The sequence below is a fragment of the Chionomys nivalis genome, chromosome 7 (genome assembly GCF_950005125.1).
Source record: "Chionomys nivalis chromosome 7, mChiNiv1.1, whole genome shotgun sequence".
Classification (NCBI taxonomy): Eukaryota; Metazoa; Chordata; class Mammalia; order Rodentia; family Cricetidae; genus Chionomys; species Chionomys nivalis.
The window spans coordinates 32,350,181-32,466,703 of record NC_080092.1 but is presented as its reverse complement, the minus strand read 5'-3'; the positions used below and the strand labels follow the sequence as shown (position 1 = coordinate 32,466,703).

General features: G+C 43.8%; 2 protein-coding genes and 1 pseudogene across 2 annotated transcripts; 2 read left to right on the top strand and 1 right to left on the bottom strand.

The window, feature by feature from the left end:
* Positions 1-16,873: 16,873 nt before the first annotated feature.
* LOC130876817 (cytochrome c oxidase subunit 7C, mitochondrial-like) lies at positions 16,874-37,650 on the bottom strand (annotated as a pseudogene).
* Positions 37,651-39,236: 1,586 nt separating this feature from the next.
* On the top strand, positions 39,237-74,637 carry Canx (calnexin). The gene is made up of 15 exons (XM_057774641.1): positions 39,237-39,383; positions 56,465-56,645; positions 57,933-58,006; positions 59,280-59,338; positions 60,750-60,891; positions 61,289-61,370; positions 62,225-62,417; positions 64,910-65,099; positions 66,567-66,680; positions 67,338-67,494; positions 69,020-69,235; positions 69,819-69,938; positions 71,091-71,220; positions 71,351-71,430; positions 72,292-74,637. Exons 2-15 carry the CDS (start codon positions 56,472-56,474, stop codon positions 72,343-72,345), a joined length of 1,785 nt encoding a protein of 594 aa, XP_057630624.1. The 5' UTR covers positions 39,237-39,383; positions 56,465-56,471; the 3' UTR covers positions 72,346-74,637.
* A 1,843-nt stretch (positions 74,638-76,480) lies between these two features.
* Maml1 (mastermind like transcriptional coactivator 1) lies at positions 76,481-116,321 on the top strand. The gene is made up of 5 exons (XM_057775823.1): positions 76,481-77,081; positions 104,449-105,861; positions 107,386-107,616; positions 109,630-109,726; positions 113,111-116,321. The coding sequence occupies exons 1-5, from the start codon at positions 76,746-76,748 to the stop codon at positions 114,088-114,090; spliced, it is 3,057 nt and encodes a 1,018-aa protein (XP_057631806.1). The 5' UTR covers positions 76,481-76,745; the 3' UTR covers positions 114,091-116,321.
* The last annotated feature ends 202 nt before the right edge of the window (positions 116,322-116,523 follow it).

Here is a 116,523-nt window from a genome sequence, read left to right as displayed (position 1 = left end):
CCCAAGTGCTGAGATTAAAGGCGTGCGTGCTCCACTGCCGCCTGGCTTCACGAACTTAGTTTTTGAGGCAGAGTATCTCAGTGAGCCTGCAGCTCACAGCATCAGCTAGGCTAACTGGCCATAAGCTCTAGGGTTCTTCCCTCTCTCCCTCCACTTCTACCTGGGAAGTGTCGAGTGAGTGGGCAGGGACTCCCAGAGATGGTGTCTATGAACTAACTAGGTAGGAGTGGGGTGCCACCCGGCCTCTGCCCAGCTCTGGGAATTGTGTGTTGAGTTAGTGAAGCTATGGCAGAGGGATCCAGTTATCACTTCTCTCCCTTCCCCAGGTTCCAGGTAGAAGCTGCTGAGTCCTGCAGATTGTGTGTAGGGGTGCATGGGTGTCAACGTTCAATGTCCTCCTGTCTCTGTACCCCAATTCCACCCAGCACTGGGGTTATATAGCAGGCCGTGCCACACCCACTTTATTGCACGAAGACTGGTGTTCTCTTCAGGTTCTCGTGCCTGTGCAGCAGGCACTTTACCCACGGAACCTTGTCCCCAACCCCTTACTTGGGTTTTTTGAGACTCAGTCTTGGTTAGCCTAGGTTGGCTCAATCTCCTAGTCCTAAATGATGATCCTCCTGTCCTTAGTGTCCTGAGTAGCTCTGGCCTATAGGGCTTATGCCACCATTCTTAGCCAGGGTGTGGAGTGGGAGGTTACCATAAGGTGTCTGAAACTGTTCTGGGGATTTCTCTGGTGAATATGTGGATTGTACTCCAGGAATGTGCGTGTTGCAAGCTTAGTCCTGAGTGTGGCAATGGAACCTTCTGGGGGCAGGAGACTGAGCCCGGGGCCTCCTGCATGGTGTTTGTATTAGTCTCCCACTGAAGCCTTTCAAAGGAAAGACCTAGAGCAATGGGGTCACTGGGGACACTGCCCCAGAGGGATCAGTGCTGGGCTGCAGTGGTTGGTTAGTTCTGGTGTACAGAGTGAGCTGGGGCCCCACCCCTCTCTGGGGGTTCTGTGCAGTTCATGGTTGATGGTATGGCCACTGGTTAAGGTTCCCGTGATTCTTTTACCAGCCCTAATGGAATTCATCAGTTTATTTTGAGCTTGCATAGGCACTCTGTCTCTCCCCGCCACACACACACATACAACGTGAAAGTCGAAGAGGGCTTAGTTGGAAAAAGGAAAGCAATTAGCAATAGCGATGGGGGAAGAGAGGGTAAGGGAGAAAATACGATCGAATACACTATGTGCATCTGCAAGTAAGTTATAATGAAACCCACTATTATGTATTATTTATACTACTAAAAAGCATTTTTAAAGGGCAAGAATGCCAGGCACAGTGGCCCTGTATTCCAACACTCAGGAGGCTGAGGTCAGAGGATTACTCTGAGTTCCAGGCCAGCCTGGAACTACAGAGTGAGTTCCAGATCAGCCTGGAATAGAGTGAGACTGTTTTTTAAAAATGCAAGGACAACAAAAACAGAGTAAGCTTGAAATCAGTTTTTCCATGTGATCGCTCCCCTTGAATCCCCATCATGGTGCTGTCTGCCATGTTGTATTACAGTCTCATCAGGGCCAGAATAAACCAGCACCATGCTCTTGAACCTCCCAAACTGTGAGCTCTCTCTCTCTGTTTTTTAAATTAACCTTTTTTTGCGGCAGGACTTATTTTTATTTATGTGCATGTGTAGCAGACTTTCCTTTGGGCCACCAACCAGCTCCCAAATAAAGACATAGAGACTCAATGTTAGTTATGAATGTCAGTCTTAGTTTAGGCTTGTCCTACTAGCTCTTTTTGTTCTTGTTGTTATTGTTGTTCTTTTGTTTTGTTTTTTGATGCAGGGTTTCTCTTTAGCTTTGGAGCCTGTCCTGGAACTTACTCTGTAGACTAGGCTGGCCTCTAATTTACAGAGATTCACCTGTCTCTGCCTCCTGAGTGCTGGGATTAAAGACGTGCACCAACCACTACTGCCTGACCCACTAGCTCTTTTTTTTTTTAAAATATTTATTTACTTATTATGTATACAGTATTCTGTCTGCATGTATGCCTGTAGGCCAGAAGAGAGCACCAGACTTCATTACAGATGGTTGTGAGCCACCATGTGGTTGTTGGGAATTGAACTCAGGACCTTTGGAAGAACAGGCAATGCTCTTAACCGTTGAGCCATCTCTCCAGCCCCCCACTAGCTCTTATAACTTAATTTAACCTGTGTCTCTTCATCTATCTGCGTTTTGTCTTAGGCTTTTTTCACTTTCTTTCATTCTGTATGTCCTACAACAGGTCTGGCAGCTACGTGACTGCCTGACCCCAGCTGTTTCCCTTTTTCCCCTTGTTCTCTTTTCTTCTACTTTTATTCTCTCTGCCCACCAGCCCCACCTTTCCTTCTCCTCTCTAGCTATTGGCCATTCAGGTTTTTGTTAGACCAATCAGGTGCTTTAGGCAGGCAAGGTAAAACAGCAACACATCTTTTCATCAGTAAACAAATGCAGGATGAGCAAATGTAACACACCTGTGCCTAGTTAAACAGATGAAGCATAAACAAATGAAACAGACCTTTACATACATAGGCTCACACTGCCTATAATTTCAGCTCCAGGAAATCCAATCCCTTCTGGCCTCTGCATTTATAATTTTTTTTTTTTTTTTTTTTTTTTTTTGGTTTTTCGAGACAGGGTTTCTCTGTAGCTTTGGAGCCTGTCCTGGAACTCCCTTTGTAGACCAGGCTGGCCTCGAACTCACAGAGATCCACCTGCCTCTGCCTCCCAAGTGCTGGGATTAAAGGCGTGCGCCACCACCGCCCGGCTGCATTTATAATTTTATAATTAAAAATAGAAATCTTTTAAAAACGTAGGGGTACCTGGTAGTGGCTGCATAGGCCCTCAATCCTAGCAATTTAGGAGGTGGATCTCTATGTTCGAGGCCAGTCTGGTACAAAGTGAGTTACAGGGCAGCCAGGGCTACACAGAGAAACCCTGTCTAAAAAAAAAAAAAAAAGAAAGAAACCTAACTAACTAAATAATAATACATGCTGGGGAGTGGTAGCACTCACCTTTAATCCCAGGAGGCAGAGGCAAGCCAATCTCTGAGTTCAAAGCCAACCTGGTCTACCGATCAAGTTCAGGACAGTCAGAGTCAGAACAATACAGAAAAACCCTGTCTCAAAAAATAGTCAATTTAGTGGAACCATGCAGAGTGACACAACCTTCGGGTGGACTGTGAGTTCAAGTCTAGTCTACAAAGCAAATCCCGAGCCAGCCAGGCTTACATAGACACTGTCTCAAAAGTCCAGAGTAAATATATAAATGTGGGACTGGAGAGATGGCTCAGAGGTTAAGAGTATTGACTGCTCTTCTAGAGGTTCTGAGTTCAATACCCAGCAACCACATTGGTGGCTTACAACCATCTGTAATGAGATCTGGTGCTGTCTTCTGGTATTCAAAACATGCAGGGTGTATACATAATAAATAAAATCATTAAAAAATAAATGGAAGCCGGGTGGTGGTGGCGCACGCCTTTAATCCCAGCACTTGGGAGGCAGAGGCAGGTGGATCTCTGTGAGTTCGAGGCCAGCCTGGTCTACAAGAGCTAGTTCCAGGACAGGAACCAAAAGCTACGGAGCAACCCTGTCTCAAAAAATCCAAAAATAAATAAATAAATAAATGGAAAATGGCAGTACAATCATCATATGGAGAAGAATTTCTGGTTATAATACATGCAGTGAAGAAAATAAAACCAACACAGAAAGTGGCTTTAGAACAGGTTGATATTCAGAGAGCCCACTTAATTATGCTAAAGTCTGAACAGTGATGGTAAGACCACATTGAAGATCTGTGGTCTAGAGAGGGAAAGGAACTGGCCATATTCGAAATCCATGTTTGAGACAAAGGACGGAAGTGAAACTGCCCCAAAGGACCACCTCTACTTGGTCTTTCTGATGTCAGTGGCTCCCTGGCTAGTTCACCTGACCCTCAGAGAGGTGGGAGTGCTCACGGGGCAGCATAGCAGGTGGCAGCCCAGCACTGCCTTCTGGAAGTTTAGCCGTTTCAAGGCTGGGTCTCTCTACGTGCTGGCCTTGAACTCCTGGACTCCCTCAGGACTGCAAAAGCACAGCACATCCACTCGGTCCCAGTTTTATTGAGGTATAATTGACACAATAAACTGCATTTGTGATGGACAATCTGATATGTTTTGATAATTTATGTGACCTCATCTCCAAGAAGCAATACGATAAAGGTTTTCGTTGCTTGCAGAAGTTACCTGTTCTCATTACTGGGGTTAGCAGTCCGTGGAATTTTATTTACTAGAATTAGTCAATATGTACTCGTACGCAAGGGGGAGGTAGTAGCTAGCTTCTTGCAGCATGTTTATTTTAAGGGACCCATGTTGGATTGACAACATGGTGAACAGTATTCCATTGTATGATTATACCACACAATTTGTTTTCTTTTGGTAAAAATTTGGGTTGTTTCAAGTTTGGAGACAAGTATCCATAAAACTTCAGTGAACATGTCTAACATGTCTGTACAAATCATTGTATGGACTCCCCCCAATTTCTCTTGAATTAATACAAGCATAGGAATAGTAGGGTCACATGGCAAGTGTGTTAGCCTTAGCCTTTGTAGCATTTTTTTTTTCTGAGACAGGATTTCTCTGTAGCTTTGGAGCCTGTCCTGGAACGAGCTCTTGTAGACTAGACTGGCCAAGAACTCACAGAGATCCGCCTGCCTCTGCCTCCTGAGTTCTGGGATTAAAGGCATGCGTCACCACCACCTGACTTTGTAGTGTATCCTGTATCCTTAACACCATTGATCCCAAGTGTCAGCTCCTCTAGGCCTGGCCAAACCTCAGTAAGATAAGATTCAACTTTAGAGGCAGAATCACCAACCAGACTCAGAGGAAGCAGGATGGGCAGTACAGAGATGTGCTGGTCCCAATGAGCAAGGACTGCTACAGCAAGGCAGTAAAGAATCACAGACAGGGTGGACCAAGAGTGGCTCCCTGAGACACAGACAACTGCACAGAGTGGACCAAGAGAATCTTCATCCAGCAACTGGCAGAACCAGATGCAGAGATCCACAACCAAGCACCAGGCCGAGCCTGGGAATCTAATCAAAGAGAGGGAAGAGGGAATAGATTAGCAAGGGAGGTCAAGCTCGTGGAAACTCATGAACTCTAGACCGACAGCTGTGGAGCATCCATGGGCCCAAACTAAGCCTTCTATATGTGGGAAACAGTGGTGAAGCTTCGACAATCTATGAGGCACCTGGCAATAGGACCAGGATCTATCCCTGGTGCATGAGCTAGCTTGTGGGGGCCCATTCCCTATGGTGGGGTGCCATGCTCAGTCTTTTTTTTTTTTTTTTAAAGATTTATTTATTTATTTATTATGTATACAGTGTTCTGTCTGCATGTACATCTGCAGGCCAGAAGAGGGCACCATATCTCAGTACAGATGGTTGTGAGCCACCATGTGGTTGCTGGGAATTGAACTCAGGACCTCTGGAAGAACAGCCAGTGCTCTTAACAGCTGAGCCATCTCTCCAGCCCCCATGCTCGGTCTTAATGCAGTGGGGAGAGGGGCTTGGTCCTGCCCCAACTTATTGTGCCAAACTTTGTTGACTCTCCATGGGAGCCCTTACCCACTGGGAAGAGTGGATGGGATGGGCTGTGGCAGGAGGCAGGAGGTAGAAGGAGGGGCGGGGGGAGAACTGAGGTTGGAATGTACAATGAAATTTTTAAAATAAATTTTAAAAAAGGAATGACATAAATAGGTGTGAAGAGAGAGAAAAAAGACTTAATCTTAGTCATTATCTTCCTGTGTCTGTATTGTCTAATCTGTGGTTTGAATTTGCATTTTTCTTTTTTTCTTTTTTTTGTTTTGTTTTGTTTTTGTTTTTGTTTTTCGAGACAGGGTTTCGCTGTAGCTTTGGAGCCTGTCCTGGAACTAGAATTCACAGAGATCCGCCTGCCTCTGCCTCCCAAGTGCTAGAATTAAAGGCGTGCGCCACCACCGCCCAGTGAATTTGCATTTTTCTAACGACTAGACAGACATGTTTCTTAGCCATTTTGACAAAATTGTGGTTCAAGTCTTCATATTTTATCCTTTTGTTTTTTTTTTTTTGTTTTTTTTTTTTTTTTTTTTGGTTTTTCGAGACAGGGTTTCTCTGTAGTTTTGGAGCCTGTCCTGGAACTAGCTCTTGTAGACCAGGCTGGTCTCGAACTCACAGAGATCCGCCTGCCTCTGCCTCCCGAGTGCTGGGATTAAAGGCGTGCGCCACCACCGCCCGGCTATGTTTTGGTTTTTTGAAACAGTCTCACAAGATAGCCTGCACTGGCCTGAATGTGCAATCCTCCTGCCTCAGCCTTCCTAGTGGTAGAACTATAACTGTACAATTTCCATCCAGCTCATGCTTTTTAAAAATTGAATTTGCTATTTTTCTTTTAGTCAGCATCTCAAACATACCAGCTGCCCTCAAGCTCACAGTGTGGACAAGGATGTCTTACTGAATTGTAGGACTTTTTTTTTTGGTTTTGTATTTTCAAGACAGACAGTGTTTCTCTGTGTAGCCCTGGCCTGGAACTCAATCTATAGACCAGGCTGGTCTTGAACTAATAGATCTGCCTGCCTCTGCCTCCCCAGTGCTGAGATTAAAGGCATGTGGCAACACAGCCTGGCTTGAATTATAGTTTTTTTTTTTAATGCAAAACAAATTTTTTGTCAAGCAAATTTTGCAAATATTCCCATGGAGTCTGATTTCTTGCTAGTGTAAAAGTTTTAATTTTGATAAAGCCTAACTTGTCTTTTTTGGTTATAGTGTTTATAATTTTTGTGTCGTATTTAAAAACTCATTGTCACTCCTAAGGAAACTAAGATTTCCTTTCTCTTCTGAGAAATTATTTTAGTTCTAGTTCATATAAATCTGCTTCATTTATAATTAATTCTTATTTGCTTATAGTTTTCCCCCCCTACAAATATTTTTCTTTTTCTGTATTATTCAGTACCATTTATAGTAAAGTTGTTCCAGGAGTGGTGTTACACGCCTTTGGTCCCAGCACTCGGGAGGCAGAGGCAGGCGAATCTCTGTGAGTTCGAGGCCAGCCTGGTCTACAGAGCTAGTCCCAGGACGGCCAGGGTACACAGAAACCCTGTCTGGAAAACCAAACGAACAAACAAGTACTGTTTCCCCCATTAACTGTGGTAGTGTCTTTACTGACCATCCTACGGGTTGTTCTGTTTCTGCCCTCCTCCCCCTCTCGCTCCTTCCTTCCAGAGTAGAGCTGTTTTTATCTTCAGTGGCTTAAAATCACCATGGAAACAACTGTTAAGAGTGTCTGTGGAGGTGTTTTCAGAAAGTTTTAATTTGGAAGGGAGACCCATGTTGACCCAGGATCAAGGCCCTAGACAGAATAAGAAGAAAGCTAGCTGAGCACCTGGAGAGATGGTTTAACTGGTGAAGTTCCTGCCATGCAAGCACAAAGATTTGAGTCTGATCCCTAGCATCCATATAGAAATCTGGGTATTGTGCCCTTGTCTGTGGTCCCAGCATTGAGGAGGCGAGGACAGGAGGATCCTGGGGCCTTGCTGGCTGTCAGTCTGCTTTGACACTGAGTTCCAGGTCCCATTGGTGGAGAGCGACTGAGGAAGACAGCAGAAGTCAGCCTCTGGCCTCCATGCGTGCACACACACACACATCCATGTATACACACACCCATGTGTACACGCAAACAGGTATGCACCAGTCACTTTAATAGGAATCTTTTGATGTCTCCCATGGCTTTTGAATTTCCACATGAAATTAGGAACAGAAAGCCATTTTCAGCAAACAGACCTTCATGCTGGATGCTCAGAGGTTTTTCCTCACCTGGATGCTTAGGGGCACTCAAAGGGTGTCTGGTGGGTATGGGTGGAATCAGAACCCAGGAAACCCACTGTTTTCACCAGGCAAATTGTCTCATGAAAGTTAATTTCAGCTAACAAGTACGAAGCACTGAGGTGTAATTCAGTGATGAGAGTGTTGCCTAGCATGCACAGGAACCTGGTTCCATCTTTTAGCTCTGAAGAATACACAAAATTAACCGTGGACACTGGGTGGTGGTGGTGCATGCCTTTAATCCCATCACTCAGGAGACAGAGGTGGGCTGATCTCTGTGAGTTCAAGGCCAGCCTAGCCTACAAGAGCTAGTTCCAGGACAGCTAGGACTGTTAGTCAGAGAAACCCTGTCTTGCAAAACCAATAAATAGATAAACAAACAAACCATGACATGGGGCAAGATGGCACATGCTTTAATCCCAGTACTTGGAAGCCAGAGGTAGGCTGGTCTCTGAGTTGGAGGCTAGCCTGGTCTACATAGCAACCAGGCCAGGCAAGGCTGTGTGGCAAGAGACAAAAGATAAAACTAAACATGATATTTTGGGTAGGTCATGCATGACCACCAGAAGACATACAATTTTCAATTCCTGTTTTTCCTTCCTACCCCCATGAAGGAAAAGCTGCCGAACATAAGAAAATCTTACTTGGTGACTGAAGCAGGAAGTAAGGAGGGATGTACTTAACTCCCATTTTGTCAGCTAATTTCTTTTATGAACACACTTTGATTTTCAGGAAATTTATCTTTAAGATTATAGCATGTGTGTGTGTGTGTGTGTGTATGTATATATATATATATTTGCTTTTTCTTGTTTTTGGTTTTTCGAGACAGGGTTTCTCTGTAGCTTTGGAACCTATCCTGGAACTAGCTCTTGTAGACCAGGCTGGCCTCAAACTCACAGAGATCCGCCTGCCTCTGCTTCCTGAGTGCTGGGATTAAAGGCTTGCGCCACCACCACCCGGCCTTTTTTTTTTTTTTTTTTTTGGTTTAAGATTATTTTTTAAATTTATGTGTATGGGGGCTGGAGAGATGGCACAGCAGCTAAGGACACTCGTTGCTCTTGCAGAGGACTGAATTCGATTCCCAGGACCTACACTGGCTCACAAACACCTGTAACTCTAGTTCCAGGGGAATCCCATGCCTTCTGGCCTCCTGGCACCAGGCACACGGAGTGCACAAACATATATGCAGGCAAAACACTCATATACAAAAGTTAAAATTAAAAATATCTGTTAAAATTTAAGCTGGGCAGTGATGGTGTGTGCCTTTTATCCTAGCACCCAGGAGGTAAAGGCAGGTGGATCTCTGTGAATTTGAAGCCAGCCTGGTCTGCCAAGTGAGTTCCAGGACAGTCAAGGCTACATAGAGAAACCCTGTCTTGAAAAACAAAACAAAATGTATGTGTATCTATTTGTGCCAGTGTGAGTTTAGTGTGTGTGTGTGTGTGTGTGTGTGTGTGTGTGAGAGAGAGAGAGAGAGAGAGAGAGAGAGAGAGAGAGAGAGAGAGAGGAGAGAAGAGTCTGAAAGAGGGAGGAAGCTCCCTTGGAGCTAAAATTAGAGGTGGTTGTGAGTGCTTTGGATCCTTTGGAAGAGAAGCAATAGCTCTAAATCCCTGATCCATCTCTCCAGTCCCAGGAGACGTGTGTGATGTATGTACTACGTATGTGTGTGTACCATGTGGAGAACAGAAGAGTTTCTTAGGTGTCTGTCATCTCCACCTCTTTCTTCAAGGCACAGTCTCTCCCTAAACCTGGGGCTTGTGTTCCTCTGCTAGTCTGGAAACATGTCAACCACAGACCCTCCTGTCTCTGCTCCTCTCAGAGCTAGGGTGACAAGTGCCCAGCTTGCTACATAAGTGCTGGGATCTGAAACCTGGTCTTGAACACCATGCTGAATCATCTCTTCAGTCCCTTGCAGAAGTGTAATGTTAGCCAGAGGATTTACATTCATAATAAAAAACAAACAAAATAACCCAAAGTACTCCACAGTAGGCCTTGACTATTTTAACAGCTTCCCCCTTAACATCATCCAAATCTGGTCCCCTGTGAAGGGGGTGGACCAAGTCCCAACAGATCTGAACATAAGGACATAAAGGTCAGTGTAGTGACAGGAAAGAAGAGAACACGAAAGCCCGGTGTGGGCCTGCATGGCTGAGCGTGTAAAGCGACTCCACAAAGTTGTCCTCTGACCTGGGCAACATCCACATACAATGTACACACATTTTGTTTTGAGTCTCCCTATGTAGCCTTGCCTGTCCTGGAGCTTGATATGAGACCATACTGGTGTTAAACTCACAGAGATCCTTCTGCCTCTGCCTCCCCAGTGCTGGGATTAAAGATGTGCACCCCCACACCTGGCACTCATAATAAATTTAAATCTTGGCGTGGTGTCGTATCAGTTATCTCAGTACTCTGAAGGCTGAGCCATTAGGATTGCAGCAAATTCCAGGCCTGGGATTGAATAGTGTGTTTGAGTTTGAGGTCAGAGCTTGTCTATCTCTGAAAAAAAAAAATGGAACCAAAAATTTTCAGATCTCCCTGTACCACAAGCACCTTGGTCAGCCGGTCCTTTCTAGCAATGGAAGATAACACTCCTATAACGGAAGAAGTGAAACCTTGTTTTAGCCACACTTTCATTCTGGCTTCTGAATTAAGTTTGTTTCATTGCAGTTTTGGGGGAGCAAACCCATAGCTTTGCGCATGTTGGGCAGCAGCTCCACTGAGCTACACCACTCGCCGTGGCTTCTGAGGCAGTCTGCTAGCGACACTTGTCCTCTCTGAGAAAATCAGCTGATCCCTGTGCTTTACAAAGAGAGAAACAGGCCTGTGAAGATGGTGCCCAGGTTTAAAGCACTTGCCGTGAAAGTCTGTTCAGTCCCCGGAAGCCAAGTAAAAAGCTTGCTGCTGTGGTGCACATCTGTAATGCCAGCACTCTTCAGTGAGACAGAGGCCTGGCTGTGGTCGTGCACATCTGTAATCCCAGCACTCTTCAGTGAGACGGGAGGCCTGACTGTGGTGGGGCACATCTGTAATCCCTGCACTCTTCAGTGAGACAGAGGCCTGGCTGTGGTGGGGCACATCTGTAATCCCTGCACTCTTCAGTGAGACAGAGGCCTGGCTGTGGTGAGGCACATCTGTAATCCCTGCACTCTTCAGTGAGACAGAGGCCTGGCTGTGGTGGTGCACATCTGTAATCTCAGCACTCTTCAGTGAGATGGGAGGACTGGCTGTGGTGGTGCACATCTGTAATCCTGCACTCTTCAGTGAGGTAGAAGGCCTGGCTGTGGTGGTGCACATCTGTAATCCCGTATTCTTCAGTGAGACGGGAGGCCTGGCTGCGGTGGGGCACATCTGTAATCCCGCACTCTTCAGTGAGGTGGGAGGCCTGGCTGCTGTGGTGCACATCTGTAATCTCAGCACTCTTCAGTAAGACAGAGGCCTGGGTGTGGTGGTGCACATCTGTAATCCGGGCACTCTTCAGTGAGATGGGAGGCCTGGCTGCGGTGGTGCACATACATGCCTTGGTGTGGTTGCAACCACATACATACAAAACAAAATCAAGTGTTGTTTTTTTTTTAATTTTTTTTAAAGTAGGAGCTTTTTTTTTTGTGAGTGCTTAGTGGTTAAGAACTATTGCTGTTCTTCTTGAATTTGTGTTGGGAACTGCGGACCACCAGATCCTGAATTTCTTGTAAACAACTTGTTTTCCTCTGCTCTAAGCAGCCTGCAGCTGCTCTGAGCACGAGACCCTGATGGCAGGGGAGTGGGTTCTGATGAGTCTGCAGCTGAAAGATCCCGAGAGCTGGGCTATGGCCAGAGCCCTATGTAAGCTGCCCCTGAGCACAGTAAAGTGGGCATTCTTGGCATTCTTGTATCAAGGATGACCCGTGTCCCCGTGTCTCTGTCTGTCTGTCTGTCTGTGTGCATGTGTTTCTTAAGTCTCCAGCTTAGTTCCCGGCTCCCGTACTGTCCTGTAGCGGCACAGGTGTAGTACCGTAGAGCATAGAGCAGACGCTGTGCTTTACAAATTTGAGTCCCAGCACCCATATCAAATGACTCATACCCACCCATAACTCCAGTTTTGGGGAATTATTTGCCCTCTTCTGGCTTCTATACTTGTGTTCAACACACACACACACAAATCGCAAAGTGTGGTTGTGTGTGCTCTTAATCCCAGCACTCAGGGAGGCAGAAGCAGTTGGATATCTGTGAGTTTGAGACCAGCCTGGTCTGCCTAGTGAGTTCTAAGACAGCCAAGACTAAAAGTCAGACTATTGACATGTCAGTAATCCCAGCAGCAGGAAGGCAGGCAGAAACAGAGCTCTGAGGTCTTTCAGGGAAGGTTTTAGTCACGCAAGGAATGAAGTGAACCGACAACTGCCCAGCACACATTCCAGAAGGCTCTGTGATGTTTGCCTAGACACCAGCTCATAAATCCACAGCCCTTTTTATTCATTTTTAAAAATTGGGAAGGGCACTGTTGTGTACTCTTTAATTCCAGCACGTAGGAGGCAGAAGCAGGTGGATCTCTGTGAGTTTAAGGCTACCCTAGTCTACAGAGTGAGTTCCAAGCTAGCCAGTGGTCACACAGGTGAGACCCTTTTGGAAAAACAAAAATAATGTTAAAGTTTTATTTTTTATGTGTATGGATTTTTGCCTGCATGTATATGTATTTGCATATCACATACATATATTTCTGGTCCATAGAGGTCAGAAGAGGGCATTGGATTCCCTGAAATTTTAGTTGCAGATGGTTGTGAGCCACCATGTGGGTACTAGGAGTCAAAACCTATGTCCTCCGGAAAAGCAGCCAGTTTCCTTAACCACCGAGTCATCCCTCCAGCCCTGAACAGTGTTTCTTCCTATTGTTATTATCTTCCTTAAATGTTAATTAGAAAAAAATGTTAGTTTGATTTTTTATTTTTTTTTTTTAATCTAAGTTTAAAAATCTTTTGTGCTGGGCATGGTGGCACATGCCTTCAATCCCAGCACCAGGGAAGCAGAAGTAAGCAGATCTCTTAGTTCCAGGTCGGTCTAGTTATTTGGTGAGACCCTATCTCAACTAAATGTAAAAAAGAAAAAAATCTTTGATGAGAGCTGAGGACATAGACAATGGCAGAATGTTGCCTTGGGATGCATTAGGCCCTGAGTTCAGCACCGCAGAAGTGTTTCATGGTTTATATTTATAGGATAGTTATAAATAAGTAACTATTTACTTACAGGTTTGTTTGCTCATTTATTTTTGCAGTGTTGAACTGAGCTACACTGTCAGCCTAAATGAATGGTTCAGAGTGGGTTTATGCTTGTATGCACTCAAATAAGACTGTGTGGGGTTAGTCTTTAGTCCACGTGTGCTCAGCTTGCCTGGGCTGATTGTCCTTTCTACTTAGCTTCTGTTACCACTTCGGTGAACACTCGAGGTATTCTACACAAAACAGAACTCTTTTCTGAGCTTCCGAAACGGACTCAGGGCGGTAGTCCTGAAAGATAAAAGCTTGCCCCCCACCCCTGTTTTTTTGAGGACAGGTCCTTTGAAGTCCTATCCTCTTCAGCATCCCACCCCACCCCACCCCACCCAGTGCTGGTATTACCCAGTCTTGCACAACCTGACCAAATTCAGTCAACAGTTCAGCCCATTTGCCTTGTTTCTAAACATTTCTATACATTATAGCCCTTTATTCTTTTGTTTTGTTTGTTCTTGTTTTGTTTTTGTTTTTGAGATAGGATTTCTCTGTATAGCCCTTGCTGTCCTGGAATTCTCTTTGTAAACCAGGCTGACCTCGAACTCAGAGATCACCTGCCTCTGCCTCCCAAGTGCTGGGATTAAAGGAGCGTGCCACCACACTAAGGCTACAGTCCTTTATTCATACCTGGGGTATATAATATCTTTTTGTTTCTTTTTCCAGATATGGTTTCTTTCTGTAGTCCTGGCTGTCTTGGAATTCGATCTGTAGACCAGACTGGCTTCGCACTCAGAGATCCACCTGCCTCTGCCTCCGAAGTGCTGGGGCAAAAGGCATGTGCCCCAACGCCAGGCTATATCTTCTGTCTTTTGAGAAAGGGTCTCAAACAGCCTAGGCTGGCTTGGAAATTGCTATATAGCGGATGACCTTGAGCTTGTGATTCTCCTGTATTTACTCCCTGAGTGTTGGGATGATGAGCATGTGCCACCAAACCTAGTTTATGAAGTGCAGGGCCCTGGGCCTCACGCATGCCAGCCAACCACTATCAACAGAATTTCATCCCCACCCCTCAGTGGGAATTCTCTTAAGTGATCCCAGTATAGCTACCAACTTTATATAGCGATTGATACTTGCTATCCATGATTCAGTTCTGCGGGTTCATGTGCTGTTAAAATATTCTGTTCAGGGGCTAGAAAGATGGCTCAGAGGTTACAAGCATTGCCTGCTCTTCCAAAGGTCCTGAGTTCAATTCCCAGCAACCACATGGTGGCTCACAACCATCTGTAATGGGGTCTGGTGCCCTCTTCTGACCTTCATGCATACATACAGACAGAATATTGTATACATAATAAATAAATATTTTAAAAAAATATTCTGTTCATGCCTGGCAATGGTGGCACATGCCTTTAATCCCAGCACTCGGGAGGCATAGGCAGGTAAATCTGAGTTTAAGGCTAGCCTCATGTACATGAAGTGAGTTCCAAGACAGCAGGGCTACCCAGAGAAGCCCTGTCTTCAGAAAAACTAACACATACATACACACATACATACATAAACAAACACTATTTTTAAATCAAGTTTCTCCCCAATTTTACAACTCTTGATGATTTTGATTGACCTGAATTTTTAAAACACTCTTACTATATGTGTTTGGGTCTTTTGCCTGCATCTATGTCTATACACCTCTTGAATGCCTGGTCCCCTCTGAAGCCAGCGGAGTTGAGTGGATACCCTGAGACTGGAGTTACAGCTGTGAGCTGCCATGTGGGTCCTAAGACTCAAACCTAGATCTTTTGGGAGAATAGCCATTTCTTCAACCTTTGATCCAAATTTATTTAAAAATTACTTTTATTGCCAGGCTTGGTGATATATGCCTTTAATTCCAGCTCTTGGGACAAGGAGGGAAGTTGATCTCTGGGTTTGAGAACAGCTTGATCTACAGCATATCCAGTTCTAGGCCAGCTAGAACTATATAATGAAACCATCTCAAAAAAAAAATTCCTTTTGTTATGCTTCAGATCAAACCTAAAGCCTTGCACATGGGAGGCGCATGCTGTGCCGCTGAGTTATGTCCCTGGCCACCGGATCCTAATGTTTCATGATGTGGAAGAAGCACCCTTTCTCAACCCACTCTTTCCCTCCATTCGTATCTGCCAACTGACCCTCAGCAGGTGGAAGCAAGAGATCCGATCTCTTTATTGATGACATATTATTGTTTATTATTGATATAACATGTATTTCTGGTAGGGGCACATCTGGCACAGTGCACACGTGGTGACTAGAGGACAACTCACAGGAGTCAGTTCTCCCTTTCACAAGGACGGCCATCAGGCTCGCTAGCAAATATGGCGTGCTGAGTCAGCTTGCTGGCCATCATCTAGTGTTCGTTTTCTTGAAGATATATTCCTGTTTATGTGTATGTCTTGGGGAATATGCCAGAATAAAGTATCAGATTCCCTGTAGCTGGAGTTACGGGTAGATGTGGACATCCCCACGTTGGTGCTGGGAACCTTACTCAGTCCCTCTGCATGAGCACCAAAGGCTAGTAATCACTGAGCCATCTCTCTACCCATTCTCCTTGTTTTGTTTTTTGACATAGAGTCCCGTATAGCACAGGTCTTGAACACTGGATCCTCCAGTGCTTTCCAAGTATTGGAAGAGTGGGATTACAGGTATGTGCTACCATCCCTGGATTAATTTATATTTCTCGGTGATTTATAAACCCTTCAATTACTTCAATCCTCAGATGACTGAGCCCTAAAATCTGAGGCAGTATTCTGCCATACGTCTTGGGAACTAGTTTTTTTTTTTTTTTTTTTTTTTTTTTGGTTTTTGGTTTTTCGAGACAGGGTTTCTCTGTGGTTTTGGAGCCTGTCCTGGAACTAGCTCTTGTAGACCAGGCTGGTCTCGAACTCACAGAGATCCGCCTGCCTCTGCCTCCCGAGTGCTGGGATTAAAGGCGTGTGCCACCACCGCCCGGCCCTAGTTTTGTTTTTGTCAAGATTTCACTACAAGAAGGGGAGAGAGGAGGAGGAGAAGGGAGCAGATGAAAAAATGTATAGCTCAATAAAAATGATTTAAAAAAAAGATCTCACTACAAAGCCCAGATGGCACAATACTTTTTTCATGTTTTAGTTTATTTATAAGCTTATCTAGTATATGAACTCAAGAGTTCAATCCAGTTTTCAGAGATCACACCTGTGGTGGTGTGAATGAGAATCCCCCATAGGCTCATATGTTTGAATGCTTGGTCCCCAAGTGGTGGAACTGTTTGGGAAGGATTAGGAGGTGTGACCTTTTGGAGTGGGTGTGGCCTTGATGGAGGAAGTGGGTTGACTTTGAGGTTTCAAAAGCCAAGCCCCATCTCTCTCTCTCTCTCTCTCTGTTCCTGCTGCCTATGGATCAGGATGTAAAGTTCTCAGCTACTGCCCCAGTGCCATGCCTGCCTGCCCATTGCCATGATGGTCATGGACTAACCCTCTAAAACTGTAAGCAAGCCCCTAATTAATTCTTTAAAAAAAAACAGAGAGAGATGGGGCTGGAGAGATGGCTCATAGGTTAAAAGCACTGGCTGCTCTTCCAGAGGTCCTGTGTTCAATTCCCAGCAACCACATGGTGGCTCACAACCATCTTTAATGAGATCTGGCGCCCTCTTCTGGTGTGCAGGAAGAATACAGTATACATAATAAATAAATAAATAAATAAATAAATAAATAAATAAATAAATAAGAGTTTCCTTGGTCATGATGTCTCTTCACAGCAATAGAACAGGAACTAAGACGTCACTTCTTGACCATTCTTCATGTCTGTTAAAGGGAAGAATTAAACATCCTTATTTCTTAAGTAACTGGTACCTTGCTATAAAGAAAGGCATGAAAAATCCAGATCCAAAGTACGCAGTCCTCATAGCCAGTAACTGCCTCTTATTTTCCACTGAAAATGGCAAATTTTTCCCAGATCCTTCTCATAGTGGCTGTGATGGACCATGGAGGTGGTGAACCTCTGGATGCTCTGACCCAATATGATGCTGCAAGAAGCTGTGCAAGGGCTCAGAGACAGAGGGCAGAAGAAATGGCTGCACCACCCAAGTCTCCTTTTCTCACAGTCTTGCTAGCCAAACTTTTGTTTTATATGACAGGGACTCCTTAGCTCCGTTGCCTTCAAACTAGTTATATAGTGCCAGGAATGACTGAGCTGCTGATTGTCTGGTCTCCACCTCTCCAGGGCAGGCATTACAGATGTGTACCACTACATCTGCCTGCTCTATGCAACTCTGGGAATAGAACCCAGGGCTTTTTGCATGCTAGGCAACCACTGTGCCTATCACTGTGTTAACCGAGCTACATCCTGAGGCCATAGTCTCAAACTTTTCATTTTCCTCCTTCTTCCTCCTGTATGCTGGGATTTCTGTTGATTTGCATTGGGATTTGAGAAGCTGCTCAGATGATACTGACATGCAGGCAGGGAAAATAAGTTACACATAGAACAGGGACCAAGATAAACGAGCAGGGAAGCAGTGTAGGGCACACAGAGAATGTGACTCGAGAGGGAAACTGTTCGGCTAATGGCGAGAGAGGCCAGTGGTGTGGTAGAGTGAGATTAACACATCCTATCTCTGGCTGGAGGGATGGCTCAGCAGTTAAGAGCACTAGGTGCTCTTTCTGAGGACCTGGGTTCAATTCCCAGCACCCATATAATAGCTTACAACTGTCTGTAACTCCAGTTCTAGGGGATCCGACACCCTCACCCAGACGTACATGCAGGCAAAACACCAATGTACATAAAAACAAATAACTCGCCGGGCGGTGGTGGCGCACGCCTTTAATCCCAGCACTCGGGAGGCAGAGGCAGGCGGATCTCTAGGAGTTCGAGGCCAGCCTGGTCTACAAGAGCTAGTTCCAGGACAGGCTCCAAAGCTACAGAGAAACCCTGTCTCGAAAAACCAAAAAAAAAAAAAAAAAAAACAAACAAAAAAAACAACAACAACAAAAAAAAACCAAATAACTCATTTTTTAAAAGAGAGAAAGTAAAACAACAAAACTGGAGAAAACTTAAAGCCACAGTCAGACTGTGGGTTGAAGGCCCATTTAGGCTACACAGTAAGTCGTAGACAGCTGTGTGGTAAGACCCCGTCTCAGAAAACAAAACAAAAAGATATGAAGATGACTCAGTGGGTAAAAACACTTGCCACTCACTCGAGTGTATGGGACCTCAGAACCCTCATAAAAATTGTGAGAATTCCCCAGAACCCACAAAAAACTGGATGTAAAGCACAAATGTCTGTGACCCCACACCCCTCCAGGGAAGTGGGGGGCAGAGAATTTCCAGAAGCTTCAAAGAGACTGTCTCAAAGTGGACGGTGGAACCCAACAGCCGAGGTTGTTCTCTGATCTCCACACGTGAGTTGTGGCATGTGTGTGTTCACACATACACATGAATGTGAGTACATGCACTTGTGTATCCAAACACAGAGTCACACACACAGACATACACACAGAGAGACACACACATACACACACAAATACAGACACAGACACATGCACATACATACATACACACACAAACACAGACACACATAAACATACACATACATTGAAAAAGATGACAGACACAGTTAAGGCTCTGGAAGTTGAACCACAGCACTGGAACAATTGCAGAAGTGTTTTAATCAGGAGAAGCTTTGGACCTGCAGGTAAGAACGTAACATTCTTGCCTGGGGCTCTTAACTTTGCCCCACCTGGTCAACAGGGTTAGTGTACCAAGAAAGATTAGGCAAAATGTACAAAATGACAGTTCTGCTGCCAGAGGGGACTCGCCTAACCTAGAAGGACGTTCAGTGAGATAGCCTCTCACCCACTAGATGGGTTTCCAAAAGACAGGCAATAGCAAGTCCGCAGTGACATAGAAAGACTGGAACCTTCCACAGGGGAACATGAAATGGCATAGCCAACCGTGGAGGACAGTTTGGTAGCTTCTTTACAAAGTTAAACATAAACCCACAAGTCTACTATGTGCTGCCCAAGAGAACTGGAAACATGCCCATGCGAATACCTGTGTACAAATACTCAGCAGCATCCCTCGTTATAGCTGGTAACTGGAAGCCATCCAGATGTCCTTCAAATAATCAGTGGCGATCTGGAATAGCCATATACTGGAACATCATTAAGCCATAAAAAAGGGATAAAGTATTATGTGTTTCATCAGAAACAAGCTGAAAACATCCAAACCAAAAGAAATCAAATACTGTAAGTCACCACAGAGTGTATCATTCCACTGCTAACAGGGAAATGCTGTAGTTAAATTAGTAGAACCAAAGCCAAACAAAACATGATTTGAAAGTCAATCGGCTTCCAGAATCAGAGCAGCCAATGACTGGATTGGTTATAGTTTCATCTACCGGTCAACTGGTTACTGGTTTTTTTTTTTTTTTTGGATTTTTGAGACAGGGTTTCTCCGTAGCTTTTGGTTCCTGTCCTGGAACTAGCTCTTCTAGACCAGGCTGGCCTCGAACTCACAGAGATCCGCCTGCCTCTGCCTCCCGACTGCTGGGATTACAAGCGTGCGCCACCACCGCCCGGCTTGATTACTGGTTTTTGTTGTCATTGTTTGTTTGTTTGGGTTTGGTTTTTCTTGTCTAAATACTTTATTTATTTATTATGTGTATGTCTACACATGAGCAGGACAGAAGGGTGTCAGGTCCCCTGGAGCTGGAGTTCCAGCCAGTTGTGAGCTAATGATTTTCCCCCTAAGTTTACATTTTGGTATAAAAGCTGTTTGGAGCATAAACGCGGGTGAATTTTCAGGAGGTGAACTCAGGATTTCATGAGGGATCACTGAGAATCTCCCTCCTGATAAAGCCATGTGAGTTGTGTCTTTATTCCCACACCTCTCCCCTGGTCCAGAGAAATAATTTATGGTCCGGGCTGGCACTGGACCATGACAGCTTCCCCATTATTCACTCTGTGTGTGAGTGTGTGTGTGTGTGTGTGTGTGTGTGTACCACTTCACATATGTTAAGGTCAGAGGACAACATGGTGAGGCCCCCTAATGTGGGATCCCCAGGAATTAAGCTCAAGTCATCAGGCTTGGCTGCAGGTGTCCTTCCTTGCTAAACTGTTTTATCATCTGTGGTAGTCTGACTCTGTCTCCCGAATTCTGGGATTCCAAGTCTGTGTCACAACAGCTGCATCACATCGTCTCATTTATTTTAATATTGAGACAGGGTTTTCCTATACTGGGCAGGCTGGTCGCAAACTCTTGAACTGAAATGACCCTTGAGCCTCCGTCTTCCAACTGCTGGGATTAGAAGCATGGACCAGCCTACCCTGCTAGAACACACACTTTCAGGGCTGGAGACAACTCAGTTAAGAGCACTGATTGCCGGGCAATTGTGGTGCATGGAGGCAGGAAGATCTCTGTGGGTTTGAGGCCAGCCTGGTCTATAGAGAGTTCCAGGACAACTGGGTCTACACAGAGAAACCCTGTCTTGAACAACAAAACAACAAAACCACCCAAAAAAGAGCACTTGCTGCTCTTGCAGAGGTCGTGTGTTCAGTTCTCAGAACTCACAACCACTCAACTCAAGTCCCAGGACTTCTGACCTCCATGGGCATCAGGCACTCAGGTGGTACCTGTGTGTGTGTGTGTGTGTGTGTTTATATGTATGTGTGTGTGCAGATAATAAACAAGTAAGAAAATAAATAGAACACACATCTTTTTGGTCAGCAAGTTGGCTCAGTGGGTTAAATACTTGACTCCCTGGGTCTGGAGAGATGGCTCAGTGGTTTAGAGCACTTGACTACTCTTCCAGAGGTCCTGAGTTCAATTCCCAGCAACCACATGGTGGCTCACAACCATCTGTAATGGGATCAGGTTCCTTCTTCTGGTGTATACATAAAAGTACATGAAAAATTAAAAAAAAAAAAAACTTGACTCCCAGCCTGACAACTTGAGTTCAATCCCTGGAACCCGTATGGTGGGAGGAGAGAACTGGCTGCTACAAGCTGTCCTCTGATCCCATGTACACTCCATGGCACCCTCCACACACAAAATGTGAAAATCGTTTTTTAAAGAATGTGTAACTTAGTGATGGTGCACACCTTTAATCTCAGCACTTGGGAGGTAGAGACAGGTGGACGCCCTTGAGTTTGAGACCAGTCTGGTCTATGTAGCAAGCTCCAGGCTGGCTAGGGTTACAGTTTTTGTTTGTTTATTTTTTAAGATAGAGTTTCTGTATAGCCCTGGCTGTTCTGGAGCTCACTCTGTAGACCAGGCAGCCTCAGACTCAGAAATCCGCCTGCCTCTGCCTCCTGAGTGATGGGATTAAGGGCATTCACCACCATGCCTGGCTTGAGGCCCTGTTTTAAAAAAAAGAGAGAGAGAAGAGAAGAAAGAGAACGGAGAGCCCTGGGCACTGCTCTTTTCTCCAGTTCTGACCCACTTTCGTAGGATGAATCTAATCAACTTGTGCCCACACCTTCTACACATGGCCAGTTCCTGACCAATGTCGTCTCCTGGACCATTGACAGAGTTGGTGCAGCTGAATCAGGGGCTGGCATTGGACAGTGTGTGGCGCTTGGTTATTGGCTAATTGAGGAACCGTGTCTCAGGCAACAGCTCATTCCCTGTGCCATTCTGGACTCTGCTTCCCTGAGTACATGGGGTTTTTTTGTTTGATGGTAGTTTCCCCCATTCTGTTTGCTCTGTGCGGTCCCATCGGGTCACCTAGTGGTCCCTGATGCTTTGACTCCATGCCAGTCCTGGAGTATGCTAAGCTGAACCACTAAACACAATGTTACAGTCTCTTTCTCTCTTTCTCTCTCTCTCCTTTCTCTTTCTTACTTTGTTTTGTTTGTTTGTTTGTTTGTTTGGTTTTTATTTTGCTTTTTCAAGACAGGGTTTCTCTGTGCAGCCCTGGCTGTCCTGGCACTAGCTCTTGTAGACCAGGCTGGTCTCGAACTCACAGAGATCCGCCTGCCTCTGCCTCCCGAATGCTGGGATTAAAGGTGTGCGCCATTATCGCCCAGCTAGTGTTTCTCTTCCTAAAAAGAAAGAAAAAAGAAAAAGAAAAAAAACCCTACTAACAAAGATTACTATGTGAACCAAGATTCTAAATCAGTATTTTGATTGAAAGACTGTCCAGCATCACAAAATAAAATAAAATAAAATGCCTGGCAAGATGGCTCATCAAGTAGGGATGCTTGTTGCCAAGGCTGATGATCTAAGTTCAAGCCCCGGAACCCACATGGTACAAGGAGAGAACTGACCCCTACACAGTTGTCCTCAGATTTTCATACTTGCTTCATGGCAAGTATATACACACATACACAAACACAATGTGATAAAAAAACAAAAACCAAAAAACTAAGAGCCAGACCCCAAATACTTCAAAGTTGTCTGCCGTCTCTGTGGAATATGTTCTAAGATATTTCTTAGATGCCTGGAACCTAAGACACTCTGAGCCTTTTATATCCATTTTTGCTAAACTCATACATCCATATTCATGGTAAGTTATTTTATGAACAGAATAAGAGCTTAACAGCAGTAGCTAATAATAGGATAATTGCAACTATACTATAATAAAAGTTATTTAAAACTTGGTTATTTTTATTTCTGGAATTTTCCATTTACTAATTTTAGAGTGAGGTTAATCGAGGTAGCTGAAATCTTGGTAGAATCTTGGTTAAGGGAAGGCTACCAATGGTTCCACATTTGTGAAGCTCTACAAAAGACAGACCTTACCTAAAGGAGCAGGCCAGTTCTCCTGGGCTGGTGGGAGGGAGAGACTTGGAACCGGGATAAAGTATAGTAAAAACTATTTGGTTCCTACCTCAGGGTCCTAAAGCCTTTGACTTCCTGGGACTAGAACTCCTACCCCCCCAAATCCCACAAAGCTACACCTACATTAAACTGTCTACAAAGCAGATTGACTGACTGAAACTTCTGTGACTGGGCAGAGCCAGGGTTCCCCAGGTAGTGAGCCAGATTCTGTTGGGATAGCTTCAGCTCTTTAAATAAGCCTTGTATTGCCTGCCTCTCTGTGTAACCTAATGTCTTCATAAATATTGTGTAAACCCTTTTAGAACGTACCAGCCCTATGTTTCCTAACAGTGTCATCAGATAACATCTGAGGCCTACAGCAGAGACTTCCTCCTACCTGATGTTTCTACCCATGCATATCTTGAATTATGGGTTTTCTATTGTTTGTTCTGTTACTATAAAACCTTCAGTAAACAGTTAGTTTGGGGTAGCCTAAATCTGTGTCCATGGGCCCTGATCATTCGTACTTGTCCCCAGAATCAACTTATTCCCTTTTAGTAAGAGATGTGTTTTTGAGTTTTGAGTCATTTCTTGTACCTTACAGAACCCCTGTCAGTCATTGTAGAGTTTGTGTAGGTGAGGTGACTACTGGTGAACTCTAGACAGCTTCAACATGAGGGCTGGTGGCCATGATCCGCCCATGTAAGCGCTGCCTTGGAAGTTTCTACTCTTTACTCCAGGAAAGAAACAAAGTCTCAGAGAGTGAGCTCAGAAATGTCCAGTGCCTGCCCTACCACCCATCTCTTGCTCTGTGCTGTGTGTTCCTCAGCTGGCTGTGCCTGAGTTATATCCTTTAGAATAAACCAGTAAATATAAATAAAGCCCTTCTCTGAGTTCTGGAGTTATTCTCTTTAGCAAGTTATGGAGCCCAAGGGGAGCTTGTCAGAATCTCCAAATGTGTAGTCAGTCTAGAAATGTGGCTAGGCAATCTGGGCGTCCTGTTTGCACTGGCATCCAAAGTGAGTGCAGTCTTCTGAGACTAAGCATATGGAGTTGGGTTTGTAATTGGGTGGTGTCAGGACAGAATTGAACTGACAGAAGTGGTGTCCGTCAAAAAGATGTCACATTGGTAGTCAGAACACAACACACCTATCTTTGGCATCGGGGGACATGGAAACAGCATTTGGGTAGTAGAAATGTTCTCTCTTGACAATGGTGGTGCTTACATGGTATGTGTTGTGCATTTTTCAAAATCCTAGAAATGTACAACAAAGGGGATGCTTTATAACACAGATCAAGGAGTTGGCAGATGAGTTTGGTGAGTCAAAGGGTGAAGGTGCTTGCACAAGCTTGGCAAGCCCATGTAAGTGGTTGAAGGAGAGTGTTGTAATATGAGCAGCGGGGCTGCGTCTCTGGCACCCGGCCGCCCGCATGGCTAGCTTATGCCCCAAAATAATTACACGGAAACTGTATTCTTTTAAACACCGCCTGGCCCATTAGTTCCAGCCTCTTATTGGCTAGCTCTTACATATTGATCTAACCCATTTCTGATATTCTGTGTAGCACCATGAGCTGGCTTACCAGGAAAGATCTTAACCTGTGTCTGTCTGGAGTGGGAGAATCATGGCGACTCCTTACTCGGCTTCTTTCTCCCAGCATTTAGTCTGTTTACTCCACCCACCTAAGGGCTGGCCTATAAATGGGCCAAGGCCGTTTCTTTATTAAATGAAAGTAACTCCTCCATCAGGAGAGAACAAACCTCGCAAAGTTGTCTTCTAACATCCACACAACTGCAGTATGCATCCCCCCAATCCATGCACATAAAACAATTCATAAAAATACAGATCATAGGTTGGTGGTCTGCTCAGTTGTTACAATGCTTATTTTACATTTAGAAGGCCAAGGTAGGGTTTCATCTCCAGCACTGCATAAGCCACGTAGTAGCCCATGCCAATGTTTAGGAGGTGAAGGTAGGAAGACCTGAGTTCAAGGTCATCGTCAGCTACAGATTGAGTCCAAGGCCAGCCTGGTATACTGGAAACCCTGTCTCTAAATAAGTAAACTAAGGGTCAGAGAGGTGACTCGGTGGCCCTAATGGCTGATGTCAATCCTGAGGACCTAAGTTTGACCTTCATACCTACACTATAGAAGAAGAGAAGTGATCTCTGAGTTCGAGGCCAGTCTGGTCTACAGAATGAGTTCTAGGACAGCCAGGACTACACAGAGAAACCTTGTCTCAAAAAAATCAAAAGGGAGAGAGAAAGGGAGGGGGGAAGAACTGATTCTCTTGGGAATTGTTCTTTGGCCTCCACACCCATGTCGTGGCAATTGCACCTTCACTGTCTATGCACAATTTTTAATGTAAAATTGAAAAATTGTTTGTGCTAGGTAGTGGTGGTACACGCCTTTAATCCCAGCACTTGGGGGGCAGAGGCAGGTGTGAGTATGAGGCCAGCCTGTTCCAGGAGTTATGGCGGTAGGATGCTTAAAAGAGATCCCATACTAGCTCAGAATCGAGAAATAGATAGGCATTTATTAAGGGGTAAACTCACAAATCAGAAGTCCTTGCTTAACCTTGACCGGTTGAATCGTGCCAACCAAAGGAGCAGCAGGTGGGAATGGAACAAGGAGAAGAAGGGGCGTAAATAGTATAAGAGGCCACGCCCCAGTAGGCGGGCAAATACAAGCTGTAATACTTCCTACAGCACCAGCCTAGTTTTTGTGACAGTGATGTAGCTTAGTGGCAGAGTGCTTATTTAGTAGGCCAGGTGGTGGGTGGGGCTGCAGGAGCAACTGTGCTCAGTGGTACAGGCCTGTAATCCCTGAATTAGGAGGTGAATCCAAGGCCATTCCCATCTGCACATCAAGTTTCAGGTTAGCCAGCACTATACTGGAAGACCCTGCCTGAGCAAATGGGAGCAGGGTGTTGGTGAAGGAAAGGAGGAGGAAGCAGGAGTCCGGAGGCTCCAGAGGGAAGAACAGTGTCCCTTGCAAGTGCCAGGTTGGAATGGCATAAGGTGAGGTGTGTTGGTATTTCTTTTTCTCTTTGTGGGTCTTTGCCATCACTATGCATTTAAGTTACTGTGTGTATGTATATGTATGTTTGTATGTATATGCATGTATATGTATGTTTGTATGTATATGTATGTGTATGTATATGCACTAAGGAGATTAAGGCAAGAAGATTTCAAACTCAAGGCCAGGCTGGCATTTGTAGTGAGTTCTATCTCACAAAAGAAAACCAAGGGAACTAGTGAACTGGCTCAGCAGGTAAAGGTATTTGCCACTGTGCTGGATAGTCAAGTTGACACAAGCTAAAATTATTTCAGAGGAGGGAATCTCAAATAATAAAAATGCCTTCTTGCTTAGTATGGTACATGTCTTTAATCCCAGAACTCAGAAGACAGAGGCAGGCAGATCTTTGAGTTTAAGGCCAGCCTGGTCTACAGAGTCAGAGGACAGGCTGGGCAGTCATAACTCTTAGAGAGAAACACTGTCTCAGAAAGAAAAGGAAAAAGAAAATGTCTCCATAAGGTTGGGCTATTGAAAAGCCCGTGGGACATTTTCTTAATTAATGATTGATAGGGGATGGCCCAGCCCATTGTGGGTGGAGCCAACCCTGGATTGGTAGTCCTGGAGTCCATAAGAGAGCAGGCTGAGCAAGCCATGGGAAGCAAGACAGTAAGCAGCACTCCTCATGGCCCCTGCATCAGCTCCTGCCTCCAGGTTCCTGCCGTTTGAGTTCCTGTCCTGACTTCCTTTGATGATAAACTGTAATATGGAAGCATAAGCCAAGCAAACCTTTTTCTCCTCAAGTTGCTTTGATCATGGTGTTTCATCACAACAATAGTAACTCTGAAATAGCCACCATGCCTGATGACAACCTCAGTTCAGTCCTTGGTACCAACAAGATGGAAAGAGAGAACTGACCCTTTCTGTCCCTTCAAAGAACAGCCATTGCTCTCACCCACCAAGCTATCTCTCCATCCCCAAGAACATATTTATTTTAAAGAAAAAATATAGCCAAGGGTGGTGGTGCACATCTTTAATCCCAAAACTTGGGATTCAGAGGCAGGTGTATCTCTGAGTTTAAGTCCAACCCAGTTTACAGAGCTAGTTCTAGGACAGCCAAGGTTACGTAGAGAATCTCTCTCTCTCTCTCTCTCTCTCTCTCTCTCTCTCTCTCTCTCTCTCCCTCTCCCTCTCCCTCTCCCTCTCCCTCTCCCTCTCCCTCTCCCTCTCCCTCTCTCTCTCTCCATATATATATGAAATTACTGAAGTGTTGTTTAATATCTGCAGCACAGCAGTTACATCTTATCCCTCAATGCCTCAGCTGTTGTATCTGCACAGCTGCAGCCTCACTGATGAAGCCACAGCTCAGGGGAGCCTTTGCATCTCACCGCCACAGCCTCAGCCATCTCCACATTGGGAGACAAATGTCATTTTAACCAAGTTTCTATCCTTTTGTTTTACCAGTAAAGACTTGGGAGCCAGATACTGGGGTGAAAACCTGCTAGCTCAGAGAGGCAAAGAAAGCAGTCAGCTGATCTTCCTCCTAATAGGTTTTCTGGCCCCAATAAGAAGTTTCTCTGCTGACTCAATAGGCCAGGTCAAGCTTAATTGAAAAAGGATAATAACAGGTTTGTTTGAGCAAAGCAACTCCTGGGCAAGTTCTCCAGTCCCAGAGATTGAGGCCAGAGAAGCCACACCCCTGAACTAAAGCGGGGAGACTTTATAGGTTGTAGGCAAGGTTTGATGACACGTCCTCCACAAGCTGGGTTTGTGCCCAAGTATGGTCAAAAACTGGTTGCTTAGGTGGGGGTTGGCACCTTCGGGGAGAAAATTGTAGTAGCCACTAAGAATGGGTAACTGGGCTTTTGGTGCTTTTCCTTTGTCCAGAGATTCTTTCAGCAAGTAGGGTTTGGAGAGAGAGACAGAAATGGGGCTTTCCAGATTGTGCAGGAGTGAGCTGGAGGTTCCAACTGAACACCTTCTTCACTGATGGCCCAGAAAGAGAGCTTATCTTCTGCCATCCCAAACCAAAAAGGACCATCAAACTCAAAGTCCCTCCCTACTACTTCCTGTGCATCTCTCTGTCTTTCTGACTCCTTCATATTCCCTATGGCTACTTTCTGTCATTAGCTGCTCACTCCTCTTGATCTCTAGTTGATTTTATTTATCCTATTTATGATAAATAGAAAATTCTTAGATTAGGGTGTGAACTAAGGCTGGGCCACATCACAGTTAGAGGCAGGTTTTTCCAGTAAGTAACGCAATCTCAGGGTTCACTGCTGTGCAATAATGCTCTCGTACACTGTAAAGATTTGTCACTCGTATTATTTTAATAAAATGCTGATTGGCCACTAGCCAGGCAGGAAGTATAGGCAGGGAACCAGACTAAGAGAATTCTGAGAAGAGGAAAGGCAGAGTCAGTCACCAGTTAGATGCAGAGGAAGCAAGCTGAGAATGCCTTACTGAGAAATGGTACCAAGCCATGTTGCTAAACATAGACAAGAATTATGGGTGAACTTAAGTCATAAGAGCTAGTTATTAATAAGCCTGAGCAATAGGCCAAACAGTGTATAATTAATGTAAGCCTCTGTGTGTTTCTTTGGGACTGAACGGCTGCGGGACAGGGCAGAACAGAAACTTCCATCTACAATTGGTGCCCCAAATATTTGGCAAGAATTTCCACATAAAGCTGAGAAAGCTTTAAAAAAGGGGGGAAGGCTCTAGACAGATAATAACAGAGTCAAGCACAGCTTCTTAGTAACTGTATTTTCTCAGGTAGGCTCTGTTTGCTGGCAGTGAGCAGAGGCGTGGCTCCTTTAAGAGAGGCTTCCTGACTCAGCATTAACAGCAGAAACCTCACAGCTCTTTTAAGAGGCCCTGCCACCAAACACTTAAATGGTGTTTATGAGCAGCAGGTAGCAGGCTTCTTGGTGGTGGCATGGACCTAGAAACCCCACAAAGTTGTGGCCATAATGTGGCTCCTGCCTGTGCCTCCTCCATGAAGCTAGATTCTTCAGGAGGCTAAAAAATGGGGCGGAGTCAGTTGCCAAAGCCGCAGTTTTAATCCTAGCTATGCTGCTTTGCAGATTAAAGACTCATGTGCTCAGAAAAAGATAGATGTATACAGTAAATACAGATTTAGACAGAAAAAAACCCTCTAAACAGTTCACAATGTGTTTAAAAATATACATAGACTAGGGAGAGAAAAAAGGATAAAGTCCTTAAAAAAGAAATAGAGAAGCTTTGAATACTTGGGACAAAAAAAAAAAAAGAAATAGAGCCGGGCAGTGGTGGCACACACCTTTAATCCCAACACTTGGAAGGCAGAGGCAGGCAAAACTCTGTGAGTTCGAGGCCAGTCTGGTCTACAAGAACTAGTTCCAAGACAGCTAGGACTGTTACACAAAGAAACCCTGTCTTGAAAACCAAAAAGAAAAGGAGGAGGAGGAGGAGGAGGAGGAGGAGGAGGAGGAGGAGGAGGAGGGGGGGAGGAGGAGGAGGAGGAGGAGGAGGAGGAGGAGGAGGAGGAGGAGGAGAATAATCCCAGCACTCGGGTGGCAGAGGCAGGCGGACCTCTGTGAGTTCGAGGCCTGGTCTACAAAGGGAGTTCCAGGACAGGCTCCAAAGCTACAGAGAAACCCTGTCTCAAAAAAAGAAGAAGAAGGAGGAGGAGGAGGAGGAGGAGGAGGAGGAGGAGGAGGAGGAGGAGGAGGAGGAGAAAAAGAAGAAGGGGAAGAAGAAGAAGAAGGGGAAGGGGAAGAGGAAGAAAAAGAAATAGAATGGTCAGGGGTCAGGTGTGGTGGCACATACCTTTAATCCCAGCACTTGGGAGGCAGAGGCAGATGAATCTCTATGAGTTTGAGGTCTGCCTGGTCTACAGAGTGAGCTCAGTCAAAGATACACAGAGAAATCCTGTCTTAAAAAACTAAAAATTGGGGCTGGAGAGATGGCTCAGCGGTTAAGAGCATTGCCTGCTCTTCCAAAGGTCCTGAGTTCAATTCCCAGCAACCACATGGTGGCTCACAACCATCTGTAAAGAGGTCTGGCGCCCTCTTCTGGCCTTCAGGCATACACACAGACAGAAGATTGTATACATAATAAATAAATATTTTTTTAAAAAAAAACTAAAAATTAAAAAAATAAAAATAAAAGAAATAGAGTTTTTAAAAAGCCATGTAAGGATGGAAAATACACATAGAATCTGAATACTGTTTGTTACTATGTTGTGTTGACTTTGAATTGTTTGAGGAAGGATCAATAGCTGCTAAAAGACATTTGATTATAAATGCTGCTGGATTAATACAACCTATATATTTTGGAAAATGCCTTGAGTTCAAAATTTAAGTCAAAAGATATGTTACTTTGTATAAGAGGTTTTGTTTTTGTTTCCATAGAAATGAGAGGTTGTGGATTCATTCTGGGATAAGTAAAATATGTTTGATCAAGGAAGATCCCCTGAAAAATCTCCAAACAGGAGCGGGTGACCCAGATGATCCAATGTTTCAGAGCATCTCTGTTGCAGTTTCCTCTAAGTTCTACATCCAGAACAGCCTTGAGACTGCTGGCTGAGATAATACAGCCTCACAGAATACTCCAGTCAGGATTTGGCCATAATCCTAAATTTTCTTCGAATCGCCATAAGATTATCAGCTCCCCAATTAGCAGGAAGTAACCTAGAAAACTACACCCACATTCCCCAAAAAAATGAATTATGGATGTTTTCTTTTTTTTCTTTCTTTTTTTGGTTTTTCGAGGCAGGGTTTCTCTGTGGTTTTGGAGCCTATCCTGGAACTAGCTCTTGTAGACCAGGCTGGTTTCGAACTCAGAGATCCGCCTGCCTCTGCCTCCCGAGTGCTGGGATTAAAGGCATGTGCCATCACCACCCGGCTGGATGTTTTCTTTGTTTAGAGTGTTGCTTACAAGTTGTTATGGATAATGGCCAGGAAAAAAGCTAAATAAAGGAGATAAGATTCGGAATTCTTTTTTTTTATATTTATTTATTATTTATTATGTATACAATGGTCTGTGTGTATGCTGAAGACCAGAAGAGGGCACCAGACCTTATTACAGATGGTTGTGAGCCACCATGTGGTTGCTGGGAATTGAACTCAGGACCTTTGGAAGAGCAGGCAATGCTCTTAACCACTGAGCCATCTCTCCAGCTCCCGGAATTCTTGTTTTGAAAAGAAAAAAAGGGAAAATGCTAGGGGATAATGTTCTTGTACACTATAAAGATTTATCACTTGTATTAGTTTAATAAAATGCTGATTGGCCACTAGCCAGGCAGGAAGTATAGGCATGGTGACCATACTAAGAGGATTCTGGGAAGAGGAAAGGCAGAGAGAGAGTCAGTCACTACCCAGATGCAGAGGAAGCAAGCTGAGAATGTCTTACTGAGAAAAGGTACCAAGCCACATGGCTAAAAATAGATAAGAATTTTGGGTGAATTTAAGTAGTAAGAGCTAGTTAGTAATAAGCCTGAGCAATAGGCTAAACAGTTTAATATAAACTGTGGGACCAGGTGGGACAGAAACTTTTGTCTACAATTCACAGTGTAATATCCTGCAACATTGAAGGATAAGTAAAAACTTATTCTAAGAAAACAAGGGCATGGTGCATATGCCTGTAACACCGTGCTGTGGCAGGTAGAGACAGGAAGAGCAGTGGGGAAGGCTGGCTGCCCCCCTAGTTCCAGGTTTAATAAAGAGATCCTGTCTCCTGTGTCTTAAGGGATTAGGGTGAAGAATGATAAAGATATGCTCAGCTTGCTTCCACACACACAGACACATGCATGTATAGCACACACATACAGTCCTCAAACCATAACAAGGAAAAAAGGAACAAATGTGTTGAGAGAGAGACAGAGAGAGAGAGAGAGAGAGATCCTAATTCAAAACTTTTAATGAAGCTGGAGATGGGTTATAGTAGTAGATAAAAGAATGTACCAGTGCATAAAGATTTCTTACAAATCATCCAAACATCTCATCTGGAAGACCATTAGCTGAAGATTTCGTGCAAGTCAATAAAAGACAAAGCCTATAATAGAAAATTGGACAAGTTATATGAACATTAATTAGGAACAAAAATTAATAAATGGGAACTCATGAAACTTGTTGCGAGATATTTGATTACATTGTATAAACATATGTCAAGGTGATTGGTTTAATAAAGAACTAAGTAGCCAATAGCTAGGCAGGAGGTATAGGCGGGACTTCTGGGTAGAGAGAGAGGAAGCAAGGGATGACTTTAGGCTCATGAGAGATGCCAGAGGACATGGAGAGGAAACAGGAGGTACAAGACGGAAGAGAAGTAAAAAGTCACAAGGCAAAATGTAGATTAATGTAAAGGGGTTGGTTTAAGTTATAAGAGCTAGTTAGATACAAGCCTAAGCTATAGGTCAAGCTTTCACAATCAAAGAGCAGTCTCCATGTCATTATTTGGGTTGCTGACTGGGGCAGAGTTGGACACATTACAGAAACTGAAAAGATAATGTTCAGAAAGTGAGGGGCCTCAGAACTTTGCATTCTCATGTAGCCCAGGATGGTCTTGAACTCACTATGTAGCTAAGGATAACATTGTGTTTCTGAACTTTTTGCCTTGGCTCCCCAGGCGTAGGATTAAGGGTGTGCGTCAGTATGCCTGGGTTGTCTGTGCAGGGATCCAGCCTATAGCTTTGTGTGTACTAAGCAGGCATTCTCCCCACTGAACTACAGCCCTCCCCTCATTACTTCGCTTGCTTGTTGTTGTTGTTGTTGTTTTTGTAGTCCTGAGAATTAAGGCGAAGGCATTACATCTGTTAGGCAGGCACTCCAACACTCTCCATTGGAGTAGAATTTGTGTGTCAGATGAAGTGTATGCTTTAAAATGGATATAATTTGTTTTGAAACCATATCCTAGCCATCTTATATATCACGAGGTAATACTAGATTCTACATCTAAGAACTAAGACAAAACAACCAACCAACCAAAAAAAAAAAAAAATCCCAAGACCCCCTTTCCCTTCTTTCTTCCTCCATCCCGCCCTCCCTGTTTTCCTTCTAAAAGACTGGATCTCAATATGCTGACCAAGTAATCCTGCCCCTCAGTTTTCAGGGCAGCTGGCACTCCAGGCTCATTCTGTCACACCTGGCTCTGTTTATTTATTTTAATTGTATTTATTATGTATACAACATTCTGGCTCCATGTATGCCCGCATGCCAGAAGAGGGCGCCAGATCTCATTACAGATGGCTGAGAGCCACCATGTGGTCTCTGGGAATTGAACTCAGGACCTCTGGGAAGAGCAGCCAGTGCTCTTAACCACTGACCCATCTCTCCAGCCCCTGTTTATTTATTTTAAAATATCTCAAAGTTCTTTTGGGATTATCAAGAAAAGAACCTCATTCCTTAGGGTTTTGTCCTTGGTCCCTCCTTGAAGAATCCCAATCCGTAGCTATGCCTTGGACTCAGGAACAGGACTCTTGACTTACTTTCTGCTCTGCATTCTGCTGTGCTTGCCAGTCATCCAGGCTGAACCATCAGTGTTGGCTCTGGTAGCTCATTCTTCAGCAACAGCATCCATTGGCTTTGTCTCCCTATCCCTGCTAATCCCACTCCTGCATTCTATAGTGAGATGGCCTCCTCACTGCTGCCAGACTTGTCTGGGATAGCATTACAATAATTCTCCCCCGGAAAACCTCTTGTAGACCAGGCTGGTCTCGAACTCACAGAGATCTGCCTGCCTCTTCCCCTAAAAATCTCAATTGCGACCACAGTCTATGTTATGTTTCTACAAATTCTCTGGTTAAGGTAGGCTTTCAGAGCCTGGTTCCACCCCAACTCTGGAGCTGACTTCTGTTCATTCCCTAATACCCTTCTCCTGTCAAAATATTTTAATATTTATTTTTGTTTTTCCCCCAAGAAAGGGTTTCTTTGTGTAGCCTTGACTATCCTGGAACTCAATCTGTAGGCCAGGCTGTCCTTGAACTCAGAGATCCACCTGCCTCAGCCTCCCAAGTGCCACTGGCCTGCAAAACATTTTATTTTGTCAGGTCCCAAAGAAAACTGGGACAAATGGCTAACTGAGGTGTCTATTAGCATATCAAAGTAGTTGCTGCCCTCTAGGTTAACTGGGTACCTGTGACTCCCTCTTTTCATGCCTGCCTGCTACCCCAAACCTCTCCAGCCCAGGGGCTTCCCTGCCCTTCCCCCAGCTGCGCTGCTGCTGCTGCTGCTGCTGCTGCTGCTGCTGCTGCTGCTTCTTCTTCTTCTTCTTCTTCTTCTTCTTCTTCTTCTTCTTCTTCTTCTTCTTCTTCTTCTTCTTCTTCTTCTTCTTCTTCTTCTTCTTCTTCTAATATAAGCCTGTCCTTTTGAGCATATTCCTATGTTCTTTTTTGGTCCTCAGCTCTCTCTTCTCTTCCTCTCTTGCCCCCCACCTCCCGTGGCCAGGTTCAGTCTGCTAGCCATATTCAGTCTACTTCTTTCTTTTCCTCTTCTGGACTCTTTCAGATGCCTCTGGCTGAACTTTCATATCTACAATAAAACCCTTCTCAACCATACCCTGCAGCGGTCATGTCCTTGTTGATGTTCTGTTTTATGTGGGTCCATGGAAGGAAAAGGTTACTCCAAGATGAATTTGGGTTTAGCAAAAGCAGCAGGGTGAATCAGCATCTGGTGAACTGACTGCCAAGTCCTCTCATCACTAAGTTTGCAAAGGTTCTGGAGTCCTTCAGGAAGAACACAGATAAGAATCAAACACTTCAAATAAAAGGTAGCAATCACAAAAGGCAGTTCAAAGCCTAGGTGCTGACTCTCCAGAATTCAAGCCAGATGCAATGTCTCTGTAGGATCTCTCATACATGTCTTCATTTGCATGTATCTGGTGCCTGAAACCTGGGAGGGGCATATATGAGCTCCCTTCCAAGGGACTCGACTGCTTCAAACCAAGATGCTGATTTGACTCTCTCAAGGTGTGGATTGTAGATGGGGTTTTCTGTCCCACTGGCCGGCCCCCAAATAACCACACAGAATTTTATTACTAATTATAAATGCAATGCTTGGTCTATAGCTTAGGCTTGTTACTAACTAGCCCTTACACCTTAAATTAACCCATATTTCTTATTTATTTATTTATTTATTTATTTATTTATTTATTTATTATGTCTCCAACATTCTGCCTCCATGTGTGCCTGATGGAGGAGTTACTTTCATTTAATAAAGAAACTGCCTTGGCCCATTTATAGGCCAGCCCTTAGGTGGGTGGAGTAAACAGACAGAATGCTGGGAGAAAGAAGCCGAGTCAAGAGTCGCCATGATTCTCCCACTCCAGACAGACGCAGGTTAAGATCTCCCTGGTAAGCCAGCTCATGGTACTACACAGAATATTAGAAATGGGTTAGATCAATATGTAAGAGCTAGCCAATAAGAGGCCGGAACTAATGGGCCAGGCAGTGTTTAAAAGAATACAGTTTCCGTGTAATTATTTCGGGGCATAAGCTAGCCATGCGGGCGGCCGGGTGCCGGGGACGCAGCCCCGCCATCCATATTACAACATGTGCCCGCACAACAGGAGAGGGTGCCAGATCTCATTACAGATGGTCATGAGCCACCATGTGGTTCCTGGGAATTGAACTCAGGTCCTCTGGAAGAGCAGCCAGTGCTCTTAACCTCTGAGCCATCTCTCCAGCCCCCTAAGTCATATTTCTTATCTACGCTTTACTCTGTGGTGGTACCTTTTTTCAGCACGGCATGTTAATCTCGTGCTTCTTCTGTGTCTGGCTGATGACTCCGCCTTTTTTCATCTTTTTGCTCTCTTTTCGTCCACAGATCCTTCCTAACCTCCACCTGCCTAGCTATTGAACATCTGGCTCTTCATTAAACGAATGAGAGAAAGATATATTCATAGTGTAAAAAGGGTTATCTCACAGCAGGAGATCATTCCTTTCTGCACCCACCAAATTTCACTCCAAATTCTAGAGTCTGCCTCCTCAGCCTTCTTCCCCTCCACCCGCCCTCATGATTCGTTCCTCCTTGCCTGCTCCATAAGTGTCTTCTCTGGCTCCTGGAGCCTACTATGCCTCCCAGACACTCATCACACATCTCTCAGTCTCTCTGGCTCCTGGAGTCTGCCATGCTCTCCTCGGGCACCTACCACCTGGGCATCTCTCAGCTAAGACACTTATTCCTCTTCCTCTATTGAAACCCTCCCATTCCCCAAAGCCTCTCCTAGTCCACTTCTTCAGCTGTTTTCTTGTACTACCCTTTCTCCCTCTCCACTTGTTCTCAGCTCCCCCTGGAGCGAGCTGCCTGCTAAGTCCTACAGCTTCTTTGTGCCCCCCTAGGCCTCTGGGATATTGGAATCCTTCTATGGGTAATCTGTGACCCTATCCCTTCTATCAGCTCCCTCCTGGAAGTCCCACTGCTTGCTTTTTCCCTCCAGAGCCTCTAGCTTCCTTATACACTCTGGACCTTATATGACCCCATCCTCTCTTCCTCCTCGGACTCAGAGATTCCATTAAAGTTTCACCGTTTTACCACAAATAACTTGGTTTCATTATAACTCAGTGGCCAAAGATGGCACACTAGATTTTCAAATTTTCTCATATGGTAACAACTTCTGCCCCTGCACAAACAACAAATCCCCAAATCTCTCATACCTAAACTTTCTCTGTTCTACATTTTCAACTCTATTTCTAAGATTTTTTTACTTTCCACTCTTAAAAGTCTTTTATCTCTATAATGTCTTGGCTCTCTACTCTAAAAACAACAACAACAAAAAATCCTTAAAACTACTGAGTAAACTCTTTTTCTCAGGATTTGGAAATGTAACAAAAGGCTTATAGTTAAAAACAACTGTACATAGCTAATCTCAAATTGCTACAACAAATGAGATATGTGATTCAACTTTTTTTAGAATATACTGTATGTCTCAGAGTTTCTATTGCCATGAAGAGACACCATGGTCATGACAACTTTTTTTTTTTTTTTTTTGAGGCAGAGGCAGAGTTTCATTGTTTTATCCCTGGCTGTCCTAGAACTCATGCTGTAGAAGAGGCTGACCTCAAACTCATAGAGATCTGCCTGTTTCTGCTTCCAGAGTGCTGAGATTATGCTGAGATTAGTGGTCTGTATACCACCACAGCCTAGTGGTCACAGCAACTTTTATAAGGGAAAAGATTTAATTGGGGCAACTCATAGTTCAGAGGTTTAGTTCATTACCATCATGGTGGGAAACAAGGCAGCATTCAGGCAGACATGGTGCTAGAGAAGGAGTTCAGAGTCCTTACAGCTTGACTCACAGGCAACAGGAAGTGATCTGAGACACTGGGCACAGCTTGAGCATATGAGACCTTAAAGCCCACCCTCACAGAAACCAACTTAGAAATGAATGTCTAATCACTTATGTTTTTGTTGGTAATGCCACGCTTCTAGAAAACTTTAGATAAGTAACATGTTTGATGAAAAAGGTATGTTTGATAAATAAGGTTTGTAAATTCCTGAGGTCTATTCAGGTTAACAGTAACCCACTTGAAGATACAAATGTCTAGTCCCTTTGTATTTGCTAACTTTGTTAAGCTTTATCTATTTGGATAAACTGAGTTATACGGAAACTGTGAAATTGTATGATGACGCACTATGGCAGGATCAGGAAACTGAGGTTCCCAGTTTCTCTGGACTGTATACCTTGGAGCAATCATGTCCTCATTTTCATTCAATCTCCACATTTGCTATTGTGTGTACGTGAATGTATCTAGAGATCAGAGTACAATTCAGTTCTCTTCTTCCACAGTGTGAGTACTGGAAATCAAATTCAGGTCATCAGGCTTGGTGCTAAGTGCCCTTACCTGCAGAGTGCCGTCATCATGATGGTCCCCAACACATTTTTGTATATGAATCCTCCAAACACCTGTGATTTGCTTCCTGTTTTCCCATACACCGCTTCCTCATCTCGAAAACCCTCCTTCCAACTCTTCCTTCAGAAATTCTGCATATCTATCTATATGAGGTTCAAGTTTCACCTCTTCCTCTGTTTCACGCAGAAAGGTTTCAGCTCCTCTACCCCTTTAGACATAACCCCTTTCTGCCGTGGTGGTCTTTTGACTCTCCTAAGTTCCAAGCCATCTTGGGTAACACAAGCCAGAGCCCATCTTAAAGACATTAAAAAAAAATTTTTTTTTTAAAGTTATGTGTACTTATGTAGTATGTGTATGTGGCTATTATGTGCACCTCAGAGTACAGCGGGTGCCCCTGGGGTCCATAAGAGGCATGAGATCCCTGGGAGCTGGAGTTATAGGCAGTTGTGAGCGCCTGCTGCTGGTGTTGAGAACCGAACTTGAGTTCTCTGCAAGAGCAAGCAAGTGCTGTTAATGGCTGAGCTACTGTCCAGACCCTTAAGGAGGTGGGTCCTCCTGCCTCAGCCTCCTGAGTACTGGGGGCTGGGACTAAAGCATGTGCCAGTACACCTGGTTTCAAATTTTTGAACATCTTTCCAAGGCAAATAAGGAAAGCAAATTCTCTGCTATAAAATTAGGAAGTGAGAATTGGCGGCTACTAAATTGAGTCAAACAAACCCTGACTGCCTTTCCCTTGGGATGGCAGGAATAGAGCTGGTTTTATGTAGGTAATTACATAGATGATTAAGAACATGCTGGTTCTTTTCCCAGTATTCAAAGCTTTGGGTCACGAAACATAACCAGAGGTGATCAGTGGTCTCACAGGGTTTTTTCAACATATTGAAAATGAAATATGAGTGGTTTACAGAAACGGGCATTTTGAATCTGCACATGGTTACCACCCTGTCGCTAGGGTATGTCTGATTTTAATAACCACTATCAGAAAACAGCACAGGAACACGGTGAGGGGACTTCATGTGGCATGATTGTGAATCTAGATTGTGTTTTGTTAGGTAAAGAGGTCTCAAGCTCCCCGGCTCAGGGCGATGACTCCGCAGGAACGGTGGCGCCTGCGGCCCAGCGGGATCTCATTCTGCACAGGCTTACCGCCCAGACCTCCCTCCATTTCTTATGAAGGCCACGTGTCCCTGCAACGAATGGCAGCAGGGGTTGGAACAGGGTTCCTAGCTCAACGGGTAGAAGGAGTCTTCCCGCAATGGCCGCCCACACGCCGCCCACTGAAGAACCAAGGCGACCCTACGCGAGAACGCTTGCCAAAGCGGAGCGGCCCCGGGGCGAGCGCACCCGCCTGCTCCGTCACGGCCCGCCTTCTTCCCACTTACCCAATCAACAACCTCTTCCTGCCTCGCTCTTGACCAATCATCACGCTCCACGAAGAATAGCCATAGGGGGCGTATGGGAAGGAGGTTTGAACGGTGGCTTCATCAACCAATAGAACTGCAGAATCTGCGCAACGGGGCGGGAATTGACGTTCGTCGTAGCCAGTCAGGACCGAGGGGCGGACGTGGGGTTGGTCTTCGTGCGGTGGGGCTCGCTCGCGCGGCAGCGGTAGCCGAGGCCTCTTAGTTCTGCGGCACGTGACGGTCGGGCCGCCTCCGCCGCTGTCTCCACTGCAGCGCGGGGCCGGGTGTGCGGGTGGGAGAAGGTGCGGGAGCCGCCAGTGGTCCCCGGGAGGCTCGAGGTGAGACGGGAAGCGTATGCGGGAGCCTCAAGCCTGGGACGAGCCTTGGGGGCCTGGGAGAGCGGCGCCGCGGCGGAGGGGTCGGGTGTGGCCGGAGTCTCGACGGCCGGGGGGTCGGGCGGGCCTTCGGCCGGCGTAGGCCTTGGCGGCCGCTCAGAACCATGACGCGCTAGCGGCCCAGGTAACGAGGCAGGCCCGAGAAGCGCCCGCCGAGGTCGGGAGGCGTGGCAGGTGACCTGGGGCTTTCCTTGACCTCTGAGAAAGCTAACAACTTTCTCTGGTTTTGCTTCTAGAGCTTTCTCAGGCCGGGTCCTGGCCCACCCGGAGGTGGACTGAGTAACCCGGTATACAGGTGCGGAACTAGACTCGGGCCTAGTAGGTAGCCCGGGTAGTAGGGAAAGGTGGGGTAGATCGAGAGGTGAGCGTTACAGTTCCAGGGAAAATAACATGCCCCGAGCACTCTGCCGAGGGAGAAAAATGTCCTAGAACGCATAGCGCTTGAGAAAGTTAAGGCTTAACTACTACAGCACCTGCCTAGTCGATGGTGGCTAGCAATCCAGCGTGAGTATTCACTGGACCCTAAAAGCAGGGGAAACAAGCGAAAGTTCTACTAACCAACGGAGGAGACTGAGACCTAGAAGTTTGAAATGACTGGCCCAAGGTCATGCAGGTAGTTTTAATGGTCACGTTGCGATTGTAACTTGAGGGCTAGACAGTTTTGGTTTCTTAGCTAAGGTTAAAAGCCCCGGTTTCAAGCACTTAGCTGCCGGTATTTTGTGTGTGTGTATCGGGGGATGGGAATTTGGGAGGTTTTCTACTTTAGTGCTTATTTCCCAGTTGTAGATAGATGGCCTTGTATTAAATTAAATGGGAAGTGAGATGTAAAGGTTCAGTGGGTATTCATGGCAGTGGTGGCTTCTGCAATCCGAACGCCTTGGTCCATTACACTTGACATACTAAGTTTTGGATTAAGTCCTCTATGCCAGGATCTGAAGACACAGTCATGGTACCTTGTGTAGTAACTGCTGGTCATGGCACTAGAGATTGGTTATGAAGTTAAACTGAGCTGAATATTAAAAGCTCGAGGGCAAAGGTGAGCCACAGTTTCTTTACCCTGAGGAAAGGAAGGTGCCTTAAAAAAATTGCCCTTTTTTGTTTCTTTTTTTTTAAAGGGGGGGATTGGGTTATCTTAAACATATTTATTTATTTTCCAGTAATATTTAAAAGGGCACGAACAGAATCGGTCCCCAAGTTGTATTTCTGCTATAATTAAGTTCACGGACCTGGGTGCACAGGCGAGCCAGGCGCCAATGAACAGTGTATTGTCGTGAACTGTCCACAGCAGAAGTTCACCCATCTGTCTGAAGATGGGTGTCAACATCTCTTCCCCACCTTGCTATCTTAACTCAACAGTGCAGTTAGCTCCGTATCTTTCAAGGGCCACAGGGCACGTGCGTGTTGACGAGAGTTGCTGCGGCTTTGACAGTCACACTGTTGCTCCCTTGTCCCACAGAGGTCACTTGCTCTGCAAGAGAGCTTTAAGGGAGAAGAGTGGCAGTTGGTAAGCATAGCTGTAGAATTCTGTGTCATGGTAACTTTGGTTCCTATACCTTTAAAATGGGAATGAGTCTCCTACCTGCCTCACCTTTGAGGGGGCAGACAGCGTGAAACTGCTTTGGAAAGTGTAGGGAACTGGGCAAATACAGTCAGCAGCTCATCGAAAGTCCTAAGAAATGAAGAGCCAAAGATAGTTGTATTCGGGATCGCATACTGTAAAACTCACCAGGAAAGTGCTTGCTTGTTGAATGTTTTATTGTGCTAAGTGAGAATTAAGACTTTTCAGGTTTATTTTTATTTTATATGTATGTATGTTTTGCCTGCATTTATGTCTGTGTTTCATGTGTGTGCCTGAGGACAGAAGAGGGCATTGGGTCCCTTAGAACTGTAGTTACAGGTGGTTTTGAGTCACTGAGTGGGTGCTGGAGATCAGACCTGGGTCCTCAGGAAAAGCGGCCAATTCTCTTAACCACTATGAACTATGTCTCCATCCTGGAGTCTTTGGCAGGGGGTGGATCTAGCGAACTTTATATTTAGGTATTCAAGTCTTTTAAGAATCTCTTTAAGAGTTATTGTTAATTTTTTTATGTGTATGCCAGTGTGAGTATATATTTGTAGTTGCCCATGGAGGCCAGAAGAGGGCATCATATTCTCTGGAGCTGGAATTACAGTTTTGAGCTGCTCAGCTGGAAATTGAACTCTTAAAACACCGAGCTGTCTCTCCATTCATATCTTAAAGTGAATTAATAGGGGAAAAGTTACTAAAAGAAAACACTTCTAATGTTACAGTCTAAAATCTAAGAAGATGCGGATGTTGTAGAGTTCTTGCCTAGCAAGCTTGAGAGACAGGGCTCTATCCCTAGCACTTGAACAAATAGCTGCAAGTCTAAAATTGTAAGATATTAGAGATCTCATTTTTAGAGCAGGTCACAGATAATACCGTTTCCCAGGATGTTACCCCTACCACCTACCCTCTCCAAATACTGAGAATTGAACCTAGGGCTTTGAATTTAATGATTGCGAAAACACTACCTCTTAGTTATATCCCTAACTGCCAAGGGGATCTTGAAATTCTTGCCTCACGTATACATCGAACTTCAGCTGCCTAAGTTACGGAGACTACAGGAGTGTGCCATCTTGAATACTTGTTTTTTATTTAGACTTGTATGTATTTTTCCTTAATAAATGTTCTGGGTTTTTTTGGTTTGTTTTTTGTTTTGCTTTGTTTGAGGAAGGGTTTCTCTGTAATGCTCTGGCTGTCCCCGAACTTTGTAGGCAAAATTGGCCTCGAACTCACAGAGATATGCCTGCCTCTGCTTCCCTAGTGGTGTGCTGGGATTAACAGCATGTGCCACCACCACCCAGCAGATGTTCTGAGTTTTACAAGCATTTTATTACATTTATTTTTGTGCATGCAAGTGCAATGTCATGAGGGCGTGAGTGAAATCAGTATGATTTTTGAGAGTTGATTCCTCCCTTTTACTACGTGGGTATTAGGAATTGAACTCAATTTGTAAGCCTTCTTTACAAGAGTATTTACTTTCTGTGCCTTCCTGCTGGTTCTACTAAATTTGTTCTCCCCTTGCCCCCTCAGACAAGGTTTCTTTATGTAACTGCCCTGGAACTCACTCTGCAGACCAGGCTAGTCTTGAACTCACAGAGATACGCCACCTGCTTCTGCCTTCTGAGTGCTGGGATTAAAGGCATGTACCACCATTATCTGGCAACAAAGTTCTTTTTATAAGTGCTTATTTTTCGGCCCGTAAGTTGCTTAGTGGATCAGGACACTTGATACCAGACCTGGTGAATAGAGGTCCATTTCTCTAGAAACCACTTGGTGGAAGGACAGAACTGACTGCTGAAAGTTATACCCACACAAAATAAGATAAATAAATATAATTGCTTATTTTCTCCCAATATAAAGTTTAGAGCATTTGCCTTAAAATTCAGTTTTGTGCTTGGTGGTGTTGGTATTAATCCCAGCATTGGGGAGGCAGAGACGGGTGGATCTCTGTAAATTCAAGGCCAGCCTGGTCTGCAGAGCTAGTTCCAGGACAGCCAAGACTACACAAACCCTGTCCAAAAGTAAAAAAATAAAATTCAGTTTTGGAACCATTAAAAACTGACAAGTATAAATATTAGTAAGCAGTATCTAGTAACAGCAGTCACTACTAATATTGAGCACATGCTGTAAAACAGGCCTTATTATAAAAGCAGTTTACATATTCTTAGAGGTAAGAGTTAGTATTGACTTAGAGAAGAAACCAAGATCCAGAGATGAGCAGTTGACCCACGTTATTAAGTAGCTAACCAGGCATTGTAATTTGAATTTGTGTTCAAAACATTTGAATTTGTGCTCTTGGGCAAATATAAAATGGTGATGATAGACTTCCCTGGAGTTTATGTGGGGATTATTAGGCTACCTAAAATTTTTTAAAGACTATGTCAGATGAGGGCCGATTAGATGGCTCAGATGCTGAAGTGCCTGACCTGTTGTGCAGGCATTAGGGGTGAGTTCAGATTGTCAGCTGGAGACAAGTGGGACCTTGGAGCTCATATGTGGGGCTTCAGGTTCTCTGAGAGACCACTATCAGAAAACAAGGTGGAGGGAATGGAGGAAGACACCAGGTGTCAGTGGACCTGTGACACATTTACGTCAGTATTATGCTGGAGTGAAGTCAGCTTACATAGAAATCACGCTTAAAAATTTTGTGTGCTATTTCAAAAATTACTTAATATTTATTTTAGAACAACCAAGAACATTTGGTCATTTTACTGTTCCTGTAATTTTATTTTTCGAGACGGTTTCTCTGTAGCTTTGGAGCCTATCCTGGAACTCGCTCTGTAGACCAGAGCTGGTCTCGAACTCAGAGATCTGCCAGCCTCTGCCTCCTGAGTGCCGGGATTAAAGGTGTGTGCCACTACCATCCAGTTTTATTTCTGTAATTTTTATAAAGGGAAGAAATTGAAGTTTCTTTTTGATTTTTGAAACAGGGTTGTACTTGGTAGCATTGGCTGGCCTGGAATTCACAATGTACACCAAACTGACCTCGAACTTGTGATCATTCTGTTCTGCCTCTTGAGTACTGGAGTTATAGGTCTATAACACCATGCCCAGCGTGAATTTGTTTTTAAATTCGATAAGAAGTATTTGGAGGCTGGAGAGATTCAGTGGTTAGCAGCACTGACTGCCTTTCCAGAGGACCTATCCAGCTTGGCTCCTAGTACCTACATGATGGCTCACAACCATCTGTAACTCCAGTTCCAGAGGATCTGATGCCTTCTTCTAGCCTCCTTGGCACCAGGCACTCACATGATATGTAGACATACATAAAGGTAAACTCTCAAACATGAAATTAAAAAAATATATATTTTTTCTTTTTTAATTTTTTTCTTTCTTTTTTTTTTTTTTTTTTTTGCAAAGCTACTTTGATGAACTAGTGTGTGATGGAGAAGGGGGAGGATATCGGAACAGGGCAGTGGGTGCACAGAGAGAGGCAGAAGTAGAGACAATGGCCAGAGACCATGGCGATGTCCATGGTCTGTTTTACTACTGGAGGATCTATGGCTATATGTGGCTTGAGGCCTGTTGATGCCCGTGATTCATGCTGCCACCTGAGACCATGCCAATTGTCTGTGGTCAGTGTGACCACCAGAAGCCATGCGGGTGTCCATGGATGGTCTGTGCTTCTGCTTGAGGCCATGTTGATGTCTGTGGTCTGTGCTGCCACTGAGGACCACGTTAATATTCAGGTTCCCTGTTGCTGCTGGAGGTCATGAGGATGTTCATAGTCTGTGCTTTGGTCGAGGACTTTAAAAATAATATTACTATTTTTAAAGTACAGGCATTGGGCAGTAGTTCTGTTTTTAAAGTCTAAGGTTTATAAACTAGAGAAAGGAGGACTGGATGAGCTTGACCAAGGCTGCACAGAACTTGGAGAAACTAGAACAGTCTTTCCCAGCATTGAATTGCCTTGATAATAAAGAGTCGAAGTTTCAGAATCAGGAACCTGAAGCTGGGTGCAGGGAACACAGCTCTGAGACAGGGTTTTTCGAGACAGGGTTTCTCTGTAGCTTTGGTGCCTGTCCTGGAACTAGCTCTTGTAGACCAGGTTGGCCTCATGAACTCACAGAGATCTGCCTGCCTCTTGTCGAGTGCTGGGATTAAAGGTGTGCCACCACTGCCCAGCCTGAGGCAGGGTTCTTGTCCATCACTCGGCTCTGGTTTTGATCATCAGCACTGCGGAATAATAAAATCTGAAGTTTCCACCACTAGGATTTTAGCCATTCTAAATGCTGAGTGTGTTGCAGTGAAATGTGAATAGGTAGGTGGTCTTGAAGATTCCTTTGGCCCTGAAACTAGGCCCTGCTTCTCTGTCTGAGTCTTCATGTTGTAAATAATGTATTTTCTTGGCTTTGTGTATATTTGCCCATGCTTTATGTTTGATTTTAGGTCATTTGCAGATCATTTGATTACTGGAGAGCAAATCTAGGGCTTTCACATGCTAGGTAAAGGCTCCACCAGTGATAACATACCTTAAACTTGTGGGCATGTGCAAGGGTGTGTCACATTTATATGGGCGGCCATACATGTGTGTGCATTGAGGCCAGAAAGCCACTTCGAGCAGTCCACCTTGTTTTTAAGATAGGGTCTGCCATTGGCCTAAGGTTTTCTATTAAACTAAGGTTAGTGATTCCCAGCCCTTCCCAGCCTTTCACATCCTTATAAATTCAGTAATACTAAACGTTATTAAGCTCACATTTCTTTTTAATTAATTAATTTATTTATTTATTTGTGTGTGTGTGTTTTGAGACAGCTCCTGTAGCTTTGGAGCCTATTCTGGAACTCTCTCTGCTCTGTAAGACCAGGCTGGCCTTGGACTCACAGACATCCTCCTGCCTCTGCCATCCAAAGGCGTGCACCATCACCACCTGGCAAACATTTCTTCTTAAATTTAATGTAAATTAATTTTAATTTACTGGAGATGTGGTTCAGTACTCTTTTTTCCTTCCACTCCCTGTTCAGTACTCTTGGAGGAGCTGGGTTCTGAACCCAGCACTGCCTTTTAATTACAAAGCCATCTTCAATGATTTAGTAATATTTTTTTGAAGATTTGAAGTAATTATAGACTTAAAATAACTTACAAAAGTAAGCCAGATATGGTGGATGCATTTAATACTAGCCATGGAGGAGGAGGCAGGGAGATCATTAAGTTTGAGGCTAGCTTGGATTACATAGTGAAGTTCTGTCTCAAAAAACCCAAGGATGCCAGGTAGTGGTGGCGCACACCTTTAATCCCAGCCTGGTCTACAGAGCAAAGAGAATTCCAGGACAGGCTCCAAAGCTAAAGAGAAACCTGGTCTCGAAAAACCAACCAATTGGGAGGCAGAGGCAGGCGGATCTCTGTGAGTTCGAGGCCAGCCTGGTCTACAAGAGCTAGTTCCGGGACAGGCACCAAAGCTACAGAGAAACCCTGTCTCGAAAAACCAAAAAAAGAAAAACTAACCAATCAAACAAATGAAGCTCAGCAATAGAATGCTGAATGCCAGGCTAAGATGCAGAGGCCCTAGCACTTGAGAAGTGGCAAAAGTATACATAGCAGCCTTTGTACCCAGTGACCGCTGAGCATCTCCTTATAGACAGGTAACTGTAAAATTCAAGCCAGGTCTTTTCCATGGGTGTGCTCTTAAGAGAATAGTCAGACCACACTCACTTTTATGTGTGTAGTTTCTAGTTCTAAGAACAATTTATCTTTGGACTTTTTCCCCTTTTGGTGTTGTGGTTTTGTTTTTTTTTTAAACATTGGGGGAGGGAGCACAGGTGTCATAGCTCATGTGTGGAAGTATGAGGGCACCTTCCAGGAGTCAATTCTCAAAATCATGTAGGCTCTGGTGATCAAACTTTTGCTTTGTGGAAAGCATCTTTACCCTCTGAGCTATCTTGCCAAGCCTTGTTTGATTTCTTTGAGAGATCCCTTATTTGACTCTGGCTGGCCTTGTACATTTTGTAACTGCTGATCCTTCCTTCGTTGCCTGAGTGCTATAGTGTACCACCAGAAGCCCATTTTAGTGTATCAGTGCTCTGCTAGGTCCCAGATGCATCTTCTACTTGGTCCCCACAGAGTTTGTGTAATGTCCAGTTATGTGACTGCTGGGAAACAGTCTTGGACTTGAGCAGCTTTTTTAAAGTTCTGGATGATAAATCAGTTCTTGTGTCATGTAGTATGTATGTTAGTTGTTCCTTCTTTACCCTTGGCTTTATTGTTTTCATTAATGGCAAAGCCATGTGAAATTCAGGTTTGTAATATAACTTAAGCCGGTTTGGGGAGAAGTTGTCCTTTCAGTAGGCTCAGATGTTGAGATTTTCATGACTGGCTTTGATTTCTAATCACTGTCTCTTCTGAAGGTCTAAGACACTAGTAATTTGTAATTTCACAAGACAAAGATTTAGGCTGCATAACAGACAAGGGTCTGGTTTTATTACTCAGCACTACCAGAAGGGAAAGAAAAAGTGGAAAACAGATTTTACAAGGACATACATTGAGATAGTTGTTTGTATTTGCAGCTGGTAGCCACACAGCCTGGCATTTTCATCCCAGCTCAAAGGGCGTCTATGACAACAAACTTAAATGGCAGAATCCTGTGTGCTTGTGTAAGATGATAGGGTGATTCTCAAGAGTAGTAGGCAAGGCTGAGGATGTAGCTCATTGATGAAGCATGTGATAAGCGTGTGCGAGGTCACTGAGTTCAAGCACTGTAGGAAAAACAGTAAATGAAGAACTTAAAACCAGAAAGTGATATATCTTGTAAGCAGAAAATAAAATTATGTCAGAGTCTGGAAAAAAATAGTATATATGAATGCCAGAAACCTTACCTTAGAAAAGAACTGTAGGAAATGTGTTTCTGTATAGGAGTAAGATAATCTCTATACTGACTTCCCCTTGAGCTTTAAAATTCCAGGGAGTTCTTCCTAACTGTGGCTTCAGAGCTCTTCAGAGCTCTGCTGATTGTTTTCCACATTGACTGCTAAGACTGAGACTTGTAGCATGCTAGGCAGGTTCTCTACTTTTAAGCTCTAATCTGTTCCCTGCTTGATTTTTTTTTTTCCCCCTACAAAAACAAACCTATTGCTCTGGTTCAGTGGGTAAAGATGCTTACTGCCAAGTTTGATACCCTGAGTTCAATTCCCAAGCCCTATGTGGTGGAAAGAGGGAAAGAGAACAGACCCTAGAAGTTGAAAGTAGTTTTCTGACCGCCACCCACAATAAATAAATGTAAAAAACAAAACCATATTGCTTTTTTTGTTTGTTTTTGAGACAGGGTCTCTAAATAACTCTTGACTGTATTGGAACTCACTGTGTAAACCAAGCTGACCTTGAACTCACAGCCTGCTTCTGCCTTAGGAAACTATAGATGTAAATATAAAAGATTTGGAGTGGGCAAAAAAAAAAGTGTTATCATTGTAGACATTAAGATTTATGAATAATAGCCAGGAATGGTTACTTGTTAGTCTTGTTTAATCTTTGAAAGACACAGGTGTTACTCGTTTCCTTAGGCACCTTGTAGCGGTAGTTTCTTTTGAAAGTTTTTCAAACTTTTATTTTTATTGTCTTGTTTTGTTTGGTTTTGGTTTTTTGTTTGGTTGTTTTGAGGAAAACTGCAGAGGTATTTTGTAGAATATCTGGGATTTGCCTAACCCTTATCCACTGCAGACATGGGTTTTAGGGGAAAGATCAAATGTTCTAGTACCACCTTTATCACATGGTATCAAGGATGTGTGCTCTCAATATAGCCTATTTCTGTTGATGCTGGCCGTGATCAAAGCGGGCTGAGATAATCTGCCAGCTTTCTACACTATAAAGTTCCTCTTCCCCTCCTTTTTGTTCTCTTTAGAAGGCTGTGACAGTGCAGCCTGGAGATAAGGATTGCCCACGTTAGCTGAAGATGCAGTGTCAGTGGATTCTGGATTCTATGCAAGGACTTTGTTCCATACTCATGTGTTTGGATCATCATAGATTTGTAGATACTTAAATATTTTGAGTGTATAATCCAATATGCTAATTTTGTTGCTCAAACTATTCATCCTTAAACCCTTGAGCTTGATCAGTAAACTATTTCTCTGATGTCCTATGAATGAGTGTTTCATTGATCACTTCCTCTCTGGCGCTAGGTACTTAGGTCCCCCCTTTTGTTATTAAGACAGTCTCACTATGTAGCTGGTCTGCCTCACTTAGCTTCCTGAGTGTTAGGGTTATAGGTATGTGCCACCATATGTAGCTTCCAGACTTGTCTTGCATATTATCCAGTTCTCTTAGGATCAGCTATTTCAGGAATGTTCTTTCCTTTTACTGAAGAATATTAGAAACTAAACATTTGGCCTATTGATGGTTATAGTAATGTAGTGTCCTTCATTTCTGTGGGTCTTCTGAGTTGACAACAAGGAAGTATGTATGCATTCCAACTGGTGTATATATGTAAATACACGCAAACATTTTTATGCGACTGTTAAGCTAAGCATTCATACAGATATCTCTAATTCTGTTTGCATTGCCATGTAGATTCTTCCAGCCTCTGCTTGCTTATCTGTAAATTTCTATTCTAACAAAAAAAGTGGCTTCCATCTACTTAATTGTTCAGATATACTATTGACACGTCTTGCACTATCAGAGTCATTGACCCATCTGCTATGGTAGAAACAATTCTCTGAGCTAGTATATAGTACTTTGGTTTGGTTTGGTTTTTATTTTTGTTTTTTTTCGAGTCAGGGTCTCTCTGTAGCATTGACTGTCCCAGAACTCACTCTGTAGAGTAGGCTGGCTTCCAACTCAGAGATCCATGTTGCAGGAGGTCCTTCCGCTCCTCCAGCCAATAGCCGCTTTTTTAAAGGGAAAGAGACCACGCCCCAATGGGCTGGTATCTCAGCGGCTATTGGCTGGAGGAGGGGAAGGACCACCCGCAACCTCCTCCTGCCTTTGCCTCCCAAGTACTGGGATTAAAGGCATGCACTACCATGCCCAGCTCATACAGAGTTGATTTTTATGGTACAGTCTCTAGTTATACCCCTTTCAGAATGTAAGTAATTGGAATTCTGTAGTCTGATCTCTTTTACTTAGTTAGCAGCACACTTTAAAATTCACCCTTGTGCTTGATCATTTCTTTCAGTGATTAAACAAAATTCCATTGTATGGATTTCATTCACCTGTTGGAAGTATAGTTTGATTGCCTTTAGAATTTTGGGTACAGGTTGTTGACTCAGCTCAGGGCCTCTAAAGTACTGAGGCATGGACTTTACTGCTGAGATGTTCTCCCAGTTTTTGCTTAGATTCTAATTGGATTCTTTTTTGTTGGTGAGGGCTATTTCTTTGTATGTTGAAATCAAGTCTTTTGTATGTTTGTTTTGTAAATGTGTGTTTTGTAAATATTTTCTCCCAGTTTGTGATCGTCCTTTACTATATGTTTTTAAAAGAGAAGTTTTTCTTTTCTGAATCCAATACCTTTTATTTTTATTTGTGATAGACCCAATTAACACACCCAGCAACTCCAGTGACTTGCTCACACTACTGAGAAGCAAGGTTTAGCCCCTCTCTCCATGGCCATGTTTCAACACAGTAGCCCTGATCTTTAGAGTTACAGGACATCAACACCTGTGTAGCCACCTGAGCTGGACTGTTAGGGATTAGCTGATATGTAAGCCTTGGGTTGTTTCAGTTGGGGTACAAGACTCTAAAAACACATCTCAGAAGAGGCCGCTGTCTGGTTCTGGTCTGAGTCCTTGTCAAACCACATACAGACAATACTAACCTTCACCCTCTCCCACGTGGACCTGGTCTCAGTAGAGTGTCTTACTCATCAGAGTTGCAAATCTTAAATTAACAATACGATGACTCTATTAGAACACCAAACACCCCCCAGATGTAGCCTAAATTCAAGCCAACATAAACTGAGATGGGATTATTAGAATCATAAGGATGGGCAACAGGAAATTACCCTAAACTTCTAGCACAGCTCAGGACCACCTGCGAGGGGTAGGAAGGAAGGAGAAACAGCATGCTTTGTATAGCTTAACAATACTGTGGGTGTCTGGGTGTTCCTTAGACTGCTGGCCTTCATAGCTTCCCTTCTTCCCAGACAGCTGCTCATACAGCTTGAGCATTTAGTCATCCCACTCCGCCAGAAGTATTGTTTTTTAAAGAACCTGTAACATATACCCAAGTATTTTTTAAATATTTATTTTTACTTTTAATTATGTATATGTGTCTGTGTGTTTGTAGGAGGTTATGTGCACACGAGTGCAGGTGTCTGTAAAGGCTAGGTTGTTGTATCCCCCTGGACTTGGAGTTATAGCCAGGTGTAATCCTCTTGACAGTGGTGCTGGGAACTGAACTTGGATTCTCTAGAAGACAGGAAGCACTTGCAACTGCTGAGCCATCATTCCATCTCTGTCTCTTTTTTTTCTTTTTTGGTTTTTCAAGACAGGATTTCTCTATGTACCAGACAGCCCTAGTTGTTATGGAACTTGCTATAGACCAGGCTGGCCTCAAACTCACAGAGATCTGCCTGCCTCTGCCTTCCAAGTGTGGGAATCAAAGCATGCACCACCACTCCCAGCTCTTCATCTCTCTCTTTTTTTTTTTTTTTTTTCGGTTTTTCGAGACAGGGTTTCTCTGTAGCTACAGAGCCTGGCCTGGAACTAGCTCTTGTAGACCAGGCTGGCCTCGAACTCACAAAGATCCGCCTGTCTCTGCCTCCCGAGTGCTGGGATTAAAGGCATGCGCCACCACCGCCCAGCTCTCCATCTCTTAAAAAAGTCTTAATCAATCTATCTATCTATCTATCTATCTATCTATCTATCTATCTATCTATCTATCTATCTATCTATGTATATTGCAGAGTTTATAAGGAATTTGTAGTTCAGCAGTAGAACAAATTGGTTTACATTTTGGTCAATATAGTAAATTGGTCCCATTTCCTTTTCCTTTTTTTTTTAAATATTTATTTATTATGTATACAATATTCTGTCTGTGTGTATGCCTGAAGGCCAGAAGAGGGCACCAGACCTCAATACAGATGGTTGTGAGCCACCATGTGGTTGCTGGGAATTGGACTCAGGATCTTTGGAAGAGCAGGCAATGCTCTTAACCTCTGAGCCATCTCTCCAGCCCCCTCCTTTTCCTTTTTTTGTTTCAGACTGGCCTGCAAAGTAAAGAGAAAGTTCAGCCTTTCTCTGTTTCTTTCCTCCCTCCCCTCTCTTTCCTTTTTCTTGTTTATTAAAAAAAGTTAAAAGTTTTAAAAAGAATTTTGTGGGACTAGGAAGATGGCTCAGTGATTAAGAGCATTGTAGAGGGTCTGGGTTTTTTTCTCATCACCCATATGGTGGTTCACACTCATTCATAATTCCTGTTACACAGAATCTAACACTCATACAGATAAATCTAAAATTTTTATGGTATCTTTTTTATTGATTTTTATTGAGCTATACATTTTTTTCAAATATTTGTTTATTATGTGTACAGCATTCCTTCCATGTGTGCCCACAAGCCAGAAAGGGGCACCAGATCTCATTATAGATGGCTGTGAGCCACCATGTGGTTGCTGGGTATTGAACTCAGGACCTCTGGAAGAGCAGTCAGTGCTCTTAACCACCGAGCCATCTCTCCAGCCCTGAGCTATACATTTTTCTCTGCTCTACTCCCCTACAACCCTCTCCCATGGTCCCCATGGTCCCCATGCTCCCAATTGACTCAGGAGATCTTGTCTTTTTCTACTTCCCATGTAGATTAGATCCATGTATGTTTCTCTTAGGGTCCTCATTGTTGTCTAGGTTCTCTGTGATTGTGATTTGTAGACTGGTTTTCTTTGCTTTATGTCTAAAAACCACTTATGAGTGAGTACATACGATAATTGTCTTTCTGAGTTTGGGTTATTTCACTCAATATGATGTTTTGTAGCTCAATTCTAAAAATCTATTTATTTTGTTCCTGCATGCTTGTGTGTACGAGCGCCACAGCACATCTGTAGAGGTGGACAACTTTAGTTTTTTAGGTTCACCATGTGGGTTCTGGGAGTGGAACTCAAGTTTTACTTTATTCACTGAGGTATCTCATCGGTCCTCAATTGTGGTATTTGTTGTTTGTGTTTGTTTTGTTTTTATGAGATGATTTCTCTGTGTAACCTTGGCTGTCCTGGAACTCACTCGACCAGTCTGGCCTCAAACTCACAAGAGATTGTCCTGCCTCTGCCTCCCAAGTGCTGGGATTAAAGGTGTGAGCCACTACTGCCTAGCATATATTAACTATTTTTAAATATACAGTTCAGTAGCACTAAACATATTTACACCATCATGAAGTGGATCTTCAGAACCTTTTCAAACTCTTCATATTAAACTTTCCTTTGCTTCTTCCTCCATCACTTATCACAGTTCTGTTTCTCTACCTATGTATGTGGACACCCTATGTAGGCTGGAGAGATGGCTCACTGGTTAAGAACGCTTGTTATTCTATGGCCCAGGTTTGACTTCCAGCCTGCTCTTCCAAAGGTCCTGAGTCCAATTCCCAGCAGCCACATGGTGGCTCACAACCATCTGTATTGAGGTCTGGTGCCCTCTTCAGGCATACACACAGACAGAATATTGTATACATAATAAATAAATAAATAAATAAATAAATAAATAAATAAATAAATAAATAAATATTTTTTTAAAAAAGGAAAAGGAAATGGGACCAATTTACTATATTGACCAAAATGTAAACCAATTTGTTCTACTGCTGAACTACAAATTCCTTATAAACTCCGCATTATACATAGATAGATAGATAGATAGATAGATAGATAGATAGATAGATAGATAGATAGATTTAAGACTTTTTTAAGAGATGGAGAGCTATGATTTTGCTGCTGTTAGGAATCTTAATAAAAATATCCGATATGCAGGATATCTGATTGCTACCCTATGAAAGGGTCCTTCACAACCTCCCTGAGGGAAGGGGTCAAGCAAGATCCACAAGTTGAAAACCATTGTCTTAATGTAAAAGGTATCATACAGTATCTGCCCTTTTGTAGCAGGTTCGTATTACTTAGTAATTGTGATAGTGGTGAACATGGTTGTGCAGATTCCTCTGAAAACCTGCTTTTACTTATTTTGGCACCACCAGAACTGAAGTTGCTGGATTGATTGTGTGATAGCTGTTTCTCCCTAGTACTTGTACTAGTTTACAGTCTCACTCTTGGTATGCAAGAGTTCTGACTTCTGTCAATTTACTATTGTATCTTCTACCTGGATTATAATTTTAGTAAAAGCTTCATAATGTTTTTTAATTTTTGTACCTCAGCCTTTTTACAACAATATCATGCTGAGTTTTAGCAGAAATTGTGGGTTTATGTTGCTTTGAGAACATGGGAAGAAACAGTCTTCAAGAAAGACAGCCGGCTGGGCGGTGGACAGACAGCCAGTGGGCAAAAGTAACGGTGTAACCAGAGTGAAAGGTGATAGTCACACTATGTGAGTCACCAAGAGAAAAGTCACAGGAAAACACTTGGCACTTGTACATTTTGATGTTTTTGTTTTGTTTGAGATAGGGTCTCACTGCATAACTTTTACTAGCTGGACTTGTTTTACCACACTAGCCTAGAACTCAGATCTAGAACTCAGAGATCTGCCTCTTCTGCTTCCCATTTGCTGGTATTTATTAAGTTGTATTTATTACCGTGCCTGGCTGTTTTCTTTCTTTCTTAGCAGCTGTGCTTTATTGAAAAGAGTTCAATATATTTTCACATGGGGTTTAATAGATAGGTGCTCAGGGGAGGAGTAAGGCTCAACCAAGAGCTTCTCAGAATTTCTGTGTTAAGAATTTTTTAGTAGTGAGCTAAGACAGTAGGGGGGATGGATAATGAACATTAGTGTGTATGGGGAGGTTGAAAATTTCTTGACTAAAGTGAGTGGTGGTTTTTGTGAAAATATTATGCAGAGTGGCCTGAGAGAAAGGTCTGGTTGCTAGTCAGGATATACAGGTATCAGCAGATACAGCCTTCCATGACAGGATCTTGGGGTAAGGAATCTTATCTTGGTGTAGGGTGACTTCAGAGAGGAGTAATTGAAGCCATGATGAGACTGGGTGTCTGACGGAAATGGAGAGTGAAAGATCAGGGTTGACTTGGTGACCATGTGGGAAAGAGAAAATTGTACCCCGTCGAAGGCATGTTTATGCTTATAGCTCATCTACTTTCCTTTCCCCCAGTGTCTTGACTCTGCTTTCTCATGCCCCACCTATTCTGAGCTCACTTTGTATGCCCTTAATAGCTTGCTCAGCTTTTATTTTAGTAGAACTGTGATCCTTAAAAAGAAGGCCTACCGCTGGGCGGTGGTGGCGCACGCCTTTAATCCCAGCACTCGAGAGGCAGAGGCAGGCGGATCTCTGTAAGTTCGAGGCCAGCCTGGTCTACAAGAGCTAGTTCCAGGACAGGAACCAAAAAGCTATGGAGAAACCCTGTCTCGAAAATCAAAAAAAAAAAAAAAAAAAAGAAGAAGAAGAAGAAGAAGAAGAAGAAGAAGAAGAAGAAGAAGAAGAAGAAGAAGAAGAAGAAGAAGAAGAAGGCCTACCTACCACCCCTGACAAAGACCTAAGTGCTTAGAAGATGATAGATTGCAGTAGTTTGTACTCTGCTTAATGGACTCTTAGAACACTAATTTCCAAATGAGCAGCAATGTTCAGAGTAAGTCTTTAAATGTGAACCAAATTATTTGTTGCCTCTCTTATTTCATTTTAGTATTTTAATCAGTAGTTACTGTAAATTAGATGTGAAAGATATTTTGGACATTATGAAACAGATTAAGAGTTAAGGAGATGGCTTGTGGGTAAAGGTGCTTACCACCACACCTGATGACTTAAGTTAGATCCCTAGGCACTGTTGGTAGAAGGAAAGACTCCTGAAAGTTCTTTTGCTAGCTCTCAGGAAGGGAGCACATCGTAAATAAATATAATGAAACTAGTTCATTCAATACCTTTGGTATTGTTTGACTTTGTATGTGAGAGAAAGAGACAGGGTTTCACGTGATTCAGGCTGGCCTTGATTGAATTCAGGGTTTTCCTGCCTCAGCCATCAGAGTGATAGTACAAGTATATACCAGAACATTCAGTTTATATTGGTATAGTTAGATGTGCTCGAGTGTTGCTTTTAATTAACTGATTTTAGGAAAATCCTTTCATCTCCCAGGGTTCACTCTCCCTTCCCCTGCAGCACACACACATACCTTTTTTCCCCCTGGGTTTCTCTGTGTAACAGCCCTGATTGTCCTGGAACTTGCTTTATAGACCAGGTTGTCCTCAGACTCTCAGAGATCTGCCTGCCTCTGTCTTCCAAGTACTGGAATTAAAGGTGTGCGCCATCACACCCCGTTCACTTTTCCTTTTTTGTAGGTTGAAATACAGTATTTCTTTTAATTCTTTGATTTGAAACAAGGAGCAGGTGAAGTTTTTATGAAATTTAAAGTAGAAGACAGCACATCTTACGTTCTGTTCTTTTTGCAGGTAGATCATGGAAGGGAAGTGGTTACTGTGTTTGCTACTGGTCCTTGGAACTGGAGCTGTTCAGGCTCATGATGGACATGATGATGACATGATTGATATTGAAGATGATCTTGATGATGTTATTGAAGAGGTAGAAGATTCAAAATCGAAATCAGATACCACCACTCCTCCATCTCCAAAGGTTCGAAGTAGATCTTTCTTTTCCCTTTCTTTTTCCTTTTGGTATTTCGAGACAGTGTTTCTCTGTGTATCCCTGATTGTCCTGATAGATCAGGCTGGCCTTGAACTCAGAGACCCACCTGCCTCTGTTTCCCGAGTGCTTGGATTAAAGGCTTGGGCCACCATACCCTATTTGATCTCTCTCTCTTCTCTCTCTCTTCTCTCTCTCTCTCTCTCTCTCTCTCTCTCTCTCTCTCTCTCTCTTTCTTTCTTTATCTCTTGGTTTAAAAATCAAAAAATAAATAAAATAAAATAAAGGAAGCCAGAGTCTGGGAATATATAATTTAGTGGTAGAGTACTTGTCTAGCATATGTAATGTAGTATGATGTTTTTTACTCTTTCAGCTCTTTTGAGGGGTCCCTGCCACCTAGCTTCCAAATGAATCACACAAGGAGTCTTATTCTCAGTTATAAACGTCTGACTTTAGCTTGGCTTGTTTCTTGCCAGCTTTCTTAACTTATCCCCTCAGTCTTTTGTTTCTGGGCTTTCCTATTCTCTTACTTATGTAAATCTTACTTTTACTCCGTGGATTGCTCTATAGCTGGATGGCTGGCCCATGATGTTCTCCTCCTTCTCTAGCTACTTCTCCCCCAAACTTCTAGTTGTCTCCTTCTGTATATTCTCTCTGCCTGCCAGCCCTGCCTATCCTTTTTTCTGCCTCGCTGTTGGCCATTCAGAACTTTATTAGATTATCAGGTTTTTAGACAGGCAAAGTATCACAGCTAAACAGAGTTAAACAAATGCAATATAAACAAAAGTAACATACCTTAATATAACCATATAACCCGATAATGTAAGACTCTGATTTTGATCCCCAGGAACTCCCATCCCCAAAAGATTGTTTTCAAAAGATATTTGCTAAGCCTTCTAGCAACCTTTGGTTACATATGGATTGAATTCAGGGACAGCTGTGACAATTGAAATCAAACCAAGAGAGTACACTCTACAGAATGTTACTAAATGTCCCTCTCTTCAAGCACAACATAGTCATCTTTTAGCTCTGGATGGTCTGGGATTTGTGGTCCTTCTGAAAGGCTGGGATTGCAGACTTGTGTCATAGTGCTTGGCTAAAAGGTTTTGGTTTTGTTTGAGACAGAGTGTTTCTTTGTAGCCTTCCTGGCTGTCCTGGAATTTGCTCTGTAGACCAGTCTAGCCTAGAACTTCCAAGTGCTAGGATTATAGATAGGCATGTGCCACCACTGCTCAACTTAAAATTTTACTTCTTAATTACACTTTGTGTTTAACACAGGTCACCTACAAAGCTCCAGTTCCAACAGGGGAGGTTTATTTTGCTGACTCCTTTGACAGAGGGTCTCTGTCAGGGTAAGTGTTTTCCTGGGAGTAAAAGTTTGAAAGGTGCATGGCTTGTAAATAAGAAAGAGAATAGTGGGAAAGTTCCTGCTTCTTTTTAAGCAGTATTGGGGTTGAACCTAGTGTCATACGTGGGAGGCAAGAGAGATACAGCCTTAAAAATTGGACCTCTGAGAATCCTGCCGAAGAGAAGGAGGATTGTAGGAACGAGAGGAGTCAAGAACGTCACAAAAACAAAACAAAACCCCTTAGAACCCTAACCTCAGCATAGGAGCTCATAGAGACTGAATTGACAACCAGGGAGCCTTCATGGGACTGACCTAGACCCTCTGCACATGTTACAGTTGTGTAGCTTGGTCCTCTTGTCCTAACAGACTGTCTCTAAGTCTTTTGCTGGCTTTTGGGACCCTACTCTTTATACTGTATTGTCTTGCTTAGCCTTAAAACAAGGGGAGGGAGATGTTTAGTCTTACCTTCAAATTAATATACTATGTTTTGTTGATATCCATGGGAGACCCACCGTTTTCTGAATAGAAAAGCAGATGGGAGGGATGGGGTGAGACTAGGAGGAGAGTAGATGTAAAGATTTTTTTTGTTTTGTTTTGTTTTTTGTTTTTCGAGATAGAGTTTCTCTGTGACTTTTAGAGCCTGTCCTGGAACTAGCTCTTGTAAACCAGGCTGGCCTCGAATTCATGGAGATCCACCTGCCTCTGCCTCCCAAGTGCTGGGATTAAAGGCGTGCGCCACCACCGCCTGGCTGGGATGTAAAGATTTTTGTGTTTTGTTTTTATTTTATTTATTTTATTTTTTGGCTTTTTGAGAGAAACAGTTTCTCCTTTGTAGCCCTATGTAGGTCTGATTGTCCTAGAACTTAACTCTGTAGACCTGACCTTGGACTCACAGAGATCCACCTGCTTCTGCTGGGATTAAAGTTGTGTGCTACCACCACATAGCCAAGATGTAAAATTTAAAATAAACGAATCAGGCCAGGATGTAAAGTTTAAAATAATTTAAAATGAATTAGTGAACAAATGAATATAAATAAGTGGGATATGGTTTGAACAGGCATGTCCAGTGGTACATCTGCAGTGTCGTACCTGAAAGCTGTCCTGGAACTTGGCCTCTTGTTGCTTTCATTCCTGTTCTACTCTATATTTCATTGTTTGGGAATTTTCTTTTTTCTCTTGAGCCCTGCTAAGTAGGCTAGATGGAATAGGAAAGATGTTACTTGAAACAGTACTTACTATCACTTGAATTTTAACTCTGAGGTTTGTCTTAATTACAGGTGGATTTTATCTAAAGCCAAAAAAGATGACACTGATGATGAAATTGCCAAATACGATGGTGAGGACATATTCTAGATACAGTATGATATCAGAGTGGCATGTTGACTCCTTGGCATCTTTCTTTTTAAGACATAGCATGTTTTTCAATTTTTGAGAATTTTATATGTGCGTGTAATGTATTGATCACACTCTTATGCCCCCCTCCTCCCAACTTAAAGTTCACTCTTTGCAATTTGTGTTGCCCATATGCTCATGCTGGGGTTATCCTCTAGGTCCATGGCCTTAAGACTAATTCAAAAGATGCTTGGGGCTAGAGTGATGGATGTTTCAGCAATCAGGAGCATGTATTGCTTTCTAGAGCCATGTTTGGTTTCCATCACCTGTGTCAGTGGTTCACAACCACCTGTAACTCAAGCTCTGGGGATTATAAACACTCTTCTGGCCTCCATGGGTATTCACATAATAGACACACTTACAAACAGAAATAAAAACAATATTTTGTTTTACTTTTAAAACTATTTTATCTCTGAGGTTAAAACACATTATTTTCCCTCTTTCCTTCCTCTAACCCTTCCCATGCACCCCACTACTTATTCAAATTCATAGCCTTTATTTTTATTACATATTTTCCCCTAAGTATATAAATACAACCTGCTCATTTTGTATACAAAGGTATTTGCATGTATATGATTTCAGGGCTGACCACTTGGTGACAAATTTGGGAGCTGTTCCTAGGAAGACTATTTCTCCCACTCTCAACATTCGGAAATTGTTTATAGTTCTTTGTCTAAGGGTGTGACTCTGTGAGTTTCCCTCTTATGAACTGGCATGTCTATTGGTGTCCTCCTTGTTCAGGTTAAGACTTGGCTCAATTCAAACCTTCTGTGTAGCGCAAGCTTCCCTCCAACTCATAGGTTTACATCTGCCTCCCAAGTTCTGTGATTAAAGGCTGTGCCTTTATTCATGCACAGCTGAAAAGTTAATTATTTATTTTTGAGACAGGGTTTCTCTCTGTGTTCTTAGCTGTCTTGGAGCATGTTCTATAGACCAGGCTGGCCTAAAACTCAATTCCTGCCTCTGCCTCCTAAGTGCTGAGAGTAAAAGCTTGTACCATCTTGCCTTGCTGCAAATAGTTTAAAAAGGAGATACTTTCAGATTTTTTTCCTTAGGAATTATACTGTCTTTGTATCTGGCTTTGTATGTGATAGAAGTAGACCCATTTAATTACCATGTTAGAAATGGAAGTTCTTCTGTAGGTATAATGAATAAGTTACAGTTATTTCCAAACCATGTGCTACCATTTGACAGATACACATGCACTCTATAGTAACTCAGCTTACAGGTAATTATAATGGTAAATAAACATTAACATTGTGATACTTATACTACCTGGAATTTAGGTTATTACCATTTTAAAGACTTTAAATGGTATGGGTAACAGTGGAAAACCTTTTTGTATTGTCTTTTAGGAAAGTGGGAGGTAGATGAAATGAAGGACACAAAGCTTCCAGGTGATAAAGGACTTATACTGATGTCTCGGGCCAAGCATCATGCCATCTCTGCTAAACTGAACAAGCCCTTTCTGTTTGATACAAAGCCTCTCATTGTTCAGTAAGTTCAGTGCCTACTTGATAGAGTTTATTTAGAAACTGTAATCTCAGTTGATGATTTAAAACTTAACATACACGAAAAAAACCCATGAATTGTTTACAATAGGAATTTTGTGTAAAGTTGAACATGTTGAGTGGTTTGTTTTTAACTGCTTAGCAAGTTGCTTCAAAGCAGCCTGATTGTTTACCCTCTTGATAGCAAGCAAATGTCTGGGTTTGCATTAAGGATTTTTTTTTTTTAATGATTGAGTGGCCACATGAAAATAGTAAAGGATCAAATCCTTTGTGTGAAGCTAATCATATGACCTGTGATAAAACATGACCAGGCTGGGGAGAAATCAATTAGGAAATTCTTTCAAAATGCCAAGGAAATTTTTTGCTTTTCTCTCTGAAACTAGGTATGAGGTTAATTTTCAGAATGGAATAGAGTGTGGGGGAGCCTATGTGAAGCTGCTTTCCAAGACCTCAGAACTCAATTTGGTAGGTACTCTGTCTGCTTATGTAAAATTTGTTTTAAGAGCTCAATGGTAGGGTAGGGACCTACCATAGGGCCCTGGGTTAAATTTCCATCATTTAAAAGAGAGAGAGAAAAAAAAGTTTGTAAGACCTCTGAAAATAAAGGCGGTTCTGCTGTTGAGCCATGGAGGCTTGATACTGATGGGCTTGTGACTTGAAAAGGTAACTGTTGAAGCTCTAGCTGTATTTTGTCTCTGGTTTATTAACTGGAATCTTTAGGGTTTTTGTTTGATTGTTTTTTATTTTGACATAGGATCTCACTGTGTATCCCTGGCAGGCTTGGAACTTGCTGTGTAGACATAGCAGGCCTTTTGAACTCTCCCAGAGATCTACCTGCCTCTTCCTTAGGGATTAAAGCCATGTCCTGGCAATTTTCTGTTTTCTCACACTTATTCCTTGTTTTTGAAAGAAACTTATATGCGTGTAACTTTGTTTTCTTCAACATTTTAATATTTGTGGTGATTACTAGTTTTTTTTTTTTCGTTTGTATCTAAACAAGCTCTGTAAAACCTTGAGGTTTTCTTTAATAGGCTAATTTGTATGGAATTTTTTTTTAGGTTTTTAGTGCATTGGTGTTTTACCTGTATGAAGGTGTCAAATTACTGAGTTGGATTACAGACAGTTAGTTGTGAGATGCTATATGGGTGCTGGGAATTGAACCTGTATTCTGGAAGAGCAGCCAATGCTCTTCACCTCTAAGCCATCTCTCTGCCTCTTGTATGGAGTTTTATGATGAGGAAGTATTATATACTTTTCAAAGATTGCTTTTTGAGTTTTTTGACTAGAGTTATTAAAGCACTCCACCTTTGTGTCTTAAGGATCAGTTCCACGACAAGACTCCCTATACTATTATGTTTGGTCCAGATAAATGTGGAGAGGACTACAAACTGCACTTCATCTTTCGCCACAAAAACCCCAAGACAGGTGTATATGAAGAAAAGCACGCTAAGAGGCCAGATGCAGATCTGAAGACCTATTTCACTGACAAGAAAACGCATCTTTACACATTAAGTAAGAAAAACCAGCTGTTGGGAGTATAAGACATTGTGTGCTTATCATCTGGTTAATGTGAAGTTTGCAGACTTGAAGAATACTGATGCTTATAATTAAGCCGTTTCTGTATAAAAGGTCTTTGGGAAAGACCCTGTCTATTACCTTCCAATGAAAGTGGATAACAGGGCTGGAGAGATGGCTCCGCGGTTAAGAGCACTGCCTGCTCTTCCAGAGGACCTGAGTTCAATTCCCAGCAACCACATGGTGGCTCACAACCATCTGTAATGAGATCTGACACCCTCTTCTGACATGTGGGTATATGCAGGCAGAATGTTGTATATATAATAAGTAAATAAATAAATAAATCTTTGGAGAAAAAAAAAGAAAGTGGATAACAGACCATGCTCCCACTCACCAGGAAACTACTGAACTGCTTATGGGCTCAAAGGAGAATTTGATGGAGAGGAGAAAATGTATGGTGACTGAGAAGGTCTCGATGTCATGTGTGTAAAATAACTTCCATGGTTACAGGTTTAGTGCAGAAAGAGAATATGTGCTAATACCAGGAATGTGAAAGACTGTGCTGAGGGTCCGGGGCCAGTGTGCTGAGAAGGAAAAAAGTGAGGTCAGTTTTAGAGAGCTCCCTTCATGGGTACTGGCCAATTAAGACTGGAAGTTTCCAGTTGTACCTGAAATTGCACAGAACTACTAATGACTGAAAACTTCCTAAATTATTACATTAAAAATTATAATGAAATAGTAGCGTTCCAATATTTATTACCTGTAGATGAGCTAGTTTCTTTTTCATATGTAGTGTGTTGCATGTAAGCATTTGAACTGCAAAGTTGTAGAGCAGATCGTCTTCTGTTCCTTTATATAGCAATAGGAGTTAAGATTTCTTCACTACATCAATCAACAAGTTATGATGTTTTTACAATCTGAGGAAAAAAATTGTTTTTGGTGTTTGAGACAGTAATTTCCTGTGGATCCCAGGCTGTCCTAAAATTCAGAGATCCTCCTGCCTCTGCCTCCCAAATACTGCTCTTAACCACTGAGCCATTTTTCTGGATTCTATCAGTGAAGACCTTTGTGAGTTGTGGTTGATTGTTTTCTTTCCAGCCCTAATGTGGGTTATTGGGATCTAATTGGGATTGTGTAGCAAGCGCCTTTATATGCTGATATGCCATTTCACCAGCCCTTCCTTTCTTCCTTCCTTTCTTCATTTCTTTCTTTTTGTTGTGGTTGTTTTGAGACTGTGTCTCACTGTGTAGCTCTAGCTGTCTGGGAACTCATTATGTAGACCAGCCTGCCCTCAGACTGACAAAACTCACAGAGATCCAGATGTCTCTGCCTCCCAAATGTTAGAATTAAAGGCACATGCCATTACACCTGGCCATGTTTTTGGTTGTTGCTCGGCTGACCTCAGACTTCTGGGTATCTGAGAATGACTTTGACCCTGCTTCTATCACCCAGGTGCTAAGATCACAGGAGTGTGCCACCATGCCCAACAAGTATTTTTTTTTTTAATTGTTTTTTGAGACAGGGTCTTGCTACAAAGCCTATCCTAGCCTCAAACCTGGGTTGTCTAGCATGTGCTGGTCTTTAGAGAAATGCACTACCACGTCTGACCTGGTGTCATAAATTTCCTGGTGTCATAAATTTTCCAACTTTTTAAGTTTTATGTTTATGGGTGTTTTGCCTGTGTGTATGTATGTACATTATGTGCATGCTGTGCCCTCAGAACTCAAAAGAGGGTGTTGACTAGACCTGGAACTGAAGTTACAGATGGTTGTGAGCTACCTTACATGAACCAAACCTGGGTCCTTTGGAAGAGCAACCAAAATTTTTATCCACTGAACAATCTCTCCAGCCCCTTACTTATTTTTAATTATCATTTATGTGTATGGGTGTTTTTCCTCAATGCATGTTTATGCACCATATGTGTGCTTAGTGCCCACAGAAACCAGAAAATGTTGTCATATCCTTTGCTACTGAAGTTATAGAAGTTTGTGAGCAGCCATGTAGATATTGGGATTGAACGCTGGTCCACTGGTAGAGCAGTAAGAGCTCTCTTAACCACTGAACTATTAATCCAGCTCCTTTAACTATTTTAATAGTTAAATAATAATAATAATTACTATTATTATTAAATTGATAAATACTATTCTTATTAAATAGTTTAGCAACTATTTGATAGCTCCAGGGTAAGAATGCTTGTCTAGTGTGTACAAGACCGTAGGGTTGATCCTCCAGATTGGAGGGAAAAAAAATACCTTATTAAATTATCATTTGTAATTTCTAGGACCCCAAGAAAATGGCATTGAGGCCTCCAGGCTCTTAAGAACTAGGCTTTGTTGACTGACACTCTGACCCCAGTACCCTGAGCTCTTTGTCCATGACTACTCACTGGTTCTTTCTCTAGAAAACATGATCTGTTGTGTTGGATTGATGGAAATGTTGGGATGAGTGGTTAAGTCAATATTTTTAATTGCATTTAAACTTCTTTTCAGTCTTGAACCCAGACAATAGTTTTGAAATATTAGTTGACCAGTCTGTTGTGAACAGTGGAAATCTGCTAAATGACATGACTCCTGCTGTAAACCCTTCACGTGAAATTGAGGACCCAGAAGACCGGAAGCCTGAGGACTGGGATGAAAGGGCCAAAATACCAGATCCAGATGCTGTCAAGCCAGATGACTGGTAAATCTTGACGCTCCATCATTGAGTATTAGTAAATATTATGTGTATTCTACATAGCTTGAACATCTAAATGTTGGTTGAATGAAATCTGATTGTTTAAATAATGTGTAATCTGAGTATTCAGGAGGCTAAGGCAAAAGAAATATTGTAAGGTGAAGCTGTAGTTGTCGAGCAGTGGCAGAGAGAGAACGAAACACAATATACAATAAACCCATGTAGGAGTTTATTGAGGGAGGTGAAGGGAGTGTGACAGTCAACTAGAAATGGTGAGTAAGAGTGAGGGGCAGGTGGAAATTGCTTGTAAGGGACCCTTTTTGCATGCATACAGATCCCTATGCAGCCACATGGCGTGGCCCCGCAATGCATGACAGCTGTAGGGCCCCTGGGCTAGGTATTTGCCTGAATGCCAGTGGACAGTTCTTGCAAACTGACAGAAGGTGGGCCGGTATAATGCCTGTATCCTAACAGAAGCTAGTTTGAGCTACAAAGTAAGACCTTGTGTCCATTGCAAGAAGAGAAGGGGGAATTTATGCAATATTGTAGGGGAGAAAAGTACCAATTACTGTGGCAGGAACAAACCCAGTAGTGATAATATAAATTATCTCTCACCATTTTATAAACTACAGGATGCAAAAACTGTTGTGGTTTCCTTGCACTGACAGAGTTGACTTGTAGCAGTCTCTTGATCCAGCCATTTCAGTGCTTCTTTCCGAATTTTTTTTATTGCTAGGGATTGAACCCAGGGTCTTCACATACTTACTAAATGTGCTGTGTTACTGGGTGATACTCCACTACATCCACATTTAAAGCTAGCATTCTGAATTTTTTAATTGATATTTTCTTTTTATGTATATTGATGTTTTGCCTGTGTGAAGGTATCACGTTCCCTAGAATTGAAGATATTATTGAAGATACAGTTTTGAGCTGCTTTGTGGGTGCTGGGAATTGAACCCGGGTCCTCTGGAAAAACAGCCAGTGTTCTTAACCAATGAGCCATCTCTGCAGCTCTCATATTTTTGTTTGTTTTTGTTTTTTCAGTATTTTGGGTTTATTTGTTTGTTTAATAAAAATATTTCTTGAAATTTATTTTTGAGACAGAATCTTATCATATAACCCTAGCTGACCTGGAACCTATATAGACCAGGGTGGCCTCAAACTAAGAGAGATCTATCTGCCTCCCAAGTGCTTGAATTATAGGTGTGCACAACCACACCCAGCTAATTTTAAATTTGTGTTTATTTGTATGTTGAGCATCTTTTCCTCTGACTCTTGATTATTCCTATAGTTCAGTAAAGAAATGTCTACATGATCCTTGGCTGCTGTTTTCAGTTGAGTTTCAGTAGGTTAAGATACATGGTTTACAAATATTTTCTAGGTTGAATTAGTTCAGTTTTCTAAGAGACAACATTGACTGCTTTGCTTCTCTGGCCAGTGTTGTCATCGCTGGTGTTTTCTGTTTTGTTTAAGGGATGAAGATGCCCCTGCTAAAATTCCAGATGAAGAGGCCACAAAGCCTGAAGGCTGGCTAGATGATGAGTCTGATTATATCCCAGACCCCGATGCGGACAAACCAGAGGATTGGTGAGCATTTGAGTTTGCTTTTAGAATTACCTGTTGTTTTGTTTTAAATTAAAAGCAATAACTATGGACGTGATGTTGTAAACCTTTGATCACAGCACTGGGGAGGCAGAGGCAGGCAGATATCTATGAGATTTGAGGCCAACTTGGCCTATAAAGTCAGTTCCAGGACAGCCAGAGTTGTCTGTTATACATAGAAACCTTCTGTCTTGGAAAAGCACGAGTAAATAAATAAAATAATAAATGCGTGTGTGCGCATACACACACACACACACAAAAGGAAGCAAGGGAAAAGAAAAGAACCCAGACGTGTTGGTGCACACTTGAATCTCAGCACTCAGAGGCAGGCAGAGCTTTTGAGTTCAAGGCCAGCCTGATCTACAGAGAATTCCTCAACAGCCGGGACTACACAGAAAAATCCTTCCCACCCCACCCCCAAAAGGCAATGAGTACAGCCAAATAACAAAGTTTATTAGAGACCTACAAACTTTATGCTTAATTTCATTGTGTAAAAACAAAATTGATCTTTTATGAAAGATTATTGCTACTGGAAATGAGAAATGAGATTACTGTTCTGTAGTTTGCTGCTGATACAGCTCCAGCAGCTTCTTGAGAGCATAGGGCTGACTCTTCATTTGTAACTTGTTTGTACCTCCACAGGGATGAGGATATGGATGGAGAGTGGGAGGCTCCTCAGATTGCCAACCCGAAATGTGAGTCAGCCCCTGGGTGTGGTGTCTGGCAGCGACCTATGATTGACAACCCCAATTATAAGGGTAAATGGAAACCTCCCATGATTGACAATCCTAACTACCAGGTTTGTGCCTCTTGATGCTTTAGTTGTTTTATTAATCTGTTTCTATCTGGGTAGAAGCTTGAGCAGTAGTGAAGGAAGCAGGTTTGATGACTATATTCAAGATGCTGAATCAAGAAGAGAAAGTAAATATAAGACAGTTGAATAGGCTAAACATAAAACCTAAAACAGCAGTGAAAAGTGTTCACAATTGCTATGTAACCTTTGTTTAAAAATGAAAGTAGAAGCCAAGCAGAGGTGGTGCATGCCTTTAATACCTTTAATCCCAGCATTTGGGAAGGCAGAGGCAGAAACCTTGCCTCGAAAAACTATAAACAAATAAATAAGTAAATAAATAAATGAATAAGTGTGGGGTAGAAGAACTTACATGCCCTATTGTCAAGTGTCAGGGTTCTTTCAGCCACAGGATCCAGATGTTAGATTGGCTATAAGAGAATTGTAATGGGTATTGGATCTTACCATGTAAAGTCAGCCCATTGCTTGGTCTCATTGGTTTTCCTCACCTGCCAAAAGACAGGTGCACGTGAAGTGATTGGAATATGTATAGTGCAGTTGTGAAGCCCCAGTTGTATTCTGGGAATGTATCTATTGAGATCTTTATTTGGCTTCAGTTTCCAAGCAAAGAAAACTATAATCATTCATTTCCACTTAGACTTTAAGATGTAAGGTAGAGCTAGCTACATCTGTGTACGTATTCTGTGTGTGCTTTTCTATTGTAAAATGGTTTTAGTTGTACATTTAGATAACCAAGATGAAATAAAAATTGTACTTCGGCTTGCCATTTAGATGTTTGGATATGTCAATACATTCCTATAATTCTAACACTTGGTTATTGGTATGAGGACCAGGAGTTGGAGGTCAACTTCAGCTATAATTAAGAGAATCAGGAGTAGTTTGAGGCTGTCCTGGGCTTTGTGAAACCTTATTTAACAAAACCAAACCAAGTTGACATTTAACAATTATTCTGTAGGCAGCCACCTAGTGGGTTGTTTTGTTGAAGATTAGTATTGAGACTGAATCCGGCGTCTCATGCATGCTAGGCAAGCTCTGTACCTCTGAACCACATCCCTAGCTATCACTGAGAGTCATCACAGCTAAAACCATTGTTACACATGTGTCAGGATATTTGTAGTCAGTACTTTTTTAGTTATTATTTAGAGGTAAATTACAGTTGAAGTCTATAAATTTTATTTTAAATCACCTCTGGGAAACGGCTTTACTGACTACATTCCACCAACACTTGATAGGGTGGAGTGGGCTGCACAGAGCCACCATGGGTTGGTTCAGAACAGGATCTGGAGGTTGGAAATTGAGTTAAGTGGAATCCAGAAATCAGAGTATAAAAACATCTTTAGCGTTTATTGTTCTGCTGTCTGTTTAAATTTGATAAAGTTAATGGTTATCTCTCTCCATTGAACATGCAAAATGAGTCTTACAGATTTTCTTTTTTATTTTTATCTGAAATAATGTTTTGAAACCTTTTTTCTCCTCCTCTCCACCAAAAAACAAAAAAAAAACCCAAAACTAGGGAGTCTGGAAACCAAGGAAAATACCAAATCCAGATTTCTTTGAAGACCTGGAACCTTTTAAGATGACTCCTTTCAGTGCTATTGGCTTGGAGCTCTGGTCCATGACTTCCGACATTTTTTTTGACAACTTTATTATTAGTGGTGACCGCAGAGTAGTTGACGATTGGGCCAATGATGGATGGGGCCTGAAGAAAGCTGCTGATGGGGCTGCTGAGGTTAGTGAGTGTTTATTACTGTACATTTGTATCTGCTTCTGGGGGAAACTGATCGTTTGGTGAAAAGCAGGATTTTTTGTTTGTTTGTTTTGTTTTGTTTTGTTTTTTTGGTATTTAGACCTGATTATATTAGTCTCATATTCTGGCTTTAGAGTCCTGTATGTGTGTGCAGTGTGCGTGCATGCGTGTTTACCATTTAAGTATGCTTTAATGCATTAACATTGCTGAGTCTTTGTTTACCCCTTGTATGGAATAGTGTAACTAATAGTGTGGCTGAGCTGGGATTTGAAGGGCCAAAGAGCTGGTATGAAAACATTACATTCTTCATCTCTGTTTCCTGAGTAAGGGACCTTTTTGCGGTTATTACAAGCCACCTTTTGCTTTGTCTATGAAGGTGAAACCTCATGATGGCAAGACAGGAAAATGGGGGCTTTTTTCTATTTTCCTTATGTGTATCTTAGTTTGACTTTGAAAAGGAAACAACTTAAGTTGTACACCATGCCTTGAGTAAACATGGAACAATCAGTCTAGCCTGTATTTGGTATCAAAAGCCAGTTTTCTGAATTATTGTTTTGTTTTTCAGCCAGGTGTAGTGGGACAGATGCTGGAGGCAGCTGAAGAACGTCCATGGCTCTGGGTGGTCTACATTCTGACTGTAGCTTTGCCAGTGTTCCTTGTGATCCTCTTCTGCTGTTCTGGAAAGGTAGGATGCCTCCTTAGAGCTACTTTTAGAACGAGCTCTTTTGATGTTAATGAAAAATAACTAACATTGTATTGACTGAGATTTTCTTTAGGAGCTGTTTGATAAGTACTTGATTATTATTTTGCATTGACTTTTTTTTTTTTTTAAACAAGTTTACTTTTGGGTTTGAGCCACTGGAGGTGACACTTCTATCTCTGCCAGACTTCAAAGGAGGCTGCTCTAGCACAGGTCCTCTGACTACCTTAAATAACAATAAAAAAAGTAAAATAGAAACCTTTATTTAAAATTATTTAAAACCCTTGAGTGTGACAAACAACAGCATTCAACTCAAAATAGCACCCTTCTAATGGAGTGAGCATTTTATTCTGCACAATCAGGACATATCGGCAAACGTGGGATAGGATGTAGGGACACTGGGCAGGGCTGGCACCTAGTCCTCCTTGCCTGGCTCTCCTCTCTAGCAAGTAGACCATGGTTGTATTGACTTGTAAAACCTTAGCCACCATTTCTCAGTGCACATTGGGCTCAGATGACAGGATTTGTCACTCTGTTCTACTGTTCTTAATGTTCCTTTTAGAGAAAAAAGGAACAACTTAGATATGAGATCAGCCACCTGGGCACAAGTCGGTTTTTCTCCTGATGTTATTTTATTCTTACCTTTTGTTATTTGACCTGTGGTTATTCATGCATCTCTCCCTCCGTGCTTTCACTCTCTCAAAGCAATACTTCTTTAAACTGTACATGCAGATTTTAAAGCTTGAGTGTTTTTCTTATTCAGACCTTGTTACACACTGTCTTGTAACTTAGAATTGGACCTGCATATATGGCACTCTGTTAGATTCAAAGGTCTCTTTCCAACCTTACCTTCACCACTCTTGGGATTATCTGTGTCTGAGTCAGCTTGACAAGCTAGGCCTGGACTTCCTGCCTGAACCTTTATTCTTATTGTTTATTCTATTTTGGTACCGCTCTCGCTCTGCTTCCCTCATTTTCCCTCCCATAAAAAAATTAATTAGAATTATATCTTTCACGTTTCTGCATATCAACCCTGTCCACAGCCTTGGACACATTTTACCCACAGACATTTAGGAGTTGAGGGGTAATATGTTTGTGACGACATAAACATGGTTCTTGCACTTGGTAACATTTCAGAAACAGTCCAGTGCTATGGAGTACAAGAAGACGGATGCGCCGCAGCCAGATGTGAAGGAGGAAGAAGGGAAGGAAGAAGAGAAGAACAAGGGGGATGAAGAAGAAGAAGAAGAAGAAGAAGAGAAACTTGGTGAGTGGTACTGAGAACTCTATCCTAAATCCTGACTAACAAAACATGTTACAGGAAAGATTGTTTTTATGCTCATTGTCGTCAAAGTCAGATGTGAAGGTTTGTTCAATTGTTTTATTTTCTGTCTTAGAAGAGAAACAGAAAAGTGATGCTGAAGAAGATGGTGGCAGTGGCAGTCAAGATGAGGAAGATAGAAAACCTACAGCAGAGGTAAAGGGGGCTAATACATTACTCCAGTCATCTAAGCTGAGAGTATATTTATTAAATGAGTTTTTAAAAAATTAGTGTGGGGGTGTGTGTGTGAGTGCAAGTGCTTGAAGATGCCAGAGGATTTTATGTGATCTCAAAAGGTATTTTTCTGTGTGGAAACTTTATTTTATTTGTTTATTTATTTGTTTGTGATATGTAGAAGTTGGGAAAGAAAAATAGGCTTTCTGAGAGGGGAGTATTGAGTTTAACAGTCCTGTAACATTTATGTCTCCTCGGTGTCTCCTCAAAGGTATTTCTTGCATATCACTACATTTTAAACTTTTTGAGATAGGGTTTCATATAGCCCATGCTGACATTGAACTCCGTAGTCAAGGATAATACTGAACTTCTGACCTTTCTGCCTTCATGCCTGGTATTATAGGTGCATGTTCCACCCTACTTATTTTATGTGGACTGTAGGTGCTCTTGAGAGCACCTGGGTTCAGTTGTTGGCACTCACATGATGGCTCACAACTGTCTGTGTAACTTTACTCCTAAGGGAATCTATTGCCCTCTTCTGGCTCCGAGGGTACCGGGTATGCAGTGTGGATACACATCCAGGCAAATACTCACAAAATAAAAATAAATAATGCCCCTCCCAAATGAAAGAAAATGTTGATAGGTTTGAGGAAAGTACATGCTTTTGGAAAAAAGAATAAAATTGGATGCCTGTAATCCCACTACCAAAAACAATATACTTTTAAAACAATATACTGTTTTTCCCCCAATTATGAGATAAATGATTATGGAAATTTGGCAAGAAGTTTGTTTTTTTAAATATGCTAATTATATGGTGAACTTCTCTTCTTTTCATCTAAATAGGAGGATGAAATTTTGAACAGATCACCAAGAAACAGAAAGCCACGAAGAGAGTGAAACAATCTTAAGAACTTGATCTGTTATTTCCTCCCTCCCTTTCCCCTGCAAGTATGGTCCTAGGAGAGGGCCTGGTATACCTTAGGTGGGAACTCAGAAAACCTCAAGACGCCACCATCTACAGGTTCCAGTGGATACTAGTCTGTAATTATAAACATCTAGCAGTAAATAATTGCAGTTGTAAAGGACCCTATTTCTGTAGAAAAGAACATTTAACATAATAATGGTTGTGAAATGTAACATGAAGCAACTAACTTGTGTTTTTGTTTTGATGTTTTTAAAATCTTTGGGTTTCTCCCCCACCCCCTTTGTTCCTTTGTTTTCTTTTTTCTGGGTTTTTTTTTTTTTTTTTTTGATAGAATTTTTGCCAGTTTAAAATCTTGGCTTAATTTAATATATTAATCTGTTCATGCAGAAATAACACCAACATTAGGAATGCTAGGGGGAATGAATTGCAGTTTTTATAACATTTTTTTTTAAGTTTGGTATTAAAACATTCATGTGTCTCTCTGTCCCTAAAATTGTAATCACGTTCAAATGCAGTCATTTGTGATTATAATCTTGTTTTGTGTGCTTCCATTGCTTAATTCCTCTTAAGGATATAAGAGAAGAATTGGATGGAAGCCCAAATTTATATCAAAGTTCCCTTTGAGTTGTATTGAATAGACCCAAAAAGAACTAAAAGAAGATTTTTCACTTGGTGTTTGATCAGATCATAAAGTGCAGTGTTGTGTTGTCCTTGGGACTGCTCCATTCACAGACAGCTTTGCAGAGGAGAGGAGCTGGCTTAATGCGGCAGTTCACACTGCACTTCCCACACAGGAGGCCAGACAGCGCGTGACCTCTGGAACTCAAGGCTTTTAAGGAATGCTGGTTGTGCCTCAGTAGACAATTTCATCACTTGTTCCACTGTGTTGACACTGTTTTACTCACGGGTCTCCTCAGTCCCCAGCTTTCTCTGCTATGCATTTTCTTCACAGTGCAGCTTGCAGTCCGTTGCTGAAAATTATAAGCTCTGCATAGTGTTAGCTTTACTGTGATTACATCTGTTTCTTATTTTAAGCAGGCCCATACCTTTCCAGGGTCCAACTACAGGATAGATTACAGACTTCATTAGTGTCTATTTCTTTTACTCTGTGTAGACTTTAGAAAGTCTAATCCAGAGGTGGGCCAATTCAGAATTAACTGTAATTGAACATAGGCTAAAAGTGTTTATGGGAGAATTGACACATAGCATGAGTTATTTGACTTTTGTAGGATATTTAAAATCTTTATTTGCAGTTCATGTAACAGTTGTGTCTTAAAATTCACACAATAAAGCAGTCCTGTTCAAAATTTTTTTTATTGTGGCTTGAAGAATTTTTTAAAGTGAACTTAGAATTGTTTTTCATGTGGAATGCAGATGGGTGCTAGAAGAGCCTCTCCCGCATCACTATGATGTGATGATATCGTTATACCACACTGAAATGTATTCAGAAACATGTTTCAAGTTTATTCTTTCTCCAGAGGCGTTCCAATTGTACCGATGATACTGTTCCTTGCACTGAATATATATAAACACTCCACAGTGTTTATATTGGGGAGATACTAGGAAAGAAAATATATTTGTAATGGATGAAGGCTGTGTTATTTGTTGTCTTTTTAAACACTGGTTGATTTCATTTCTTTTGAGGGTGGAATGCATTTTTCTTGCTGTTCAGTGCTTTATCCCCATCTGTTGTTTGTGGTCACGGTACCATAGCTATGTAGCAGATGTTACCAAATTGTATAGAATGAAATAAACAGTTACTAGCAAGAAATGAATACATGTCTGCAGGTTTCTCTTTGAAGCAAACATGGCGATGATTGCTTTTTAGAAATCTGTTAATCTGTTTAGTCATTCCGCATTGACATGTTTCATGCCTACTTTATTTCACCCAGGCTGTAAAATGACAGATTTTTTTATATCATTGGTGGTGTCATTACCTTTCTGGGACCCTCTTTCTCCTTAAATGTCTGACACATTAATGAATGACCAGCAATCATCTTACAAAAAGCTTACTGGACTGGTGTTATAGCTCAGTAGGTAGAACTGTCAAGCATGCACAAAGCGCCATAGGTTTTCTTCTCTGGCACTGAATAAAAATAATAAACTCTTACATTCTGATATTCTATGCTGGATTCCTTGTTGCGTTGTTGTGAAATGCCCACTCCTTCAGCTGTGGTCTTCTATTTCTTGTCCACGAAGTACTCTTCACTTTCAGATTGTCATGTTACTACATGGTGTTACATTAAAGCCCTGTGTTAAGTCTGCTTTTGCCTGGACTTTATGATAACCTTAGATGTGTTTTACTGTTTGAATAATGGTTTGATCTTTTTGTTGGCTACTATAGAAGAGTTTGGTTCCGTCTTGTATTTAACTTCCTCTGCCCAGTAATGGTTTAGTCATCATTGTGTAAAATGGACAACAGCTCAAACAGGGAATCTTTTTTTTACTTTTTTTTTTCTTTCAGTGCTGGGATTTGAACTGCTGTGTTACCATTAAACTACAGTCTCTCCTTCTAAGATAATAATTTTTAAGATGTATGGAAACTATTTGAATGTTTTTATAAAAAAATAATCTTTGTGCCAGTTGTGGCATACACCTTTAGTCCCAGTGTTGGGGAGATAAGAGGCAGGCAGATTTCTATGAGTTCAAGGCCAGCCTGCTCTACACCTGGACAGCTAGGTCTGTTACACAGAGAAATCCTGTCTTGAAAAACCAAAAAGGGTGGGGGGATAATCTTTGCTTTGGCTCCATATTTGAGATTATTGAAAGTCATACTGAAGATATTTTGTGTTTAAGGTTTTAGATTGCTTCCTGAATTGATACATTATACACAGTATATGTAGTGCTTCTAGTTAAGAGTTTTGAAGACAACTTTGTATTTCTAGCTGGTCATAATAGTGCACCCTGTAATCCCTTCCCTCAGAATGCAGAAGCAGAATAAGTAAGGTCAGCCTCAGCTAGACAATTCTTTTAAGGCTAATCTGGGGTACTTGACGCGTCTCAAAATGTTTCATGGCTGGGTGTGTAGTAAGTGGTAATGCTTGAGGCCCTGGATTCAACCCTTCAGCACTGCACACACAAAAAAAGATTCCTCGTTTAACTTGATTGATTGATAGATATTGGAATGTTTAGGTACTGGTAAGAAGCAAGACACCATTTACCTTTGTAGCCCACTTCCTTTACCAAAAAACTTAAAATTCCTGTTTTTCTACTACATTTGGCTGTTAGCTTTTTAAAATAAAACTTTCATGAACCCTTGTAAGAGGTTAAGAGTAACATGTTTGAGCTGATGGTGTGATCTAGTGCGCAGCCTCGCAGCATCTCCTGTGGCAGACAATGTACAATAAGAGTTTTTTGCTCCTTTCCCGGCTTGTTTCCTTTGCCCATTTGTTTGCTAGTTGCATCACTGGAACCTAGTGTCTTTGGGTTGAAGTTTGAGTCACTCAATTTTATATGCCGATCGTTTTTTTTTTTTTTTTTTTTTTTTTTTTTCCGAGACAGGGTTTCTCCGTAGCCCGATCGGTTTTAAGTGTAAACCCCTGGGGATCGAATTAACTCCGGTTTCCCCCTAGTGAGGCTGAGGAGTGATTCGCGCTTTTCCCCCTTCCAAGTTATGAAATTTTGCTGACAGTAACAGTGATTCCTAATCTGCCAGCTATAATGGGGAAAACCTCTACTAGGTCACTCAAACAATCGTGGAGCTGCATGTAAGGAATTAGGTCAGAAATGGATGACCTCGGAATAGTGTGGGCAGACGGAAAATGTAGACCGCTTTGGGTCTGGCGCTTCCACCACACTCGGATTTACCCCGCTTTCCTCGCGAACCCGGAAGGGACTGCCTTCAGGGGGCGGTGTTGAGAAAACGTGGCTCCTCTTGGATAGGCTGCTGTCAGTCACAAGTCTACTCTCCAGCACTGAGCCCGCCTCGGGGCTTCCCTTCCCTTCTCGCCTGAGTGTTCAGTTTAAATACCCGAGCCTCTGTAACGTGCTCGACCCCACGCCCTCGGGCAGCGGGTTTCGTCTGGTTGGACAAAACTGCTGTCCATCAGCAGTGACGCAGGATTCGCCGGCCCAGGCCCCGCCCTCTTCCGAAAGCCCCGAAAACAATTTTAAGATGGCGGCGGCAGCGGCGCGGAAAACAATGGGGCAGGGGTGCCGGGGACAGGCCAAGGCCTGAGGCGGGCGGCGTGCGCTGGCCTGGAGTCGGGCCGAGCGGGGTCGGAGGAAGACCCACCGCCGCGCCCGAACCCGCTACACCGCCCGCCGGGGCATGGCGCGACCGTGAGGCGGACCAGGGCCGCCAGAAGCGGAGGAGCCCGAAGTGCCAGCCGGCGCCGAGAGGCTCGGGCCCGGCCCGCGCCGCCCGCGGCCCATGGTGCTGCCCACCTGCCCCATGGCGGAGTTCGCGCTGCCGCGGCACAGCGCGGTCATGGAGCGCCTCCGCCGGCGCATAGAGCTGTGCCGGCGCCACCACAGCACCTGTGAGGCCCGCTACGAGGCCGTGTCTCCCGAGCGCCTGGAGCTCGAGCGCCAGCACACCTTCGCCCTGCACCAGCGCTGCATCCAGGCCAAGGCCAAGCGCGCCGGCAAGCACCGGCAGCCGCCCGCCGCCGCCCCGGCCCCGGCATCCGCTCCGGCCCCCGCCCCGGCCCCAGCGGCCGCGCGCCTGGACGCAGCGGACGGCCCGGAGCACGGCCGCCCGGTTGCGGTGAGTACGGCAGACTCCTGCTGCATCAGCCCTTTCTCCCGAAAACGCCTCCCCCGGCGTGGATCGGGCCTCGGGGAAACTTCCCCGGGCGTCCCCACTTCTGGGTCTGGGTCCTGGGAGGAGGCTAACATGGCAGGGAGCTGGGCGCTTGTCATCTTCGGGAAGTGGCACTGCGGTGTACTTTGGGAAAACGTTACTACGGTGGGAACTTTGAGTGAAGTCGGGGCAGGAAAGGCAGAACTTTAGTTGCTGTTAAGCTTTTCTCCCAAACTTGTTTGCCGACTGTTGAGAACTTCATCTTGTAACAAGACCCGCGTTGGAGGTGCCTACGATGTTGGGCGTTCTGGCACTTTAGGCCTGGCCTCCTTTAGTCTGCAAATGTTGATTGGATCCTTACTCTGTGGAAGGTCCGGAGCTGTAGGCAGGGTTAGAGCTTTAATATGGAAATAAGTCGCCATTCAGTTGACAGTATCCTATGGCTTTCGAATGGCGAATTGAAAAGCCTTTGGAAGCTTCAGTAAACTGTATGGTCTGCTCATTGAGTTGCATAAGAAGTATTACTTTTTTTAGGGGACCGTGGAATTTTGTGAAAACGAGAGTCTTGCTATACTATTGACAGTTCCAATTTTAACCTGTTAAGCCTTTTTAAAATCTCTGATAATATTAATAGTTGTTGAACGGGGGAAATGACGTTAGTTGTTGGTCAGTTGTGGCCTTTGGTTTTTTTTAGTAGCTGATCCTGAGATTTGTTAGTGGTGTTGCCTCCCTGAAAAGAGAAACCGGGGGGGGGGGGGAGTGTTAATAAATTCTTGGTAATTTAAAAGTAAAAGTTTACAACAGTTAAGTTGTTCATTAATTCTAATTCATGTCTTTATTGTCTCTCACTTGGTTCATTGTAATACTCTTTCCTGGGTGATTGTAAAACTGGTGTTAGACTTTGAGTCACTTAATACACGTCCTCTTGAAATGTTAGAAACCTTTCTGTTGTTGGAAGTTTAGTCTCTGGTTGGCTTTTGGGACCAGTCCAAGGTTACCTTTCTTTCCAAATCCCCCACAGAATTACTGTTTCCAGTCTTTTCCCACATTCATTTGCTGCTGGACTAGAAGGCTGAATCCCTGGGTTCTGACCCAGCTGGGCAAGGTTGTTAGTCCCCACTTTTCTCACCTGTAAACCAAGGCTATGCTGGGCTCCTTATGAAGTTGCTTGGAGGAGTCAGATGCGTATGAGGTCAGGTGTGGTAGTTCATGCCCAGCTGCCGGCAGGAAGGAGAAATGAGTGTGGATGTGGGGAGTGTCACAAGCTGAAAGATGGCTGGCAGGGTCTCAGCGCTCTACAGAGCCCTTCCGTCTTTCAGCTCCCAGCCCAGCAGAGCCTCCTCTGTCAGTAGTTATGAAATACACCTCTGCTGTTTGTTTTCAGCATAGTCTCCATTACTTCAGCCACTCTGTGTCCTGCCAGGTAGACTGTATGCTTTTGGAGTCCATACATATTTTAGGCTTTCTGTATATTTGTTGAGTGATTGATAATGAACTTGGTTGTGCTTTACCCAAAATGACTTAACTGAATGAGCTGTCTTTTCTAACAAGTCTTGAAGGAAAGATTCCCCAACTCTTCCCCCAGTCCCTCCTGGGAATTGGGCCTAGGACTTTGTACTTACTGTTTTATTCAGGGTTTCTCTTGCTGTGAAGAGACACCATGATCATGACAACTCTTTAAATAAAAACATTTAACTGGTGCTGGCTTACAGTTCAGAGGTTTAGTCCATTATCATCATGGCAGGAAGCATGGCAGCATGCAGGCAGTCTTGGTGCTGGAGAAGCAGCTGAGAGTTATATATCTGGATTCGCAGACAGCAGGAAGTGAGTGACACTGGGCCCGGCTTGAGGATCTGAAACCCCAAAGCCCACCCCTAGTGACACACTTCCTCCATCAGGGCCACTCCTAATCCAAACTAGTAGTGTCAAATAAACCTATGGGGGCCATTTTCATCAAGCCACCATACTGTGTAAGTTCTTCACCACCAACTACACTGCTAACCCTACAGAAAGACTTCTGAGAGTAGTGGTGGTCATCCCAACTGAAATAGATTATGAAGGCTCTTTAAAAAAAGCATACTTTTGGGGCTGGAGAGATGGCTTAGCAGTTAAAAGCATTGACTGTTCTTTCAGAGGATCCAGGGTCAGTTCCCAGAACTCTGTGTCAGCTCACAACCATCTGTAATTCCAGGTCCAGGTCTTCTGCCACTCTCACACAGACATGCAGGGGGGAAAACCAATTAACATAAAAATTATTAAATATATAATACTATAATTTTATAAATACTTGCAAATATAAGCACTTGCCTTGAACACTTCCTAGAAAGAACATTAATGATGTTTGAATTTCTGTTTAAATCTGTGGTAAAATTTTAGAATTTACATAATTTTATGTTTTTTATTTCTGAATTACTAGAGAAACTGGTGAGTTCCCAACCAGTGTTTTTTTGTTTTGTTTTGTTTTTTTGGTTTTGGTTTTTGGTTGTTTTTGAGACAGGGTTTCTTTGTAGCTTGGGAGCCTGTCCTGGAACTCACTTTATAGACCAGGCTGGCCTCCAACTCAAAGAGATCCACCTGCCTCTGCCTCCCGAGTGCGCCACCACCACCTGGCTCCCATCCAGTGTTTTTAAAAGAAATGGTAGAACTTAAATCTGGCAGTACTTGGTGGTACATGCCTGTGATCCCAGCACTCAGGAGCAGAGATAGGAGGATGGCTGCAAGTTCAAGATGAGCTAGGCCAACTAGGTCTGTGTAGGGGAAGCCTATCTCTAAGGAAGGGTGGGAAGGGGGACACAGAAGAGATGGCTTAGCAATTAAGAGCACTTGCTTCTCTTATAGAAAACTAGGTTTGGTTTACAGCATCCACGTGACATCTAACCATCTGTAACTCCAGTTACAGATCCAGTGCCCCCTTCTGGCCTCTGAGGATACTGGGCACATGTGATGTACAGATATACATTTAGGCACAACACTCAAAAAAGCAATATAAAAACTTTTTTTTCCCCAAGACACAGTTTATCTGTGTAGCCCTGGTTGTCTTGGAACTTACTCTGTAGACCAGGCTGGAACTCAAGAGATGCAGCTAATATTTCTGCCTGCCAAGTGCTGGGGTAAAAGGTGTGCACCACCAAGCCTAGCTAGAAAATAAACGTTTCGAAAGCACTTTGAATGTGACTTATCAGTAAGTCAGTAAGTCCTTAGAGTGTGAAACCTGACCTGCCATGTCAGGTTGATGTTACCATGTTAAACCTTGACCTGAGTGTCTTCGGACTTGAAACTTTAGAATGGATTTCTTCTTTATGGAGGAAGGACCCTTTTCACTCAGAGCTGCTGAACCTGGGGATGGGGCCCAGAAGGTAGGTATCACTAAGAAAACTGGTGTTTCCATTTTAGAGGGGAAAAGAGGCCTTGGCTGTAGGATTTTGACTTGGAGACCACAACTTTGAATTTTACTACATTTTAGAAAATTTTATGTGAGTGCATGTGGGTGGGTAGGCGTATGCCACAACGTGCCTGTGGGAATTGAAAGATAACTTGCTGAAGTTGGCTCTCCCCTCCTACTAAGTGGGCCTCAGGGATTGAACTCAGGTCATCAGGTTTCGTGGCAGACACCAATACTAGCTGAGCCATCTTGACAGCTCAAGAACACAGCTTCACAGAGAGATGAAAAGAACACCTCTTACTCCTGAGTTTTGACACTTGTGTGTTTATTTGATCTCATTCATCTTTCCTGAAGGACTGTTAAATATAACCCACCCACCCACTTCCAGTTTTGTCAAGCTATTAGGCCGTCACTGCACAGCCAGAGTTCCCTAACTGGCATACTTTGTATGTGACGAGATCAGATATTGCTCTAAGTGTTCCCCTTTACTTCGCATTGTTTTCTTCTTAAGATAACATACACACCCAACCAGCAAGAGTGGGAACACACACGCCTTAGCAAGGACCCTACAGCTCTGCTGGGTTAGAGATGAGTCAGGAACAGTACTTCGGGCTCTTTTCTATCCTGGCTTTTGAGGAATGAGCCTGTTAGGTTTTCTTTGTAATCTGCTCTTAGGAAAAAAAAATACTAGAATCCTACCCACTTTGCTTGTTTGTTTTTGTGCGTGTTGGGAGTGGGGTATGTATGCACAGGTGGTGGTGTACTACAGTTTGAGTGTAGATAGCAAAGGACAGCTTTTAGGAGTTTGTTCTCTCCTGCCATGTGGGTTCCAAGGAACAAACTCGGGTTGCAAGGTTGTGGGCAAGTCCCTTTACTTGCTGAAATATCTTGCTGATAGCATGATTGCCTTCTTTTTATTGCTAGAGTATAGAAAATTATCCACCACTTCATAAAAACTTTCATTCTGTGAGTGAAAGTAGTCTCCTATATTAGCATGGGTAATTTATTTCTATAATAAAATGTTATAAAGGTTTATTCCAAGTTTCTCTATGGACTTTTGTTAGACTTTTGCTACTAAGTCAAGAGGAACTTACCCTAAGTGGTTATGACAGTTGACAAAATGTTGTCAGTTGCATTGCAGCCTGTTCATCCCTGAAGCTGCTTTCTCCACCTCATTTAGTAATGAACAACTCCACTCATTTAGCTTATTTGTTTTGTTTGTTTGGTCTGGTTTGGTTTTTTATGAGACAAGGCCTCACTACAGACCAGACTGTCTTGGAACTCACAGAGATTCACCTGCCTTTGCCTCTTGAGTGCTGGGATTAAATGTGTGTGCCACCGTGCACATTTTAACTTGTCATTAACGGGGAAGCACTACATCAGTAGTACAAAGGATACAAAGGCGGTGGTAGCACACACCTTTAATCTCAGTACTTGAGAGACAGAGGCAAGAGGATCTTGTGAGTTCGAGGACAGCCTAGTGTACAGAGTGAATTCCAGGACAGGCCAGGGCTACTTAAAGGAAACCCTGTCTCGAAAAACAAAAAAAGAATACTTTGCTTTGATCGTCACTTTTGGGCTCCAGCTGCTTTGTCATTTGTACATTGCTTCCCCTCCCAAAGCCCCACTCTTTGTTCTGAAGATTCACACTTCTCTGCTCCCAGTTACCCAGCGTGTATTGCCTAAGACTGGAAATTCACATGAGAATTACATCAGTAAATTAATTCAAAAACTACATCTTCCTGGCCTGGCAGTGGTGCACACACCTTTAATCCCATCACTTGGTAGGTGTAGACAGTCCGATCACTGAGTTCAAGTTCAATCTGGGCTACAGAGAAACCCTGTCTCAAAAAGCAAAGAAACAAAAAAATTCTTTCTAAGCACGAAGAAACTACTGTACTGTGCTCGTGGAGGGCCGGGGCAGTCTTTTGTTTTTAAAGATGACTGATGTGGCTTCAGGATCCCATTCCCCCCCCCCAGGGCCTCCCACCCTCTCCTGTGATAGTCATCATTTCCTTTCTCATCGAGCCTGACACTCCACACTCAGTCTTTTCTCTTGTGTTTTCTCAGACTCAAATTCTGTGGTCTCCCTTCCCTTTTTGTCCTTTCCACCTGTACTTACTAACCCATTGTTATCTGTTGTTTACTCCTCCTACTTTTCTGAAATTGTCCCCTTAAAGGACACCAAAGATGGTATTGCCAAATTCAGTGGCTTCTTAGTCATCGTTCCTGACTTCCTCCTCTGACACACTCTTAGCTTCTGCTCTCTTCTGATTTTCTTTCCAGTTCTTACTGTGTGTGTGTGTGTGTGTGTGTGTGTGTGTGTGTGTGTGTGTGTGTGTTTCTCGGTCTCCTTCCTGTTTCCCTTAGTATTTGAGCTACTGTGTGGGAGCAGAGTGCTGTCAGTACTAGACGTAGATCAGTGAAAAGACAAATTAAAACTTAGCTGCTGTGGAGAGAAAGGATCAGTAACTTTAACTCTTCCTAGATGTGTTGATGTGCACTTATGAGCCCAGCTGCTCAGAAGGTTCAAAGGAGGTTCTCCAGTTTGAGACCAGCCTGGGTAACTTAGTGAGACACGTATTCAAAGTAAGTAAATGTGTTTATTTATAACACAGGGTCTCACTGTGTAGTCCTGGTTGGCCTGGAACTCAAGGGATCCATCTTCCTCTCCCTACCGAGTGCTGGGTTAAAGGTGTATGCCACTACGCTACCAAGATGCTCTGTTCTTATTTGGACCAAAGAGGAGGAAAGTCTTAAGAAAGTCTTAAGAAAGAACCTTCCAAATAGGCCCATATGCACAAGTTTTCTGTGTGTGAGAGGAAAGGTAGGTGGCTGGCAGGTAGGTAGCTGTTAGGTTATGGTAAGCAGAGACAGAAGTCAGGTTTGTTGGAAAACGGGAAGTGGTAGGGCTTGAAACAGAAATACGATCTGGCTTTGCTTCAAGGTTTTATTTTTAATTTTTATTATATTTATTTATTTACTGTATGAGGGAGGATATATGGGTTTATTTAATGGCAATTTCCTCTTTCTACCATACTGGACCCAGGGCAACTCAGGTTATCAGATTTGGTAACAGTATCTTTACCTACTGAACCATCTCACTGGCCCCTGCCTTTGCTTTTTTTTTTTTTTTTTTTTAAGATCATTTTGGAAGATTTTGGGGGTTGGTAAACAGTTCCTGAAGGCAAAGACACAGTTCTGGATTGCTAGACTAGGTACTTTGACCATGTTGAGAAATGAATAGTCTTCATTTGACTTAAGAAAAATGGTTGAGCCGGGCGGTGGTGGCGCAGGCCTTTAATCCCAGCACTTGGGAGGCAGAGGCAGGCGGATCTCTGTGAGTTCGAGACCAGCCTGGTCTACAAGAGCTAGTTCCAGGACAGGCTCCAAAACCACAGAGAAACCCTGTCTCGGAGACTGCTCTTCCAGAGGTTCAATTCCCAGCAACCACATGGTGGCTCACAGCCATCTGTAATGAGATCTGGTGTCCTCTTCTGGCCAGCAAGCATACAGATAGACAGAACACTGTATACATAATAAATGAATGAATGAATGAATGAATGAATGAATGAATGAATGAATGAATCGGAAAAAAAAAAGAAAAATGGTTGAGGGAGGGGTTAGGCCCAGTGATTTAGAACACTCACTGCTATTTCAGAGGACCCAGGTTTGAGTCCCAGCACTCATATAGTAGTTCACAACTATCATGTAACTAACTCCAGAGGTTCTGAGGCCCTTTTCTGACATCTGTGGGTAGTGCATGAATGTGGTGCATATTTATATACACATGCAAGTTAAAATACTCATATAAAATAAAAATAAATTTTTTAAAAAAGAAAGAAAACTTGGGACTGAAAGTATAGGTCAGTGGTAAAACAATAACACAAGCATGACCCTGAGTTCAAGTCCCGGTTCTTCAACAGAAAAAGGAAAGAAAAGCAAAACAGCTTTCCTTTGCTTGTTTGTTTTAGGGAGAACAGGGTCTCATGTAGTCCAGTCTGGCAGTGTAGCTAACATTGAGTCTGAGTTCCACATCCTTGGCCTCCACCTCCCAGTCACTGGGATTACAGGCACCACACCTGACATATTTCTTCTCAGATTTCTTTCCTTTTATGCTTATGCATATACACACATGCATGCAGGTGCCAGAAGAGAGTGTCAGCTCCCCTGGAGCTTGAGTTACAGACAGTTGCAGTCCCCTGATATGAGGCTAGCAGGAGTGGAACTTGTCCTCCACAAGAGAGGTTAAGTGCCCTTAATCACTGAGCATCTCTCCAGTAAATGGAACACAAGATCTCACTGTGTTACCCAGGCTGGTCTTGAATTTGTGATCTTCCTGCCTTAGACTCCAAAGTGCTGGTATTACAGGCATGTATTACCTGGCTCTTTTTTGCACGTTTAGAAAAATATTAGTGTTTCTAGGCAATTATCACCTCTACTTTTTTTCAGTAAGTGTTATTTTTTTCCTAAGTAATGTCATTGATTCTTTTCTGACTTTGTATGTTATCTGAGAATTATAATTGTCGAATTTCCAGACAAGATCCATGTTTCTGCCAGTCTACTGGCCATTCCCACAGTTATTTCCAGCATATCTAAAACGGCCTTTCTTACCCTTCTCACATGTCTTCTATTACCGGTCATACCAGCCCACACAGCCACCTGTAGCCCCTTCCACTGCCGCCAGCTTTCAGCTGCTTGTTCTTTCAGCACCAGTGTTAACAGTTTAATGGACAGGGATGGCAAAGCTGTGTCAAGGGTGGGAAAGCCCGTGGGACTGTTGGGGGAAGGGATGCCTCTTGAGTGCAGTGTGGAACACTTGAAAAGAACCGGCTTAGCAGATGAGTCTTGATTTAGCCTTGATATTTCAAGGGCTCTATGGAACACCGATTTTGTTGGCTATTTCAGAAGTTCTAGGGGGTAATGGGATGGCTTTGGTGGCTCAGTGAGAGAACACTTGCCTAGAGAGTCTGGGTTTGATCCTCAGCACTACACACACATACAGAAACTGAAGTGAAATATTTGGGAAACACTGGGCTTAACAAATGTCATTACAAACTATAACAGGGTGATACCCATGAAGACTTGCGCACTGACCAAAAAGCATCTAGTAGAACTTTGATTCCTTTAGGAAACTAAGATTTATTTAATTTTATTTGTGTATGTGTTTAAGACTGTGTGAGCGGGGGCTGGAGAGATGGCTCAGAGGTTAAGAGCACTGGCTGCGCTTCCAGAGGTCCTGAGTTCAATTCCCAGCAACCACATGGTGGCTCACAACCATCTGTACTGAGATCTGGCGTCCGCCTCTGGCGTGTGGGCATACATCGAGGCAGAATGTTGTATACATAATAAATAAATAAATAAATCTTTTTTTTAAAAAAAAAAAAAAAGACTGTGAGCATATGGCACATATGTGGGGGTGCCTGTGGAGGCCAGAAGGTGTCAGATACTCTGGAACTGTATTTAAACACATGGAAACTTGATTCTGTGGAAGAGCAGCAGGCTTTCTTTTTTGTTGTTGTTATTGTTGTGCTTAGTTTTTTTGAGACAGGGTTTCCCAGTAGCTATGGAGCCAGTCCTGGAACTCACTCTGTAGACCAGGCTGACCTTGAACTCAGAGACTCACCTGCCTCTGCCTCCTGAGTGTAGGGATTAAAGGCCACCACCGCCAGCTAAGCAGCAAGTTCTCTTAACCACTGAGCCATCTCTCTAGCCCCTAGACTCATTTTGAAGCACTCTGAACCTCATAACCTTTGACATACTAGACCAGCACTCTACTACCGACCTGTATCCCTACCGTTCTCACATTTTTTTAAGTTGACCCCTCAAACTTATTTATTTATTTATTTATTTATTTATTTATTTATTTATTTATTTTTGGTTTTTCGAGACAGGGTTTCTCTGTGGTTTTGGAGCCTGTCCTGGAACTAGCTCTTGTAGACCAGGCTGATCTCGAACTCACAGAGATCCGCCTGCCTCTGCCTCCCAAGTGCTGGGATTAAAGGCGTGCGCCACCACTTCCCGGCCTTATTTTTATTTTTATTTTATTTTATTTTATTTTGGTTTTTCGAGACAGGGTTTCTCTGTGGCTTTGGAGCCTGTCCTGGAACTAGCTCTGTAGACCAGGCTGGTCTCGAACTCACAGAGATCCACCTGCCTCTGCCTCCCAAGTGCTGGGATTAAAGGCGTGCGCCACCATCGCCCGGCTCTTATTTTATTTTTTTGAGTTAGGGTGTCACTATGTAGTCATCGGGCTGGTCTGGAACTCAGATCTATCGGTCTCTGCCTCCCAAGTGCTGGGATTAAAGGCGTGCACCACTATGCCTGGCCAAACCTCTAAGACTTTTCATCTTAAGCTTTTAAACATATTTAAAACTAAATGTAAGGGTAGATCAGTGGTTTAGTGGTTAAGAGCACAGACTACTCTTCGTAAAGACCCAGGTTTGGTTCCCAGTACCTACATGATGATTCAATACCTTTTGTACTGACAGTTGCCGGGGATCCAGTGCCCTCTCTTGGCCTCCTCCAGCAATAGGCATACATGTGGCACACAGACATACATGCAGGCATAGCACTCGTTCACATACATTTTTTAAAAAAAATTAAATATTAATGCATTTATTTTTAGACCAGTTGTATACTGAATTATAATTAACTTTTAAGTGAAAAATGAAATAAAAATTGTATGTAACAGCTTTATACATGCTACATGCTTAATATAAATCAGCTATTTTAGAAAGTGAAATGGTTAAATATACTATTTATAGTTGCAAGGAATTTAACTTCCAGAGAATTATAAATATTAACATTTAAAAATAAAATGGTGACATCACTTTTTAAATGGAGCCAGTAAACATCTTAACAGCATGCTATCTTTTAATAACCAATTGGAGAATGCTTTTCTTTAAACAAAACTTTGAAGCTGGCACTGGTTACACATTTAAGGCCCAGCACTCAGGAGGATCTTTGTGAGTTCCAGGACAGCCAGGGCTACATAGAGAGACTCTATCTTGAAAAAATAAAACCAATTAACAGCAAAAAAAAAAAAAAAAAACTTGAATCATTACTATTACTTTTTCTCTTAGAATTTACATTTCTTTTATATTTTACACTGACTCCATATATGTATTTTGATTTTTAACATGTATATGAAGATCTTTTTATTGATCGTGCTTCCATATTTCTCTATGACAATATAATTTTATAATTGAACTTCAGACTTTTACTGTTTCCCTTCAGCATGTGTATGGTGCAGGGGCTTGAACCCAGGGCTACTTGTGCATTCTAACTCTAAACCTAGCTTAGAGACAGGGTTTCTCTATTTAACAGCTCTGGCTGTCCTGGAACTCTCTCTGTAGACCAGGCTGGCCTCGAAATCACAGAGATCCTCCTGCCTCTGCCTCCTGAGTGCTGAGATTAAAGTGACACCACCACCTGGTTAGCCTTTTGTTTGGTTGTTTTTAAATAGTAAATTAATTAAAATGACATTGGTTCCTAAAAAAGAATATATGTGCAGTATCTAGGGTTTTTTTTTTTAATGATTTAGTCATTTCTACTCAGTGCACATTGATGTTTTGCCTGCATGTGTGCCTGTATGAAGGTTTCTGGATTCCCTGGAACTGGAGCCACAGACAGCTGTTAGCTTCCATGTGGGCCCTGGGAACTGAACTCAGAGCCTCAGGAAGTGCAGCCAGCGATCCTAATCACTGAGCTGTCTTTCCAGCTCCAGAATCTAGAGCTTAATAAAAGGGACTCTGGAAGGAACAACGAGAGGGGAGAGAAGTGAGAAGAAAAGGGCAGTGACTATGGTCAGCAGAGATTGTAGGTAAATGTGACTGTCGTTAGAACCCATTATTCTGTACAAATGATGCATACTAATTGTTGAGGATAAAAGAATGTGGACATGTCTGAGTGTCTGTGTGCCTCATCTGTTTCTTAAGTTGCATAATGATTTAGGATGCAGTGATCAGCCAATGTATCATACATTTGTTTTAGACAGGTTTCTCTATGTAGACTTGACTGTCCTGGATCTCCCTAAGTAGACCAGCCTGGTTCAGAACTCAGAGAGATCCACCAGCCTCTCCCTCCAGAGTGTTGGGATTAAAGGTGTGCCCCACCACCACCCAGCTAAAACAGAAGTTTCTTTTCTTTCTTTTTTTTTTTTTTTCAAAACAGGTTTTCACTGTGTAACACACACTGTTAATAGCATCAGAAAATAGCTCACTGTTTCTGCTGTTCTGCATACTCAGCACAGTTCTGTACCCACGTCCCATGTCACTAAAGAAGTGCTGGGATTACAGATGTTCACCATCACATCTGTTTGTCTTCCATAGGTTCTGGGGATTGCACTCAGGTGAGCAGATTTACCCACTGTGTCATCTTGCTAACCCTGGAATATTTTTTAAAACATTCAGATTTTTCTATGTGTATGCTGTTTTACCTGCATGTGTATATGTGTGCCACATGTGTGGCTGGTGTCCAAAAAAGTCACAAGAGGATGTTAGATTCCTAAGGATTAGAGTTATAGACAGTTTTGAGCCACCATGGGGTGCTGGAAAAAAAAGACAAGAATAACCTGTGCTCTTAATCACTAAGCCATCTTTCCAGTCCCTTTGTTTTGTTGTTTGTTTGTTTTGAGGCTTGGTTTCTTTGTATAGCCTTGGCTGTTCTAGAACTAACTCTGTAGACCAGGCTGGCCTAGAACTCACTGATATCCACTTGCTTCTGCCTCCCAAGTGTTGGCATTAAAGGCATGAGCCACCACTGCCCAATATAATATTACTTTATATTACTTTTTTTTTCCCTTTTCTTTTTTCTTCGAGACAGGGTTTTTCTGTAGCTTTGGAGCCTGTCCTGAAACTAGCTCTTGTAGACCAGGCTGGTCTCGAACTCACAGAGATCCGCCTGCTGGCATGTGCCACCACCACCCAGCATAAATACTTTCAAAAGGAGGAATTCCTGTCTCCCGGGGTCGGGGAGGAGGGTTAAAGTATGTATGTTTGTGGTGTATGTGTTACATGCAGACCAGAGGTCTGGTGTCAGATGCCTTCCTGGATCACTTTTTACTATATTTTATGAGACAGGGTCTCTCACTGAATCTTGCACTCACCAGTTGGCTAGCCTGTCTGGCAAGCTCTTTGGGTCCACCTATCTTTATTTCCATTCCCCACTCCCAGTCACATGCTAGGGTTACGGTACGTGCCCAGGTGTGTTTGTGTGTGCGTGAGTGCATGTGTGTGTGTGTGTAGATGTTGCTGGTAATCCAAATTCAGCTATCTCCCAGCCCCAGTCTTTTCATTTTTAGCCCAACGAACCCAAAGGAGATTCTAAATGAACCTAGTAACAAAAAGACAAACACTGCATAATTCCACTTGCATGAGATACTTAAAAGAATTAAAGTGGAAGCTTGGTTCCTGGGGTCTGAGGGAATGTACAACAGAGAATCCAGTGGATATTGAGTTGTAGAGCTTTGTGGTTGCTTTGTTCTTAGTGTTGAAGGTTGAATCCAGGCCTCATCATGCTAAGAAGGTGCTCCACCATTGACCATCTGTAGCCTCTAAGGTTTCAGTTATATGGAAAACAGTGCCTATTACATGTGTGTTAGTCTCCCCTGCTGGGTTTTTTCCATGGGTTTTGGGAATGGAACTCAAATGGCCTTGTTATTGGAGGCTGCTCGTTTGTTTCCCAGCCGCCCAGACTCCTGAAATAATCACCCAGAAATCTGTATTAAAACACTGCTTGTCCTATCACTTAGGTGTATTGCTGGTTAGCTCTTATATCTTAAATTAACCCATTTCTATTCATCTGTGTTTCCATGACTGTGGCCTACTGGTAAAGTTCCATCCAGCGTGTGGCATCTTTCTCCTGTGGTGGCAGCTCCATGGCTTCTCTCTGACCCCTGTCATATGCCCAAGCAGCTTCTTTATTCATTAACCAATAAAACCAACACATATACAGAAGGACTTCCCACATCATGGGCTGACATCCACAGCTAACTTACCTACTGAGTCACCTCTTGCTTTGGATGTGTTTGTGACCAGAAGACAAGATATTTTATTTTACAAATCATATAGCCTAAAATTTTTTTCTAATATTGTATGAAATTCTTATTTTTCTTTTTCCAGTTTGTTTTTTGTGTATGTATGTGTATATAAGCATGTTTAGTTTGTAGGTGGAGGTCCCTCAGTACTCTCAATCAAACCCTGACCTAATATGGCTAGTTTTGCTAACCAGCTTGCTCCAAGAGCCTCTGTATACCTTCTGAGGTAGGAATTAGAGTCACGCTCCCATGCCTGTGTGGCATTTATATGGGATCTGGGGATTCAGACTGTAGCCCTCAGATAAACCATTGAGCCTTCACCCCATGTCCTATATGGGATTAATAAAAGCGTAGAACATTGTCCTTTTTTTTTTCTTTCTAGACAGGGTTTCTCGGTAACCCTGGCTCTCCTGCAGCTTGCTCTGTAGAACAGGCTGGCCTTGAATTCAGAGATCCGCCTGCTTCTGCCTCCCTAGTGTTGGAATTAAATGTGTCCGCTGCCACCACCTGGTCAAGGCCATTGCCATTTTAAAGGCAGTTCAGGGAAAGATGTCCATGATTTTCTTCCTGCATATGAGACAAGGAAAGTCTTTTTTATATCTTATTTCATATTCATTTTAGTCTCACATAGTAGACATTATTTGTTCAATTTGCATGTAACTAAACTAAGACATATTTGTAGGCTAGTATGACAAAGTTGCCAGCTGCGTGGTAGAACCAGAATTCAACTAAGGACATTGTCGAGGCTCTTCGTCCTTTCAGTAGGCTGTTTACTTTCTGCAGATGGAGCATATATATGAAAGCACTCTAGAAATTACACATTTTTAGGAAATAAATTGCTCATTTGTATTTTATTCAGTGAAGAACAGTGGTTTTGTCGGGCGGTGGTGGCGCACGCCTTTAATCCCAGCACTTGGGAGGCAGAGGCAGGCGGATCTCTGGGAGTTCGAGACCAGCCTGGTCTACAAGAGCTAGTTCCAGGACAGGCTCCAAAACCACAGAGAAACCCTGTCTCGAAAAAAAAAACAAAAACAAACAAACAAAAAAAAGTGGTTTTTTTCATCAAAGATTTTGTGGCAGAGAGCCATGAGGTGCCTACTTACCTCCTGCTTACTGTTTACCTCCTTGCTTACTCGCACTATCCGTACCCCTCACCTACCTTCCTTCTTTCCTCCCTTCCTTCCTATTTATTGTTGTTTGCTTTCAAGAGTCTCATGTAGTCCAGACTGGCCTCAAACTGTGTGGCTGAGGCTGGCCTTGAATTCGCCTTTGCCTCTCCTGTGCTGGATCCTGGACTTTTCTTACTGTTGCGAATGAGCTTCAGTGATAAGATGTCATAGCCCTTAGTGGTGTGGGAGTAGGGAAGTGATTAGTTGCAGTTCAGGTCATTCATGTGTCCACATACACCATCACAGAAGGCGGATGTGCTTCCTCATCCTCTTATTTGGGTTTTTCCATACAATTTTCTCTGGTCACTAAGAGTTGGTTTGAAAGTTGGGAAAATACATGATATGCATTCACAGACAGGAAGAGCAGAGTCTTAGAAAATTTTACAACATTAAGCATATATGTGGAATTCATACATGTGTAATTCTCCCAAACAGCAAAGACAGGGGACAGCAAAAAGGATGTGTGTAATGTAAGGCTGCGAAACACTGGCTTTGTGCACTGCTGTTAGCAGTGCTGAGACCCAGGAACTATAAAGGTTATGTTCTTTTTCTTGTTTGTCCCTTTTGTTTGGTTTTGACGATTCAGAGGATTGACCTGCAGGCACCATGCTAGTGAGGCAGACACTGTACTACTTTGGTCTCAGCTTGTTTTAGGAGACAAGGTCTTGCTGTGCCCTCGGCTGAACTTCACCATGTGATTCTCCTGCTTTCCTCCCAGATCCTAGGATTTATGGGTGGTCATTCCTCTAACCGCTGAAGTTAATATTTTTATCTAGGCATAGATTTACCTAGGCATAGATTTACCAAGTAAATGGAAATTTACATTTACCAGGATCTCAGACAGGAATATTTCATCAGACATGATAAGAGTTTTCGGAGTTTTATTGTGAAGCAAAAAGAGAGATTTGGTTGTGTTACTGCATCAGGGTTGTTATTTAGCTACCCAGCTCATTAGGGTCCCCCCTGGTTAACCACCTCCCTGTAGAGAGGGTTTGGGAGAGACTGAAGGACAGCTAGATCTGCACTAAATTCTAAGGGGTAGATGAGCTGAGCATAGTGCACCTGAAGATCCTGGGTGATAAGGGTGGAGGTGTATATGTAACAAAGACTGCAGAACAGACTGACTGCATCCAGGAGACAGTTGAGCTGATGTGCTCCCAAAGCAGCCTGTATTCACAATGACTTTTAGACTGCCTAACCCCTGCCGCACTCAAGAAATGAACAGCTCAGGCCTCTTATCCCCAAATAGCCTTTTTGCCATTGATTGTTTGAGATGGGGTAGCTTTGTAGCCTAGGTTAGCCCAAAGTCCTGCTGAGATGGCAGTGTATGCCACCATGCCTGGGGTTTTTCTCATTTGGTTTTTTAAGTCTGTCATCTAGTATGGTCTTAAACTCCCAGACTCAAGCAGTCTACCCTCCTCAGCCTTTCAAGTAGTGAGCGCCTTAGCACCACGGGGTGCCTAGCTGTCTTATAGTTGTTGCCCAGGGTGTTCTCTTGCTAGGCCAGGACTCCACATTTAGCTGCATCATCAGCCCTGTAGTTTTTTAAGCAAGTTTCCAAAAATATCAGAGGTAAGGCCTGGAGACTGGAGAGATGACTCAGCAGTTAAGAATACTGGCTGCTCTTCCAGAGGATCCAAGTTCAGTTCCCAGCAACCACATGGCTCCTCACAACTTTCTGTAACTCCAGGTCCAGATGATCTGACATCCTCTTACGGCCTCTACACACAGACTAAACATGCAGGCTAAACATACTCATAAGATAAAAAAAAATTTTTTTAAAGTGAAACCTAGAGCTTTCCTGATGATACTGGTACTTGTGGGAATTCATTTCTGGGGTGAGCTGACACTAGGACTTCAGAGTGTATGTGGGTTGGTTTTGGTTTTCAGACAGGCTCTGCCCACGTAACCCAGCCTCAAACCTCCTGATTCTGGAATTACATGTGTGTACTGTCACCCCTAACTTGTTTTTCTGTTTTTTGTTTTTTTGGTTTTTTTTTTTTGTTTTGAGAAGGGTTTCTCTGTGTAGTCCTGGCCATCCTGGAACTTTCTCTGTAGACGAGGCTGGCCTGGAACTGAGATCTGCCTGCATCTGTCTCTTGAGTACTGAGATTAAAGGCATGTGCCACCACTTCCCAGCTTTTTTTTTTTTTAATTGAAAAAAAAATAACAAGTAGAAAAGAAATACATTCAGTAGAAAAGAAACAAGAAAAAAAAAACAAGATGGACAAGATGGGAGGTAAGGGTATGTTGCCAAGTTTGAAGGCACAAATTCAGTTCCTGGGGCCCATGTGATAGAAAGGGAGAACTTTAAAGAAAAAAAAGGAGCCAGACTTGATGACACATACCTTTAATCCCAGCACTCAGAAGGCAAGGACAAGCAGATCTCTGAGTTTGAGGCCAGTTTGGTCTACAGAGGAAGTTTCAGCATGACCAGGGCTACAAGAAACCCTGTCTCAAAAAACTGGGTTAAAAAAAAGAATTTAGTGGACAACTCAGTAGTCCAAATATCAGAATAATAGAAATTATAGTAAAACAGCAACAGGAAATGGCCTACATAATTTAGTTTGTCAGCTGCAGGGAGTCAGCTGCATATTAAAGGGTATGCCTGTGCCCAGCATCAGGCAAACAGTTTCACACTTGAGTGAGGAGGGTCCTATGTGACACCAGCAGTAGGAACCAGGAAGGTAGCTGAACAGTCCTTCAAAATCCTAAGGGAGGGTCTAGAGAAATGACTCAGTGAGAAAGCATGTGTTGTCCTAGGGGAGGAGCTGAGTTTGCTTCCCTAGCCCCCAGTGAATGCTGGGTTGCTGTGGTGGCTCACCTGGAGTCGCAATACTCAGGAGGGTGAGCAAGTGGACTTAACTAGACTAGTCAGAGTGGTGGACTCTGGGGCCTGTGAAAGACACTGGCTCAGTGGGTGAGGAGGATGCCTGATTTCAGCGTCTGGACTCTATATGCACACACACACTCATGCGGCATGTGTGGGTCAGAGGGCAGCTTGAAGAGTTCTGGGAAACAAACCCAGGTTGTTAGGCTTGGCAGCAGGCGTTTCACTCTGAATCCTTTAGCTGGCCCTCCTTCAGTTATAAATAAGGGCTTTATTGAGATAACATTCGCGTGTCATATCCTCCCACTTCAGATACCCAGTTCAATGGGCATTTTAGTATATTCATGGAGTTGTAGAGCCAATGTACTGTCAGTTACAGAATGTTTTCATTGGAATAGTAAGAAATCCTCCCTCTCTACCCTCTTTGTATAGACCCCAATCATTCCCTCCTCCCACTTTCAGTCTCTCCTCCTTCTCCATCATTCTGTCCATCCCCTCAGACCCTTCCCCTCCCCTTCAGTCCCAGGTGTTGTAGTGGGAGCGGCGGCGGGGCTGTGTCCCGCTACCCGGCTAGCTTTACCCGAAATAATTACACGGAAACTGTATTTTTTTGAACACTGCCTGGCCCATTAGTTTTAGTCTCTTATTGGCTAGCTCTTACATATTGATCTAACCCATTTCTAATATTTTGTGTAGCACCACGAGCTGGCTTACCAGGAAAGATCTTAACCTGCGTCTGTCTGGAGTGGGAGAATCATGGCGACTCACTGACTCGGCTTCCTTCTCCCAGCATTCTGTTGTTTACTCCGCCTATCTAAATTCTACCCTATCAGAGGCCAAGCAGTTTCTTTATTAATTAACCAATGAAAGCAACAGATAGAAAAATGACCCACCTCCATCACCCAGGCAACCCTTACTGTGTCTATTCTTCAAACTGAGTTTGAGAAAGAACAACTATGCTCACCTTCCAAGCCTTCGTACTCTGTAACTTCTGAAACTGCTCAGGGAATTTCATCAGTGATGCTCTCACTGCTGATCCCCTGCATGTGTACAGTGGTTACCTTTCTGTTGTATTTGGCCTGCTATTCTGCCTTATGCTCTGTTTGCTTCCCCTTTCCTGGGTGATAAGGTCTGCTCCTCATGCTCCAGCCACGTGTCCTGCTGACGCTCTTTGCACATAGTTACTCACTGCTCTTAGATATGACTGAATTGAAGTTCCCCTTGTTCCTCATCAAGGAGGAGGTAGAGGCTTTCACACTGGCTAGAAAGCCTTTCTCCTTCCCTGTAAGAAATTAGAACCTCCTGAATTGTGTACAACCTAACTCTAACATACTTCCCTTTCCTCTCATAAGGCCTGCTCATCTTTCAGAGATAACTCACACTACTTCAGAGGCTGATGAGTCTCAACTGGTGGAGTCACCATCAGCTAAGAACGTCAAGGCCAGCCTGGGCTACATGAGCTAGTTTAAGAGAGAAATGGGAGAGACTGGTGGACAGAGTGGCCTTTCCACACTACTCCTGTTGTTTCCTCTTAACTTAATTACTTCAGAGTAAACACTTAAGGACAGTGGTGGCAGGCAGCTCTCTGGTTGCTGCCAGCCCACTGCCCTTTACCAGTGTACTCAACAAACCTGTTTTCTTCCTAAAAGAAAACAGTACTGTGTGTGCTGTGCAGTGTCTGTAGCTCCAGCATTTGGAAAAGCAAGGCAGCAAGGTCCTGACTCATAATGACCCTCCAAAAAGTACTTAGGCACCAAACTGTGAAGTCTTCTGGAGTCAATTTGCCATCTTCAGGATGCCACTGGCGAGTGGAAGGACCCTCCAAGAGTCCTTAGGTCTTCCCATACTGGGCTGTTCGCATTCTAAATGGGTGACTATTCTAGACCAAAAGCAAAGGATATGAAGGGGAAAAATTTAAATAACAGAATATATATATAAGCAATTCTGTGTATTTCTTTTCTTTTAAGTATCTTTTGTTTTTGCTTTTCCCAGACAAGGTTTTTCTATGTAGCCCTGGCTGTCCTGGAACTCACTCTGTAGACCAGACTGGCCTCAAACTCAGAGATCCTCCTGCTGCCTCCTAAGTATTGGGATTATAGGTGTTCACCACCACTGCCCAGCTCCTTTAGTATTTTTTTCTTTATTGATTTTCATTGAGCTCTACATTTTTCTCTGCTCCCCTCCCCCTTCAACCCTCTCCCAAAGTCCCCATGCTCCCAATTTACTCAGGAGATCTTGTCTTTTTCTATTTCCCACGTAGATTACATCCATATATGTCTCTCTTAGGGTCCTCATTGTTGTCTAAATTCTCTGGGATTGGGCTGGTTTTCTTTGCTTTGTTTAAAAGCCACTTATGAGTGAGTACATGTGATAATTGTTTTTCTGGATCTGGGTTACCTCACTCAAAATGATGTTTTCTAGCTCCATCTATTTGCCTGCAAATTTCAAGATGCCATTATTTTTTTTTCTGCTGTGTAGTACTCCATTGTGTAAGTGTACCACATTTTCCTTATCCATTCTTCAGTCGAAGGGCATTTAGGTTGTTTCCAGGTTCTGGCTATGATAAAGAATGCTGCTATGAACATAGTTGAGCACATGTCCTTGTGGCATGACTGAGCATCCTTTGGATATATACCCAAAAGTGGTATTACTGGGTCTTGAGGAAGGTTGTTTCCTAAATTTCTGAGAAATCACCACACTGACATCCAAAGGGGCTGAACCAGCTTGCATTCCCACCAGCAATGCAGGAGTGTTCCTTTTACCCCACAACCTCTCCAGCATAAGTTGTCATCAGTGTTTTTCACCTTGGCCATTTTTATAGGTGTAAGATGGAATCTCAGAGGTGTTTGATTTGCATTTCTCTGACTAAGGGTGTTGAACATTTCCTTAAGTGTCTTTCAGCCATTTTATTTTATTTTATTTGGATTTTTTGAGACATAGTTTCTCCGTAGCTTTTGGTTCCTGACCTGGAACTAGCTCTTGTAGACCAGGCTGGCCTCAAACTCACAGAGATCCGCCTGCCTCTGCCTCCCTAGTGCTAAAGGCGTGCGCCACCACTGCCCGGCTCTTTCGGCCATTTTAGATTCTTCTGTTGAGAGTTCTCTGTTTAGGTCTGTATTCCATTTTTTTTATAGGATTATTTGTTCTTTTGATGACCAATTTCTTGAGTTCTTTGTATATTTTGGAGATCAGACCTCTCTGTGTGATGTGGGGTTGGTGAAGATTTTTCCCATGCTGTAGGCTGTCGTTTTGTCTTGATTGTGTCCTTTGCTTTACAGAAGCTTTTCAGTTTCAGGAGGTCCTGTAAATTGTTTCTCAGTGTCTGTGCTCCTGGGATTCTATTTAGAAAGTGGTTCCCTGTGTCAATGCGTTCAAGTATACTTCCCACTTTCTCTTCTATGAGGTTCAGTGTGACTGGCTTTATGTTGTTTTTTGTTTGTTTTGGGTTTTTTTGGATCCATTTGGACTTGAGTTGTGCATGGTGATAGATATGGATCCATTTTCATTCTTCTACATGTTGATACCCAATTATACCAGCACCATTTGTTAAATATGCTTTCTTTTTTCCATTTGATATTTTTTGCTTCTTTGTCAAAAATCAGGTGTTTGTAGGTATGTGGATTAATATCCTGGTCTTTGATTCGGTTCCATTGGTCCTCCTATCTGTTCTTATGCCAATACCGGGCTGTTTTCAGTACTGTAGCTCTGTATTAGTTTGAAGTCGGGGATTGTGATGACTCCAGAAGTTCTTTTATTGTATAAGATTGTCTAAGCTCTCCTGAGTTTTTTGCATTTCCATATGAATTTGAATACTGTTCTATTGAGGTCTGTGAAGAATTTTGCTGGTATTTAATGGGCATTGCATTGAATCTGTAGATTGCTTTTGGTAAGATTGCCATTTTTACTATGTTAATTCTACCTACCGAAGAGCATGGAAGATCTTTTCACTTTCTGGTGTCTTCTTCAGTTTCTTTCTTCAAAGATTTAAAGTTATTGTCATACATACAGGTCTTCCACTTGTTACTCTGAGATATTTTATGCTATCTGTGCCCCCCTGTACACACATGATAAATGGGCTGAGAAAGAAATTAGAGAAACATTATCCTTTAAGTATCTTAAAAAGAACTGTTGTGGGCCTGCATGGGCTTGTTTTTCTAGCCATACGTGGATGGGGCTCTTCATTCTTTGCTGAGGAAAACATTTGTACAGTCTGAAACTCTGATGCATGCTATTTACCCACTGACATTTTGTCTGCAAGATTGGGCATTTACAAGGATCCTTCCTGTTAGGAATATTTCCTAATGCGAGCTCTCTGCCGACACCAAAAATCCCAATCAAGCCAAATCATAAGAAGCTGAATTAAAGGATATCCAGGTTTTAATGGGATTCCTGCGCTCTCGGGTGACCCTCATCCCTCCAGGGGAACCGCGACCACTGGGGGAGGGGAAGGTGGAAGAGGGAAGACCAAGGTGGAGCAGTTTAAATAAACTGGGGGGAGTGGTCAAGGTTTTGGCGGGCTGCCTTGACCCTCCTCCGGGGGAGGGGCCAAGGCTTGGCGGGGCACAGGGACAGGGCCTCCAAAGATGGGACTTACACTTCCCAAGATAACCAGAGAGCTGAACACTGAAAGCCTTAGAAAAATTACGGGATTTACTGAGTTTTATTGGATATACAGGAACAATGGGCCTCGTGTTCTAGTTAAATATTGAATGGGTTACTAGGTTCAGACACTCAAACTTTTGGACGGAGGTGGTGCATGCTTTTAATCCCAGCACTCAGGAGACAGAAGCAGGCAGCTCTCTCTCTGTTGGAAGCCAGAGGCAGGAGGATCTCTGAGTTCAAAGTCAGCCTAGTCTTAGCATTCCAGGACATCTAGGGCTTTTACATAGAGAAACTGTGTCTTGAAAAACCAAAAAGGTGTGTGTGGGGGGGTATCATGGTGCATGTTTTTTCCTTAATAGAAATAGCAGTAAGGCCTCTGAGTGTTTATATGCAAGAGTAGAGCTTGTAGGGAAAGAAGAGGGAGCCCTGGGTCAAGTTGAAATTGTCAGTACTTAACAGTCTTTAAAAGTTCTAGCTAGGTTGTGGGTACACATCTAAACCCCAGCATTTGTGAGGCTGAGAAAGGAGAACTGTAGACAGGCGGTGGTGGCATGTGCCTTTAATCCCAGCGCTTAGGAGGCAGAGGCAGGTGGATCTCTGTGAGTTTGAGGCCAGCCTGGTCTACAGAGTGAGTTTAAGACAGACCAGGCTACACAAAGAATCCCTGTTTGTAGAAACCAAACACACACACACACACGGAAGGTTGTGACTCTTCAGGTCAGCCTGGGTTTTATAAGATGTAGTAGGGGCGAAGGGAGAAATAGGAGGTTTTTGTTTTAGTTTTAACCTGTGTTCTGGAGGAGTCCAGGGAGCCACATCCTTGGTATGGCTAGAGAGATGGTGCTCAAGTACAGCAAAGCCAGAACTTGGGACTGTGAAGACCCTAGAGCAATCAGGAGCCACAGGAGGGCATTAAAAAAAAATAATTGGTCATACATTTGCTAGTCACTGCCATCATTTGACCATGGAGTCAACTGTGGGCAGGAGCTAGGTTGCATTAAGACTGGTTTTAGAAATGGCGAAAATAGTTCAAATAAGAGAAACTTCTGGTGTTAGTGGATGTAGCAAGTGCGTGAGGTGAAGAAAGGCTATGGAGTAGGTGCCTCAGTGGTAAAGTGCTTGCTTGATGTGCAGAGTCCTGTTGACTCCACCAACATTAAGAAAAAAGCTAGGCATAGTGGTGCACACCTTTATTCCCAGCACTTGGGAGATAGAGGCAGGTGGATCTCTGAATTCCAGGCCATCTTGATCTACATAGTGAGACTTGTGATGGTGGAGACTGCTTTGACGCAAGGGGTAAAGGAACTCTGGTTTCTGTTTGTGTAACTGGCTGGGTACTAGTGACATCCTCTAAGAACAAGGAGGAGGGGGACAAGGTAGGACTAGTTATCACCTGAAGGTGTCTGTGTGCCCAGGGGCAGGTGATCAGGTAGGTAGAGGAGGAAACAGTCTGCATAGGTGGGTGGGCTGGAGACAGCATCCTGTCACCTGTGTTTACCAAGTGCTCGTCACTGTCCCAGGGATGGGGGCTGGGAGAGTGTTTGCTCAACATTCTCTTGTACACAAAGTCAACCTGGAACTAAGAGAGCCCAGTTGTAGGGAGGTGCGTGTGGTGTGACAGATAGTCACTCTGAAAGGATCAGAAGAGCTGTTCTGGACAAAACGAGAGAGTTCCAGAGCCCTGTGGCAGGAATGAACCTACGTATTTGAGAGCTTGAATGGCTGATGGCGTGCACTGTGGAGCAGGAAAGATGCTGGAAAGGCAGCTAGCTACTCACTCAGCATTCCAGCCCCTGGGCAGGTGGGCTTGTTCTGGGTGTGATAGTCAGCCCTGGGGAATGAGGAAAGGGAAGTGGGTGTGATCTGTTGGGAACAGAGGAGAGCGCTGTACTGTTTTATAAAGGTAGGAAAGATAGAAACAAAAGAAATGCTGGAGCCCAGTGTGTGCGCTAACCCAGCCCTTGAGAGGGAGAGGTAGGAGGATTGAAAATTCAAGGCCGGCCTGAACTACTTAGCTGGACTCTGTCTCTAAAAACAAAAGAGAAGGTGAAACATTATCAACTGTATTTCCTCTGACTAGATAAGGGAGAGTGGGGGGACACATTTACATTCCCCAAATAAAACTTTCCAAACTGCATTTTATGAAGAATGCATTTTAGGAGGATGGCTCTCTTCTCCCCAGCCACCCCTAGGTGGCAGTAGGAAGCAAAAGAAGCTCCATGGAAGCAAAGCAACACATTTGGTTTCAAGGGCTTGTTCTTAAAAAAAAAGAGAGAGAGAGAGAGATTTAAAAATGAGATTTAATTTATGTGTGCACATGACCAAAACACCCATAAAATGGACAAAAAGAAAATGTTGATAAGGTGGGGGAAAAGGATGGCAGCAGCTGAGACTGAGAAGTGGAAGAGCACAGCCTGCTGCTGAGAGCTGCCCCGCTTGTTGTTGCCTTGGGCAGCCAAGTCTGGTCAGAGTGTGCCTGCACTCTGCTTCCAGGGCAGTCCTCTGCAGCAGAGGGACAGTATGAAACTCTGAAACTTAGCAGCTGTTAGTCACTGTCACCCAGACTGACTTTGAACTCTCGAGACTCCTAAGTACTGGGGTTACTAGTATTCAACACCACATAGTGCCAGGCTGGAGCATTTGTAATAGCATACTCATGTGCTCAGGAGTAGTGGGAGGCAGGCATGGTCCTGGGGTGAGGGGAAAGGGTAAGATATAACTTAATAATAAAAGCAAGCATAGGAAAGGACAGGCTGAGAGCTGGAGCCCAGCTGGGCAGGAGTAAGCCACAGCATCTCCCCAACACTCCGCTAGTTCTTGTCATGAAATTCCTACCCCCAACTCTAACTGCACTTACTCTACAGCATGTAGGGCATTAGCCTTATCCTGTAGTTGTGCCAATTTGCTCTGTGCTCTGAGATACTGGAAGGCCATGAAGAGCACTGACTTTTATTTGCCTTTGTAGTCCCCACAGCATTTGTTCCTGGCACACATAGCCCCTTAATAATGCTAGCAAAGGGCTGGAGAGATGGCTCAGTGGTTAAGAGCATTGCCTGCTCCTCCAAAGGTCCTGAGTTCAATTCCTGGCAACCACATGGTGGCTCACAACCATCTGTAATGAGGTCTAGTGCCCTCTTCTGGCCTGCAAACATACACACAGACAGAATATTGTATACATAATAAATATTAAAAAAAATAATACTAGCAGGATGAAGCTAGTGAAGAAGAAAATGAAGGTACCAGGACCGACATGATGAGGAACAGCAATGTTTGTGAGGTTGGCAGTGGGATAGCTAGTTGGACATTACTTGGGAGGTAATAGGGCAGCTGGTAAGATAGCTAAGTAGTTCAAGACACTTGCTACCAAGCCTGACATCCAAAATTCAGTCCGTACAACCCACAGGGTCAAAAAGAGAACCATTTTCAGCAAGTTGTCCTCTGACTTCCACAGACCTACTGTGGCCTGTGCACACACACACACAAACAGATGTAAAAAAAACAATGAAAAGGAGGGCCAGGCAGTGGTGGTCCTCACCTTTAGTCCCAGTACTTGGGAGGCAGAGGCCAGTCTGTACTACATAATGAGTTCCAAGACAGCCGGAGTTTCACGGGGAAACCCTGTCTCAAAAAGCCAAAAAGAAAAGTTGTCTCATTGCTGTGAAAAGACACCATGACTACAGCAACTTTCATAAAGGAAAACATTTAATTGGGGCTGACTTATAGTTTCAGGGGTCAGTTCATTATCATGGTGGGACATGGCAGCATGCAGGCAGACATGGTGCTGGAGAAGGAGCTGAGAGCCCTACATCTCCAATTGCAGGCACAAGGAAGTGGCCCACTGGCCCGAAAGACTTGAACTTGTAAAACCTCAAAGCCCACCTCCACAGTGACACACTCCCTCCAGCAAAGCCACACCTCCTAATCAAGCACTCAAAACATATGAATCTGTGGGGCCATTCCTTTTTTTTGTTTTTTGTTTTCGAGACGGGTTTCTCTGTAGCTTTGGTGCCTATCCCGGAACTAGCTCTTATAGACCAGGCTGGCCTCGAACTCACAGAGATCTGCCTGCCTCTGCCTCCCTAGTGCTGGGATTAAAGGCGTGCGCCACCACCGCCCGGCTTGTGTGGCCATTCCTATTCAAATCACTGCAGAGAAGATGGGAAGTGAGTGGGACAAGAGCTGAAAAACACAAACAGCCCATGTTGTGTGTGAGGAAGTGTGCGCCATGAAGGAAAAAGGGAGCTTTGAGAAGGATACAGAAATGGGCAGTTGGGTGGATGTGGGATTATTGTGGTTTACACTGCCACTGCCTGAGACACAAACCATAAATCAGGGCTCCCGTCTCAGTCACTGCTCTGTGCTGTGAGGAGACACCATGACAAGGCAACTTACTTTCTCTCTCTCTCTCTGTCTCTCTCTCTCTCTTTGGTTTTTTAAGACAGGGTTTCTCTGCATAGCCCTGGTTGTCCTGGAACTCACTCTGTAGACCAGGCTGGCCTTGAACTCACAGAAATTCACCTGCCTCTAACTACCAAGTGCTAGGATTAAAGGCGTATACCACCACTGCCCAGCTGGACAAGGCAACTTTTTAAAGAAAGCAATTAGTTGGGGGAATTGGTTACAGATTCAGGGGGTTAGTCTACAACCCTCATGGCAGATAGTATGGTGGCAGCCATGGCTCACATGACAAGAGCTCGCGTATGATCCACAAGTTGCAGGTAGAAAAAGAGCGGTCTGGGGTAGGCTTTTGAAACTGCAAAGGCCATCTCCAATGACTTAACCTCCTTCAACAAGAATACACCTCCTAATCCTTCCCAAATAATTCTACTAACTGTGGACCAATAATTTTAATATACAAGCCTGTGGGGGACATTCTCATTCAAACCACATAGCTCCTTTGGTTGGGAATGATAGAATCCATGTTAAATCAGTCTAAGCACAAGGGAAAAAATATATTGGTTCATGTAAATAGGAAGGGTTTTGTCATTGGCAGGTCTTGGGTATGACAGGGTACAGGAGTCCTTTGTGATGGTCTTTTGCAGACCTTCAACTAGATGACAGTAGCCATCATCACACTGTGTCCTGCGACAGTCCAGAGTCTAATGCTCACTTTCTCACAGTAAGCCAGACTGACCAGGCACAGATCTGGTGATAGAGGTGGTACTCTAAGGGGAAGCAGAAGTTTACGGAGGTGTGTAACCACAGAGTGCTGCAAGAATGCATATCTCTGATTGAAGTCACTGTTGGAAGCAAGGGGACCTAAGACAATGTGTCCATGTTCCTAAGTCTGTTGTTCCAATGTTTTCCAGCATCTTCATGATACAGTGAAGAGGAACCTTGACAGCGCTGCCTCACCTCAGAATGGTGATCAACAGAATGGCTATGGAGACCTATTTCCTGGTCATAAGAAGACCCGCCGAGAGGCCCCTCTGGGCCTCAGTGTATCTGCCAATGGGCTTCCTCCTGCCTCACCCCTTGATCAGCCTGACAAGCCTCCTGGGGGAGATGCCCTGCAGTCTGGTGGGAAGCACTCCCTAGGGCTAGATCCCATCAACAAGAAGTGTATGGCAGACTCAAGCATCCACCTGAATGGAAGCAGCAACCCGAATGAGCCTCTAATCCTGAGTAAGGAACTCAAGCAAGAACCAGTGGTCGACCTACCATGCATGATGATTGCAGGAGCCGGAGGCTCCGTATCCCAAAGCAATCTTATGCCCGATCTCAACCTTAATGAGCAGGAGTGGAAGGAGCTCATTGAAGAGCTGAATAGGTCAGTGCCTGACGAAGACATGAAGGACCTGTTTACTGAGGACTTTGAGGAGAAGAAGGATCTAGAGTCCTCTGGTTCTGCCACACAAACCCCCTTGGCCCAGGACATTAATATTAAGACTGAGTTCTCTCCAGCAGCCTTTGAGCAGGAGCAGTTAGGTTCTCCACAAGTGAGGGCTGGGTCTGCAGGACAGACCTTTCTGGGACCTTCCTCTGCCCCTGTGGGAACAGATTCTCCGAGCCTTGGGAGCTCTCAGACTCTGTTTCACACCACTGGTCAACCTGGGGTGGACAATCCCAGTCCAAACCTGATGCCGGCATCAGCACAGGCCCAGAATGCACCAAGAACCCTTACAAGTGTGGTATTGCCTAGCCAGGGCCCAGGAGCGGCCTCGGAGCTGTCCTCTGCTCACCAGCTCCAGCAGATAGCTGCCAAGCAGAAGCGGGAGCAGATGCTGCAGAATCCACAGCAAGCCACCCCAGCACCTGCCCCAGGCCAGCTGTCCACATGGCAGCAGGCAGGGCCCTCCCATAGTCCCTTAGATGTCCCTTATCCCATGGAGAAGCCTGCCAGTCCTTCTGGCTATAAGCAAGACTTTATCAACTCAAAACTGCTCATGATGCCTAGTGTAAACAAGAGTTCTCCTCGGCCGGGAGGTCCCTACCTCCAGCCCAGCCACTCGAACCTGCTGAGTCACCAGTCACCAAGTAACTTGAATCAGAGCTCTGTGAATAACCAAGGGTCTGTTCTAGACTATGGCAATACAAAACCCCTTTCTCATTACAAAGCAGACTGCGGGCAAGGCGGCCCTGGGTCTGGCCAGAACAAACCAGCTTTGATGGCATATCTTCCCCAGCAACTGCCCCATCTGAGTAATGAGCAGAACCCCCTGTTTCTAATGAAACCAAAGCAGGGAAACATGTCCTTCCGGTCACTGGTTCCACCTGGACAGGTGAGTCAGAGCCTTCCCTTTCCATCACTGCTGCGGGCACTAGTAAAGTCCCTCACTAAACTAGGCCAACATGTAGGAGACAGTAGCGGGAGCAGCTGCTGCCTTCCTTTGAAGAAGAAAATGCACAGGATAAGCCAGGATTGATCTGTGTCTTTTAGGCACAGTTCATTTAGGCCTGGCTGGGTAGACAAGCTGCTCTTGAACAACTGATTCCCCTGCCTCTACCTCCCAAGTGTTGAGATTACAGGTGACTGGAATTGACCTTAATAAAGAGTAAAAGTCCTTAGTATAGCTTGGGTGTGGTGGCACAAGCCTTTAATCCCAACACTAGGGAGGCAGAGGCGTGTTACAAAGAGAAACCCTGTCTTGAGAAAAAGATAATTCCTTAATAGAACTTGACTTTAGCTACACAGACATTTGAGAAATCACCTAATTTAGTTTAGTTGTTGTCTTTCATGCTGAACAACTACATAAGGCCCTGTCTCAAAAAGAAAAATAAAGCCAGATGTGGTGCCCTGTGCCTTAAATCCCAGCTCTCAGGAGGAAGAGGCAGAGGGAACTCTGAATTCAAGGCCAGCCTGGTCTACACATTGAGACTCACAAAACAAGAAGCCAGTTGTGGTTCACAGCAATTTCAGAACAGGGAAGGTGAGGCAGGAGGATTGTCACAAGTTTGAGGCCAGCCTGAGCTACAGTGTGAGGTCTTGCTTGTTTTGTAGGAAACAAAAAGAGGGGAGGGGAGAAGAGGGTGTAAAAGTTACAGTCTTTAAACATGAACTTAAGGCAGAGTGTGGAGTTGATGGGCGGTGCATTCAGAAGGTGCTTTGAAGACAGGTCCTGGGGGCTCACTGGCCAGCCAATCTGGCTGCATTGGGAAGCTCTTGGTTCAGTGAGAGACCTTGTCTCAGAAAATAAAGTGAAACAATAAAGAAAGACTTGATGTTGACCTCTAATGCACACAGAAACACTAAACAGAATTGAAAATCTAAGGATACAAAGTACTGACAAAGCTATCCTGTCCCCTCCCAGGAAAATGTATGCAAGTGGGTAAGGAAATTATTTCATGCCAGACGGTGGTGGAGCACACCTTTAATCCCAGCACTTGGGAGGCAGAGGCAGGAGGATCTCTCTGAGTTCAAGGCCAGCCTGGTCTACGGAGTGAGTTCCAGTACAGCCAGGGATACACAGAGAAACCCTGTCTCGAAAAACAAAAACAAAAAATTATTTCATGCTGTTCAGAGACAGCCATATGTATAGCAAGTATATTCTCTAAAGACAGAGTAGCTTTTTGTTTTCTGTTTGGGTTGGTGGCGGGGGGGGGGGGTGTTGTATTGAGTTAGGGTCTCACTATGTATCCCTGACTGATCTGAAACTCAGAGTTCCTCTTGACCTCTGCCACCACACACATAAGGGACATTTCATATCCAAACTATAACATCAGGAGTTAAGAAAGATGATGGTGAACATCAGGGTTAGGACATCATCCATCCCACCTGACTTGGTTCCCTCCATCTTTTTTGACAGGAGCAGAACCCTTCTTCTGGCCCTGTACCAGCCCAGACTGCCAATGTGGGGAGCCAACCTCCTAGTGTCTCTGTGGCCAGCACTCACAGCAGCTCCCCCTATCTCAGCAGCCAACAGCAGGCAGCTGTGATGAAACAGCACCAGCTGCTCCTGGACCAGCAGAAGCAGAGGGAACAGCAGCTGCAGCAACAGCAACAGTTCCTACAGAGGCAGCACCTTCTGGCTGAGCAGGTAACAGGCACAAGAAACCACACAGACACTACTTGAGCATATTTGCACTTTTTAGCCCAGCAAGAATCCAAAGTAGGTAAAGTACTTGTCATCCTGATGACCTGAGTTCAGTCCCTGTAACCCACATGCACATGAAAAGTGAAAATCAACTCCACAAATGACCTCCATATCCACACTGTGGATGAATACTCCCCCCCAACACACACCCAGGCCATACACACAAGATTTTCTTTTTAGAAATTAGGGCCAGGTGGTGGTGGCGGCGCACACCTTTAATCCCAGTACTCAGGAGGCAGAGGCGGGTCGATAGAAACCTTTTACGCAGGTCTGTCAGCCTGTGTCTGACCCAGGTGGCAGGAGAAGACTGACTCCAGCAAGTTGGTCTCTGGTCTTCACACTGTGGCACACACTCACACACGCACAGTAAATAAAGAATACTAAACGATATTGTTACTATTTAAAATAAGTAAATAGGATCTCCTTCCCAAGGCTGTAGCATCTTCTTTTTAAGATTTATTTATTATGTATAGTGTTCTGTCTGCATGTATGCCTACAGGCCAGAAGAGGATGCCAGATCTCATTACCAATGGTTGTGAACCAACATGTGGTTACTGGGAATTGAACTCAGGACCTCTGGAACTGCAATCAGTGCCCTTAACCTCTGAGCCATCTCTCCAGCCCCTGGCCATAGCATATCTTAGGCATGTAGTTTGTGGAGACTAATAAAGGCAGCATCTTCATGTGTAAAGGGGCATTTTCCTGTGTTTTTGTCCAGGCACACAGGCCATCCCTCCTTGAGGAACCAAAGCGTAAAGAAGGAAGATGCCCCTGAGGTCTTAAGTTCAAGATTCACATTTCCCTCAACACTGGGTTACCAGAGGTAGAGTGCTGACACCAGGCAACCATGAGAGCCTTTGAGGGGTTGGACCATATCTTCTAATTAAGACAGAAGCCAGGTCTGACTCTGAGGAAGCTTATGTAGGAGACTTGCCCTCATGCTTAGCCACATAGTAAGTTCAAAGCCAGCCTGGGCTACAGAGTGATACTTTATCTCAGAAGAAAAGAGACCAGGAAGTGGCTCACAAGCCTGAGGCCCTGAGTTCAAAACCCTGGAACCTGGAACGCAGTAAAACAGGAGCACAGTCCTGTAGCCTCAGGGCTCATAGGTGGAGATGGGAAGCAGAGACACATCCTCCTGATGTTCTTGGGCCAGCAAGCCTGGCTTCAGTGCTGAACAGAAAGAAACCCTGTCACAGCCCAAGGAAAATGGCAGGTTGTCCTCTGATACATACCGTGGCACACGCTTGCCCACGCCCACACACAGAGCAGACTTGGAGCCAACTCCAGAGACTACACTTTGCTGAGTTTGTTCATTGCCACAGCTCCTCCACCATCTCTTCTTTTTCTTTTTTGATTTTTCAAGACAGGATTTTCTCTGTGTAACCTTGGCTGTCCTGGGAACTTGCTCTGTAGATCAGGCTGGCCTTGAACTCAAAGATAGATCTGTTTGCCTCTGCCTCCTGAGTGCTGACATTAAAGGTGTGCTCACCTGCCGGGCGGTGGTGGCACCAGCCTTTAATCCCAGCACTCGGGAGGCAGAGGCAGGCGGATCTCTGGGAGTTCGAGACCAGCCTGGTACAAGAGCTAGTTCCAGGACAGGCTCCAAAGCTACAGAGAAACCCTGTCTCGAAAAACCAAAAAAAAAAAAAGGTGTGCTTACCTTTAATCAACACTGCCCAGCCCACATCTTTTTAACTAATCGCTTATTAGGATAGAAATCGTGTCGCATATGGTTTTGTTGAAACTACACACTTCAGTGTTTTCCATTGTAATTATAGAGTTGTGCAGTCACTGCCGAAACCCATTTTTATCACCCAGACAGCATACAGGAGCAGTTGCTGGCCTTCCCTGCACCCATAGGTGCCTGCCCGTGAGCCTCACACTTGCGCACCTTGCTTTCTTGCTTGTTGGTTTTACACCATGTTCTCCCTCCCGTTCTTGGCCCTTTTCTAGGAGAAGCAACAGTTTCAGCGCCATCTGACCCGCCCACCCCCGCAGTACCAGGACCCAACACAAAGCAGCTTTCCCCAGCAGGTTGGACAGTTCACAGGTAAGGGGGTGTGAAGGGGGCTGTGGGGAAGGCAGTCGGGCATGACGGTGGGTGGAGCTCATGGTGTGTGGTGCTGATGAGTCCCAAGTTTACTTGCTCACAGGAGCTATGGTTTGGAGGAGAGGGAGGCCTGGATTTTGGTTCTTTTGTGGCACAAGGAAAAAAGAGGGTCTTGAGTGTTGACGAGGATGCTCATAGTTAAATAGGTTTTGAAGGAAAACTATTACTAGTTAGAGGGCATCTTATGTGTAAGTTTTAATTAAGGTAGTTCTTTGTATCTTCAGAACCCCAAAGCAAGCAGGTGTGGTAGTACATGCCTGTGATTCTAGTACTTGGAAGATGAGGCGGGAGGATCAGGAATTCAAGGTCATTTTCAGCTTAGTTTGAGAGAGCTTGTCTCAAACAAAACCACCAAAAACATCTGATCTGCCGGGCGGTGGTGGCGCACGCCTTTAATCCCAGCACTTGGGAGGCAGAGGCAGGCGGATCTCTGGGAGTTCGAGACCAGCCTGGTCTACAGAGCTAGTTCCAGGACAGGCTCCAAAGCCACAGAGAAACCCTGTCTCAAAAAACCAAAAGAAAAAAAAAAATCTGATCTTCCCAGATGAAGGATTCCCTCTCACGCACCTGTGTGGGCTTTTGCTTGGCTTTTCCTCACGTTGGTGTCATAGGGAAGACAGAAACACCTAAGCCTCAGCTGTCACCTCTGAAATGGATTGAGCAACTAGTTTGGGTGGGGATTGCAGGTGACGTGTCAGTCGGGTGTACTGTGGTCTGCCTTCCCTCCTGACCTTCACTGTGAGTGTTCAGAGAAACTGACTTCACCCACGTAAGAGCCTAGGTGGGGCTTCGTGGTGTGCTGACTAGGAATATGGAATTGAAGTCTCTAGAGTCACAGAAGCCTGTGTCTGGCTGGGTTTCCCAGCTCCATCCCATGCCACATTGATAAGTGCTCTAATAGGAGTGAAGTTGTCAATTTCAGCTCTCCCCTTCACACCTTTGCGTGGGTTTTTTGGTTTCTTGAGACAGGGTTTCTTTGTATATTCTTGGCTGTCCTGGAACTCGCTCTATAAACCAGAGATCGCCTGCCCCTGCCTCCCAGCTGCTGGGATTAAAGGCGTGCGCCACCCACCACCCCCTGGGCTTCACACCTATTTTTTAAAAGTTATTTTCATTATGTCTACATTTGGGGTATTATGTGACTGTGATGCAGGAACCTGTGGAGCTAGGGTTATGGGCAGGTGCTAGAGACCAAACTTAGGTCCTCTGCAAAGCTCAGGCCAGAACCAATAGGCAGCAAGCCCCAACCAGACATGGTGATGATACCAGCACTTGGGAGATAGAGATGAGAGGATCAGGAGTTCCAGGTCAGTAAGTAGGTCTCTGTAAGAAAGGAGAGGACTGGAAAGTCATCAGTTGGTAAAGAGCTTGGAAGACTGAGGACCCCAGTTGATCCTCAGCACCATGTAAAAGCCAGGTGCTGAAGCATGTGTGTAATCCAGGCACCCCAAAAAGAGGCAGGCAGATCCCTGGAGCTTTCTAGCCAGTCGTCAAGCCCAGTTAGTGATCTTCAAGCCAGTGAAACAAGATGGACAGCTCCTGAGGAACTAAGCTTAAGGTCAGCCTTTAGCCTCCACATGCTGTGCCTGCACACACGCGCGCACACACACTTAAGGTCAGCCTTTAACCACATGCTGTGCCTGCACACACGCGCACACACACACTTAAGGTCAGCCTTTAACCTCCACATGCTGTGCCTGCACACACACACACAAGAAAGGCAGACAGCAAGTTTCCTGAGTTCAAAGGCTTGTGCTCAGTAAATACCTGGTAATTCCATGCTAGATTTCTGCCTCCCTCAACCACCTTGTCACCTTATGTCATTATGTCATAAATAACAGGGTGTAGAGAGATGTCTTCAGCTATATATAGCCCTTCCCAAATTGCCACAGCCTCATCCAAGAGCCACCATCCACCAACAGCCACACCTCAACAGAACTAAACTGCAGTTTCAGGCTTTCCTATCCTGCTCTTGACACACCCTAGTCATGGCTGGTTCTTAATGTCATAGCTTGTCACAATTCTGTTCCTTCACAGCCTTTTCTGTTTCAAAGGCCCCTCTCCTCTAAACTGTCATATTGTCAAACCAACATGTGGGTACACATTTGTGTATGTGTGCTTCTATGTGTGCATCCATGAGTTTGTGTTTGCATGGGTACATACATATACATGTGTGTGCATGTTTTGTGCACATGTGTGTTGCTTTGCTGCTGGTGAATGAACTCAAGCTCTTGTGCATACTAAGTGTTCTACCTACTGAGCTACACTCCCAGCCCTAAATTCAATTCTGAGCCTCCTTCTTTGTGAAGACTGTTCCGTATCTTAGGCACAAAGCCTTCAGACCCCTGCTTCCTATATCCTGCTGCTCAGACTTTGACCCTTTCACACAGTGTGGTGGCTTGCCTTCCACAGACAGATGCTGGGGTATCTGTCTTGAAATCCCCAGGTCCTACCTGAGAAAAACTTTGTTGGATGCTTAATAAGAAAATGAACAAGCCAACTGGCTTAACTGCTCTGGAGTTTCCCTTTGTCCTCTGTTTCTGAATACTGTCCGTGTCCACTGCCCATGAGGTATAGGGTTTGTCCATGGAAGAAGAGCTGCATCTTAGGGCTAGACATCTCCACCACACCAGTCAGGAGTGCCAACTGGGCTGGCAAGATGGCTCAACAAGTAAAGACATTTGCCACCAAGTCTGATGACCTGAGTTTGATTCCCTAAGACCTACGTGGTGAGGAGAGGAAACTGTCCTGGCTAGTTTTATATAATACTGACACAAGCTAGCGGCATTTGGAGAGAGGGACTCTCAGATGAGAAGAATGACTCCATCAGACTAGCCTGCAGACACGCCTGTGGGGCATTAGTGTGGGAGGCCCAATCCACTGTGGGTGTCGCCACCCCTGGGCTGCTGGTCCTGAGTGGAAAAGAAAGCTGACTGAGCACGCCCTGGTAAGCAAGCCAGTAAGCAGCATTACTCCATGGTTTCAGTTCCTGCCTGGCGTTTCTGCCCCTGACTTCCTTGAATGATGGACTGACTATAAGCTATAAGATGAAATAAACTGCCAGGCGCAGTAGCACATGTCTTTAATCCCAGCACTTGGGAGGGGGAGGCAGAGGGGGGGAAAGGATGAAATAAAGCTCCCCACATTGCTTTTGGTTATGGTGTTTATCACAGAAGAAACATAACTAAGACAGGAACCAGCTTCCCACCTGTTGTCCTCTGACTTCCACACGCTTGTTTGGCACTTATGCACCTGCACCTACTCACACATGTAAAGGAGAAAAAATGAATGCAAATTTGATTGCTAGAATTTTCTGTCTTCTAGGACCTTCTGCTGCTGTGACTGGCATGAACAACTTGGGTCCATCCAGTTCCAGCTGTCCTCGAGTGTTCCCGCAACCTGGGACTCTGATGTCAATGGGTCCTGGACATGCTCCTGTTTCGTCTCTCCCCTCCAGCTCAGGCCAACAGGACCGAGGAGTGGCCCAGTTTACTGGGTCCCAGAGCTTGCCACAGAGCAGCCTTTATGGCATGACCTCTGGCCTATCCCAGATAGTCGCTCAGCCCCCACCACAGGCTACCAGCGCACATGCCCACCTTCCACGGCAGACCAATGTGGGCCAGAATGCCTCTGCTCCAGCTGCCTATGGACAGAACTCTCTGGGGAGTGCTGGTCTCTCCCAGCAGCACAATAAGGGAACCCTGCCTCCTGGTTTAACAAAGCCACAAGTCCCAAGGGTGTCAGCAGCCATGGGAGGCCAGAATGCCTCATGGCAACATCAGGGAATACCAAGCCTGAGCAGCCAGACGCCAGGGAACAGCAGCGTAAGCCCCTTCCCTGCAGCTTCCAGTTTCCACATGCAGCAGGCTCACCTGAAAATATCTGGCCAGCAGTTCTCCCAAGCCATGCCCAGCAGGCCCATGGCCCCCATGAACTCAGCAGGTGCAGCAGGGTCACTGCTGCCCCCGGTGAGCACACAGCAGAGGAACAGTGCCCCTGCACCCGCACCTCCCCAAGCAGCCCCTCAGCAGGGCTTGCCTGGCTTAAGTCCTGCAGGACCTGAGCTGGGGGCCTTTAGCCAGAGCCCCACTTCACAGATGAACAGCCGGGCGGGGCTGCACTGTACTCAGGCCTATCCTGTGAGGACCATGGGCCAAGAGCTGCCCTTCGCCTTCAGCGGACAGCCGGGCAGCAGTGGGCTGTCCAGTGTGGCCACACACACTGATCTGATCGACTCACTGCTGAAGAACAGGACTTCTGAGGAGTGGATAAATGAGTTGGATGATCTTCTAGGGTCACAGTAATGGAGAAATTTGTGGTGTTTTCCATGTTTAGACATCTTATTTTTGTTCTCAGATTCAAGAACAACTACTTTGGACCAAAAGCCCATGGCCCAGAGAACTGGGCCAGTAGAACTTAAACCGTGGCTGAGGCCAGCTCTGGTCAGTATCTGCTGGTCCGTTGGGCTGGCGCAGCCCATTGGCATCACTACCTGGGATTGGGATAGCAGGATAGGGGTTTGAAAGGTGGCTTCCTACCCAGATGACCAAAAAAGCCAGTGGAAACAAGCCCTGCCATGTCAGACTTAGCAAAAATAATGTGCTGTCTTTTTACCCAAGATTTCTCCACTTGCCTCAAGGCTGGGAACAAATTTCTGTTGAAATTTTTAAATAGAATTATTTGCATTTTGTAGCATAGAAGTAATTGTTTTAATTTAAGATTTTTAAGCAGATTAGGATAGGTGGTGGTTGTATTCGTAAGTGGCACTGGAGACCGAGGGTTTCCTTTTGAGTCGGAGCCTTTTCTATTTCTGCTCTGTCCGCTTTCATGGTCACTGGAAGTCATTGCTGTAAGTATAGACTGTGACTGCAGATGCCAAAATGATCAGGAAGCCACAAGATGTTAGGTGTAGTGGTCCAGATAGGGTCCGTCCTTAAAGCTCCTACTTCCTGGCTGCCATTCACTCTTCAGGATACTGGGCCCCCATGGAGCCCCCTCCATACCCTGGCATGGCTAAATGCTGAAGGTGGAGATTTAGGCTCCAGCCTTCTGCATCTCTTGACAACCTGTATTTACCACAGTAGAAGTGCCATTCGGTTGTGCACACGTCTTTTCTTCTCCACATCATCCCCATTACCCTTCTGTCTCCTCATCTTCTCCCAGCCAAAATGGGAAACGGTGATTTACTTTACTACATTAAAAGAGGAAAAGTCAAACTCCGTAGGGAGCCTAAGCCTTGCACAGGTTTGGGGAAAGAAGGCTGCAGGCAGCCCACCACCTAGGAGTTACTTTATTCTTTATCCGCCATGCATCTGCTCCTCCCACGGCTGATGATTTGCACTTTTAAAGTGGCTTTAACACTAACCCACCCTTGCTAAAGATGCGAGTGGATTCTATTTGAAGGTCTGTTGATGGACGTGTCTTAGCAGAGAAACCATGAACTAGAACATGGCAAGGGGGCTGCTGACAGCACTTGCCGTATCACGAGCAAGATGGTGCGCACAGAGCAAGACCTTGAACAGGATGGCGGAGGGAAAGAAAGGTTCTGCTGGAGTGACCTGCGTGCAGAGTGGTCTGCAGAGAAATCACAGCTCCGCCCACTGTCCTGGGTCCCAGAACACTTCCAGTGTAAAGAACTGAGCCAAGGAAATAACAAGAGCAGCCTGTGCACTCAGAGGGTCGGAGGGTACACACTGCTAACTAGTTTGCACCGGCAGTGCCTTTTTCGCTGAGGGCACCTATGCTCTCGGGTTCTCGTCTCATAGCCATTTCTCCTCCACCTGTCCTCCCCAGAAACTCAGTTCAGTGCTCAAAGAAGCAGGTGGATCATATAAAGCCAGTGAAGACGCCACCCTCTGGTAGTTCCCCAGTTGTAGGGATAAGAGGGTGGCTTCAGCAGGTTCTCTACCAAAAATATGGCCGAGGGCTGGAGCCGGATCCTGTTTCCTCTTCCAGCCTCCTACGACAGCTGCCCACCTCCTGCCCCCATTGCCCAGGGCACGCCAGCTGCCCCGGCACTCTACCTTAGGCCCAGGTTGACCGCACAGGCAGTGGGCAGCTCACTTGCTGCAGTGTCATAGCAATAAAATGTGATTCTTGGGGTCCCCCAGAGCTGCCCATGGCTTTATTTATGAGTCTGGCTTTGAGGAGTTGGGAAGAGGTGACCCGACCCCACTTCCTCGCACAGCTCATCTCCTCAGAGCCACGACTCAAGAAGAAAAGGGTGCTGGGACTTCCTTACACACATGTGCTTTGTGTAAATAAATGTTTACAATTTTATATTGAAGATGAATTAAGTGTTAGAGTGTCCAACTGTATATTTTTTACTTTTATAGATTTTAAAACTGATCCTTTATATGTGTTTGGAGCTATGATAAGTTTTATGGTAAGCAGTTGGTATTGTGAACTTTTTATGGTCATCAAAGTGCAGAAAAGTCCTATTAATCCCCTTATTCTGCTTCCCTTAGCTCTGGTGTACACCAAAAAGAAGTCTCTACTTTCCTGTGTTACAAAAACAATAAAAATATTTTACTAGTATGGAAACCACCAGTGTGTTTAACTCCTGTGGGGTGGAATAGCAAGGGACATTTGACAGCTATCAGTTCTCCTGTTGGGGGCCCCACTCTGCTAGTGAACCACTGGCATGCTGCAGAAGTGGTCAGACCAAGACAGATGTGGAAGAGAACACATTCCAGGCCTCCAGGAAATCGAAGGAAGGGGGAACAAAAAGCTGGGAC

Bases quoted from the DNA above. Each gene is read 5' to 3' on its own strand.
- Canx (XM_057774641.1), top strand. From the start codon at position 56,472: ATGGAAGGGAAGTGGTTACTGTGTTTGCTACTGGTCCTTGGAACTGGA. The intron at 62,418-64,909 runs GTAAGAAAAACC...ACTTCTTTTCAG, and splicing joins AACGCATCTTTACACATTAA to TCTTGAACCCAGACAATAGT. The intron at 71,221-71,350 runs GTGAGTGGTACT...TTTCTGTCTTAG, and splicing joins AGAAGAAGAAGAGAAACTTG to AAGAGAAACAGAAAAGTGAT.
- Maml1 (XM_057775823.1), top strand. From the start codon at position 76,746: ATGGTGCTGCCCACCTGCCCCATGGCGGAGTTCGCGCTGCCGCGGCAC. The intron at 77,082-104,448 runs GTGAGTACGGCA...AATGTTTTCCAG, and splicing joins AGCACGGCCGCCCGGTTGCG to CATCTTCATGATACAGTGAA. The intron at 109,727-113,110 runs GTAAGGGGGTGT...TCTGTCTTCTAG, and splicing joins GCAGGTTGGACAGTTCACAG to GACCTTCTGCTGCTGTGACT.